This window comes from Plectropomus leopardus, chromosome 1 (genome assembly GCF_008729295.1).
Source record: "Plectropomus leopardus isolate mb chromosome 1, YSFRI_Pleo_2.0, whole genome shotgun sequence".
Lineage (NCBI taxonomy): Eukaryota > Metazoa > Chordata > Actinopteri > Perciformes > Serranidae > Plectropomus > Plectropomus leopardus.
The window spans coordinates 9,536,436-9,638,439 of NC_056463.1; the positions used below are offsets into that span (position 1 = coordinate 9,536,436).

General features: G+C 37.8%; 2 protein-coding genes across 6 annotated transcripts in view; both read right to left on the bottom strand.

Moving 5' to 3' along the window:
- Nucleotides 1-1,854, bottom strand: part of LOC121946863 (SKI family transcriptional corepressor 1 homolog-B-like) — a 22,403-nt gene extending 20,549 nt beyond the window's left edge. For all 5 annotated transcript variants that reach the window (XM_042491699.1, XM_042491691.1, XM_042491683.1 and 2 more), the window contains exon 1: nt 1,792-1,854. The gene's annotated coding sequence lies outside the window, so the exon portion shown is untranslated. The remainder of the gene's footprint in view (nt 1-1,791) is intronic.
- A 3,155-nt stretch (nt 1,855-5,009) lies between these two features.
- map2k5 (mitogen-activated protein kinase kinase 5) lies at nt 5,010-76,315 on the bottom strand. The gene is made up of 22 exons (XM_042491776.1): nt 75,880-76,315; nt 75,590-75,638; nt 73,520-73,587; nt 66,505-66,574; nt 65,721-65,761; nt 63,316-63,383; nt 63,147-63,195; nt 61,252-61,316; nt 52,142-52,181; nt 51,974-52,042; nt 51,220-51,301; nt 49,293-49,354; nt 47,571-47,619; nt 47,387-47,460; nt 46,208-46,258; nt 46,016-46,087; nt 43,515-43,544; nt 36,393-36,419; nt 36,017-36,049; nt 25,801-25,862; nt 24,668-24,713; nt 5,010-7,606 (listed from the first exon to the last, which is right to left on the bottom strand). The coding sequence occupies exons 1-22, from the start codon at nt 76,009-76,011 to the stop codon at nt 7,496-7,498; spliced, it is 1,350 nt and encodes a 449-aa protein (XP_042347710.1). The 5' UTR covers nt 76,012-76,315; the 3' UTR covers nt 5,010-7,495.
- Nucleotides 76,316-102,004: the final 25,689 nt, after the last annotated feature.

Genomic DNA, 102,004 nt, shown 5'->3' on the forward strand with positions numbered 1-102,004 from the left:
ATAACCAAGAATAATGAGTATGTTAATTAAAGGTTGACTAAGATTAATTATGAAATGCAAATTGTAACTGAACTTAGGAGGAGAGGCGTTTACAGGTTTGGGTCATTCTATAGCTAGACACGGAAATGTCAAATTATTAATGAAGCGACCATCATTTTTGGTACACTTTCAGCCATGTGGTGTCCTAAAGGTGTCCCGAGTCTCGTAATTTTAATGAAAACACCATCAAGCTGGCTGCATGTACTTCACAGTCACTTACCAGTTTATTAGGTACATCGAGGTAGGTGATCGAGAGGGTGATTACAGTTTAAGGGGAAAATTTGATTTCAAATCATATAGTGTTCGTACCACAGAAAAAGTTTTAGTTTATCAATCTGTGGAGTAAAACTACTGAACAGTTTTAATGTGGAGGTAAAGCAATGTCCAGATACAAACCAGTTTACAATAATGTATAAAAACACGATTTTCACAAGGTACAGGGATGAATAGGGGGCTTGATAGTCACCAGGTGTTTATAGAGGTTATTATTTGGTTATTTAATATTTATTTTTGTCTTAGTTTATCTTCCTCTTTTTTCTGTAAATAATAATGAAAAATCATAGATATTTGATTTTGAGTGTATGTATGTGTTTAATTAATTATAGTATAAGTTTAAATGAAAAAGGAAGCTGGCTAATCAAAATTAAATGACTTATGGAGAGGGGGTGGGATTAAATAAATTTGCACTCCTTCTCACTCCTTTTCAAATATGTAAACCAAGTCATGTGTTTGGCCATTTCTTTTGCTTTATGCTTTTCATTGTCGGTAAATATTACTTTTTTGTCTGTCTGCTTTTGTATAATAATTTATCTATTTCCTTTTTTCATGTTAGAAATAAATCAAATCAAATTTAGCTAGACCTGATGCAGTCTGATACAAAAGTCCTGCAGCAAATCATGAAGGTTATACTGTTCAGTTTTTGCAGAAATATTTAAGAGAGGTTTGAATTTAATCTATAGGCTGCAGTTTGTGAGAGTGTTGGTGTTTCAAGTTTTTGTATCTTCTTTTAGAGTAGACTAAATATTCAAATATTAGTTTGTGTTTTAATTTGATGTTTCTGGAGTTATCTCACCACCATCTTTATTGCATTTTAGGACAATTCTTTCATTACCACTCAGCAATCAAACAAATATCTTTGAATACATATTATGGCCTTATACAGAATTAAACCCTCTCAATCATCACTTATGAAGGGTATAGACTGCGGCAATAGAAGGGTGCAGCGGTGCATTTTTCTGCAGTCTCTGCCCTCTGTCTTTTTTGTTGTTTTTGTGTCTGTGTGTTTGGGACGTTTATCATGGTGTACCCCCATAGTGCTCAGGTGAGGTCAGGGCTTTATAAAAAGGTAGCAAACAGGTGACAGACTATAAGCAGCAGGCATCCAAGTGACAGTGTGACCTCCTATCTCCAAAACTGCTATTTTTCAGGAGTTGGAAAAAAATGCTGTGTTTTTAGGACGGATCCAGTGGAGATAGGTTTTTTTTAAAATACATTTCTTTGGCTGAGAAATGGTAAATCCCAGTAATAGATGTAGAGGGTGACTAATAGAATTAATTCATGAAAAAAAAAGAAAATAGTGAAATGTAGAGATTTGGTGACGAAATAGTGCCAGGCGAAATGCCAAAAAAGAGTGAATCTGTGGTGGGCTTTTAGTTTTGCTGTCAAGTGTATTTACAAACATTAACCAACAATCCCGCATAGTATACCTTCAACAGGTGAGTTTTGTAGGTGTGAGTTAGTGCATTTCATTACCTTTGGACAGAGCTGGATTATCTGTTGCTGTAGCTTGATTCCAGTGTTTGCGCTAAGCCAGTGTTTCCCAAACCTCTCCTCTGCTGCGTCTTGCCCTGTATGTTTTCGATCTCTCCCTGCCGCAACACAGCTGAAGTAAATGATCAGTCATCAAACAACTTCAGTTCACAACGAGTTGATCATTTAGATCAGCTGTGTTGCAGCAGGGAGAGAACGAAAACATGCAGGACAGGCAAGTTTGAGAAACACTGTGCTAAACTCAGCTTACTGCTTCACATGTCCGGCTACATACCTAACACAGACATGACAGAGGTCCAGGTGAGAAAAACAAAACAAAATATAACAAACATCAAGTTGGAGATGGAGCATGTTCCCAAAAGTCAACTTGATAAATGAAGTGAATGCTAAAATGAAATTTCTTCTACATGTACAAAAGTGTGAAAAGGAACTTACTTCATCTGAAGACAAATTGATTTGTAGTGAGGAGAAGAAGACTGAAGGTTATTCAGGTGAGAATATGAACAAATATTGGAAAACTAAACAAAGCAAAACATAAACTCAACAAGATTTTTCTGGGTGACAAAGATAGCAGCCTCAAAATAAAATTGTCGACATTGACAGACTTGAATACACGGAATAGCATTTATTTTACAGGTCTAATTTTAAGTGAACACACAAAAGTCCCAAACTTACCCACATTATGTTTAAATACATTTTATTCTATTTGTGCATTATTGTTGGAGTATGTGCCAACACAGGTACTTACAGAAAAGGCCAAAATCAGCCAGTAATATCACAGCACTAATATTTCTGCTGAAGCCCATCACTGACTTAATGTTTCATGGTTCAGGCAAGAAAAAGGCGAAATAACATTGCAAGAGACACAAGCTGGCAAGTAAAAAAAATAATAAATATTTCTACTGATACTGTAGATTCATATTTAAAAATCACAGTCAATGAGCACATTGCCAAAACATAAAATAAGTGTCTGAGCTTTTTGGTGCTCAACATCTGCTCAAAAATCATTTTTTCTTTTTGGTTTGAGTTGAAAGAAGATATTTAATATTTGCAGAGTGTTCAGCAGCAGCACACTCTTCTTATTTCACATGTATTTACTATTTTTACGAGACTGCTAATATTTATAGCTTCAGTTACATTTAAGGCCAACTGAATGTGGGTTGTACGTGTTACTACTGTAGAATTTGACAGTTAGATGAATATAATTAACAATATATGTGGTATAATGTAAAATACATATTCTGTTCAATGTGCAACTGTTGGAAAACTTATGTTGTTGTATATCAGTGACTGGAACATTGTTGACCTTCGAGTTTCACCAATTATCAGAGTAATATAATAATTTCTTTATGAAAATAAGTGGCATCTTGCACCCTAAGTCCCTCCAAAACTTAAGATAAAGTATATTTATGTACATTAAAGTAAAAAAGCTGAGCCTCTTTTTCAGGTTTCTGAGGCAAAAATTGTGGCACTGATGAAATTTGTTGATATGGGAGGGATCATGACACTCAGCGCCTCTGCTGGTTGTGCAGTTCCCAAACAATTTGTCTGGACCACAAACTGTATCCTAACTGCTGTAACACAGAACAAAGTACATTTGTAATAAGCAGCCTTTATTACCAATAATGAACTCTGGGATGTGGAAAAGGAATTTAAAAAAAAACCAAACTGGATGCAGTCTGGGATCAGATATCGAATTTCATCTCTATGAGCTCTGAGCAGAACCAGCAGATGGCGCTATGATAGGTTTCCCTTCAGGTTCTACAATTTTGGAAACCCATTTTTGATAAACTTTGGGTGATGAAAGCAGACTGTTGGACATCAAGACCTGATGATTGCTCGCCAGCATATTGCTCGCCATCGTCATCGAAAGGGACTGCTGCTAGCTATCGCACCTATCAACGTACTCCACAGTCCCTCAACCTTAGTACTTTTGTCAAGCGAAAGTAGATGCAGTTTTATCTAAAGCTGTTTGGAAAAATGTCAACAACAACCTGTTAAACTACTCTGACCAGATCCCATCCTGCAGACTGTCCTGATATCATGCAGTATGAACCTTTCATGGTTTACTGTTTTGCGTTTAATATTCAAAACATTTTGTATTTATCAGAAATGACACTAACTGTGTGCAGATGTATGTTGATTAAACTGTAATCTGAACGTTCCTGCCACAGTTAAATTTGAAATCTTTAAATGTAAATATTTGTCCCAACAGTAAATGTTCACTCTTGACCGTGGAAACTGTTGGCTACACCACAGCTTTTATCCAAACTATCAACTGCGTCTTCTAGTCTTCTAGTTATGGATTTTTTAAAATTTTTTTATCACAGATTGATTTTTTAAGACTGTTCTTTACTTAAAAGGTTGTTCACTGAAATAAAAAGAAGATAAAGTCATTCTTGTATGTTTAAGCACAATTTTAAGAGATGAGAACTTAATTCTTTAAGAGATATCCTGATGATTATCGGGGTTATTATGTGAACTGCAATCATTTTGGCAAAGTTAATTCTGACATGAAATGATAACATCGTCCCACGCTTACTTGCATTAATTTGACCCTTTTTGGTCAAATTTGATTTCTTGTTTTCAAGATGTTTCTGAAGCTGCCACATCTTCTATAAGTTTTCCATACGTTGAATTGTGGGACAACGGTTCATAAAGAAAGGCACATTAAATATGCATACTTGCATCTTTTAGTACGCTAAATTTTGTATGCATATATACATGCATACAAGAATCAGTGTGTAGGATGGAACTGGGACACCGCGTGAGATTACCCTCGCATACAGTATTTCTTCCATTTCCTGTCCAGAGTCACTTCAACTCTAAAGGAGAGTAAATGTTATTCAAGTGGCAAGAATCCTAAGTAAATAACTCATTCTGGAAACAAGATGCTCGACAATCAAAATTATGGAAACAAAAGACCTACTGAAGGCTTCGTCATGTAAAAATACAATAAATCTTGGAGAATTCGATGACAGTCAAGAGGCTAGTGATTAAAATCTATCAACCTTGTGTCTCCTCATTGTCACAGATAATAAAATCAAATCCAACAGTGGAATGAAGAAACTACTCACCACATGTATAACAACCTGGTGCTTTAAGCTTTTTGTGTCGCGCTGATGCCCTGTCGTTACATTCGTTTCCAGCGCCGTTCACACTGCACACATCATGTCACTGAAGGCTGTGTTAACTGTTCGTTTGTGGGAGAAATGTTTTTTAATTGCACTTGAGCTCTGCACATTTCAACAGCTGCACATGAAGACCTTGTCAAAGCAAATCATTTTAGTCACTAACCTCATTATGTTTGTCTTAGTAGTGAGAGATACATTTCAGTCACCATTTGGGTCATCAGTGGTCTTTGGTGTTAAGTGCACTGCATTAATATTTCCCCTCTACAGTAAATCATCTGATCTCATTTGGCAATCCAAAAAAACAGCATAATTTCTGTATATTAAGAACATATCTTGCTAAAGTAAGGATTTACTGGTTAGAAAACAGATAAAACTGTAACTCTGAATCAAAAAAGTGTCATATGGGGAGGAAGAGAAATTATTTCTGTTATGTTTCTCTAGTTGGTCTTATACTTAACGGATCTTAAGAAAAACAAAGTGCTGCTGAATGAAAGTGGAGAAAAAAGTGAACTTTCCATTCAGTGGCGTTCAACATCAGGCTGTCTGTGCAAACTGAAATAAAGGATGTGCAACAGAGTTAGACACTAAAAACCTAAACAGAAAGATACCCTGGTTCCTCCAGATGAGTTTAAACAATAATCTGTTTGGTTATTATGCCTTAAAAACCAAGAAAAGATGCATGATAATTTTTCATTGCACTCAAACTCATTGATACTGCAGGCTATTTGTTCACTAACACACCTCTTGAAGAAGACAGAGCTTTGAATTCACTTAAATAAAATACTTTACCCACAAACTTGATCAATTATATATCAATTACTCACTGAGTGTTACATTGAACTTGTGAAGAAAACTTTCTTGTATCCACGTTTACAGAAATTCCAAAAGTGGTCATCATTTTTCACGAGCTGAAGTCATCAACATTTATCAACAGAAAGCTACACGGTTGACTTCATTCCCACGTGAGTGCTCAAGCACGCTCACGGCACGCCACTCAAATGCAAAAGCATTTTGTATTGCAACATTTCAGCGAAAATGCACGTGTTTTGGTAGTACTGCACATACCACTGGATAAATAAAGCATGCATTATATTAGGTATGTGCTAAGAAATTATGTCATTTGAACTGTATTTGGCTGTTCAATATGAATATTTTTGTTTCTTATTTGCATTTAGTGTTTGAACAGAGTTCGACTGCACAGTCAGGGTGACAGAAATGTTCACATAATACAATAAACAAGCCAAGTTAGCTCTTTGAGCTAATGCATGCTAAATATGTTAAGGATGGGTTGTAAATGTATTTTTGCTGACAAAGATATCAAAAAAGCCAGAGACTGTATCGTCAAAAGTTGCTGTGAAGCAAAAGGCAGAAAAAAATGTTATCTCAGAACTTGACTGGACCAAACGTCTCTTCCTCCTGGTAAGTCCACTGTCACATTAGACTCACTCTGGGTCTGCAGCTGCCTGTACTGAAGAGCAGCGTAAAAGTGAGCAGCATTAACTCGACAACTACATCTACAGAACGAAACGTCCTCAGAAGTAAACTGCACATCGACTGACAAAAAAAAAAAAAAAGTTTGCCCGACTTGAAGAATCTTACTCGAGTGGGTTCTCCAACTGACGTTTCGAAACTTCGACTTTGGCGGAGCAGCCCTGAATTATACTGCAAGAGCTGTGTGACTTTGTTAATGTATTTTTGAGAAAGTTTTGCTGTTGTTAAACGTGGACCCCGTTTACTTAAATTCATGAAGAATGTTTGCTTTTTTTGGGTGCTTCATTGACCATGGCGCCATGTAAGAAACTTTTCTTCACAAATTCCACTTAACAGGCTGTGAGTAATTAATATACAAATTATAATTTTTGCGGGTTATCAGTTCTGTTAATACCTCGACCTCAAAGATAAGGGAATAACTGGATACATTTTCTTTAGTCCAGAAAATATAAACAGGTAATCTTTTGGGGGAAAGTGTTGCCATTTCAGTGACAAAATAAGTTTTCTGAGGTAATAAATTACACCACTGGAAAAACAGGCACACACATGGGCAGTTACTCACAGGCAAAAACCTTAACATTCACTAGAGGGCTGTCAACAGTAAAGCACAAGACGGCTATTTGAGATACCACCCCAGAAACAGAGTGAAACTCTGCCAACGTATTGCAGACTAAAGATTTAAAGTTGTTTCTTGTCCTTTGAATCAGGACTGTTTATCTCCATTCATCAGACTGTGATGTGCCCCACTGCATTTCTTTATACTCCCGAAAAGCGTGTGGACGAAGCTGCGGATGGAGACCCACATTAGAAAGAAAGCGCAGACGTCTCGAGATTAAGATGCAAACTTCAAAGGATGTGAGCTCCTCATTGTCATGGCGCACGAGTGCTGTTAAATAAAGAATTACTCACATAAAGTTTGTAACATCTAGTGATTTTTGTCTGTGTATATTGAGTCACTTCTACAGTGCATTATGGACGTACTTGACCCTGAAGCCTTTGATAAGTGTTCAAGGTTTAGGATCAAACGTCCCGGTCCATCCTGGGTGGACAGCAGGAGGGCATCAGACGTGTCCCTGAGCCTGCTGAGCTCGTCTCTCCTCCAGACAGCGACAAACCCACATCGACACCACCTCAGCATTTCCATCGTTAAACTGTATGATGAAGGAATGATCCTGAAAAATAAAGAGAAAGACAGGAGATCATTTTTGATAAGAAAACAACAGACAGAGTAAATTGGGGTTAACTTTGCTTTAAGGTTTTTTCTGCAAGATTCGGATTTGCAATATTAATAATGAGCTGAGTTTGGGAGGTGGATAAGTCCAACAAACAATCGACTTTCGTGTTGGAGTGTGGAGTTCTCATCTCGTGTGGGTGTTTTGCACACCTTACCATGTGCCTTTTTCCATGCGTGACTTTTTGCGCTGTTGTGTGATGTCAACAAATGCACGTAGTGGAATGGTGTGGATGATGCAGCCCGTTACCGTGTCAACAGATACATGTCAGTATAGTCAGAGGCAGACACTTTAGGAGACATAACGATATAATAACACACATTTTTGAAATTATGATTTATCTTTCAGACTGAAATTGTTGAAGCACATACGTGTAGCTGTTTTCTTTTTTCTTTTTTATCATAGCCTTAACTGCACTGACAATCCAAATTAGAAATTCTACTTAAAAGACAAAATTCAACCAGTATCACCTTCACTCCAAAGTCTCATATTCAATTTGCAAATTGAGTTGGAAAATTTACATTTCTAAAATATATTTATTCAAACATATTTTCACTTTCCTTGGCAATTTAATTTTTCAAAACAAATTTTTGCATTAATAAATATCTGCTTCCACTAATCCTACTCCATACACATGACCTTCAGATTAATTATCAGCCACGGAAAAACTGGACTGAAGTGGCCATAAAATAACAAGTAATGAGCTTTCTCATTAAAACAGGAAAAAAAATTTTTTTTAACAGCTATCAAAAAAAGTTAGACCTATCCTGCAATATAATTTTTATGATCGAACAGATGGGAGCCACAAACATTATTACACCTTTACGTGGAGTGTTTAGTTTTGTCCCACTTCAAATAATTATTCTTAATCATGATTGAAGAAATAATAATAAAAAACAAATAAACTAAACGGGAACATCGTTAAACCCTCTTAAATATTCATGTGCAACAGATTTGGTTTTAAATGCTAAACGTTTAAGTAATGGCTTGTCAGGGCATTTTTAAGAAATATCTTTGGAGTTTAATGATCTACACAACTCATAACAGGTTGTAAAATGAGCTTTGTAATAAAACAGGCAGTAACACAACAGTCATTGACAACTATTTAAAAATGACTTAAGAAATGCTTTTGAATATGATATTAATTCTCTTTTATACAGACTTAATCTAGACTGATTTCCATTAACAGGTTCAACAAATGAGCTCCAGAAAACTGACAAACATTCGACCAGTCTCTGCTGATTTGTAGCTCATTAAGTTTGTTAAACGTGTTCACTTGTTACTGCCGCAGGACTGAAACAGAGATGTCACATGTGATATTTCAGCGACAACAGTCCCAATCAACGACCTCATCTGGGGGACTTTCCGACCAGAGGCAGAGGTCACGGAGGTCACAGAGGGGTCAGAGGTGAGAGGGGAGGAGGTTGTAAATGAGACAATTCAACCGAGGCTGACCACGAATGTTATTTGTTGTGTCTAGATGTCCAATTAGATAAACAACGCTGCAGCCGGCCAGTTTAAATGAACTTGTCAACACTGATTTCAGTGATATCCGTGCTTAACAAAAAGAGACTGTCACTCAATTTCAGACGGACAGACACTGTGCATTTTATTTATTAATCTTGTTGGTTGTGTTAACTCACACTTTACATTTTAATCAGACTTTCTGTACGGCCCCAATCGGCAGCTTTTACGCTCGAACTGTACAAATCAATTAATGGTGGTGCTCAATGAACATTAGCAAGGAACACCTGTCTGTTTTAGTCCAGTGACAGCAAAGTTTATTCAAACAAGACGATCAGCTCCTCAGCAGCGTCAGCCCGTTCTCAATCTGAACTTGTCAAATAATGCCGCTCTGTCAGAGCTTTTGACGTATGAGCACGACGCCAAAAGCCATCTTCCTCCTCAAACCTGAACGCGGCTGGACAGCGTCAGATGAGAACGTGCTTGGGCATAGCTGGGGACATTTTTATTATATGCTGGCGGACAGCTCGATGGCACCAGGTGCGTCCACATGCAATGCGCATGGGCAGCACCACTTGAAAATGTGGCCAAACAGAGCTAGTTGCGTGCACATGATATACTGAAGGACAGCATCAGGTAATAATGCTGCTGGTTACTACGTTATATAATGAGCGTGAGCGCGCTTATAGGGCGGGCAGGGAGGTGGATGTGTCCCACAAACAGCTGACTTTTGTGTGGAGTCTGGAGTTCGCTTTCTGTGTGGATGTGTTTCTTTTTTCTTCACCTTACCATGTGCTTCTTTTGCCTAAACTTAACCAACCGAGACTTTGTTTTCTAATCGTAACCATGGTGACAGTCTGTGCTGTTGTGTAAACATAAGGGCCATGCTGCTTCATCCCACCATGTGCATTTGTTGACACCACGGTAACAGCATCCTGCACCGTTAACAGCTAACGCAGTAGGATACCTAAAACGTCATAAGTAGACGTGGAAGGTCACTGACAGCAGCATCATGTGACGAGTTGGGATGAGAACATGGTAGCAGTGTTGACTATGGATGTAAAAAAAAGAACTGGATAAAGCGTTAGAGGCGGGGCCCTGTCATGCCTATAAAAATTGCTCAGTGGTGCATGAAGCCAAAAAACTTGATTTCCGTTGAATGAAATTACTCAGATCTTTATCATCTCTTGGAGCCCATAGAACAAATGCACTAGAGACTTTTTGGTTTAGTACTCTGTTAACATGAACAGGGATGAAAATGATTCAGTCGTGTGGCCTCTCTAGACTTTCGAAATGTTACTGAACTGAAGGGATCACACCGTGATGCGTAGATGTCTCTTTCCTATTGTAAGTCAACTGAAAAAATGTCATTTTGGGTCCAATGGCATTACATGATGGACCCAGAAGTTGTAATTGCACTCTTTGGCCACTACAAAAAATGGTTTCAAAGTGTGGCACACTTCCCATAGGCCTTGTGTTCAAATAAAGTCAGAAAGAGTTACTTTATGCATACTATGAAAAGAAAGTAGAACAAAAAGTATAGAGCCACTTAATCCTACACAATAGACCTTTAAATAACGGTTTCGGTAATGGCCTCAAAATTTGTGCACCAGCTGAGCTATAGTCAGAATATAATGTTTAAACTTGGAGAAAAGGCTTACAAGGACGGTTAAGTAATGAGCTTTCTAATCATGCACTCATGGTTAAGACCCTTAAGACATTCTCATAAAACACTGAAATATTTTCCCATCAGCCGAAACACTTCAAAACTTCTTTTAAATTTATATGCAGGGCTGTAAGTCATATGCAAAAAAGCACATCTTGTCTATATGAGGACTGAATCTCACTATAATGTCGGCATAGTTTGACTCAGATTTGACGCAGAAAATGATCTCAAAGTGAGCAGTGTTGTTGTCAGCTGTGTATTCAGCGTTAAAATACCCGCCAGCAACATCCAAACTGGTGCAGACAATGTAAGATTAGCAACAAAGTAGGACAGACTTTTAGTGACGGTCCACTTTCTCCCTCCTGGGATCCTTCTTGTCTATTTGTGGCTACGCTGGAAAATATGTTAAACTGAAGAATACGTACAGTACATAAAAATAAAGTCACATGAAGGGTGAATACATTTATGAGTTATTGTAATTCTTTATTAAATTTACTTGTTTGCCTTCTTTCTTGTCTCACTCCTTTTGACTGTGATCATACAATCACACGGTTTGTTAATTGTTTTATATTTTAAAGACGCATGTTAAGACACTCCAGCGTAGTTTAATCCTGCACAAACTGTAGAGATTGTTAAGGACTGGGGGGAGCTCCATCAATCCTGTTGTCCTTCTAATGGGCAGCTGGGGTTAACACAGTCTGAGGTTAATTACTCTCATATCAGTGTGAGCATGTGTGTGTGTGTCAGTATGAGACGGGTGGAGTGGACGCTCCTGGGTGCCCCTATGTGCTGAATACCCATCTCATCAATCATTCTTCTGTGCCTCAGTAGAGAGGGAGTGATACAGAAATAAAGAAGGAAGTCCTGAGCGATGTTTTTTTTTTTTTTTTAAACCAGCTCTACCTCTGCTCCACAAATTAACCCTGACAGGCCAGACACATCTGCTGGAATCTGACCTGGATGAAGGAGCGTGGCTCGTCACACCACAGTTACACACAATGTTGTAGAAACACATTAACTCAATTACTGATTCCCATGTCAAGATTCAATCTGAAACTTAACACCAACATGGATGAAAAACAAAAAGTCCTTTAAGTGGAAAACAATATGTTTCTCAGTTTTTTAATTCTACCCCCACCTAGCATCTCTGTCACAAAGACAAGCAGGATCTCTTCCTGTTTCCCTCAGAGCTCAGCAACTATCCACAGACAAGCGATCGTCACTAAACATCATCAACACACAACACTGAAGAGAAGAAAAACATGTTCACTGAAGAGGTAAAGTAATCTTGTAATAATTTCAGATTGTTCTATTTTGTTTCTGTAACCTAGTGTAACTTGAATTTGACTGTTGCTATGGACTCCACTCGCCGCAGATCACCTACATTCAAACAAAGACTGAATGAATGAACCAAATAGCTTTGAGAAATATTTGTTCCCCCTCTGCCATTTCCACTAATACTGTGGACAGGAATGAAAACTACAAAATCACTCGTGCGGATAGCTATCGCTGGACCTGAGAAAACCAGCAGCACAGTTCAACTTTACTAAACTAAACTAAAAGCTTAAACAAAAAAGTTATCTCTGCATCTAAATCATCTTAAGCATCTACAAATCCATTTACTTTTGATAGGGCTGCTCCTTGAAAAAATAATGTTCAAATTATTATTATTATTTGGGGACCCCTCAGTCAATGAGATTATTCAAGTTGAGCAACTCTTTCAGTTTTTTCATCACTCAGTGTCTGCAGTGTTTTGGGGATGTTTAGCTGCAGAATGAGTGTTTCTCTCCGTCACGCTGCTTTCTGGTATCACAGTATGATGGTGTACCAGGGTATTCAGGAATCTTAAAGGTATGTTTTTCAATACTGTCATAAATACAGGGACATCTCTTTACATTAAACTCATTGTATGTAGAGTTCAGTCTCCAGTCTTTACTGGTGGAACAGGCAGCTGAGCTGAAGGACACTGCAACATCTGGTGGTGGAGGGATAAGACGTTGTTAGTGCCACACACTTACACCTTCATATATCACATACCCCTGTGAAAATTCAGGAAGGTATGAAGGTATGAAAAAAAAATCAACCAGTAAGGCTCCAAGATAACGATATCTTTTGCCTTCTGCTTCTAAGTGGTGAATTTATAGCACAAAGCCACTTAATACAATACAATCTCTGGCTTTTGTTTGATATTTTGAGTCTGCAAAAAATGTTGTTGCACATTTACGATCCGTCTTTAACGTAATTAGCTTGCATTAGCTCAGACAGCTAAACTGGCATGTTTATGCCATAATGTCTGAAATCTCTAAATCTGTGGAAAACATGAACAAATAGTGAAATATTTGTGTTCAATAGCCGAATCTGATTCAAGTGACAGTTCTGAGTCAGGTACATCCCTCGTTTTCCAACACTGGATACGACTGAAAGCTCAGTAACATCCACTAAATGGACCTTGTCAAGACACTGTTTAGTCAGAGTTAAACTTAATTGTCCTTTGTCCTTGTTTTATTGTTGTTGCAAGCTAAATTGAAAATAGCAAGATAAAACTCTAAAGATTAATGAGGTTGCGGGCACAATCAGACTTTATGAACCATACACCATTGCAATCTTCCAGAGTGGCAAAATAAGCGGCACGTCGCAAATATCAAGCATGTTTGACAGAGTGGACTTCCTCCAGATCCTCTAGAGCAGCAGAGCGCTGATCTTTACAGAGCAGGTGGCAATGAGAGCTTCCAACATGTATATTTTGAATACACATCAGAGAAGTAAAGGGAACCTGTACCATTGTAACTTTTTGGCTTTGTGGCCCTTTATAGTTAATCACGGAGTACTTGTTGCTCTTAAGCCCACTGAACAAAAAAAAAAAAAAAACACCGGCTAGCATCAGGCTTTTGTAATTAATTGGAAAGATTACAATTGGTAATCACTTCCGGGCCAAATGACTCTGCAGTGGGCACTGCTGATTACCTCCGATCAGCAGCTGACACCAAGGAGGTCACACTAATTTTCACCTCTTTGCCATTGTGATGCAACGATGGGCCACCACAAACTATCGTTATTCAAATATTGTTCAAAATTCAGTGTGCACCGAGTTTGAGTGACTGAATAAGAGATAAAAAAGAAGTAACCACTGTAACATTTTCACTGGCCTCCATGCACTTTCTACTTGCAATGGGAAAGAAGTCCATTGTCTATTTTTAGCAGGTTTTTCCAGGTTTAAAAATTGTTGAGTTAAAAGATTATCAGCCAGGCTGATTATTGGGGCCAATATTTGGCATTTTGCTGATTATCTGTATCTGTATTTTATTTTAATGATCGCTGATAAAATTAATTAGTTAAAAAGTTAAAAGAAAAGTGTCATCATGGGAGGAACCTCATTTTTTAGTTACATTTTCACTGAACTTTATTTAAAAAGTTGCAGGGTACATGCTGTATATGATGTTCAAAGTTTTAATTAAACATTTGCTAAAGGTATTAAAACAAGGTTTTGTGTTGGAGTTTGTTATATTCAAAATTCTTAATACTGAGAAAGATTTCCAGTTTTATTGTAAATACATATCAGTTACAAATACCGGTTATCGGTCTCAGTAACTATTAATAATCGCCTCTGGAAAATCCTGCATGCAAGTGCTAATTTGGGTGGAAAAACGGGATCTGTCACAGATCACATGTCCATGAGCTGAGAGCAGTTCAACAAAGAGTGATACTGCCCCGAAATATAGAGATGTTTTCTTCTTTTTCTGTGGCTTATTTTTTGTCATGTGATCCTTCAGGTTTATCTTGAAAGCCGACCACACAACAAAGAAGACTCCTGGGCTGGGAAAAATCAGCCTGTTATCTGCAGACTCACAGTTATGTTAGGCATAAGCTATGTCAAGAGTTTTGCTTTGATGCAGATGCAAACAGGTGCACACACACACCCCAATACTGCATATATTAGAAATATTATTCTCTCACACACACATGCATATGTTCCCCTAATAATTAAATTACCTGCAGCTTAAATTAAGTATGAAACCCGTGAAGGAAGAGTTATAAATAAAGCGAGTGAATAACTACTCCTTAGTTAGGTCACTGAAGGTGTTTTGACTTTCTGTCGTAGCGGTGCATGGACAGAGGTGAGGCAGGGGAAGGACTCATTTAAGTTACATTAATCACCGTCTGGCCACATCAAAACGGGATAATCACCTGCGACTGCTCTGCTCAAATAGAAACGGCCTGAACCCAGGGGAAATTCTACCTAACTCTTTAATTGTTTGAAGCCTTTGAAGGGTCTGTTTAATCTAAGATTAATTTATGCGATTTTAAATAACTCTATGTATGATTAATACGCTCAAAAGAAATTAAAAGGAGTTTGAGGCAATTATAACAAGAGACTGGTCATCACCTCATTAGAATAGTGTTGGAGGAAACGAGGTGTGTTAGTCAGTGTGTGTGTGTGTGAGTGTGTGAGAGAGAGACAGAGAGGAGGGTGAAGAGGTAGATAGAATAACTAGGTCTTTACAGATTTGCATGCTAATCACAAGCTCCCTCTGGAAACTGGCTGGTGTTAGTTGGTGTGTATTTGACTGAACTCTGTGTGTGTGTGTGTGTGTGTGTGTGTGTGTGCGCGCGTGCATGTACGTGTATGCATGTGTGTGTACGCTCTGGTCAATCTTAGTGCACAGGAAATGCAGGGAAACTTCTCTTAGGAGAGTTACAATGCTCTAAACTTAATGATCCAAGCATCTAATGCTACTTTCAAATCTATCTGCTGCCTTCAAAACTGTTTGCATAGTGAGGCAGCACCTTCACCAGATAGCCGCCTGTCAATGAGCCACAACACTAAATGTTAGCCACCGAAATGGAAAGAAGTAGTGACAAAATAGACAGTTAACCCTATAAAATCTGAGCACATATATTTGATTTCTTTCAAAAACATGGTGAGAAGACAAGCAAGTCAACAAGACATGACCCATATCTATCTATCTACAAATACACACAAAATACACAAATACACACACACATATAAACTGTGTGTGTATATATATATATGACATAGGGTCATACATGATGACATGATGATATTTCTGTGTGAGTCTATACATTTTTTGGGAAAATCATGCACAGTATACCTTTAATATTGATTAAAGTGTAACTTTGACTTCAGTTATCGTTCAAAATGACGTGACTGAATAGTTGCGCCCCAGTACCACACTCCAATATGTGTGAATGGGGTTCATGTCAATGAAGACCCAAGGGTGAAATGTGAAAACATTTGGCAGCAAAGGTGCTGACAGAAAAGTTTAGGGCGGGTGAGACACCAGTGATTTGACACAAGTTTGAGCGAAAACAAGACACAAGCACGCGCGTGAAAATCCTTTTTGCACATGCAGTGATGTAAACATTGAGACACCTATTCCTCAGACACTTGGGAACTGCTTCCAAACTTTGAGACACTTGATAACTCCTGCAAGACATCACTTAAATAAAGCATCACTAAAACAAATATACACATATATACGTGATTAGATGTGCAGTATCGTCTGTATCTGTATGGTCAATATAACACATCTCTCTGCTCAGAAATGTTGCAGCCAACCATCAGAATATCATCAAAAATGTGCGCATCACTTCTTTAGCAGAAAAACATCACATAAAGACCTGAAAATCGAGACAACAAAATCAAGCTTCATCACTGTCAAAGAATCAAAGCAGCTCACGAACTGGAAAGAAAGCTAAATGAGCAGCTCAATCAGTTACATCAGGGGTCAACAACTACATTTTCACCACATGTCGGGGCCAGAACTTTCTTAAGCAGACACTGTTATTAAAATTTCTTTTAGACCTAATGAGCCTATAATTGTCTTATACTTTAATTCATAATAATTTAATAATTCATTGCAATTATTTTCATAATAAAAATTTAAAAAATACAAAATGTCAAATAAGACGATGTGGTAAAAAATAACAAAATAAAAACAAAACAACAACAAAAACAAAAAAATTAAAAAATAAAATAATGTAAGTATTCTTGCATGAAAATATTTCCCTAGGTCCAGACCTTTGAATCTGTCCACTCCACTATTTGTTTAAGAAACAGAGAAAGAGGGAGTGACAGAGAGGAAATGAGAAGGTAGAAGGCTAACTGTTGCACACAATCTTTTTGTAAATTCATAACTAACTCTGAATGCTGCTTTGTCACTTTTTGATGCATAGGTACTACTTGCTAAAAATAAGCTGACAGATAGATTTGCATTATAATGTCTTTAGCATCCCTGGATGAAACACATATTTGTGGTTAGTAAATCATACCTAATAAAATTATTTCCATCTCCATTTTTGGTTTCTATACAAAAAGCAAATAAAATGCTAGATGTCCTAAATATAACACATTTTGTTCCTTCTGAATATTTTTGGAAATGATTAATATACTGCGGGCTGGATGGGAAGCTTTGGTGGACCATATGTAGTCTGCGAGCTGTCAGCTGATAATCGCTGACCTATGTTATTGATCCACAATGAATACTCAGAGTGTTCGCCTCGTTTTGTGGATTTCCAGTAATTATAAAGGCCAATGTGTGCTGCCTTGTCTCATCTCATATGTCTGTCTGAACAAATGGGCGACACTAAGTTGATCAGTAAGGGACAAAAGGATTTCTCTGCTTTTATAAAACATTACAGTTTCAAAAGAGACCATTTGATCCTTGTGGTGAGTGAAATATCCCTGTTGGCTGATATGATGAATGAATGAATATAAACTAAATTATTAAATGAAGGAGCTGTTGACATGGCTGATGACAAATACAGATTATTGTTTACTAGTCAGAGTTTGTTTGTTAATAAAGGTCACAATTGACTGTCACCATAAGTGGTCAAAACTTGATGCTAGTCAGCTTCTATCTGTTTGTGTGTGTGTGTTTGTGTGAGCCGAAACTAGATTTCGGGACAGTCAGACACAGGAGGGGTTCCTTTGTGAAGAACCGTGGGGCTCATCTGGTGTCTCCGGGGTTGAAAGGGGGCTATGAAATGTGTGCGTGTGTGTATGTGCGTCCTATGAATAGAAAAGCAGAATAGGAGGGCTGCATTGACAAGGGTGCTAAAAGGCTGTGTGAAGGCTGCTGGCTGGGGAACGAGGGACGATGAGGGAGAAGAGGGGGAGGGAGAAATGAAATGTCCATCAAATCACAATCAAAGACTATGAGGGTGTGGGATCAACGCTTTTGTTTCTCTTATACACACAAACTAACACATGCAAAAACAAGCACTCGAAACACCAAACACTATATTTTCTGTCTTTTTCTGCCTATAAGCTTAATAAATAAGTCAACAGTCACTGCACACAGACCAGGTCGTGTGTTGGAGCTGAATGAGGAGGACAGAGACAGCCTGTTAAGAATCAAAAGCCAGAAACCTCAGACAGGATGGGTCATCACCAAATACCTGCAGCTAACGCCCTGGGAGTGAGCCAGTGGAAAGTCTCCTCAACTGACCAACGTCATTAGCTTATGATGACAGGATAGAGTGTCCACAATGAAAGATGCATCAGTATAAAGGGAGAAAAACACACTCGCTTTCCTCTCTGATGGCTCTTCATGTTATTCTTTACAAATGAAGGGAAGAAATGGAACAAAGAAAGATCTATTACTTATACTTATAAGTGTTGAGCTTAATACAGAGAGAGCTCAGTCAGACATTTGTTCTTGATTAATAAGCGACCAACAAAATGAAAGATTATGAGTCACTGTCTGGGCTCAGATCAATGCAATGTTTCCACTGGTGTTAAAGGGATAGCTCGGATCTCTTGAAAGGGGGTTGTATAAATTACTTATCTATTGTAGGTGATACACTGACTATGGATGTCAGTTTGCACGCTCCAAGTTTGAGGAGGCAGGCAGGAGTCCGGCATGAATCTAAACAATGTGCTGCTGTGGAGGGATGAGCAACAAAACTAGCTTTAGCCACCTAAAAAAAATCAATATCAGTTTAAGTGTACACCTTATTTGGAATATTTTCCATGCTTTACCTTGCCGTCAGTAATTTCCGACAGGGAAATGAAGCTGTTAAGTTGCTCTTCAAAGCCAGACTCTATTGAGAAAAACAGTGATTTAACATCACTGAACACAGGAGCTGCTGGTCTACTGCCGCCTCCATCAGTTTGTGTTATTGTGTGACTTTGCTGTTAAAAAGAGTTAGTTCAGATTCACCAAAGTCACACAATAACTCAAACTAACTGATCAAAACAACGATATGAGTTTCTGTGTTAACTGAGCTAAAATTACATTTTTTGTCAACAGTCTGGTGACTTTGAAGAAATCATAAATAGGGAACAGAAGATATTAACAGCTTCCCTGCGGGAACAGGCTGTCTGATGGAAAATCAAAGCAGTTAAAGTACTCTCAATATAGCATACACTAAAACTGATATTGATTTATCTGGATGGGTTTTTTTGGTTGGCAAAAATATGTTTTGCTGCTGCCCCTGTCCACAACAGTACAGGGCTCAATTATAAACTAAATATAGCAAATGCCTAATTTACTTATAAAAACATAAATAGGACAATAATGACTAAATATGTGTAAATGAACTCAACTAATTAGACTGTGGGTTGCTTTTCGGACAATACTGTCTGTGTAGAATAATGTGTTGAAAAGGACAAAGGACAAAGATGGATTTTTTCTTTTCATTTTGTTTTGCTTCAATCTAACACTCAATACTACCCTGTGAAGTTTTTGATCACTAGTCAGCAATGTCTGTAGAAGCAAACATTTGCCTCTACAGTGCAGCTGGTTTCAGACTATTCTCCTGCTTGACATGTGAAGAAATGTAGTAATGTGCCAACAAAGGCAGTGAAGAAAAAGACAAGCTTGTAATCATAGCTGTAAACAAAAAAAACATTGTTTTGCAAGAAAGGAAATTCTTTCTCAGGCCTCAAGGATATATAAATATAACACTGCCGATGTTGTGCCTGAAGTTCCTTGAGTATGCATTGAAAGTTAAAAACCTCACCTTATAATAATATAATACAAGTTAGGAACATATCCACTATGTGTTGGCATTTGCAAAGGAGCTATTGGTTACTGGGGTACAATTCTACTTAAAACTGCACCTGAGTAACTCAGCATGACGAGCTTGATTTTAGGTACATTAGAGGACTAATAGGGCTGTTTTTGGGGGGTGTGTTATAGAACAACAATTGAAAAAAAACAAAACTGATTTGGGATTTTATTCATAAGCATAAATGCACAAGTGTTTTATTAAGCATCTCAAAAACAATCTAATGTTAACCCTTGCCTATCATGTTCAGACCAGCCTACTGCCACCTCCAGATATGCAGCTAGACCTGTTGGAGAATAAAAACCCCCGTTTAAAAGTTTGGAATTGCCTGTCACAGAAGCTTGATTCGGTCCAGTCAGCTGACTACTCTATATTTTTGAATGGTCTTTCATGCTTTTCGGTTGTAGAAAGCATTCGTAACAAATAGATGATATTTGTTAATAGGATAAAAATATTAATAGTATGAGCAAAGTATCTAGTTGAAGCACAGTGTGTGAAGCTTCAGAGACCGAACCCATTAAGAGCAGCTCTTTAAAGAATGTCTAATAAAAATAAAATCCCAGTGAAAATAACGGCATCAATGAAAGTTATACCAGTGATTAGAGAAACCATGTGCTGAAACCCATGAGCAAACTGGAGTTTGTATGGTCATAAAACGACATTATTTGCTCAGTGTCTATACTATTGTGTGATTTCCTGCATTACCTTCCAGGAGAAATGAGCTGCAGAGATTAAAAAAAAACTGAGACCAAATGGTGGCACGTTCAGTAAAGCAAAGGGAGAGAGGAGAGAAGGGGAGCTGCAGCTCGGTGCATTAACATACAGATAGAATAGGTAAAGAGTTTTAATGTACTCGGGAGGCTGGGGGAATGGGGAGGTAGAGAGAAGGAGGGAACGAGGAGGAGGAAAGAGAAAGACAATCAGCAGGCTGGTGCCACAAAGGCAGGCATCCATGACCTTATATCTCAGTGTTTGCGAGCAGAGGAAGAAATGAAAGGCCTACAGGAGGACAAATATAGGTAAAGGAAAGACAGGAGGAATGGAGAGAAAGTGGGAAGAGAAAATAGAGAGAGAGAGAACTGTGAAAATTTGAAAAAGAGCACAGGGACTGAAATAAATATCAAAGAAGTGGGGCAGAGTAGGAGGAGGGTGAGAAAAAGGAAACATTGACAGGATAGGTGATGAAAATACCACCATGTGAGCTACGATGACCCCGAAGACTTTAAAAACCAGAGAGAAGAAGAAGCAGTGTGTGGTTGATCCCGGGTCCATTATCTATTGCGTATAAGTGTATATTATTTGGGGGAGGCTCAGTATCTGATATTTGGTGTGACCCCTGTCATTACGTTACTTTGTGTTAAAATGAAGCACAACCAGGTCATGGAGGAGCAGTGTTGGGTACAGAAACCTGGTGCCAATATGACACTGCTTTTTTTCAAAATGTGTTTAAACACTGGCTTTAGATAGAGCCAAGCATGTTTTGGGATTTTGCTTTGTTTTTACCAATTTAAGTCACCTGATCAGTTTGTTTTGGAGAGGAAGAGACCTCTGTGGATAAATCAGCTCTGATTAAAAACCACCTGAGCATTGAGATCTTAACATTATCAGAGAAAAATATTTATATATTAAAACTAGTAACATTTGCAATATTGTTCAATATAAAATTTGCCTTTCCGATACAAAGCTATTCTTCATGTTGTTGCCTATCATTTTGTGTGTTTTTAAAAAAGTAAGTATCCATTCAGGCACGGTTTAAGCATTGGTATCGCTTTGAAAGTATTGTGTGGTACCCAAAGGATACACAGCCCTATAGAGAACACAAGAGACCCCATGAAGACACAGTAAAAAGAGCTCATAAATCGTTCTTGTCAAGTATTCATATACCTTCATCATGTTGCGAATACAAAAGCAGTCAAGAAGATATGTGAAGTGGCACTCAGCTGCCAGACTATAAGAGTAAAGAGGATGTAGATCTGATTTTTCAATCAAACTAAAACCACATCCTCACCACTAGAGATGAGTATTATTGACTGGAGTCAAAGGTGTCACTCAACGCAAACAATGGAAGTTATGTTCAAATAAAGGTGAACAAGTCTTAAAAAAAACTGAAAAGCACGATGCAAAGACAACAAGCTGAACTTCCACAAGAGAAGTAGTGCATGGCGTCTCCCTCAAGAGGACCACTCCTGTCTGGAGGCGAGAATTCCCAACGAGCGTCTAGACAACATTTTCCTTTACTCCTCCTTTTTGGTGCCAGACTGAGAACATACAATCTGTTAGCAGCTCTGCATTTACACCCTTCAGCCCTCCATCCCCTCAACACAGTGTCCCCCCTCCTCTCTGTGGACCAAACTGTCGCTGTCCTTGGTCCTAACACAGAAACCAGAGCGTGTTGCAACTCTTAAAAGGCAGTTTGTGAAAACTGCTGCGGCCTTGTGTGCTAATGCAAGAACAGAGAAAATCATCAAGTCCACATTGGGAGGGAGGCCTGTGGTCTGGCTTGTATATCTCTCAGACACATGCAGAAGAAGAGCTGTGACTAAGTGAAGTCCACTCCATTATCACTAAAACTCAACTGTACCAGAGTCACAGTACAAAGAATCTGTGGCTTTGGCATTTAAATATCAATCAACTTTCCGGGGCAAACCACAGCTATCTTATTCTCATACAGGAAGTCTCAGCGAGTAAAAATCAACATTAACAAACTCTTACAAAAACCTGAAGGCACACACATATGCGTGTACAATACTGAGCCAGTTTAAGATGCTACAACAGATACACTGCCATGGTTTCTAGACTATGTTTGCTTTTATGGATTTTTTCTGTCACCCCTTTGGCTTTTATATTTCAATTAGTCCTCGTACTATTTTGGAAAAACACTCTGTTTATTACGGCTTCAGCTTATCACATTTTAAAATTAAGTCAAAAAAGAAATGACTAGAAATTACTGAGAGTATCACTTTTGTATCAAGAGAACAATGAAAGCTGTTATTCCAACATGGATACATGTTTAGCGGCAGCAAAAAGCCGTACAATCCTTTTGTGAATAAGCATGTTAGTGTAAATTTCTTAATATTTTGTTAGCACGTTTTTCCAAGTAAGGAGCTCTGATCAAAATGTATTTTTGAACTCTTCTGTTGAATGAAAAAAATCCCCCGCACTCTGCCCCAAAAATAAAAATGTAATGTCATATAATGTTTTGATGTAGCTGATCAATTCAAATTTGTCAGAACAAGGGCTGCCATGCTAATATTGCAAAAACTGGCCACTGACAAGCCAACAGTAGGGTAAGGGAAGCAACTGCTAAAACCCCGACATTCCCATTTTTTATTTTTTTCATCAGGATGCCGCGTATTTACTTTCTGCTACGAATGCCAACTGCATGACGAGGTGCTTACCTTTTATTCTGCGCTGAGTGACGCATGTTTGCTGTTTTCTTCTGGTTTTGAGAGCTGAAAATATTCAACTTTGGCTAAAACGCTGCAGCAACATGTCAACGTCACTTTTTGGCTGTCCAATTACACTGATGGAGGGGCAGACAAATACAACCAAGACTAACAGCAACAACAATGGAGGAGAAACTAATACTCAGCCCACACAGACCTGCTGGTACGTCCTCACTCCCTACATGCTTCAGCCTTCCCTTAATCTAGAACAGGTACTTTGTGCCGACATTTTAACTCACACAGAGTTTCCGTAACGTATCAACTAGATGCAACAACTAACTAAAAAAAAATGCAAAAACAACAACAAAACCAATTCTGCACCCCTCATTTCCCTTCTGTGTTTTGCATTTGACAACAAACAAGTGTTTTAATTTGTTAAAATTATGTCTTCTTTGTCATTTAAAAAGCGACAAACCTAACAATAAACAATAAAGGTTTTTGCCAAAGCACTAAAGTCAGGATAAATGAAGAAGTAATTTGAAAAAACAACAAAAATGGCAGTAAAAACACTGCTGAATTCCTTCAAATCGACAGTCCTATTCAGAACATTTTGATGTTCTTGATTTACAGCACAGACTTTTACGTAATCTTTTAGGGGTTGATGTTAAAAGTTAATTTTGTTTCGAAGACATGCGGTACCCTTTCAGAGGCTTTTAAATAGACATGAATGAGTAGTAAAAACGTTGTTCAAGCTAGAAAACAGTAAATATGCAGGTAAATGATCAGAGGGTGAAGGTAATGTATTAAACAGTAAATCTGACCCAGCGATTTACATTTATAAATAAAATAAAACTGCACTGGGTTCAACATGGGTCTAATTAGTAACTGAGACACAAGATTACTTTGGTGACAGCAAACTTTTAGGATTTTGAGAATTAATTATATCTGTGCAGTAAGATGTTAAAAAGATAAAGTCTCCATGGGCATACAAAGACAGGCAGACACACTTAAAAATAATTTCCTTTTTGTCCCTTGCCCAAATTTTCATTAGGGTATAAAACTTAATTTTTGCAAACTAGAATTATTTGACTCTTGTACAACAGCAAGGCCTGATTTATTCAGAATGGCACCAATGCAGTGAATTGAACAAATTATTACTGAAGTAGGTCTCAATCCTACCTCAAGGTTTCTCACCACCCTCTCTGACATCTTTCATTTGTAGCAAAAAGTTCATTACTGTTGTTTTTCACACAGAAAATCCAACTTTAAGGGTCCTTGACCCAAAACACCCCAATCATTGCGAAAAATAAAATTGTATATTCCAAAAGCTATGTAAAAATTTTGTTTAATTGAATTTTTATTGAAATGCATGAATATGATCACTGTAAGGTTTTTCAGAACTTATATTTTGTGGTCCTTGAAACTGTTTAATGGAAGTCTTGTTTAACTCACCATGAGGTTATTAGGGGCAGGCCTCTCTTTCGGTTGCCGCCGCATGCTGAAGAAAAATATACAAAGGAGATACAAGCAGTTACTATCCAGCCACTATTCAAAGTGTGTTTGTGAGAGTGCAGGTTTTTGTTCTAACTTTCATTCCAATTGCACAATTTTCATTTATAAATTAATATTCAAGAGGACACTCGAATTCTCTCATAGCACGGAAACTTAAAGAAGGGGTCGATAGACAATAAACACTATAGCTGAGCAACATAAGACATTTATTTCAAACAGTCATTTAATTAATATTTCCAATTTCAATTAATATTTCTTATAATTCATAACAATCGAATTGAAGCACATTGGTTCAGTGGATCTGTGTTTGTATTTCTGTGAGTCTACAGTATGCATACATGCACCTTCTGTAATACGACCTATAACAGGGACTTTGAGGAATTAGTGCAGAAGGTGTACAGTTGGTGATGCAACTGGTTTATGTATCACAATGAATGGGCTGTGACCCTCTAAGAATAGCCTGGGAGAAGATAATGCCAGGGCAGGTACCTCAGTCTGTCCTGAGAGAGAGCTGCTCTGTTTGAGTAAATAAAGCAGGCACGGGGGATAAACAACAGATGGTACACATGCACACAAAACCCACACACTGCTTGCATGTGGTCTGGGTGTGTATGTACATGTTTGTGCAACTGTAAAGGTTACACGAGGCTAATGAATCAGAGGCAAACGCAGGGTAAACATTGTCTTTGTCCTGTTGCATCGGGTAAATCAATTATTCTTGTGTTGTTTATTCATTGAATATCATAGATAAAACCATTACAACCACAACGCATTAACACACAAGCAAATGCACTTAATTGTATACCATTATACCTTTGATTTGCTCACAATATTCTATGTTAAATGCAGCTTGTGGTCTTTGTAATTGTTCAGTTTGGCTCCGTGGGGCTCAGATGGCCGACTGTGCCGCACATATTAAGCTATTATGAAATAGAATCACAAACAAATGCACTGCACAGTCAACGGCCATTGAAAACAGGCACACTTGTATTTGAAATCTGAAGGTGTTAAATGAAAAAATTTCAGTGTTTGTCCTTCTGGAAAGAAAGCATGTTAAACAGAAACTGACTCACCACTGAGTGATGAAGTGGACAAACTTCTCACTGAACTGGCCGACCGGAAGAACTGGAGGATCCTGTAAAAAGGAATTTTTTTTATTTTTTTTAACAAAAAACATTTTGTTCTGGAGTGATAAGACCTCACTTCACTAACTGAACAATCCAACACTTAACTGCACATGATTTTAAATTGAAAAAAACAAATGAATTATGGTTCACTTCAACAAGGATTTGAAACTAAGATAAATCCTGTAAAATTATTATTTTTATGTTTTTTTTTATGATTTTATCTTCTTGATCTGTTCATAGTTTGTAACTCCAGTGTTACTATGTTAAATGTTTCTTAAAATGCAAAAACAAACAGAAAAATACCCAACAAACAAACAAACCCTAACATAAAAGTTGGTCATAGTTTTTTTTGGAAATGTTAAACCCAATTTTAACATAATCCTACCTGTGTTGTGCAATTTAATTAAACACTATCAATACAAAACAGTTTAATTATTAATTAAACCCTTGCCCTCCATAAAATGCTGCATCAGTAGTGCTTTAAAAATTAAAATCATCCTTAAACTTTGGGTTAAGTGGTTTTGTTGTTTTTATTCTGAGAATTAAAAAAAAAATCTACTGTAGATTTACAAGTTATTTTTACAATTTACTTTTTACCACTAGGGAAAAAAGTTAAAAAATACACAGACCAACGAATTATTGTGGCTAATGTGGAAGCCCCCGTTTGTCATGCACCAAACACATTGCACCACACAATGTTATAACAGAGCTGCAAGGTGAAAAAAGTTGCTGGTTCTGTCAAAAGCCTACAGACAGGTGTTTTTACAAGCTTTAGTGCTTATTCAAAAAAGACAAGATCCCGAAGGTGCACGAGATCAACAAAAAGCTTTTTATGCTATTATAAAATTACTGATACAACATACTGTGCGTTCAAAGAGTATATAACGCTGAAAAGCCAGAATTCAGTTAGGTTCAGAGTTAAGTACCTTTCTTGTAGGAACACTTTATGTCTCATCCCAAGGCTAAACGCTCCACTCTTTATCCTCTGTATTCACTACATTCATCGGCAATCAAGTTAATGTGCAATACCTGCTGGGTGACACAACATTTGTCTTGTTGGGTCAACCAATCAACAAATCTAGTGGTTCAAAAGGTAAAAATGCAAACTGCAGAGAATTACTGTATATTATAGCTGTCCTCGGAGTTTCTACGGGTATCAGACACTTTAATTTAATGCTTTTGAAGACCTTTTCAAGATAATTCTAATTATTTGATATGTATTTTTGTTTGCAAGATACCTTTTCATATTCAAGCACTGCAAGTTAGTATAAAGGTAAATAGTAGCTTTGTGTGTGTGTCAATATAGCATAGTACTGCAATATTTTGTGTGGCAATATTGTATCGATACATGGACCCCCTGTATTTATTAATTTCCTTATTTTAAAAGTTATTAATATTGCACATACAAATTTTACTTTCGGTAGCCTGACAGGACTAACAAAATCAACTTTGTTTCCCCGCGGCCCACTTGATAGACATAAAAATACATGTTATCTCAGTATTATCTTGGTATCTCTGTATTTTTTCACTTTTTCTAACACGAGAGAACGGTGCATAAAATGCCAGGCTCGGTAGGAAAAAGGTGGATGTTAGGATCTACTTTACACGCAGTATGACGCTATAAAGAGAAAAAAATGTGTTTTAAAAAAAGCTGTAAGGCTTTCAATTCCACCAATCTCCAGAGATACCTGAAGGTGCAACTGAACACAGTTAATTAAAGATGTTTAAACAATGTTAAGCCATTCAGATGAATTTCTGAATGTTGTTGGTGGTTCATGTGTGAGACTTTTTTGGACATACTGGTTTTTGTCTCTCACTCTGAGGGATGGTGTGTGAGACTGCTTTGTGCAATCTGCTTCACTTTGTCATAGCAATACGTAATTTCAGGGAAAGAGCAATGTTTTCTTCATTGATACAAGTTTTTGTTATGTTCCTCAGGATTTTAGTTTGGATTTTGCAGTATTGAGCTGGGAAGGAGCCTTAGCACCTTTACTTTTACTTAATAATTTATTTCTTTACAGCAGAACAGACACCTCATCAGCATTTTTTTAGAGGCATTTTTTCTAATCATACAACATCAATTAATATTTACGGCACCTAGAGCTAGAACCAAAATTGTTCAAACTACTAAAATGTCTGGTTCTCTCAAACTAATACGAGACTAAAATGAACTCAAAATATGAGGGTGGAGTTGTCCAAATGTGACTAAAACTCAAAAAAAACATTTCATCTCAGGACAAGGACTAAATGTTGCTGCCAAAATTAATAATAGTATCGTGTGTGTGTGTGTGTGTGAGTGCGCGTGTGTGTCAGTCTTATGATATATTGTCAATGGAGGATCTATGAAGCGTGTCATGTAGAACAGCTGGGCCAGACTGAACCTGTATTACTGCCCCTCACCTCATTATTCAATTCATTTCCCTTCTCTCCCTTTGTTCCCTACTTTTGACTGACATAAATGTTAATGCTAATTTTTACCCTCAATATTAGAGAAAAAACACTGACCATTGTAGAGCAGCAGCTGTATCAAATTAACATCTGTATTCCCTTGCTTTGTCAAATGCCAGTAAACTCCAGAGGAGAGCTAAGTATCAAATTGTGAGTGACAAGCAACAGGATTAGCATTTTCCTCTTTTTACCCAACTCCTATACTTTAAGAAAAGCTAAATTTAAGAATTTTTAATAAATAAAAATAATAAACAGTAATAAACTGTCATCAATTACTCAGGGTTACGGACAATATTGCCTAAATGTTTATTGTAACATAAATCATGACTTGCAATTTGTGTTTGCCTTGTACTGATTTAGCCATGCCACAAAATATTGGTTAAACAGACAATTTCTTGAATTTTCACCTGACCATGTTGTCCCTGTTACAGTGACAGTTAGTTAGCAGACAGTAGATCCTCGGCTCTAAACATCCTGGCTTAAAACAAATTCTGAGTGTTGTTGATTCTGCTATCTTGATTTGCGTGACATTAATGAATGAGGCATTTGGTACCTTTTTCTGTTTAAGATGTTTCCAATTATTTCAAGATTTTACAGTACAACATCAAAGACGAATAAAAATCTTATTTGCCCGTCTTGGCATTTTTAAGACTTTTGAAAGATTGATTTATTACATTTTCATATGAAGGCCTTGTTTTTAGACTAATGGATTCGATACCTATTAAGAGTTTTTCACAATCCGTGGGAATCCTGTTCTAGCTTTGAAATCTGTGTCTTGTTCACAAAAAAGTGTTAATGAACACAATCATTAAAATAAAAACAATAGGTAGGTTTCAATGATAAGATAGAAAGGGTTAAAGGTATACATTAATTCATGAAATGGTGGTACTAAGAAAGTATTATGTCAAAAGGCAGTACAATCTATATTCATATATTTTTGTTATTTTAATAGATATACTGTTGCAATCAAATGACCATTTAATAAATCACCACCAATTTTGAAATACTAAAATCTTCTGATTGCTTAAATTCTCAAATCCATCTTTTGTGTACATACTTATTCTATTACTTACTTATTATGTGTACATACCTTTTTCCTCTATGTACATACTTATTTTATTACTTATTTATTGTTATTTGTTATTGTATAATTGTGTTATTGTATAATTGTGTTATTGTTATTTTCTTTGTTACATTCCACTTTCTCTTTTCCATGCTGCTGTAACATTTGAAATTTCCCCCAATGGGGGATCAATAAAGGAATATTCTATTCTATTCTATTCTATTCTATTCTATTCTAAATATATGATACAATATGCATACACACCAGCATGTGCATAAGACTGATGTTTACCTCAGAAAAAGTTACTGTCAGACAAAATCAAATCTACATTGACCAGTGTGTGAATAGTAGGTGTACATCTGTATGATTTAAAGTATGCACAGCAGTGACATCCACTGACATGAACAAAGATAAACGAAAACACACAGTGTACTTGCATATGCACAAAAATCATAAAGCCTGGGTCCACAACCAGGCATTTATTCAAATGCAGAGAATTAAACCTCTTTACATCTGAAGCCCTGCTGCGCCATTAAAAACACCTCTGGGCAGTGTTCGCTATTCCTTAATGCTCTGATCGGCAGGCCCCCGCAAAGCATGATGCATGAACCCATTTAAATTAACAAAGGAATGGGTCCCCCTCTAATCTTACTGCACTTCACAGTTCTGCCGCCGCTTGGATGAGCAATATATCATAGCACATGCACATACACACACAGGCATGCACAAACAAATGCCCTTGAGCACTGCACACCACGAGTCTGAGTCTACTCTCCGTTTAGAGGGAGAGTACCAAATAATTTGCAACCACTGTACTATGGTTTGTACACAAACACACACGCAGAAAAACAGGATCAATTGGACCCACAGTTTGTGCAAAGTGTCGACTACACAACTAATTTATGTGTTGTGTAGGCTAAATCTGTTACAAAATCTGTCTCTGCACTTTCCCCACATATTTGCATGCACATGCACCTTTTTACAGGCACAAACTGAAACACACACATTTATGCATGTATTCATGTCTCCAGCTGAGAGAAACACCGCTGCAGCTTTGATGTGGCAGCAGGCGACGGGACAAAAGACAAGCAGGCTGATGAAAGTGGCTAGTCTGTGTGAATTATTCCTCCGGTTGTCAAAGCGCTCCACTATGAGACAGAACACACACTACGAGGGTACAAGGGTACAAGTAAATATACATGTCATTGCCATGAAGCAATTATTAGGCAAAATTAGATCAGTAATTACAGGCTTGAAAATAAAGTGGGAGTTCTTTATTAGTAGAGCCACTTGCTATTCAGCAAATAGAGCAGAGAGGTACATTAATGAGTATGGACAGCAAGCAGATGTGGGAAGAACTACAGAGAAGTTCTCGTTCGAGACGATGGCTACATAAGGTGAGCATGTTTCTCTGCTATACACTAATACCAACTAGCATTTAAAAAGATGCACTGGATTATTTCTGATGGTGTAAGTGCACTTAAATGGAGGGTAACTAAATGAAGTAAAATCGGACATACATGAGGTACCACTCCTCGGCTTTGCCATGACATAAAGGGAGAGTTCACTCCTTAATGAGAATAACGTACTTTTCCTTTTACCTGTAGTGGTGCTGTTTATCAATCTAAATTGTTTTGGTGTGAGTTGCAGAGTGTTGGAGGTATCGGTCATACATATGTCTGCCTTCTCTGGAATATGATGGAATTAGATGGCACTTGACTACTGCTGCTCAAAGCGCCAGGAAAAAAAAAAGGAATTTTTTTTTTTGAAAAACTGAAAAACTCATCAGCAAAGTCTTTTCAGAAATTATGACCCGGTGACTCAAGATAATCCACAGACCTTGCTGTGAGCAGTTTCACAGAAACTATTGTTTCTGCTGAGCTACATCCCCAAAACCATATCGCAGGGTAGAAGGAAGCGTGCATCTACTCAAGGCCGAAAGGCTCGTGATTATGACAGTGCGAGATGTCAACATTAACGGCATCCTCCTTGGCTGAGCTGTAAGATTAGCTAGCCAATTGGTTGGCTCAAATTTTTTTTCCTCAAACCAAAGCCTTGGTCTTTGTGGGCACAATAAAGCCCACAATTTTATTATTATTATTATTTTAAATCTCAGACGTAACTACTTTCTACCAAAGAACAAGGCTGCTACTAAAGCTTTGGACAGTTTGTTCTGTTGATTTTTCAGATTTTTCAGCGAGACACCGTTTCTAGAATGAGACAACAGGATCGCTTTATGTTTTCTGAGAGCGCAGTAACTGTAACAGTTTCCACAGCTATTTCAGTTGTTCCACTATCTGCCATTTCTGCAACTTTGGATAGTATTGGCAAAAACTTACATTTATACTCTTTGGTTAAGTGGGATTGCTAACAATGGCTACCAGAGAAAATCAAAAGCGCTAGCCCTCCAGGTTATTTACGTAAAGGCTGACACTCGTCCTTTGTGCCCTAAATCGAGCCTTCACTTTCCCTGGATATCGTCCACACTGGCAGAAAAAAATGCATGGTGAAAGCTTGGCTTATAGGAATCCAGTCTAAATGCTGATTGTGTCAATACTGTATAGACATTACATTGTGCAAACACCATTTACCTCATAATGAAAAGTAAAACCAGAAAACTTGCCTATTTTGACTTTAACCGTCGAACTATCTGGTAAGCTATGACTTTATTGTGACCACTTTTTGTCGTCTTTGTTATATTTTGTCTTTGTTGATGTCATGATTTTCAAAGCCGCTCTCTTCTCCACAGAAAAATGACTTAGGAATCTTTTTTGCTCTGTGTGTGCCACTTTTATATCTGAGATTCACTCGGGTGAAAATTGCAATCCTCTGTGTATCTGTTGATTTGTCTACCTACTAATTGTTTAAATTAACTTTTATCTCCTTATTTATTTAGTTGTTATTTTGAGCCTCATGAGACTCAAATCTTTATTTTAGTCTTTCTCAGCCATGCCTCGCTGTGTGTTTCTGTGTGACAGAAATACAAAGAAAAAGAAACACAGACTGTTCCACTCCATCCCCCACCACACACATACCTCTAGCTACAATAATATTAATGATCCACTCACTGGAGCCTATTACTCATTCAGCCATTAAAGCAACTTTCAAATCCCCATTGGATAAGTCACACACAATATCAAAGCATCACGATCAAAGAAAAAAAAGTATCTGGATCACAACTACAGTATGTACTAATGGGCAACACCTACAAAATGTCATTGAGTCAGGTATAATTTATCACACCTGCCATGATGTTGAAGTCAGGTGTGTCTGACTCAATTAAAAATACCTTAGCATTAAATTAACTACTCCATGGGATCAGTGCTGGTTCATGATGCCAATAAGTTCAACAAGTTGTACTACAACAGTAATGAACTTTATTTATACAGCACTTTTCGAAACCTTTAGTCTTGAGCTAGGACAGCCAGCAGAGCTCTGCTTGAGGATATGAGGCTACACTCACCAGGGAGCAGCAATTCAGCAATATAACTGGGAGGTAAACCATGAGGTGCTTTAAAGGTAATCAGTAAAATCTTAAAACCAATTCTAAAACTGGTGAGGAATCTGAAACTCAGCTGATATGATCTTGTCTTCTCGTATTTGTTAGAAGCCAAATAGCAGCATTTTTTTATCTTAAGGCATGGGGTAATGTTTTGACTTACAACTAATTACAACAATTGGACAGCCATGATTTAAAAGCATGTATGACCTTCTCAAGATCATGCAGAGAGATTAAAGACCTGATTTTTTAAATTGCTCCTCAGTTGCTAAAAAGATTATTTAAACCATTTTTGTGACTTATTTTTCAAATTAAAGGTCATTGCCAAAAATTAATTAATACAAAAATAAACATTCAGTTTGACATTTGAAGACAGGGAGCAAAGATGTTTTAGTAAAACTAGAAGAGACTAAAGAAAGAAAATTATTTGAGATTTGTTTTCATTTAGGTGAAGAACATTGTGAGACATCGGGCACTTTATTTCTGTCAGATAACAATGAAGATATAACTCATGAAAATGGTCTTTTCACTGGTTTTAAATGTAGCATAAATTTGGATATCATCTGCATAACAAAGGCAACAAATCTTGGGCCTATATATATGACATATTTCAGTGGCAGCAGAACATCAAGGGGCCAGGGATAGAACCTTGGGGAACACCACAGGTCAGACAGGCCAGGAGAAAAACTACCTGAATTTTGAGATGCTCCCTACTTGATAAAAACCTGATTGAATGACCTCTGTGACTTTTTTTTTTTCACTGAGAGCCAATATGTTTTGGTAAAACTGGGATAGATTTGTTTTAATTTAGCTTGAGAATGTTTGGGACATCCAGCATTTTATTTCTGACAGACAGTATTGAATATAATAATTGCATTTTTACTGGTTGTAAATGTGACATTGATTTGCATGTTATGCGCATAAATACAGGGCTGAATTATGTCTTTATGTATGATATGTCTCAGTAGCAGCAAAACACTTGGGGAAGGATGGAGCCTTGGGGAACATCACAGGTCAGACGGGCCACAGAAAAAGGAGTCATCACAGAACGATACAGAAGAAGCTGTTTGGGTGTCCTTGATGTCAACCCATGTTTCTCAGCGAACCAATAGAACACAAAAATCTACTATGTTAAATGCTGAGTTTAGACAGAGAAAATTAAAATCAAACAATCTCTATCATTTAGATGTCCTCAACTGGCAACAAACTGGGATCTATGAAGAAAGAGCACTTCTATGGTACTCTACTCCACATTGAACTGTATATACTGTATTATACTGTATATGCAGATATCCTCATTCTAGTGCTGTCCTCAACCTCTAAATTCTCTCTAAGCATCTTCATCTTTCTAAAGAGTGCTTATCCTCTTGTCTCTTCCTCCAAAGCACTGCATAAGCTGGGGCAGTAAGGCAGTGCTGGCTCGCTAGGGACAACACAAAAATGTTCTTTTGCCTCAAGGGGAGGAACAGGACAAGGCACAGGAAAAATAGTTTTGAGTGATGCCTCTGTCTAGCTGACTAATGAACAGTTCAGCCCGGGTCAATCCATTACAACCAAAAGCATTTAATTATTAATTACGGACAAATCCATAGGCAGTTAAGGACAAGTGACTTTGTATGTTTAATGTGCGATATGGCTGGTTATGGGGTTTGGGGGCTGGTTTAGGCTGCAGAGGTGTTATAGCATTTTTGCTATTAGTGTACGTCAGCAAAGAATAAAGAAAAGAGAGAGAAGGAAAAGGTTGTGATTGCTGCTTTTGATCAATCTGTTGGCAGTGTGGGCTTACAAATTCATACACAACAACACAATAAAATTGTGTCCGTACATCAAGAAATCAAAAACTGTGCATGTGTGTTTGTGTGTGGTATAGAATGGAGGTGACATGAGAGCATTTCAGTATCAGATGTTTTTTCTAGGTAAACTCATTATAAAAAGTGTGAACAATGTGGCAAACATCACTGAAACCTACTTATTTAGTGTGTCACTGCTGTGTCTATTTTTCATAACGAGAATTGTCCAAGTTTGGGTTATTTAATATATTAAATTCAATTATACGCTCCAAAGTGTTAAAACATAAAAAAAGGAAGATACTGAATGCAAGATGGAGAAGCAGGTTTGAACAGCACTCAAAAAAGGCCATTTGTTTTCACAGAATGGATAACTATGTTGGTTAAAAAAAACATTATGACAATATGTACATCAACTGTTTTATACATTTCTGGTTTTTTTTTGCAAGTTTCCTTTTTTGTTTTATGTGGTCTGACTGTTGTATTTATAGACATATGGAACATAAGGACATGGGATAGGAGGAGAAAATTAACATATGATGGACCCCTCTGACTCAGTTTTTGTGAGGATTGCTGTCTAAATGGATCAAATAGCATTTGGCATTGATTTATGTAGATGTAGATATTGTTTTGTTTGCATGTGTATGTGGTGTGTTGTGCTCAGCTAGGTTTTTGTGTTTTGTGTTTTCTATTTAGGATTTTTTTTCTCTCCATTGTGGGATATCTCTCAAAGCATTGTTTGTGGGAGGTTTATGTTTTTGCATTGTATTTGCTCGGTTACTGTTTGTGTTTATGTTTGGTTGATGTTGATGTATTGTGCTGTTGGATGATGGTGGGTGAAATGTATGGTTAGTTATTGGTTAATGTGTCTGACAAATCCCATCAGGGATGGGTGATGTCATGATCAGTCATAAAAAAAATTATTAATTTTTCATTTTTTTGTATGTGTTTTTCTGTTCCGTGTATATTGTGAAATAGAAAAAAAGTCACTTATTAGTTGTCTAAGCATTGATGTCCTCAGTGTTCATATGTCATTATTTGTGTTTGTGTGTCTTATATCTTTTTATGTACAATTGTAAACACCCAGTGCAGTCAACAATAGTCCTGGTTAAACAAATGCTTTGGCTCTGTAGTACACAGGATTCAGAGCTGTGTTTCTGTGTGTGTCACTCATGACAGGTCCAACCTCTACAGTAATGTGCGTGTGCATATGTGAATTGCCTCAGGCAGTTGCATAGGGTGAAGGGTTGAGTGAGTGGGGAGCAAAGCCGCCTGAGTGGTTTGCTTCATTAGGAAACAAAATATAAGCTTTCCGGGCCATTAGGACTGACTTTAGATGCAAAAGCACATAAGACGACGACTCACCTCATCAACGATGCATTGCAGTAACTGGAGAGGCTGGAAGAGGAGAGACACAGTGAGATGAAAAAAAAATCTGCCTACATGGAATTTCTTGGCAATGGGGAAAATCAATAGTGTGATAAAAAAAAAAAAGTATCTACTTAGATTAATCAAATGCAGAGAGCTCAGGCAAAACAATCCTTCAGCTCCTGCATGTTTTTATTATTCCATAATGGCACCTAATATAATACCACCAGTTTAAGCATGATCTAATATTTCATTGCAAAAATGCAATTTGAGTGTTTTTTTATTTCAAATGAGAGAGCCAACCAAGAGTAACAGACTATAGAGTGGGAGAGCTCTTTATTCTTTCTTCCTTTTCAAATGCAATAAAACTTACCATTAAAGATCCTTGATTTTTCTGGATCTGTAGGGCAAGAGAAGAGAAGAAGGGACGAGGCAATATGTAATTAGCGTGTCATAATCAAGACGATGCACTTGGACACATTATGATCACTAGGAGAAAATTATTGCTTTCCTGTTGGCAATTTGTGAGTATGCGTTAACACCATTTACATAATGAAAACACACAAATGTTAATGGCCTTGTTCTCATTTGTGGAGAATGGGGGTAAAAGATCCACTAATGCTAATTTTCAGAGTAGCACTTTATTCATACCCTCCAGGTTATCGAGATGTGCCGGGATGTAGAATAACTGTTACAAACAGCATGAGCAAGCTCTGCAGTGAGCATGCTCACTGATGTCAATTTCACAGGTGCAACACAGACAATAAACAGGCCACAACACCGTAAGCTACCTACATACATGGTGACAACAGAGCGCTGCAGGGATGAAGTTTTTAGTAGGTTAACATGGAAGTTAGTGTCTCCCTGGTTCTCTCAAGTAAAAGCCTTGGGGATCTTTCTATTGGATTTTGGATTACTGTAAAAAAACAAACAAAAAAAACCCAAAAGCTGCGTGGAAACATTTGATGATACTTGTTTTGTTCATCAACGCAATCTTTACAAATTGACGGCACTTTTATTTTGAAGCAGAAATTAAAATTAAAATTTACTGAATTAAAAAGGTAATGTTAGCCAGTAAATGAACTACCATACGGTTGCATGACTTAATGTAACGATCAAAACAAGAGTGTATAACCATATTCACCATTCTCTAGTCTCATTTAGCCACTTGTTTAAAATGTCCTTTTTTAAGACACATAAAAGCTTAAAAAGCTTAAAATTCCTGATGTATTTTATGTTGTAGATCAAAACGTTAATGTCTTTTAAGCTTGTGTTAACCACTGACCTTGTTTCAGGCATCTAAACAAAACCATAGATTTTAAAAATAATGGATGTGGCTACCCTGACGTCATCCACTGGTTTGTGGACTCCCATTCTGGAGTCTGGAGTTTGGTATTTAGGCCATTGCCATCTTGTTTTTTTGGAGCCAGCAGTGACTATATTTGGGTGAGGGGCTGAAGCTGTGGAGGAGTGAGGAGTTTGATCTGACTGGGAGGCTGAAGACACTGTCTGTACACAGACTGTCACTCAAAGCGTCCAATCCCTTAATTATGCGTAACTTTATGCCTTAATTAAGTGTAAATGCATTAGTTATATGAAAACTCCCTCTCGTACAGTTGTCATGAACAGGAAAATTAGGAATAGAGCCAAACACCATTTCATGTACCAGGCTGTAAACATTTTAATCTCTGCTGTGAAGTCTAGCATTTTAACATGGGGGCCTTTGGGGATTGACTTGCTTTTGGAGCCAGCCTCAAGTGGCTGTTAAAGTAACAGCAGTTTTTGGCACTTCGGCGTTGGCTTCAGTTTTTAGCCCTGGAAGTTGCCGCTTGCCAAGTTGTAAAACCCACTCACTTCTGGATGAAGGACTGGAAGTGCTAAAATGCTAACTCATTCTCAGGTTTTATGACTCATTCCTGCACAACTCTATTGGGTTAAAACTATGATTTGATAAGAGCAGATGTTTGAAGTTGGAGAAAAAAACCCACATAACAAGTGTTCAGGGGAAACAAAACAGAAAATGACATCTAAGATATTCAATACTTACTTGACTTACAAAACATACTTTCTATGGTCACAGTCAAAACATATTAAAGGAGTCATTAACAGTATGAGCCACAATAGAGACATTTAATTTGGTAGATCTAGACACAGCCTCTGAGATAATGACTTAAAATGTAAATGTAAGTGACACTGCAGTGAAACAGTAGCAAAGAGCATTTCCTACTTAAAACCCTCAGGGCTGAATTCATCAGGAAAAAAAAGTTTCAATTTCTTCCAAAAAACAAATGTATATCTTCATAATACAGACTTAGTGATATAACGGCTAAAAACTCTGCTCAGCTGAATGTCTGAGAATGTTTGGTAAATAAATTGCTCATTTCTCTGAGTGTTTTGACAGTGCATTAGAACACTTATTGATTCACTCAATTAAATACAGGTTTTCACACTCGGCAAATACCAAGAGACTCCTAAACTGCCTCTATATCCAGTTTTGCCTGATTCAGACACATTAAAGGCAACTATGGAAAACTAATTTGTTCAGAAATAATTACTAAGACAAAATTGCGTGCTGCTCCAGGGGTTGAAATTGGATAGTGGGAGAGTAACTTATTCAAGCATAATTGAGCACTTATTCTTCTTATACTAGGTAGCTTGACCACGTATCAAAATGAGAGCTTTAAAAATACCTCCCTATCTTTCCCTCTTAGCAGTTTCTCATCACTGTGAGCTGATTATCTGTTAGACATTTTATTATCTGCATGTTCATTTTGAGGATTAAATATCACTTTTATACTTTAAAAAGTCTTTCCAGTAATCCATTTCTTCATATTTTCTTCATATTTTCTGATACCTGATTTAAGAGGGACAAACAAATCCCAAGGATGTTGTGTTTGCTGCAAAAGGTCTTACAGGACTTCTGCATCAGAGTGTATATAACTAAATTCCTATATTACTTTTATAAAACATCAGCTTGTTGTTTCTCTGAACTAAACAGCCCTTATACAAGTGGCTTTGTGGAAATGTATCACACTTTTTCTCCTGATTAGAAAATATCACATTGGGGTCAGCATGAAAATTAGAAGTCACAATTTTTAGACGTCAAATGATTTCCGTTTCTTTCAAGAACAACTCAATAAACACTTCTGAAAGATCAGATGACTTTTTCTCTCCTTAAGGATTCCAAAGATATTTCTTCAAAGGTCAGAAAACTCCTACAAAAGGCTTTTTGATCATAACCGTCCATTTCCACAAAGGTTGACATGCACTTTTTGGTTATGGGCAAAGGCAGTCCCATGGAGCTATCACTAAAAATAAGAGGGAAACCATGAGAAGTTTTCTCTGTTCTTTTCTCTGCTGCTAGGTCAACACCAATCAAGTCACTCCGTTTGCCTGAGTTCTACTGTGAGATTATGCTGCTCTTCTCTGATTAAAATATTTCATTCCTTTTAGAAATCATTTATCATTCATCAGCTGCATAGGGAAGCTAAATACATGGTTATGCAAATACGTGTTTGTGAGATCCTCAGACAAGAACCTGCTGACTGTTCCCACCTCACTCTTAAAGACTAAAGGTGACCAAGTGTTTGTAGTTGGGGCTCCTCGGTTGTGGAATGATCTGCCTGAAGAACTCTGGCTTGCTAAATCTCTATCTTCTTTTAAATCACCTTTAAAGACTTATTTTTATCAAAAGGCATCCCTATAATTTCTATTTGAGGGTTATTCTATTAATTATACTGCACCATACTGCCTCCTGACCTCCATGTTAAAATAACCAACTTCAAAGCAGAAATAGTCATGTTTACAGTCTAGTGCAAAAAAACATTTTGGACTCTATAGCTAATTTTCCCTGTTCATGGCAACTGTCACTGGGGTGAATGTTTATATCACTTATCTGTTTGCAATTTGTTATAATTAAAACAACAATTGATTCTTATAATCATGCACAATTAAGGGCGGGCCACTGCTGGCAGCCTGCCTATAGTGGCCTCGGCTTCTCCACAGCTCCACCCTCTAATCCAAATATGGTCACTTCTGGCTCAAAACACTAAAATGACAATGGCCAAAATACTGAACCAAAGACTTCAGTCTTCAGTGGGTCGAATCAAGATTGCTATGTCCACTATTTTTACAGTCTATGGTTCACCATTTTTGCAACTTGCGCTAATTTGGTATGCTACTTTGCAACGTGTCCTCCTTCTCAGCATTGCAGCTCCTTCAAAACGTTTCAAAATTAGTTTTACACAAATGGAATCTCTAGGAGATTAGACTGATCCTAATAAAATGAAATAATGTTTAACTAATTTCTTAAGGGAGGACATGTGACCATGCCAAGTGAAAGGAGTTTTTTACAGAATTTGGAGCTATCACAAGATAGTGAAAAATGACAGCAAACATTGTTTACAACACACATACAGTACTACAGTACCATTTTCTTTCCATCTCATTTGAGAAGAAAAAACAAAGTAACAAAAAAAAGCGTCTATGCTGATGGATGCAGTGATGTGTAATGGAAGCTCCTGAAACACACACACAAATAACTGACATGGTTTTTTCATCCAAAAATTCATTCAAATCTGAGAAAATATGACAAAATAAAGAGAAACAAAAACAACCACAGAGCAAACAAATCAATCAGAAGCAATAGTGCTGGCGGCTGTATACACATCACATCAGGTCTGGTGTCTTCAAAGACTTTCAGAGCGAGCCGTGCAAAAACTCCATTAACTCCTGACAAAGGACGCAAATGAATCCCGACATGTGGTGAAATGGAATTAAAGAGACCATCTCTAATCATGACAAACACGAGGTGATGATTCTACTGTGCGTGCATACACAAAAGAGTGAATGAGGGATAATGCATCAACTAACCACCAAATGAAAGCAACTGGCAAACACACTTCCTCAGAATGCAAAGGGTGAACAAAAGATCCCAAACAATGCTAAAATTGGCTTTTCCAAAGTGCAAATCATGAACGCCTCAAAGCCAAATTCAACTTTAACAACTCCAGTTTCTTCCACCAGTCTACAGTGGAAACTCGGATGCCATTGGTTCTCTTCCAATCCCTCTCTCTTTTATCTGCTCCAACTTCTCCCTCAGTCTGTACTAAAATGTTCTCTGTGAAGTGTAGCAGGGGGTTTTGCACAGACAGCTGTGCCAGCGTCTGCAAAAATGACAGCTTAGGCCTGAGGACTTTGGCTGGCTGCGCCTGACGAGCTGGATCCGAGCACTCTCGCCACACCGCTCTGCTACAGCCTGCAGGTGAACTGTCTGCAGTACCATATGGAGTTAGGGGAAAATTAATACTGAGATGAGGAAAGCTGCGTGACAGCAGAGAGCCTAAACTATAAAACTGAGAGGTGTTTCTAGTATTTTGTCTACTGCATTTCTATCAATGAGGGTAGATTAAACTACCATTCATTTGCAAAAATACACTTACAATTAACATGATAATGGGAGCATTAAATGAAGGAGCAGCACTCTAAAATCAGACACGCCCTGGGCTGTAGTCACGCTTCGTACAAGTAGAAACACACATTTAGTGACATTTACATCACTACACAATGTAGGAGCTGGATAAACACACCTTTGCTCCCTGACACAAAGACTCTGCTTTTCATCACGGCTCAAGAATTAGTGATCAACACAGAAAATAAGTGAGCAGCAACATCTGCGTCACAGACGCCTATTTACTGTGGAAATACGCAACTAGGGCTGAATTAATTCTTGGAAAAACACATTTGGATTCCTCTCAGCACGTAATACGTTACATTTTTGGGAGAACATTTTCAAACGAGGTAGCTGACATTAATATACAAAACATTTGTGGCCTAGAAGACATTTCAGTTCATCTGACATCCAACGCTAACATTTAGTAAATGTATTCCCTTTTTCCCAGGAAGTATAAATGGCGTAGTGACAGGCAGCAGTCAATAAAGCACTCTCTGTGCAGGTAGTGCAGTGGATACGTCACACTCTGCTTCTTTACCCAACGACAATTAAATTTAATTTGACTGACAGAGCAGTCCAAGTGTTGTATAAATTAAGCCAGTTTGAAAAGAAAAAAAAACCAAAAAAACACACACACACAAAATGATCAGATTTACCTCCACACAGAACACAGTCAAGACTTATTTTCCTTGTATGTCAACGAATAGTAATCAGTAGTTTACCTAGTGTCCATATGTAAAAGTAGAAATTAAATATTACATTTCTGACATAATTACCTTTTTCAAAGCAGCATTTTCCACACAGTCACACTAGAACAAACTCTTCATTAGATAAAAATCTCTGCCCTCACATTTCGTGAAGGCATTCGGCCAGGAGGTAACCTGAGGTAACCAGATTTAGATTGCTCTGCTAAGGATTAGAGAGATAAACCCATCTTAAAGGGCTAATTAAGACTTGATGGGATTGGGAAGTCACCTCGGAGGTCGGCAATTACATTTGAGCAGGATTTTTAACTTAGTGTAATGAGGGGAAAAAAACTCGAACCCAAACAGTAGATTTATACGTTTAAAGTCGTATATTAATACGGAGCAGCTAATCTAGAAAATAATATGGATGACAGGGAATAATATATTCAGGTCAACAGACCTTCAAGTCTCATTTAGGCCCTTTAAACAAGTGAAAAACAATTATGTGATTAAATGTGATTAAGTCTGAAGTTACTGGAAATCATTTAAAAAAGAAATTTTTATTTATTTTTAAAACAAATTCAATAATACAAAATTTTGTTTGATATAAATGACAGAAATTTATATTTTTAGGTCAACAAACCTCTTATTCTCATTGAGGGCCTTTAAACATGTTTACTTTTACCAACTTTAAAAAAAATATATTTGATTAAGTTTGAAGTTTGGAATTATTAATTATTAAAAAAAACTTAATTAAATCTTTTTTTTTAATCTAGTTAAAAAGAAATAAAATAAAATAATTTTATTGTCCTCTGAAAGAAATGCAGCACAATCACTGTAGTTTAGCCATTGGACATCTACAGTGTTAACTGTTTCTTCTTCATCTTTTTTCCTACACAAATTCAGGGGGCTAGCTCAGTCGACTAACCTCACTTAGTCTGCTGTAGATATTAAACCACAGCTATGCAACTTAAACTCAGTCTATGTGCTCATGGTTATGTGTATTTACTGTGTGTTACACATTTCCGCTCTGCTGTGCTCATTATTGTTTTATTTATGTATTATATGTGTCCATTTATAATGCTTTTTTTGTACTTTAACTCACCTTTATATGTTGTGTGTGTGTTGCTAATGTTGCATACTGCTGTTTTTAATATTTGTACAGCCCTCTGAGGCATCCTTTCTAAAATTGGGCTATAATTACCTTTGACTTCATTATACTTTTATTTCAACAGTAATAATCACAGCTAAATATCTTTTTTAAAAAATCTGGCAACTTTTAAGTGAAGATCAATTCAAAATAAACAATGCCTATCTAAAATTCAAATAAATAACTAAAACACTGAAAATAACTCACCTGTGGATAGGGGAACATGCCTAGCGCCAACTGTGTAGAGAAGAGAGAAATGATATGTGTTACACTTCATTCTTTAATTCTTTTGAGACATATGAAATAAAAATGAAACATAATGGGGGAGGTTGAGTCAGAACTGGGCCTGTCAATATCTGTAAACACCTGTACAAAGTAATTCAATAAAGTCACACAGCCCCTCCATAATGCTCACATCAATGCAGCTTATCATGGAAATTTTAGTAACTTTATATTCTAATTTAAGGTTTTCTGTCAAATTTGATCCATCCCCCTAACAGACACTATTTTTGTGAGTGTGTGTGTGTGTGTGTGTGTGTGTGTGTGTGTGCTGGCACCACCATAGAGTTGAGTCAACATTTCTCAAATTATACTTCACAAAGGTAGAATTTCTTGGATGCTGCTGGATTGGACTCCCATTAGACTATATTGACCAGGCGTATTAAAATGGCGGTCTACGGGCCACATCCGGCCCAGAAACAACCTCTGAGTGGCCCAGCTGGAGTTGTTATTGGTTAATGTTACTGGCACTTGTTATGCTTCTGACAGCTCTGCTTTTTCTCTGTTTCTGTCTCTGTTATGTGATATGCCTGGTTTCAGATATGTGACTAAAAAGCTTTTGGGTTTTTTTTTTTCAAATGTGAAATAATAAACACTGCAATTTTTGCAACCTTAATTTGCATTTGTTACCAGAAACTGAAAAAAAGGTTCACTGCTGAAAATGTCTGGCCCGTCAACATTTCCTGGTTTTCAAATCTGGAGCAATTAAACATGGAATTGAATAGCCCTAAAATAGACTTTATATAGTCTTTATATCGATGATTTTTTGTTGTTTTCCAAAATATCTTTGTATCTATATACAAATATCTTCCCATTTCCATTGTCTTACCATTTTCTTAATGAAATGGAATTCAAAACACAGAAGGAAAATTCTGCTGAGAGCGATGAAGCGTACAGAACTTGAGACTTTCTGTCTTTGAGTTAAGCTTAGTGCCACCTGCTGATAACACTTCCTCATCAAACAACATCAGCTATTAGTTAATAACCCCCCACGATTACCACCTGCAGGGAACAAAATAGAGGGATAAACAGAAGCAGGACAGGATTGTGGGCCCATTGCATGTAATGTGTGTTATTTTGGCTGGGGGTGGGGTGACAGCTCTCCCTGACATTTGGCAATTCACTTTGGGGTGGGCATTTTTCATCTTGGTCAAGGGCAGCTTATTGGCAACATTATGTTATTAAAACGTCAAAATGCTCATGGTCTTTCCTTGAACATAAATAGACCAACTAGCAGGCTAAAGATCAATCCAAATTGAGTGGGAGTGCAAGCCATTTCATTTAGCTCAATGCACACATCCACAGCTAGAAATAAAGAGAACAGGACCGGGGAGGTGGGGCCCGCTGATATAAAACTCCATCTTTATCACACAGAGATCATGTCAATAATTTTGACATCGCTCTTTTGCTATGAACTCATCCATTATTGTTATAATTGTAATGATATGAAACATTATTGACAAACAAAGGCGAGGCAGAAGCCCAAATCGTTTGTTATCCTGCAGAGGGAGAGCTGCGGACAGAAACAGATGGAGAATCAATAGTGTCAGTGGGAGGACAAGAGACCAGGGAATGTTACACTGAAATTAAAATGTTATTTCAAAAGGCACGGCGTCAGTCAAGCACTCAATCAGAGACACTGATGCACAGGCACAAGGACACACTGCACATACAGTGTGTATCTTACAATGCTCACTCAATGAGCAACCAACATGATGCAAGACATACAAAATAATCTATTCAATGTGCGTATGTGAAGTTTCGAATGCCTATGGCCCCGTCCTTTTTTGTTGAAATCTGCCCCAATCAGGTTGTGCTTTTTGCAGCTTACAACATCTATTTTTTTAACTGTTAGCGGGGAACCACAACATCACCTGTCCTTAGCTTAACTGTTATTTTTGCTGTTAAGTAACCTCACAGAGCTTTACCTTAAAATCTGCATAAAAGAATGGAAGACAGAGGGCACTTAGCTACTGGAGATCCGTTTAGGAACATGAGACGTTCAGAAAGAGGAAAAATCACAGGGAGTGCAACCAGCAGGTCCAGGAGCTTCACCTGGATCACGGACTGTTCAAGGCTCGTTTTAGGATGAGTCTGAGACAGTTTGACAATTTATGTGAATCGTCAGGCCTAATTATAGTTGGAAAAAGGTTTGACGTAGTAAAGGCTACACTTTACTTAGATGTGTCTTGCAGCTTGAGTGGAGTGACGATGAGCCAGTGTTAGCTTAACACTCTTTGCTACTACTTGTCATCATCACCACAGAAGGAACGCCTCTTAATTCGTTTGATTAGGCAATCGGAAAAAGTGCAAATTATTTATATATTAAGACTCATTTTGCAAGAATCTTGTGTCCCCATCCATTAAAATCCCACACTTCTGTGTACAAATGCCAGCTACAAACTGAAGTCATTTATAAAATGTCATACCTCCATGAAAGAGATTCCCACACTCCAGACATCTGCGTGGATACCATACTGTTCTCCTGATATCCTTTCCGGCTGTGGAACAAAAAAAAAAACATCAAAAACTAGAAGGACAAAGTCACAGTCTAACCTTTATCTTCACAACAACAGATTTAAAATTATTTGACATGAGACTGACATTAAGGGGTCACTCACCGCCATGTATGCGTTGGTTCCCACATACGTTTTGGCAATAGAATTCACCAACTGCAAACGAAATATAATCAACAGTGAATTAGCAAATAATGATGCTGCATATGGATATAAATTGCTGAACTCACCGTATTAAGCCTTGACCCTTATAAATAAATTTGAAGAGTCATTATTGGGTAATGAAAAAAATAGCTGGACCTCAGTTATCAAAATCTATTGACATGTCAGGTTGACATTTTGGGCTGCTCTCAACCCTCACACAAGGGAACAGGAGTAAGACAAGGAGACATTAGTAGGTCTGTGTGCATGTGTGTGTGTGTGCGCGTGTGTGAGAGTAGATACAATAGCACATGCCATCAATGACAGGGCTGTGATAATGAGTGTCTGTTCCCTCATGGCTGTTTTTTTGCCCTACAGAGTGAGAGGGGGAGGGAAGCTAGTGTATGTGTGAAACAGAGATAAACAGAAAAAATAGAGTTAAAAAAAGAGAAGACAGAGGACAAGTCAATGCTGAAAGTGTTATACATGCAGTGTGTAAAATTCACCTTGGAGCTTCCAAGAAAGTGGAGGTTAAAAATGAATAACAATTTACCACAGAAAGGAAAGGTGTGTGTGCGTGCGTGTGTGTGTGTGTGTGTGTGTGTGTGTGTGTGCGTGCATGCGTGCGTGCGTGTGTGCGTGTATGTGTGTTAAAAAGGGAGACAGAGTCCTCAGGGTTGATGTTTTGGGGAACGCTGAAGGTCTGTCCCTGATGATTACATTGCAAACACACACTGTCACACACACACGCACACACGCACACAATGACGAGGCTATTGTCTGCCACCCACGCTTTCCCCACATCTCCTGAATACATATCAATGAGGCTTTGCTGTTGTGTGTGTGGGTCATAATTATAACAAGTGATTTTTTTGGAGGCTGCAGAACAATGGGAGGGGGGGAGTTAATGTGAGAGGAAGACCCTTGGGATAACGCTGATGTTTTGAGTTGAAAATGAATGCAGTGATTGAAACGTTGACCATATGCACACAGATCTGCGTGCGCACACACACACACACACACAGATTGCACAGACTGTAGTGATGCAGCTAGAGACAATTGTGTCTCTCCTTCCATCCTTTCTCTCTCTCTCTCTCTCTCTCTCTCTCTCTCTCTCTCTACCACACAAACAAATCAGTGTACCTGCGTGCTGACACCAAAGTCACAGAGCTTGACTTGTCCTCGGGTGTTCACCAGCATATTGGAAGGCTTGACATCTGCAGAGACAAACTGCTTGATAGAACTGCAACATCAGCACTCTACAGCTTGTCTTTATCAACTCTGTTCTTTTTTTAATAACACAGAGCCCGCACACTGCCTTACTCACCTCTGTGAAGTATCTTCAGGCTCCACAGATACGTCAGGCCTTTGACTACCTAGAGATACAGACAAAAGAAAAAATAAATTAACTTTCACATCATTCAACATTTAACCAACACCTGTGGCTGAATAATACCTTGTCTAGGGTAATGTGGTTACCAGCAGTTGAGCTATGCAAACTAGGGGTGGGCAATATATCGAATCGACTCAAGGTATCGCAGCTTTTTCTATGTGTGATACATAAAATGACTATATTGCGAACATCGAGCATAAATTGTCTTGTCATTTTTATATGCCACCAACGCTTCAGTTCCTTTACTCTCTCTTACAGGCACACATACAAAGCAGGCCTTTTGCAGAGCTCCAGACTGTGACTATTTTGTCACATTTTGTAACCATAGAGCAGCAGTGCGACATGCAAATAAATTATTATATGAATTGGAGAGCTGTTAAGTTTGTTTCCAGCTTACAGTAAGACATTGAGTTGCATGTTAAAGCTCTCAAATCCCTTTAAATATTCATTCCACTCCTAAGGTGTGGTAACAAGCTTTGGGTAGTCAATGAAATAATAACACTGCAGATATGAGCAACCAAGAATATGTGTCCTCACAGGCTATTTGGTACATCTGGAGCTGAACAGCAGGACCTCAGTAATGAGACGCAACTCCTTCACACTGAAACAAATTCATTGAGTTTGCAATGAGTTTGAGCACCCAGTAAGAACAACCTCTTGCTGTTCCACCTTGGAAGTATTACATAGACACCAGGGTGACAAAAACATGAGCAAGAGTAAAACATTTTTAAAGTGGGTAGGAGAGGAGAGGCACTTGTTTGTTTTGTGCAGCCGTCGCAAGGGCATTCATCGTTGCACTCATGTAAATCCGCTCATCTGGTTAGATTCATGCAACAGCTATATAATGTTGATATTTTTGTAAGTATTACTCATTTGAAAATGTACGATCGTGCTTTTTTCATTTAAGGGGTGGAGAACTGATTCTAGCCTCCAGGCTCCTGTCATCCGTCTCTGATGCACGACAACCTCTGAGATAAATTAAGAAATCACAAAAGCTCTCTGAAGTCCTGCTACCTCAAAAGGTGGTGGTGTGAGTGCAGTGACTGCAGTGTGCAGCTTCACTCACACCCTCTTGGGTGCTTTTCCTTCTGTGATAATTAACAAATGTGACAGTGGAAAGGAGGGAAAGCTGTGAATTAGAATTAACACTGACTAAATAGCTGTCATTGTTTGATTACGGACAAAGTTAAAGGGGGGGTGAAAGAAATGAGGAGGTGGAGACAGGAGAAGGGTAATGAGTGTGGAAAAGAGACATGCATTTATCAACATCAAGGCCATGTCTATCAAAATGCTAGTTTTAACTGAGAGTAGAGAGGCCAGGAGAGAGGCAGAGAGGGGAGGAGAAGGGGAAAATTGCACTGACTTTGTCCATCACTTCACCAAACAGAAGCTAATTGAAAAATTCACACCTGTGGTTCTCTTTTGTTTTATTTTATTAAAAAGAGAGAGAGAGTTTTTTTCAATCAGACCTGTTCAGTATCTAACTAACAAATAACAGGTCGCATTTAAAACTGCGACTGCCGGGCACACATGGGACACTCACACCCTAATTCATGTAAATAAATGTTTCTAAAAACTACTATTAATTGTTCAAATGCTTTGCACTCAAAAAACAAACTAATAGATGGGGGATTTTTGGTATAAATGAACACTTACTGCCACTGCAATCCTCCCCAGCACGTGCTCTGGAATTCTTTTGTACACGTCCAGAGAACCACCTGCAGAAGATAAATGATTCTTTCAGGCAGTGATATTATATGACACATTATGTACAAATTCTTAACTAGCAACCTAATGCCAAATTTAAACAACAAAGCCAAATTTCCATCAGCCACGCAGATTGCAACACCTATCCAAACAACTGTAAAATCCAGATTTACATTATGTCAACCAATATTGTGCTTGCTTGTTGATCCTCCTACACTGTTAATTTATATTTCTGTCTCCAGACATGTTTTAAATTGTGATATACCAATATTTTATTTAACATGATTTCCCTACATGAAAGTTAGATAAAAAAAAACAACTCTTAAAGAAGACTTTTTCCTTCATTCATTGTTTTCTCTTTCCACAGCGATGCTCGCATGAAGTTAATTGGTAAACTAGTGCAAAAAGAGCACAACTAGATGGCTCGCGTTAGTGTTACAGGAAACATAGAAGAGATTCAGCCATACATGTCTGAGCCTCAGTCAGATTCAGATGAGTAGTCTGTTGTGCAACAAAATTGGTGACAAGCAGACGTATCAGAATCTTAAGTGTAGGTAACATCTTTTAATTATATTATAGGCTAAGTGGCAGTAGCTGACACCATGTTAGTGGTTGTAAAACATACAGTAATATCTGCTACAATGAAGTTTTTGGTAGATAATGGAAGGAGTCTCCAGGGTTCAGTTTACATCCAAAAACTGCACACTCTACCGTGTTTGCCATCAAAACTTTTACTATGCTAATGCTAACTGTACTCTCTGTGCTGACAAGTCCGCTCTGCACTTGAGGTTTTCAGGTTTCGTGGCTAGAATTGTGTTGAAGTCTGTTCCCGCGTTGATGTGTTTCTTGTGTTAGACAGCAACTGGCTTTCGTTTTAGTAACATTTCTCATCTTGCTTGCATGGGGTACCTCGAATCTCAAATTTAGGGAAGTGCACAGACATCTTCCCCTTAAGGAGAGGACAGTAAAAACACCTCTCTAGTGACAAACTTTTCACAGATGCAATTCAGTGTAGTCAAGGGCAGACATTTTAGGGGACATATATATAAGAAAAACACATTTTTGAGTGAAAGGGGATTTTAACTAGTTCATAGTTAGAAATTTATGAGAGCACTCCAGAATGCAGAAGCAGAACTCCCAGAATATTTCAATGACCTAGACACATTGAAAATGTCTATAGAAAATTTCAAAGGCAACCAAAAAGGAGAATAAAATGATCTTTTTAAAAGTTTCCACGTCAGTGTGGACATTCTCAGAATAGCTATCCAATGAATAGATTATTTAAATAATATATAAATAAAGAGGACACATTCCAGGTGTGTTTCTAAATGTACTTGAAAATTAAAGTGTGTCTATGTAGTTATATTAAATAAATTCACCCTTCAATTGAATGTATTCTGACACCTATTAGTTATATAAATAAAACGAGATGACAAAGTCATTGATGTTTCCTTGTGCTGTCAAAGTTAGTCAAAAAGTTTCACAAAGAGCGCTGAGAGGTTAGACAGACTTTTCCGACAAGCTGGCAAATGTGTGAAACAGGGGAATCACCGCATTAACACGCACTTGGATAAACACACACACACCTAAGAACATAAACAGTCACCCATCTCACACCAATCTAGAGACATGCATACAAACGCACCTACAAATGCACTTAAGTCAAGATTTATCACGCCCTTGTAGCTTTTAGCACACACGCATGCTAAGCAGCTCACAGCGATAAGACGTCTTCTTGATCTGCAGAAGTGTAAATGGAAACACAGCCACCAGAGAGACAGACAACCGTTCTCCAAAGTCTTTTCTACACAGCTGTGGCTGGCAAAGTTAAAAAAAAAAAAACATGATCTACTGGTTTTAGCCACAGAGAACTCACCGTCCATGAATTCTGTGCATATGGATATCCTGTTCTCGACAAAAAAGGCACTGAAGAAAGTGATGATGTACGGCGAATCACACTGCAATCAAGGGAAGAGACCATGCAACCATTAAAGAGCACGTTGAGTTTTTATCTGAGATACAAAATATTTTGTTTATACATTATCTTAACTATGAATTTTAGTGTAACTTTGGCAACAAAATTTAAAATTTCTCATAATTGCTCATTCTTTAGTGATTGTGCTAAACAGCATCAAAGTTCATCAGCTGTTTTTGTTTGGAAATAATTTTAATTAATTTATGATTTGATTTCACACAAACTCCATGGAAAGAGGGCTAGCAGAGCAAAGTGGGGCCATGGAGAAACATCAGCAGCTGAAATTGTTTCAGGGTAACTACAACTTCTTTCCCCGTCTTCAATGTAAATAACACACAATACATTCATGCTCAGTTGCAGTGAGTTTCCATGCTCACAGTGTTTCAACCTACACTTTTCCGGGGCAACAGAATAAAAACCTCTTAGGTATGAAAAGAAATTGACATTAGGTGATAAGTAAACTCACATGCCTAGTCCACATGTGTGTTGCCTGTGTTTTCCAGTATCGCTGATCCCTGGCTTACATTGTAACACCAGAAGCGATAACTGGCGCTTCAGACTCGTGGTTTATTAACAATGCGGATCTAGTAGGATGGCAACATTCAGGCGAGAAAAGACAAACACGTTTTGTAAAGAAGAAGAAGGAAGAACTAACCTTGTAGAGGATTTCTAATTCAGACATGATCTGCTTCTGTAATTCCACCGTGATATCCAGGGGAATGACCTGTGAGCAAACATGAGGAGAAAAAAGACAAATCTCAACATGAAGTTCTGCTGATGTTCTGAAGTGGTGGAAGAGCATGAAGACAGAAGGAGTTCTCACCTTGACTGCTAAAACCCGCTTACCAAGGAGATGGTATGCTCTGAAAGGGACAAAACACAAGATAATCTGTAACAAGAATGCTTAAAGCAGTTGCTTATTATGTTTCAATTTTCAAATTAAGAACATATTCACAAAAAATTTATTGCTACTACTAACAGCACCATGAATTGTGGATCACTTGCAACCGTCATATCTGCCTGTCTGATTTCTTATGATATTTCAGCAGGAAAAAGCGCATTAAGCTTTGCAACAGGGTGTAATTTGCCCTTTTTTGTGTTTCTGATTGCAATTATTCACGTGGCAAAGGATAAAAGTGGTTTTGGCAAAGAACACAGTAGAAATACAGCCGGCAGAAAAAGAAAACTGACATTTAGGCCACGAGCTACAGGTCCTGAGTCATGAAGTGCAGAGGCCTTCCTCAAAACATCAGGGAAGGAATTTAAATATAACAGAGCTGTATTTGGGATTTATTATCCCAGTGCGCTGAAGTTACCACTTGCTCTCTGAAGACACTAATAATTTTAGTGTAACTGTGTCTGGCTATTACAGCTGTATGAATTGGACTGTTTTTGCATTGCGGCTTCTTTACTTAAATATGGGCCAGTTTTGAAACCAAATGTATGAATACTACCTCATTTAAATACTTGCAAATAGCACAGGAGCACCATAATACTATTTGCTTTGTAGCACAGTTAGGGGTGCATTTCACCCTGCAGGTGCTTTGATAATTACATGGCAGGCTTGGACAGTATCTTTATTTTCCATTTCTTCTTAACATTTCACAGGCGTATATGGTAATAATGGTATTTGTGTTTAAAGAAAACTTGACAGAAATACAATAAAAGTAACCAAACCGTCATGTTTTATCGTGTGAAAATAAGTTGTATCTATGCTCTACTATTCCCTGTTTTCTCTTTCTGCTGTTGGGTGCCAGCTGTTTACAGTCCTGTGATGCTATCGCCATGCTCGCAGTCGCCATGTCATTCAGCTGAGCTGCCTGTTGCACAAATAGAGACTGACCTCTAGTGGCCAAGATTTGCACTAAATACAATACACCCTCGATAAAGCATCTCCCAAAAAGTTGAATAGAAAGAAGAGAGTCGTCTTTTTTTACGGTATTTAAAATCACACCTTCAGGATCTCAAAATACCCTAGTACACCGTAATACCTTGACAGCACCAAGGCCTATTACACAGTTCCATTTTTCCTTATTTGTGCAGGTTTAGCATCACAAAAGCCATGCAATACTTTTTGGAATTTTCCCTTTAGTCTAAGGTTTTTTAAATCTTTCTTTCAAGTGAGGAATTCGGACTAAACGGATATTTTTATGCCTCTGTTTAGAGAAAATTTCCATCACTCTGCCCCAAGTAAAAGGGATAATGTTAATGTTCTGATGTAGTTGATGAATGATTATTGATCACAAACAATCACAAATTGTTATTGTACCAAAAATGTACTGAATATGGTAATCAAATTCAAGTGGTAATAAAAGGACATAAAGACAAAGCAACAAAACTAGACAGGTCTCCTGGCCACTGAACTACATTAATACAGCCTATATCAACATGATAAAATGCCTCTGTTATTCTCTTAAAGGTCAGGGGTCACCACCTAAACCAGATCCAGTCAGCCCTATCACTCGTTGTTCCAGACAGAGTTTTGAGTTGCAAGTAAAGCAGCAGCCACAGACCGGCCCCGTAATGATTTAATTATCAAACTCCTTACTGCCAAACATCGGCTTTAGTTACAGCCCTTGAAGGTTAGTTTACGGCACCAGTGACAACACCTCAGGACCTCTCAACATACAATCCTCAAGGACAAATACTGTCCAACAGCTGTCAGGTAATTGGGACGAGGCGGGGGCCGTGTACGTCACACAGGCGGGTTAGCTTGCAAGCAGGCTTAGTGAATGTGATACCTGGCTACTCACCTGTCGGCGGGTCTTCCAGAGAGAATGTGTATGGTGCAAGGTGTGATTAATGCGTCTTAGATTGGAGTATCGCGTTGCTCTTCGGCCAGACACCTCAAAACTGGCCCAGGCCTTTAATTAATGCCACCTATTAGTGCCATGTCAAGTATTTACCCACAGTAAGAACAAACACTGGTCTCTGGCTGCAGGTACGCTATGCTGTATGTAAGCTGCAGTTAACACAGTCTCAGTGCTGCTGAAGTCAAAAACAAAGTACAGACTTTCCGGAGACTGTGAAAATGAAAACTATCACCACAAGTTTCCACATTAAAGAAAAAAAATGTAATCGCAAAAGTATTAGTACAAAATGTATGCTCTCTTCTGACTTAAGTGGACAGTATTTCTTTTTGCCCCAGGAGCGTTTGTGAGTGTTTTGATCATAAGTATCGTCTTTGTAGGAAAAGAGCTCTTTGCACGTAAGGCTGACGGCCTTGTTTCCATTTTGATGTCTTGGTCTTCCTTTAAGCTACAATCAATATCAGTTAAGCATGAGTGCCGCCTCTTAATTAAGATAAAGATGTTAATTGAGCAAAGATCGCAGGGGTAGACATGTTAAATACTGGCTGGGCAGGTTGTGTGTGTGTGTGTGTAAAGCAGACTGAAAACAGATTAAACCAAGTCTTCGCCATGCTAAACAACTTGTAGTTCTCAATGAGAAGTCTAGACATGATGAACCCAGCCTGTATAACAAATGAGAACAGGCAGGTGAAAGTGTTTGTGTGCATACAGTCTTTGTATGAATGTACCTTCATGCAATGTATCACTTGCATTTCTTAAAGCTGAGGCTGTTTCTGTTCTGATGCCTGCGGTTCATTTTTGTCGGTTAGATAAAAGTAAACAATTATTAAAGACAGCCATATACAGGACATTTTTCACAGGCTGGTGTTTTAAATCTGCTTTAAATGAGATTGAGGGGAAATATTCCCATAATATAACATTAAGCACAACAGGCCTAATATTACTGCATGTGCATAAAGCAGCAGTTCATGTTTGTACGGTAATAATCAGATGTAAGACATGTAAACCACAGATAAAAAATGCTAAGGTTCTAGCAAGTATGTTTTCGTGGAATACTTAAGTGACCATTTGGATAGACATGGATCATATTGCACAAGTTGTGTGAGACTTTGTAAATAGACGTTTTGCTGTTTAATGTGGTTGCCTATGACTTCAATCCATCAAGAATTATCTCATTTTTAGATTCTTCATCCACCGCGAAATTTTTTTTTTTTAACAAATTCAACCCAAAACAGGGTGAGTAATTGAGATACAAATCGTCATTTGGGGGATAAAGTATTCCTTTTAAGGCATGTTTTAGGCCTGAAGACAAGGTGTGACTACTGCTTGGTTAAAGCTTTATTCTCAGACTGTCCTTGACCACCAAAGGGCCGAGCATCACTGTATGAGTTACAGTGACAGGCTTGTGACAGCGGGAGACATTGGGACAAGGTTACATAGCCACCCCCCACCACTTCCCCTGATCTGACCCCAGTAAACGTGCCCCATTGCCTGGATCTTATTTACACTCCAGCTCGCTCTGTAATAAAAGCTCCATCATGCAGTATTCATAGGGCCCCTCTCTATGTCTCTGAAGTTAGGGCTGCGGGTTAGACAGACTGGCCTCCTGGATCAGGGCTAACGTGGTACTTTTGCACTGCCACATGGATGACGGGCCGCCTTTCCCTCTCCCTGACTCTCTCACCTGATACGGCTATAATGAGCCTCGTAACTGACACAGAGAAGACAAAAACCTAAACAAACACATTCACAGAAAGACATGCTTGTACACACACACAAAGGCTTGCTAAATAAATATTCAGCACATTAGAGGCTGGAGCTCAAATAAAGTTGAAAGGTTTGGTTTGTTTTTATCCTGCACTGCTAAAAAAGTAAAAGATAATATTCCTTAATTTTATGAATGAACTTTGACATCACTTTTGAGAATGGAACCTCTGGTGGCTGACAAAGAAATTACAACAACACAACTTTCATAGAGAAAAATATCGCTGTGAATCTCTCTTCTTTTAGGGTGTCCTACAGCATTCACTCACCATCACACCAGCAGGAAAGTAAAGTACACTTGCTGTTTTTACTAGTCATGACAGAAGGGCTGGTATTCTTTTCACTTTGTACGCCATCGTGGCAAAATGTGGTCCTGATGACACCTACTATAGTAGAAACTACCACAGAAGCAGTTTTGAGTACTTTGCAAGGTGTTTATATGTCTGTCTGTCTGTTTCTGTGGGCTGGTGTCAATGCAGTACCATTACAGACACGCAAAATGCAGTCACAAAACTTTACAGGTGTGTAGTTTGAGAATTACACAGTTTATTTTTGTCTTATTTGTGCAGGTTTAAAGGCTGTAAAAGCCATACAATCCTTTTGTGAATTCACCTATTAGTGTAGTTAATTTTTCTGGTAGATTTTTTTTTCTTTCTTCTAAACAGGGCCCCGTGATAATAACATACATATTTTTATATTTCCGTTCAATTTAAATCCCCCTGCAATCTGTCCCAAATAAAGATAAGTTCCTCCAGGATTTCATGGGCTTGTTTTGGGATTGATGCGGCCTAAAATGGCAACAGCTTTTCTTACAAATTGCAGCGCATATTGCAGTGTTTTTAGGTTTGTTTGTTTTTTTTTGCTATGAAATTTGGGTGCAAATGAAAATTGCAAAAATAAGTGTCTCGAATTTAGAGCCTATGAGCATTTGCCTTATCAAACACAATATATTTGTGATGGTGGTGTTAAGAGGCTAATCTCAGCAGTTAAGGGGCTGAATTTTTGTACCAGGCCCACATTCATTTAAAGTCACGCATCACTGTTTCCCAGTTTCAATCAATCATTCCCGTCCACTGATCGAGAGCATCTAGGGCATAGTGAAAAATCTTGCACAGGTCACCTGTTTCACCTGTTGCTTCTCTCATGTCATGCTGTCCAATTCATTAGACACACTGATTTGCTGTTGCGGCAGGTGTGATCCTATTGTAAAATTATCTCTTGTTTATCTCTAAGCTATGGGTTTCACAGTTTACACTGTGTCCCAGTTAAATAAGAAAATAAGACTAAATTGGGACATAATTGCGTCACACTAACTCCAGTGGATACAAAATACTCAAGCAATCATTTCATAGTCATTTCCTAAATGATTTAGCTTGAGGCTATAAGGTTTTGTCAATGAATGCCATGTTTCTAAACTCAGATTTAAGATAATGCTTTTTCTCTTGACCGGCATAATTTAACCTAATTGTCTGGCGAAATACTCAAAGAGCCAAAAAGTAAACCCATAAACAAGAAATATATAAATTATGTCAACAATGCTCAATTTTATAGTCTTGCACCAAAGCAAAACCTAGGCTGTACTGTAATCCCAACTAGTTCTAGACACAATCTGAACATATCTGGATACAAGATACTAGGTTGCCACCGATTAACCAAAGACATTTGGCGCTTCAATAAACAGTCTAATCAATGAGGTGAAAAAACAAAATCAATGGAGAAAATGGGCTGACAAAGTAAAGGCTCAGCAATGGGTGTCTAAGTGGATGTCACTACAGTCACAGTCAGGCAAATGTGCTTGTTTTAATTGCACCGCTGGATCCATGAGTCACAAAAATAGCCTGTGTGTCCTTGTTATTGTATTTATACGCCATAGAGTCAGTGAGATTGCTGGACAAGATGGACCTCTGAGAGAGTGTGTAATAAAAAACAAAGGCCGACATTGATGGATGGCTGGGTCAGCATGTGGCTATGGAGAGCGGAGGTGTTGGTAACATCCAATTGAGTCTAAATGGCTCTGGGTCATAAATGGGCTAAGAGGTTAAAAGGTGGGGGGCCTTTGGTAGTGCTTTCACACGTGATAAGCCTAATATAAGCTGGACCAAAGGGGAGAGGCTGCAGAGGACAGAGCATTGCTTTTTTTTTTTTAAGCAAGGCAGAAACCTTCCCAGGCCCTCTATGAGTATGTATACACTATTTATTCTTGTGATGGCACATTTCTTGCTTGATACAGCAAAAGTTATTTGCTACAATATAGCTAATATTAAACTAATATTCCTACTAATATTAAAAGTGTTTTACAGAAAGGTTATATGAACCAGAACTATACTGTAGAAACATCACTTGACCAAAACAAAAGTGCAAATGCGCACTAAAAACATTTATTTTGCAATTTATGTCTAATCTCTAAAAATTGATCATGAATATATTACAAATCATTATATGCTGTTAATTACAAATTGTGCCCTCTTTTACTAGATTAGCATTAATTATTTGGAGCTTTTTCTGACTGTGACAAAATAATTAAAATTAAAGAAAAAGGCAAGCAATTAACAGTTACTGATGAACATTTCTAGGACCTGGTGTCAAGGCCAACAACACAATTAACACCAATTTTGTTACAAATTCACACTCTGATAACCTGTCTTGCTATATAGATAGGACGACCAAGAACACTGGCTCATTCAACACCTTTTCTGTTTAGTACACACAAAAACAAACTGAGTAAATTTGTTAATATTTCACTGCGAAATGTGGTTATTGAAGTTGTTCTGTAAGCACCTTATCAGTGCACGGTGGCCAGGGCAGATCTGAACTGTGGTCAACAATTACAGTAACTATGTTGCTGCATTAGCGGTTAAATGCATGTAACACTTGGGCTGATGGAGCAGCTGAGCTGAAAACTCTTGTGTGTTTCGTTCTCGAAATGGATCAAACAGCAGGTGATACTGCTGGACAAAGTTTGATAAAAACAGGTTTTGCTTGCAGTGTCTGGTTGAGGACTCTATTCAGAGTGGTTATGGCTTTCTTTATCCAGCCAGCCTTTCCCAGTCATGTTGAAGACTGGGTGTATAGAGTTAAAGAGAGAGGATGTCCAGAACATTGTTGATGCTTACAAAGCTAGCAGAGAAGGAATGACAGACCAGAAAGGTTGCAGCTGGAGTAGTTTGCGAGGCAAAAGCCCAGCTGTAGGGAGTAGACTCACAAGAGGCTTGGACAGTGACTTACAGGCACCCTTGAAGTTTCTAATAAATCATTTGGGCATATAGGAAAAGGGCATCTACCTACTGTCCTCAGCAGGGTGAAGAAATGTTGACCTGAACTGGGACATTTCTGGAAGCTCCTAAACTGGGCAGACTTCTGTCCTCTGTCCAAGACACTGTCAGCAAGGGGAGCTCTCATAGATAAAACAGATATGTAGATTCATAATTCATAATGTTGTAATGATGCAAAAATTCTTGTTGAAAGGGCTCTTTGCAAAATTCAGAACGTATGAGTTGTGCCTGAAAATGGAGGTGTCTGAGCCGGCAGCTAGCAGGTAACGGTGTTAACTCCATAAACACTGCTAAACAACGGCAACAGTGATTACAGAGCTTACAGTGTTAACCAGCGGGAACCAGAGGTTGGACACTACGCTTATGTGATGACACCATCTTGATAATAGTGCCAACCGCAACATGAGGGCCGAAAAGCCCAAAAAGTAATCTAAAAAGAAAAAAAAAGCTAAATTTTTAGTTATCTCGGACTTGATGCAATTTCCAATTTTCAAAATGTAAATACATTAAACTGTATGAGCTTATGAGAGACTAGCAGAAACTAAATAAAGCAATACCATGCTTTATATTTATTAATTTGTTTCTCCAAGATCAACAGAGCATGTAGAGTGAGTGGGTCTGATTCTTGCCCGTACCCCCTTGCTACACGTCATCCACCCTCCATTTCCCACCTTTCCAGTCTGTCTATGGCTATCCTATCAATAAAGACGAAAAAACCCAAAAGTTACATTTAAATCTTCAAAAGAAAGTGTTTCATCTGTGCTTTTCTGACTACGCCTGTAACAAAGGTTTATGGTGTCCATACATATCTCATTATTACACAGTTTTTAGGAGACATACTGACTATTTGTGGTATATTTTGTCACTTTTACAGATCACATACTAAAATCTGCTAAAAATAACCGTGAAGCATGAATTTGGGATTCTGAATATGTAAGGGACATGCTCAAAGGGCTACATCTTCACACAGTCTAAAAGTATGTCCTCTGCTATCTAAATGAAATATATCTGAATTACTGAATTACAATTTGGCAAGACACAAAACAATCTCTAACATCAAAATGGCTTTAACAACCAGGCTGCTTTTTTTAATCTTCTCCTCCCATCCATAAAAATCCCAGCACCAAAGCATATGGATTTTTTTTGCTGGGCTAAATTGACTGAGAAGTTGTTGGGCTTGCAATATCGGCCTTCCCCACTGCAGTGTAACCATTTCTGGTGCCAAACTGATCAGCAATCTTATTCTCCAACAACTATGATAGATTGGCTCTTAATGAAACCATCTCAAAGTCATAAAACAGTAAAAGGTGGTTGGAAAGGAATAGGGTGAAAATAAAATATAAAAAAAAGACACTTTGCCAGATGGAACATTTACTGGTTTTGCTGGGGACTGTGTGAAGCAGACCACTCTGTCAAGTCAAGGTTAGTCTGAGCAGTGATCAATACTTCAATCTCAATAAAACAGCTCAATATAGCTAGGGATTGATGGGAAGGAGCAAATACAAGGTGGGGAAAAGAAGGATAGAGGGAGCGACACAAATGCCAACCTTGTCATAACGTTAGCAGCACGGTAATACATTTGTCTAGCCGGAGAGGATGGAGCGCTCCCATCGTGGCAGGTAATGTGCTGAGCTATAGACAGATTACGTCGATTGCTGTCATACCTTACAGCTCCAAATCGATACCATATATGTTTGCAACCTTCAAACCAGAATAAATAAATGAAGGTAAAGACACAAACCAGCCTGATAGATGTCACACAGAGAGATAAATGGACAGATGAAGGAGCGGAGGAAGGGTGGTGAACAATTGAGAACCCTTTAGAGAACGCTCTTGCAGAGTGATGCGTTTGCTATAAAAACTGAGCAGGAAAAAGCCAAGATTCATATCACACCCATCGGTCTTAAACTGGCCACTAAGTGAGACATTCTTCCTTAACATTTGCACTGTACAGAGGCTTTAACATCACTGAATACATCACTCTGACCATCTCACTTGCTTCAGCAGGTATTGCTTCAGTGTCACTATTCATTTTTGTGCTGCAGCCTTGTAATAGTTGAGCCTCAATGTGAGAGCCAGATACTTACTTGTAGACTGTGCCCCCGTTTCCATGGCCAAGCTGCTCTTGATAGTGGATATCTTGGGCATTTATCTGCACACACAGGTATACAATAAGGCACTTAGATGTTATAACATGAGAAGACATGCAACCAGTGGATGATATGTGTAACTGGGGGGGGGGGGGGGGGTACATTGTCACTGGAGGCTATAAACAAGACAAGCATTCAGGTCACTCCAAGTTCAGCAACACAAGGAGAGAAAGCAGAGGGACAGCAGGAGGAAAAGAGGAGATCAATACAACATTTGCTGTCCAAGTTATAAAAGTACATTGTGCTTGGGTGAGTGGCGGAGTAACTGATAAAGAGTTAAATGATGATTTCTTTACAGTCGTCGTTCCACCAATCTTTGATAAAAATAAAAAATAAAAAGATTAAAAGAGTGCAGGGAATTCAATGTAGCCTGAGCAAACATGGCTGGTCTGAGTTTAAGTTTCCATTCATTACATCTGTAGAACTACTAAATGAGCAAATGAGTCTGATGATATTGTGTGGATGATTATGAAAATTAAAATAAAAATAAAAAACCAACAAGAATGAATCTGAGGTTGAATTTATACTCACTGGCAAGCATGTCTACAAACAGCGAGCAATCACATAGTATCTCTTGCCAAAAATGTTTTTACATTCACATTAACATATAAAGCACTATTATAGAAGAATAATTCATTTACATTTTAATGAATCTTGAATGTAATTTTTAATTAATCTCAATTTGAAACCTGAAAAGCCATTTCATTTCCGAATATTTTATGGGTCCTATTGATATAACAGAAATTTATAATAGCAAAACTGTATTGTTCTGAAAGTTCCTGAATTTCCACAAAATATAAATAATACTCTAGGAAGGAAAATAATTTGTATTTGCAGCCAAAACAGCCAGCGTTAACAGTGTCCATGCTGCACTGGGGCACTTCATTCAACATGATGCATGAACAGTGTGTGTGGCACTTGATGATTGATATTGATATGATATCAATGTGGGGCTGCCAAAACTTATTTTGTACAGACATAAAGAGGCAGGCATCACAACATACATGTAACTATACTTGCACACAAGCAACCCCCCCTAGTCCACCTAATTAATTTGATAACATGGTGAGAGGAGGGAGGTTAAGAGAATGAGAAGAGATGGATGAGGGGATGGAGGAGAAAACAGCTCTATTAGCTCACTGTGTTACAGGAGAAACCTGAGAGGCTACTGGCTTAATTGTCTCCCTGACATGCTAACACACTGTGTGTGCATGCGTGTGTGTGTATGAGAGAGAGAGAGAGTGAGAGAGTTTTTATATAAGAGAGAGAGGCATGGTAGTAACAGGCTTGATCCCAGGAACCCGCAGACTTCCTGCTTCCATTTAGGCCTGTCATGGTATCGACCTTTGTCAGATGATATATTGTACTTAGAAATAATTGCGATAAATTATATTATGCCACTGATATCATATAATAGTGAATTAGAATATGAAAAGATAACATACTATATATATTCATATACTTGTGTAAAATGTAATTAACACCTGGTAGTACATACAAGAACACATATATGAAATAATAGAACTTAAAAAAATGTACTCTGTATGAGACTTTATACATTTAACCAACGAAAACAAAAAGTGATGTCTCTTGTGACTAACAGAAAAGCTTATCGGCGCTCTGAGAACACTGCAGTTACCACCATAATGCAGCCAGTGTGCTGCCGAGAATTACAAAACACACAATCTGTATAAAATACCTACAGTTGGCATCACAGACAATCAATACAGAAGCCAAACACTGTGTTTCTAGTTAGTGTAAACCGGGTGTGAGAGACGGGGCAGTGAGATTTCAGCGGTCAATTTCTTTTGAAACGCAAAACACAGGCTCACCTGCCCATTTGTCAAGATCCTCTTCAGCTCAGCTGATGATTTTTTTAAACTGGAAAGGAACACAGCACAGGTGACGCAAGTATCACAGACATCTTTTTACTCATCTATCAACTGACTTAAGATTATTCCAGGTGGTGTATAATGCTCCTCATGCCCCAGCAAAGCTCACCTGTTGTTGGCCATGGAGTCTGGGACAGCTTGAGTGCAGTCATTGGCTGGGTTAGGTCTCGTATTAACCTGAAGGTGCACAAACACACACACAAAAACGTGAAAGGATACACACATGAACACACACAGACACACACTTAGTGGTCAAGGCCAAAAGACAGACAGACAGACAGACATATGGCCAGACCCCCTAATGAACAAGAACAAAACACAAGCTCTCAGTTCAGCCTGGAGGTTAATTGGCTTTCGCAGGAGAGAGGGGAGGCAGGCGAAGAAGAAAGAAAGAGGTGTCCACATAGAGGAGGGGGAAAGGATGACAGGCAGCAGAAGGGAATAAGAAGGGAGAGCCAAAAATATATTTGCATGGAAGTACAGCAACATGGCTTAAAACTGAAGGAAGTGAAAGACATCAAACAGATTGTATTTTGCTTTTTGTTGAGTGGAAATGGGGAGACACGAGGGCTGAAATAAAACTGGGGACGTTGCAGTTATGAGGCAAGTTAAAGGGATTTGTCATCTATTTTCAATCAGCTTTGTATCGAAACTATGTGGGTAATATGTGTAAACAAACTGTGGTAAACCTCCCTCCATTTAACTAGTCCCTAGATATCACTCCTCCACCCCGACGAAACATCGCCTTATGACGTATATTGATGCACAACAGTGCGTTTCACCAGCTTTCGGCTGCTGCTCGGACTAGAGGCGGTACTTTCACATTTTCGCATTACTCGGCATGCATCCTGCGACTGGGGACACAAAAGAGTATACAAGCGGATCCAGAGACAGCCCCACCTCTCTCTCTATGTGTCTATGTGTCTCTCTATGTGTCTTTCAAACACAGAGCAAAACGGTAAAACTAGGCAGTGCTGATCAAAGATTTATTCACTGCCCTGCCTATTTCTCACCTAAAATGTTCTTAGAAAAACAATTTAGTGCCATGTTTAGCTGTAATAGTGAGAGTTTGTGAACAGGAAGTGGGCACTATACTGCTTTCTGTATAGTGAAAATAGAGGCTGAAAAAACTAAGCAGCGCTAATCAAATATAAACTAAGATTCTCTTCTCGAGTTGCCTGTTTTTGAACTTCAAATGTTTTCAGAAACATGTCTGAGCTTTAAGTTTAACTGTAATACAAGATAATTTGACCGGCTGGCTGCCTTTGTTTCATATGTACAAATTTGCATTATGTCACCTTCCAGCAGAAGCATTTATTGGTCCAGTGTGGCTCGCTCACCGGGGCATTCTGGTAGTTGTAGTTGCAAAAATGTCCTAAATCTCTTTTTTTCTCTGGTCATGTGCACCAATTTCAATTAATTTGTCTTTCTACTGCATAGACATCCTAGTTTTATTAAAAGGCAATCTTTCCAGCAGTGAAATACTTCTTAAAGACTTTAAAAATTTCCTGCCTCACTATGGACACTGTTCTTTACATCTTTTCCTCTGCATCTATGTTTACTCAACAGACCTCCATGCTCAACACAGATATTGTACACAAAAGAAGAGACAAGAAAAGGGTATACTAAAAATAACTTGTTTAATTGAGGTCAAAAGGCCGGTGTGTTGGGTCCACTAAAGCACAGGGATTCTCTCTTTAATTAGTGCCCAGGAAGACCTAATTTAAACAGCACACAAGACTCCCATCAGCCAATTACTTTTATATTAAAACGGGAGAAAAGAGGGGAAAGATTACCAAAGGACTTAAGGTTTTTGGGAAACATCATCTTATCAAAACAGACCTTTGACCTTAAAAATACTGACACAGTTCAGTGATTGTTACCGAAGCTCCTCAGAGGATAATTTAAATAAGGCACTCTCAGTATTTTGAGAAGGAGGGGTGATTTTATTATTGAAATGGAGATGGATATAATATGGATCATCTGGAGAGATGGAGGAGGTGTCAAGTCATTTAACCCATGGTAATTAGCAATGAGTTTCAATAGCAACATATGCCTGACATAAAATGGGAAGGTCTGAGGAAGGCCATTTGTAAATGGCAGAGGGGGGCTTGTAATGACAATTTCATGGTTGAACAATGACATCTTATTGACTTAGATTTTGCTCCAACCGACGCTGATGTTCTTCTTATCATATGGAATGAGAGCTCATAATACTCCGCAGGGGGATCAAGGATTCAGCATAACACCTTGCTTTTAAATGACTATCCTGGCATAAGAATACAAGGAAATGAGAGGCGAAGAGAGGCGAGCCCCGCTGCAGCCAGCCGTCCCCATGCATAAACATAGACGAGGAGAGAAAGAGAATGAGTGAAAGAAAAGGAGAGCCTTGACTTCAATTGACATTTCAATAAGTGGAACACAGCGTTACCAATCCATTTGCCTCAACTCCCCTCCCCTCCCCTCTGCGTGTTCTCTGTGTAAGGCAGCTGAAACAATTATTGAGATAGGTACCTTCAGGCCATGTATGTTCCGGATCCCTGGAGTCTTGCCGGCTGAAACAGTAATTGACTAGATTGTAGAACACATCACTGGGCCATTTACAAATGTGCTGAAAAGGAATCAGTTCTTTGTAAAGGAGAAAAAAAATATGAAATGAAATGAGGGTTACTCTGAAATTAGTTGTAGACAAGAGAGTGATTGAGATGTTGGGCTCTTGAGACAGTTGGTGGTAGGTAGTAAGGAAAAACAGTAAGAGAAAAGAGGGGAAAAAAGAGAGAGCCAGATACTGAGTCGAAGAGAAGGAGACAATAAACTTTGCCCTTGGGGCCTGTTAGCGATTATGTATGACTTTGAGTGGTTAGAAAACTATATGAAGATATAGAAAATGTATGAAAAAAAACAGTCAAAACCAGTTTAAGAAAAAAATCCAAATGCCAGAGATTTGGGCGAGGCAAAGCCTGAACACAAGCTTGCAGTTTCAATGTCCTTGAAGCAAAAGAAATGTAGATTTATAACTGACTGTCATCACAACAACAGAATGAGCCACTGAATTTTAATGTTTTCCAGAGGCTGCATTGTTACTTCAAGCCACCAAACACTCCCATTTTCCTTTTGTTTGAACACAGCACAAGTGATTTGCCCAAATTTCTTTTAACAGCTTCTGACTACAACAGTGTGTATATCTTTATATATTAAAATTGTGCTTGTGGTTATTTGACAACACATTCATTATTAAGATGTATAGAATCTTGAAGCTCAACCAATCCATGATAAACTGTAACATGTTGCTGCGTACCTCGTGGAAAAATCTGTAGAGGGTCGGGCAGCAGTCCATTCATGCGTTGTTCATTCATTGTGTTGAAGTACTAAAGGGGAAAAGAAAGTGAAAAACAGTTGAATACGATATTGGTATCAAGTGATTATCACACATACTGGAAATTAAAAACAGAATGAATCTCTATTGTTTACAACAGCTTCAAGGTAGACGACCTCCAAGTCACGTACATAAAATGCAACGGCATGAGCAAATGCTGTCTTAATTTGTTTTTAGTAGGGGTAGACAGATATTGGTATTTCAGGGAAAATACCGACATCAATTATTAATACTTTATGAGACCAATAACTAATATTTGAAACCAATATACATTTACAATAACAATGAAAATATTTCTGTCAAAATGCAATATTTGCAATATAACAAACTCCTACAGAAAACTTTGTTTAAATGCCTTTGGCAAATGTTTAATCAAAAGTGAAACTAGGTAGCTTAGTTGGTAGAGTAGATGCCCCATGTATGGAGGTTGTGCCCTTGCCACAGCGACTGCTGGTTTGAGTCCGGCCTCTGCCCTTTGCTGCATGTCATCCCTTCTTTCTCTCCTCCTTTCACGCTACGTTTGTCCTATCAAATAAAGGCAATAAAAGCCCCCCCAAAATAACAAAAAAAAAAAACTGAAACTTTCCGCATCATAAACAGCAAGTTCCCAGCAACTTCTTTTTACAAAATTCACTGAAAATTTCTATTAAAAATGAGACAGACAGACAGCTCTTTACAGCATGAAGCTGTATCTTAAAGCCACCAGACTCCATTGACAAAAATTGTAATTTTACAGAACACGGGAGTTGCTGGTAACTCTACCGTGCCTGCTAAGTATCCACGCCGGCAGATTTGGTTTATTAAAGACACTAGGAAAACAACACAGTGCATAAAATAAGCATGGCAGAAAAGTCAAATAGATTTAACCACAAACTATATAACTTTAAACGCTACAGTTATGGCTGAAAATTACAACAGGCATAAACAACTCATTACACACCAAATGGACTATTTATCACAGTGTGCAATTATTTTCCATGTGCAGTTGGTGCAAATATTTTACTATTGAGTGTTGCGTCTTGTTTTTATAATTTAAATTGTTTTTTGCTTTATTCATCTTGTATATACTTTGCTGCTGTAATAATGCAAATTTTCCCATTGTGGGACTTATACAGGATTATCTTATTTAATCATGAACATATCTCACCAACATCTGTCTATACTTTGTTTAACTGACAAAGAATTGCTTAAAAACAGATTTAAAAAATTGCAATTTGACCATGAGCTGCACTGACAAATCTTAGAGAATTACACACAGGAAAATGTTTATCTAAATGACGTCAGCATTAATCCACAGTGTTCCCAAAAATGTGAGCATGCTGTGCTGAAATCTGTTGCCGATGAGGACCAATGCCCTGTGGGCTTGTTCTGAAGGAGTGTAGCATTAACCCTTTTCTCCTCCAGGTCAACAGCTCACCAAACACTCATATCCTACAGGACTGACACACACAGACACACAGACACACAGACAAAGACACACACACACACACACACACACACACACTAACACTCTGGAACCTCTCAGATGCTTGCCAAGGCAATGCAATAATTGATGTTTCAGTTAACCAAACCATCTGTTAAACTGTGAGCGAGTGTGTGTGTGTGTGTGTGTGTGTGTGTGTGTGTGTGTAATGTGTGTTTTGTTTATGTTCCCTCCTTTTTGAGGCTTCAAACCAACAAAAATTAACAGCAAGACTGAACAAAGGCACAGTTAGACACTTTGGAAGATGTCTACGTACGTGTCTTAAGTAGTCCACATGTACATGTTTTCTTTGTGTTTCAGTTACAATACTACAAAGTCATCACTGCGATATGTAAATTTGCTCTCTCATTGTCGGGGAGGGAGGGAGGGGAGGACGATGGGACCGACTTGGATGGGAATGGATCAGAATGGCTACCCAAGTGGCACAGCTGTTATTAAAAGGCCTATTTATCACTGTCAGATCCCTCCTCGCTCCTAGCCCTCTGCTTTCGCCCTCCAGCATTTTCACTAGGCCACATCTGAACAATGGGCCTAATACCAAAAAACATGTTGTGTGTGTTGAGGGTGGGTTGGGGAGGGGGGGGTCGGGCTTCACGTACCTTTAATTTTCCGCTCAGCTAGCTTATTGATTAAGGCTGCAATTACCACCTAATCTGTAGTATGTGTGTTATTAAAAGACATTCTCCATTGTTGGCCAATAACTAAACAGTGTCCGATCCCAAATACCATCGCTCAGCCTTAAGGGACAAGAGGGAAAGCGAGAGCAGAGAGTGGGTCTCATCATCATTAGCAGACTAAGGGGAAAATGGGAGTAAGAATGGTGGAATTAGAGCCACTACCTCCAGGGGGAGCAGGGCGAGGAACGGATGAGGTCACATGTTTTTTTTAGCACCTGACACGGGCCAGTCTTTAACTTTGAACAGGGGCGTCTGTCTTTCAAGGTGTCGAACAATGATTAGAGATGCCTGGAAGACTAGTGGGTCTCACAGGAGCATGTAGCAATCAATGTTCTCAGTGATGGGGGATACTTTTCACAGTAAACGCCCTCTGCAGACTGATGTTAATTAAGTGCTGAATTTGAGCATTAATTTTGCTCAGCAACGAGGAGCATGATTTTTTTTTTGCATGGCAATGTTAAAGCAAGGATCTTGAATATCAGAAAAACACACTGTGGTGACAGTGTATTTAAAAGTCTGGTTATAAATGTATTAATTACTTACAAACACAGAAACACGAGGCAACTGTGAGAGACTTGATTGAATTATCCCACCTTTCACCTAACATGCTGGTTTCCCTTAATTCCTATTAATTTCACATAATGGCTGTCTGCTCACCTGGAATTAACAACACTGAAGCAAAAAATCCACAGAGGTCTCTACGGAGGCCAAACGGCAACCACAGCAAACAACCACAACAAAAAAATCCCCTCAATACAAATGCAAATGACTGCTGAAATGCATAACCCTTGCATAAGACATTTAAAATACTTGGCTGGTGTAAATTATATTTTAGTGAGCCCAGTATTTTCGAGGTGATCAGCAGCTTTTTGTGCACTTGCCTGTCCCATGAGAAGTAGAAAGTCATTACTAGGTTTCTGGATTTGTTTGCCAAAAATTCATTGTGGCTTTTGAAATGTGTGGACAAAGCAGTGCAGTGTTGTGGATACGAAATACTTTTGCAGTAGGTCAGGGTTGTAAATTAATATGCTACTACGACATGTCGCATCATCTGAATAAAGAATTAATGACCATTGGGACAATAAGCTGCCTTTTTACATGACAAAAACAAATAACACTGTATGTTTATTCTTCCACTAAACAAATGTACATAATATTAGTTAAAGTTAATGAAATAAAGATCATGTTCAGTGATACCTTCAAGTTAAATATTTGAGAAAATTTTCTGATGTCACACATCAATATTTGGAGCCATCAGGGACACTGATGGCTCCAGTTGTAGCTTGTAGTTATTTCAGTTGTACTGCGCTTGCTTCTCTGCTATTTAGAAATACACAGATATTCCGGCAACTATCGCTTAAAATTGGTTGTATATTATAGAAATGGCTACATGGCCAGGTGCAATATCCAAAATCTTAGGAGCTGCAGTTTCTTAAAGATTAAAAAACGGTTAAATGTGTCATGGTGCTACAGAGAGGCCTCGGTCTCATCATATTCTAGATGTAAGTGGGCATGCTTGTTTGGTACAGACCCCAGCAAAAACCACATTAGCATCATTTTTAGATATTTTTCCAGTGAAAATAAAATGCAAAAAATACCATTTCCACTAAAAGCGCAACTCATATCTAAATATCTGTCAAAAAGAAATTGCAATATGATATTTTTTGCATCCCATGCAACCCTTATGGGGAGATCATGTATTAAATTATTTTTAGTATAAAAGTGTTATGGTGTTTTCTTTGAAAACCATCTCAAATTTTGCATTCATGACAGCAGCAGTGCACCATCAAAATCTACTGTAGCAGCACAACTCTACCTCCGAATAGGGGAGGTAGATATAGAGAAAGTCAAATATCATAATATTTTTTTAGCAAAATACCTCAATATTGATTTCGCAACATTGTTGCTGCTTTCACAAAATTTTTACACAATGATTTTTTTTATTATAAATAATCATCAGTAATGTGGATATAATGACCAGATCAGATGATCAGAATCACTTTACTGTAACGCAGCCTTTGAAAACAGGAAAAGACAACGCGTACGATATTAAGATACCCCAAATCTAAGAAGATATCTAGTTTCATAACACAATTGTGATGTTATATTGATATATTGCTCAGCCCTACTTCCAAATAAGGTTGCTTAGTGAATATTAAGATGCAATTTTAACATATAATACACAAAACAATGGTGGTAATACCAGAACACCAAGGACAGGAAAATCTTGAGACCTAATTGGTACATCTATACTGTTATTTCATCGACAGCTACTCATGCAAACAGGATAGAATCGCAAAAGAACCTAAAAACATATCAGCTGGATTTGTGAATAAAAACGCTGGCTGAGGTCAATACTTTTTCCATCCCTGTTTTCACAACGCTCATTGGCACAACAGCTGTCTATTTCTGCTTAATCACCCTGCTACCCTATGCTACTTAATGATTAAAAAGCAACCACAAGTGAATGCATGATAAAAATGGACAAAAAACAAGGAGTGTAAATTGTGCCTGTGGCTCCAGCAGCATCATTGTGAGCTGATGGGGGGTAAAAGACATCCACAGATGAAAGTAGATTTTGAACAATTCTGCAGCCCAGGGGGCCTCGCTCTTTAATGAGGCAAAACTTTAAGTACTGAATAATAAATAATAAAAATTGACAGTTCATTTAGCTTTCAGTGTACCTCGTAGAGAAACCCATTACACGCCATTACTCTTACTGTCCGTGGCATGAACAGTAAGTATGGTGGAATATGAAAATGCACTGCACTAGGTGGGGGAGCTGAACGGGTAGTGGAAGTGTGTGTATGTGTGTGTATATTGTTGGAAACTACCAATAAACAGTTTTTTTAACCTTAGGTTAAACCCAACTGGAGGAAGCAATATTGTTTCTCAATTCTTTGCAGATAAACACAATGTCAGCATAAAAGGTGAAAGCAGGAAGTCAAAATTTGTCAAATCAGGTGCCTCTTACATCACAAAACAGGAAGTGTTTTCTTAATGATCTTCTTTTCAAAATACATAGACAGGAAAACCCTCAATCCTTTGAAAACTACGATATAAACTTTTGGTGACCACAAAAGGGACTCTATACTTCTGTGATAAGCTACTGCAGGAAAAAATTATGTAACTAAGGATTTTCTAATTGTTTTTTAAGTGATTTTTTTTGTATACCTAAAGTGGACTTATTACTGGAGCTTCAGCGTTTCATAGATAAGTTTTCATCTATTAATCACCAAATAATCTGATAACTAATTAATCTCTTTCGTTAATCTTTTAATTTAAAAAAAGGGGTCAGAATTCTCTTGATTCCAGTTTCTTAATGATAAATACTTTCAGGTTTCTTTACTCCTCTGTGACTAAGTGACTTGGGTGTGACAAAACACTTGAGACATTTGAGGACATCATCTTGTGCTTTCGGATCAACCTTTTTCTTTTTTAACCATTTTCTGATATTTTATATACCAAACTACTAATTGCTTATTCAAGAAAATAATCAGCAAATAATCAACAATTAAAATAATTGTTACTTGCAGCCCTACCTGTCACTTTTATTTTCAGCTTAGTACTTGTATTATGGGTTTTTACAAGAACAAGTGTACATACTTAAATGTCCAAAAAACACTATTTATTTCATAATTTTTATGTCTGTTCTGAGATGTTGGAAATCCAAATTTCCCTTTGGGATTAGTAAAGTTACAATCTATCGATCTATGTAGCTAGCTAGCTAGCTAGCTACTGTCTATGCTGTAACAACTGTGTTCAACGTCTTTCTGAAACACTCAGTTAAGCGCCTAAAAAGCCCAGTCGACTGCATCTCTGCACTGTCACTGCAGCTGGAGAATGACTGTGGCGGAGTATAGCGGCACTTTCTACCATGAAAAATCACCAATAAAAGCTTCTACACCAAATTGTCCCAATCAGACAAGTTTCAGGGCGAACATGATCCGAAATCAAGGAAAAACTAATAACATAGGCAACCTAGATTACATTTCCCTGATGTTAGCATGTCGCTACAGTGTTGACGACATAATATTAACACCATCTGATATCAGCTTGTAGCCAAAGTAGGAAACAAGAAAGAAAGAAGTGAGAGAGAGTATCTGCAACAGTCTGAAGGTTGAGGTTTGTGCTCACAGGGATTACTTTTACATACACTTAGTTCATTATTTTAAACTTTGGCAAAGTTTAATATGAACATCTGACATTGCACAATGATATACTTTACAGAAAATAAAAAGCATTATAGATCCCCACTAGGCCACTTTCATGCTAGCTAGAAGAGTAAAAACTCAAGCTGACGATTGGAGTTTTATGTGCCAAAGTTTTAAGATGTCTGTCTGAAAGTTTTTACACTATGAAAACATTTGCTCTTTTATTGTGTTGCACAGAACACTCAAAAAATTGCAATGTCCTGGTTACTCTTTCCAGTCATGTAAAGCTTGTTTCATCTCTATATCCGAAAAATTGCAAATTTCCCCCAGGAGGGTTAACGGTCTTCAAATCATTCTACGTTCTTAGATACTTGGATTGGAAACACTGCACAAAACAAAAAAAACTAAAATGAAAAATTAAGATGTTCAGAGATGCAGTGGAGGTTGCATGTAGACAGAAATTACCTGAATATGTCGAGCGTTCATTAGAATGAATTTCTAATAAAGAAAAGCACATTCGTAAAAACTGCTACAACATGCACATAAAACCAAAAAAAATACAATTAACTTATTGTACCCACTTTGTGGGATGGATGTGTGGCATCAATCATTTATATACTCACATAGGACAACATGGCTTTGAGTTCTTCGTCACTTCTTACAGTGATTCTGTCCCCAACCTCGTCTTCATCTAGAAAAAAACAAAACAAAAACACGGCACATCTTTGACTTTGAATTGTAAAACCTATTGAACTAAATAATAATCAAACAATCAAAGCTATAAACATAGACTGCATTCAAAATACATTCAAGTAACTCAATCAACACTGAACACCAATACTTTTTCCATTATGAAGCAGCTGTTTTTAATGTTCATACTTCTGCCTTGAAATGACAAAAATAAAACAACTAAAGAGGTTGTTGCTTTTGTCAGCATTTCTTGATTACTTCAAAAGCCAGGCACCGACCACAGTATGCTCACCTGTTATATTCATCAAGTTGTTTAAATAAATGCTGATTGATCACAAGCATCTTTACAAGCTATTTTGCATTAATGCTGCTTAAAAGCTATTCAATCTATCAATGTTGCACATAAGATTATTGTATGTTCAGCAAAATAAAAAGCAAGGGATAAAATAATTAGTTTCATCTTGTTTATAAGGACAATTAGCAATCTTAAAGACAGCATAATTTATATTATTTTCATTAAAAAGTGTGTTTACATGGACATGAGTAACCTGTTTATGATTGGGTATTTGGAGTATCATGTTTATGTGTTTAAGCATATAAAAACCCTATTACATTTATGTGAAACCCAAATATGTTGGCTGGAGTACTCTTAGAGAATTGCATGTATATGCAGAATACAAACACCATGATTTCTCTGTGCCAGCATGAACACCATATCCGGAATATGATCATAACCAGGATAAGCCTCAGGAAAAAAGGTGGTGCTGCTCTGCGGCTGACACACACGAGAGTTACTTAACTCAACTCAAGTCAATCTTGTGCCCCTGTATTTTCTATGGATGCAGTCCTTGTGAAGTGGCCCATTAAATGTCCATTTGTCCATTCTGTGTACACCGACCTTAGCCTGTAGAGGGGCTGTAGCTCAAGAGATTCCTTCAACTCTGCACTTAATATTAACTTAAACTGACTTGAATTAACTTAATGTCCTCCTTATCAAATTTCTGGTGTTGGTATGATGATTTGTATTTATTTTTTTAATCATATGTTGTTGTTGTGAGTTATGCTCATTTGTACCAAGCAAATTCCCCTTGGGGCATAAAGGTTTTCATTCATTTATTCATAAACGGGTCATTCATGTTCATTTCATCACACTGGTTAATTAATTCTTTTTTTCTGCCTTCTCTACATACACTAGCCATGAACATCTAACCATACAGTATATATGGCTTCCATACAGTTGTAGGTAGAGATTTCGATGTTTGATATTAAGTTAGTAAATTATAAGACTACGGTTCTGTTTTACAAATTATTATTACTAGGGATCGACCAATTAGTTTTTTAGGTTGGATACCTATACTGATTATTAAGAGTTAATGAGAGTGATAACCAATATTTGGATCCAATAAGAATTTACAATATAAATGAAAACCTTTCTGTTGAAATTTAGAATTTGGGATATCACAAAATCTAACACAAAACTTTGTTTAAATTCCTTAAGCAATTTTTTATTCAAAAGTGAAAATTTCAACATCAAATAGAGCAAGTTCCCAGCAACTTTTTTATTTATAAAGTTCGGTGAAAATTTAAATAAAAAATGAATAAATAAATAAATAAAATCTCCCTGAGGTTTTACAAAGTAAAAGTTCCTCCCATGCTGACACCTTCTTTGCAGACTGGCTACTGGTGTTGGTTTAGTGAAATACAAACCCTTTTTAATTAATTAATTTTTTTGACAATCCTTAAAAGAAAATGCCAATACAGATGAGTGGCAAACTGCAAAATATTGGCCCTGCTAATCAGCTAAGTTGATAATCTGTAGACCCCTAATTATAACCAAGGAGAAAAACACTATAAATCACTCAGAGGGTTTAATTATAGAAGACTTCAAGGCTGTAAAGAGCTGAAAATCTCTGTGATGTTTTATAGATCAAGCTGGGGAATGAATATTGTGGTTATCCCTCAGTAAAGCAGAAAAGTAAAGCAAGTGTGAAACAGACACTTACATTCAAATGCAGTGACAGTGGCTTCAGGCATGACATCTCTGATCGCGACCTGAATAACAAGGACAATAATAAAAACCGGAGTTTAACACTGTGTACAAATTAAGGAGGAGAGACAGACCTGAATAGATTCACACTCATGAATGTGTAAGGTGGGCTTACAGTGTTAGTGTGTCGTCGGCCTCGAGTACAGAAAAATTAAGTGTCAAACAGCTGCTTTCAACTGAGAAATCCTAACATTACAGGAAACAGGAGTGACAGTTAGCTAGCTCTGTAGCATTTTGAAGACTCACCAGCAGGTCATTGAAGTTCAAAAGAGATGGACAGTCCACGGCCGAGTCCATGTCCCCTAAAGGTGTCTTTATACGGATCACTATCGCCTCGGTGTCCATCGCGCAGACGTTATTTAAGTCGAGTATGAGCATAAAGAGGCAGCGTTAAGCCTCATAATATCACTTGGCCGGCTGTCTAAGCTAACGAGCTAATTTCCTGCAGTGGTTTGCTAACGACACATGCTAGCATCCTGCTCAGTACAGACACTTTTCTCAAGTGATGCGGAGATTTAGAAACGTTATCCGTTGTGTCCGGTCAGCCGTCCCGTCATTACCGCATGAAAAGTTTAGCTTTAGCTGCAAATATGTTTCTGCCCGCTGTCCGACGCAAAGTTTTACACTGTGTTATCTGACATTTTTAGCCATGAAGCTAGTTTTAAGGGAAACACAACTGCTCCAACAGCGTTTCCGAATCAACATCCGCTCAGGGAGTTTCAAAATAAAAGACCTCCATCCCTGTATACACTCAAAATAATGCTTTCTTTATATATAATGAGGTCACGAGGTCAGGCGTGAACTATGGCAGTGAACTACGATGACAAAATGTATTTTAAATATTTTAAATCACGTTATACACATGCCAATATTTACAGTATAGTCACATTCCAATAAGTTGAATTGAAAGTAAGTTTAAGGTTTTTTTTTAATAAATGGTAAATGGACTATACTTGTATAGCGCTTTTCTGGTCTTATTGACCACTCAAAGCACTTTCACACTACATGTCACATTCACCCATTCACACACTGGTGGCCGAGGCTACCATACAAGGTGCCACCTGGTAATCATTCACACACACTCACACTCTGATGACGCAGCATCAGGAGCAATTTGGGGTTCATTATCTTGCCCAAGGATACTTTGACATGTTGTCCAGAGGAGCTGGGGATCGAACTGCTGACCTTCCGATTAGAGGACGACCCACTCTACCTCTGAGCCACAGCCGCCGGTATAATAATAATAATAATAATAATAATAATAATAATAATAATAATAATAATAATAATAATAATAATAATAATAATAATAATAATAATAATATAATAATAATAATAATAAAAATTATACGTTTGTTGTTTTGAAATGTGTCATGTTTTTAGCTGTCCGTGGTCTCGGTCTGCATTATTGAGTGGGTGATTGGTAATGTAACTGATTATGAATCGCTTACCCTGCATCATGCTCATCGTTAATAATTTTTTCAGCACTGCAGATTTTTTTTAGAAAATACATGTGACTATAAATTTTGGAATTTGTTCAGGCATTTCTTTTTATACTGATTATTTTTGTCTAGACCGGGATTTATCTCTGGACTGTAGTTGCTATTCACATCTTTTGTGAATAGCAACTACAGTCAGACCATAGACTGTATTATAAAGTCAGCACTACCAGTGGTGAAAATGACCAAGGGATTGTGCTTAATTTATCAAATTAGGCGGGTAGCTGGGGTGTTATTTTGTGTTTTTTTTTCACTCAGTGCTTAAGTGAGGTTAAAATATCCAGGATACGTAATATTTCCTTGAGCCTCCCTGAGTGACTGAGGGGAAATGCATGATCCTTCCTTTACCATAAATTACCATATTTCACAGTTTATGGCTGAGAAAAATTGTGTGATTTGGAAGATTTTTAAAGAAAACATGCCTTTCAAACCCACACACAGGTTTTCAGGTCTGAGGGTAGGGATTGACAGACTGTAAATAAAGATGGATGACGCGCCCCCTCTTACCCCAATAATGCTTAAGTGAGGTTAAAATATCTGGGATATGGATGCTATCATTGTGTGCTGGTGAAGTCATTTGAAACCATCTGCTCAGTGGCGATATGCCAAGCCCCCAGGAAATGTGTCAGGCTCTGATGCAAATTCTATACAGTGGCTAGTCTAAAAAAGCTGCAATTCAAGCCAGCAGCAGAAAACAACAAACTTACGGAAAGAGAAGAACACAAACTGACTTTTTGGAATGTGACTATACTGTGAATATTGGTCTGTGTGTAACATGATTACCTTGAAAGTGGAATATTTAAATCACACTTTTTTTGTGTGTCATTGTTACAATTATTCACTCCTGACAAAATCAACATGTCATCCTTATGATAAGAGAGAAATATAATAAAATATAATATAAAGGAGTTAGACTGAAAGGCTTTGTAAAGAACAGTTCATGAAGGCAACAGTGGGTGAGACACTATGTCTGTGCACAACTCAGCCTTTTATACTGAACTGAAAGTATTGAACACTCCATCAAAACAGATTATTACCACCTTGGACTGCTTTTGCTGTACATGACATTGATGTGAGATCAAGTTTGATAAAAGCACACAATTTTGAGCATACAATAGCTTTCTGGGGGTGTAAGGGGTGGGTATCTCATGGGTAAATATTCTTTTCATAATTGACCTTAGTTCACTATTGTAAATATTAAATCAATGTTTGAATATTGAATGAATGGTCCTCACTTTCGCGGAATCTTACAGCTGTAGAAATGAAAAACTGACAAAACACTGGAGCTAAACTCATATAAACAAACAGGCGGTGTACAGGAGTGTGTGCCCTCATGACCATGGCTTTTCAAGTATTCAAAGAGGTGTTGTACCTCTTTCACTCTACATTAACACGGCATTAGTATTTAAATGTTTCCACTAGGCATGAGTCATTAGTGTATAATTGAATGTAAAACAAAACGGGCACTTAAAACTGTTGTTGATTACGGCCTTATGATTGAAGAGCCGCATCAGTCTCCCTGCCCGCTCACCGGAGAGCTCTGATTGCAGTTCCAAGAACAAGACATTGATCCCTGGGCAAAATGAAGTCTCTTTTTCTGTTAATTTACAGCACTCTGCTCACAGGGCTGATACTCAAGTCTGTTGACCGGGGTTGACCGGAGTTCTGTGTAATGATAAGAATTTGTTATATCTTGTTCTGTGTCCCCACGGCTCAGGTCTGGACATATGGCACTTAACAAAAAAAAAGAAAAGACAATAACAAGATAAGATGAGATGTGCACTGTGCCAGCCATTGCAGCAGATTGAGTTTCACTAGATGATAGAACAAAAGTGTCCACCTCTGGTTTCTTAGGCTTGCATATATTGCAAAATATATGCATATTATATCATATATGTTATATTTATATTACTGATACATACTGTGTAATCATTCTTATAGTTATCATGAGATAGTTATATTATGTCACACACACACACGTATACACACACAAATGTATACACACACACGTGTGTGTTGTGTGTGTGTACATATGCTTTATATTTATTACTGTGTACAATTTCCTAAAGTGCAAGATTTTACGACTAAGTGTGCAATAATATTTAGATATTTTTACAGTAAAATACCACATACTATGTGTGTTTTACATTTCTGCAGCAATCATGGACACACTGTATCTGTGAAAAGTGTGTATAGTGTACATCAATTAGTTACATTAAAGAGATATCTTACTGTATCACATCGTATCGTATCGTATCGCATCGCATCGCGTCGCATCACGTCACATTGCATCGTATCGTATCGTATCGTATCGTATCGTATCGTATCGTATCGTATCGTATCGTATCGTATCTAAATCGGTTTAGACTAAGGTAACAGAAGTATTCAAAATGAAGGGGTAAAATACTGAATCTGTCTGTCTATCTATCTGTCTATACATACATACATACATTCATACATATCCCTTAGCTACTTGTGAAAAAGTAGTAATACTACAGCATAAAAATACTCCCTTATAAATAAAAGCCCTGATTAAAAATATAATACAGAAATACTATAAGCAAAAATATTCTTGAATTATCAAAACGGGAGACACAAAATCCTCCCTTCAAGAGGTGATGTCTTAATAGATGCCAAGGAAGTGTTTTTACTTGAAAACAGTACATGAGAGAAGCCTGAGATGTACCCTTCCTTGTGTATGTCAGTACAGTTGGTGGAAATATTTCAGTAAATGGATAAATGATCCGACAAGAAACTGTTGACAACAAGGAAAAGTGTTTTTTAAATCACAGCACTTGTGTAAATGCACTCTCCGCTGCTGTCTATCTGCTTGTCTGTCTATAGTCAAGTGTCTCAAACACACATGCACATATAAATACTATACACACACAAAGGTGAGAAGTTCATTGCATCGACCTGCTCTGCACGTATCTTATTTACGCCTGCACCGACAGCCAGGTTAAAGACCTACTGATTTCCATGTAAAGCCTGAAATTATTACAGTGCCTAATTGTTACAGGAGAGTAAGAGGGAAAACAAAGCCGGGGCTATCACGGCTTCTGATTAATGCTTCCACCAGCACTGCCCTCTGATGAAAAGCAGAGGATCTATATGGCACTTTGTCAAACATGCTCTCCCAGGACTTGACGTTAGGTCCTTCTGCTTTAGGGGAGCAACTGGGATGAAGCCCAGTCAGCAATCCACATTATCAGAAATCAAACTCCTGACTTAGCTGGGAGGAGAAAGTGGAAAAGGAAGGCCAGCATTCACTGTCTGGTAATTAAAAGCCATTTTATCAGAGCTCCTCTCTTGCCCCGTGCTTCTTTTCTTGTTATTGACAAGCTGCTTAGCGCAAAGTGAGCTCAGTTTGACTCTGAATGTATGAGGCACATTTATTTAACTTTCTCAGCAAAGAGGGAAAAGCAAGATTGTCCAGCCAGATTAAGTACTTTACTATAGTTTAAATTTTCATTTGTGGCTGATTTTTTTGTGTATAAATAAGTGCAGTGGTCGACAAAGTATCCAGATCCTTAACTTAAGTCAAAGTACTATTACCACCCTGTGAAAATACTCTGTTACAAGAAAAAGTCCTCCATTGACAATGTTACTTAAGTAAACATAAGTAAGTATAATCAGGAAAATATACTCAAAGTACTAGAAGTACCTGATGCAGAAAAATCTCTTAAAAATGATGTGTCAAAACCTTACAATTATTTAAAAAAAAAAAAACCTAAATAAAAAAACAACCCAGTGTTATTAATTTCAAGCTAAAATACTCAAATTAAAAAAAGGAAAGACCCACCCCAAAACTCAAAATAATTAAAAACCAAAACCCCTAAAATTATAAAAACAAACACACAAAAATGATCAAAAAAGGATTAATAGAAAAAAAATGCCCCTGTCTGTAAAAAGAAAACCCCTCGTCCAAACCCCAAACTATTTAAAAATAAGAACACCGGAAAACTCAAAGTTAATAGAAAAAAAATAGGAAAAAACACCCCCCAAAAACTTTAAATGATAAGAAAAGAAAATTTTAAATGATAAAAAATAGAAAAAGATTCACCCCCCAAAACTCAAAATTATACCAAAAGATGAAGAAAGAAAACCTTAAATATTTCTCAACAGTTGGCAATATTTTTCTGTCAGTCAACAGACTGATTAATCAACTAATCAATACAGCCGTACTTGTATAAACTATTTGGTAATTTAATTTATTACAAAACATCATATTTTTAAATGTGCAAAGTAACTTGAAGTGACTCAAGTGTTTAGATAAATGTAAACAATACTATAAAATGTAAAATATTTCCCTCTGAAATATAATGGGGTAAAAGTATGAAGTTGCATTAAAAAAGAAAATACTCAAGTACAATTTTGTACTTGAAGTCAAGTACACTACTTGCGTAAGTACATTCCAGCACTGAATAAGTGACTAAATTGAGGCTGTTTGCCTCTTCCTCCTCCTCTTCCTCTGATGATTATTATTTCATTAGTCTATGTCAAATGTATTGGTCGGCTCGTTGTGTTTATTGATTAATGAGCCAAAGTCAGCACTGTCCTCCTTCACTGTAATGCTGATATAGAGGGTCTTGAAATACTATTTGTCTGCCGGTTGAGCATCGATCGTTCTTGCAGATATTGATGTTACTTGGTAGCTTTCTATTTACTATGTCCCTTAACATTAATGGTAATTATTCAAAGTAAAAACGTGTGAGCTTCCGGTGGTTTAAGGCCTTATTTACTTTGATATAACCAACAGCGGGGACGATATCAGTGGCGGAGCTGGACCTGCTGCGAGTTCAGCAAGAAAAAAAACATGTCTCACCATCTGTCCAGGGCCACGTCCCAACTCAGGTATCCAGATGCAAACCCTCAGGCTGAAATAGAGATGTGTCTCCTCAGCCTTGAAGCCTGAAGCCTGTTGTTTATTGATGCTGCCAGAGTCGCGGCTCAGATCGATACCATCTCCCTCAGATGGGCCTTCAACACGCAGACTCCAAATTGAGGTCAGGATGTGTAGAGGGTTATGGCACTTCAGCAGATATGAACTGCCGGATCATTTGTTACACCTTCCTTTAAAGTTCATCTCTGAGTTGACCTGTGATGAAACATGGCGAGTTTGTGAGTCACTGGTGTGAGAGTTATGACGAAACGCACCAATATATGGACAGGGCAGACTGGGAGAAATGGATTGTGTGACTACCTCTAAGCTCTTAGAGTGGCGCGCTTTCACTGTCGCTCGTCGTGTTTCAGATTCACCTCTGAGATCTCTTTTATGGCGGCATGTTGTTTCTGTTGTTTCTAATAAAGAGGAAATATTGGTGCCTTCCTGACCTGCTCATAGGGGGCATAGAGAAATTTATGGGGCGTCTTCTCCATTGAGGCTGCTTTTGAACTGAGCCTGACATAAATAACATGTCGCCAGTTCAACAGAGCACTATTGGCCCCTCTTTCACACCGTGGTCAAGTGAGTTTATCGAATGCGAGATGTGACTACATGATGTTGTTTTCATGTGAATAAAAATGTTCAGAGTTGTGAAATATGTTACTTTACTTTGCCAGTTTTAAGTTTCAACTGTACTAATGCATGTTTTCTTGCCTCAAGCAACCTCATGCACAAACCTTTGAAAAGTGAAAATGTTATTTTATTTACCTTTTCCAGCAGTCGGTTGTGTCTTCTAAAGGCGCTGCTTTGTACTGAAAGGTGGTGGAGACGTAAAGGCCTGGATGAGAAAAACATTTTTTGAATGCTCTTTAAAATATGCTATTTTAAGCTACGTAATGTGGGCATCTGTATAAGATCATAGTAGATAATTATAGCAGGTTGGAAAAAAACGGAGCATCAAAAGGGCATAGCCTTGGCTTTTACCAAGGGGGTAGATATCGTTTTATCATTGGTTGGTGGACAAATATTAAGCTGGCAGTCTGAGGGTTTATGTAAGGAAAACTGGCAATTCAAAGTATAACAATATTATGGAATATAATGAATTAAGGCTCTCAGCCATCCTGTATTGTTTTCAATTATTTCACTGGAGATCAACATTTCTCTCTTCTCAGTGTTATGTTGTATAGTGTTCAATATAAACAGTAAGTAAAACATTAAGAACAGAATAGTAACAACAACAACAACAACAACAGTGTAACAGTATATACATGTGCGTGCATGCAAACGTGCATGCCTGTGGCTAAGATGAGCGACCTCTCTCTAACCACACATTGATTTGGTGCAGAGTGTCAGGTAGCCTGTTTGTCAGCTGAAATATTCATCAAACAGATCAACGGAAAGTCTGGCCGGCTTTTCAACTGACAACTGCGTGTCAATAATTGATAGGGAATGAGGTAAATGACTGAGTGAGTGTTCGAGGGGTCCTTCTCTCTCTGTAAGTGATGCCTCTGACCTTTGGTGTGTGAAAGAACTCATCATGGTCACTGCTCACATGTCATATAAAGCCTGACACAATGACCTGAACAGTGAAAGTAATAAAGAAACTAAATTATACAATGAAAGAAATATATTGTTTAGCACTTGCATTAAATGATTTATTTTTGTGTTATTATTTTCTGTAAGTCAGTGACGTTAAGAGGTGCTTTTAGTGCTGAAGGATTTTTTTCTTTATTTTCTCACATTAATCATCTCACGAGCTCTCAGATTTATTTTGTGACCCCTGGGTCGGAAACCACTAAGTGTGTTTTTAAATGGTACTTTTTCAGAAAACATTTCGACACTGTGTTTGTGAATTGCAATATTGTATTAAATTATGACAAAAATTGCGCCGACAGTATGTGTTTATGATGATGTTAAATTAATTAAAGTCTGGATATTGTGTGGAGACATTAGACACTATGCTTTTACATGCACAGCAGATTCGGGGTGCCCATTAGCTCACCTGGTAGAGTGGATGCCCCACGTGCAGAGGCTGTGTCCCCATCGTAGTAGCCGCAGGTTTGAGTCCAGCCTGCAGCCCTTTGCTGCATGCAGTTCCCTCTCTCTCCCCATCATGTTTAAGCTGTCCTATCCTAATAAAGGCAACAAAAAAATCTTGAACCCCGCCCCCAGTGGATATACGTAATCATTTGTTAGCTTATGAAGTTTACAAACCAAATGAAATTGCCTATTGTACAGTGATGTACTGTAATGGAATAATAATTTGTTACAATACTTAAGTATTTTTTGGGAGTATATGTACTTCACTTAAGTTCATATATTTCTGTCAACTTTCACTTTTACTCCACTACATTTTCTAAATAAAATGTATACTTTTACTCCATTACATTTCTTCCAGCATTTTAGTTACACAATAAGGAACGAAGGGAGGAAGACTCAAGTTTAAAAAGAAAATAAAGTTGTGTTGTTTTTTTTTTACTTTGATAATGAAATCATAGCATAACATTTTTATGTCGTCACATTCTTTAAAACCTGGCAATGTACCTTTAGGACTAAGTGTATTAAGAGTGCCTAGTATATTTGAATTGAATGGATTTCCTAATTCAGTGATACTCAATTTACAACCTGTGGGCCAAATGTGGGCCTGACAGGGTGGCCCATACACCACTGTATAATAATTCACAAAGAAAATAAATTGACTTATGCTTGGATTTATTTATTTATTTATTTTTGTATGAATGTAAATAAGGTGCTAGAGTGAATAATGATCAGCAGAATACAGTTTATTAAAAAATTAATGCAGGGACCCCCAACAGAGGTCTGGGCTAAGCCACAAATGTCCCCAAACCCTTCAAATACCACTACATACATCTGACCTGTGCGAGGCTGCTTCACAGGATTTGCTTTGTTTATTTATTTTATCTGATAATTATTATTAATGTTTGTTTATTAACTGGCTACTGTCCTCCTGTCAAAAATGTCCCTAAGGTAAAGCAAGTTCACTATCCCCGCCCTAACCTCTCATAATCTGTATATCCTTCTATAAAAAATATCATCTGTCACTCAACAATGTTCATCAAATAAAAACTACCTGCTAACTGCAAGAAAACTATGCTAACTTGACCTCTGACCTACCTGGAGGGAAAAATGTTTCAAATTAAAATCAATAAATTGTGACATCATTCTGTTACTTTGACCATTTTGTTGTGTGGGTTGCAAATTATTCACAGGTTGTGGTGAATCAAGTCGTCCATTAGCACCTTAGACAAATCTTTGGTCTAATTTATGGCAGACAACATAAGTGATACAGCGGTGAGTCAGTGGAAAGTCGTAGTGAGGTTGGTGTGTGTTGGTACTTCCTGTCAGATGAGATTCTCCTTGCTGCCAACACACTAAAATCTTTATCCTTCTGCCTATTGTCTGACCTTCTGCTCACAATAACCAATAGTGGCTGCGCAGCGTTTTTATGGTTCCAATTCCCTCCGAAGCATCTGCAGAACACAGTGTGTTTAAGCAATACTGTCAGCGTGAAGTGATGCACTTTAAAATACAGACGTAAGACTTCGAATTACACATCCTGACAGTAGGTTATATTTGTGAGTTATCAAAAGCTCTTTCAATGTGTAAACAGTAGATTGAAGTATAAGCACGATCATTAGACAAAAATCAAAAGTTATATATGGCATTATTTGATAAGAAAAGGCTGTTTAAATGTTTGTTTTAAATGCTATTAGCAAATATTTGTTCAGCTGACTGAATTACTAAAAGCCAAGGAAAAATACTGCAATAAATGGAGATGTAACTTTGAGGGGGAAACAATCTATTTTCCGTGATGAGATCCAGGTTTGTGTGTCCATCAGGATAATTAACAGCTGGTTGGAGACAAGAGTACAGATTTTAGCTTCATTAATTATAAAAACACAAGAGAGCTACTTCAATTGCCAAATATTTGCCGTTTTGGTATTTGTGATCAGGTCCATTTTAGGCTGCCAGGGTCAGTCGTCCTGTCAGTTTCAGTGTTTCTGAACTGCTGAGCAAACAACTTGAAGCGGGGCTGGTCAGCTGTCCTATGTAGAGATTGACGGTGTGATTGAAAATGATTGGGTGTCATGTTGTTTGCTCTAAAGGCCACAGTGTCGGTGAGGAGCGTTTCTGCTACACCTCACAGCTGACTGAAGATCCCTCTTCATAGATGCCCTTTGAATGCTGCTGATGACTTACAGACAGTTTAATGCTGCATTCATGTGATGCCGGAAGGTCGTAGTTTCCTAATTGGGAAGTCGTTCCTCTGACTTCATTGTGTTTATGTGCTTTGAGGTTGGAAAGTGGGAACAACGTGGAAGCAATGAGAAGAGGGGTTGCATTTTAATGCTAAGAGAGTTTAAACAAGAGGTTGATAGCCGTGTCCAGTCTGTTTATATTTTATATATATATATATATATATATATATATATATGTATATACATTTTTTTAGTGATCAGTTTTTGGGGCATTTTCCCTTTATTCATAGGACAGCTGAAGAGAGAAAGGAGAGATGGAAGAGAGAGGGGGGAATGATATGCAGCAAAGGGCCACAGGCTGGACTCAAACGCGGGCCGCTGCAGAAGCCTGAGGGATATGGAACGCACAATCTACCTCGTGAGCTAGAGGACTCCCCAGTATTATTTCATTTTTTCTATAATATATTTATATAAGTTTATATTCAATCTAAGTCACTCTACATAGACAGCAGTTAAAATTAATCCTATATTACACTTAAAACGTGATCAAAAATTGAGGCTTAATATGTGAATTAAGAAAAAACATGTCTTACCATTGACCAAACATTGACTTTTTCTTGCATGTTTATGTATTTATCACGTCAAGTCGGTAACTTGTGTTATACAGTAATGTTGATATTAATTTTAGGATACTCACACACCATGCTTTATATTTAAAAGTTTGCTTGCTTGCTACAGCTAATAGATGCATATACTAAAATGTGCAACTACTAAAAGTAAATGATAGATATTAGGAACAAAATGATGAAAAATATATTTTTGACCATCAATTGTTGCAACATTTTCCATGCTTTTCGCTATTTCTGCTGTCCTAAAACGTCACAACTCGGCAGCTGGGGTATCATTGAAATTTCCTAGTTTCCCACTCATAATTATGACTTTTGAGGGCTGTTCACGTGCTCATAAATATGGTAAATACAATATTTCCAAGGAGCATGTGAAGGCAGCATAAGCCCGTAGCTCTTATCGATGCAGCAATGTCAACCAGCTCTGATGTAATCAGATCAACCTAATACTGTTTATGATTGAATGGTTAAAAATGATTGTTATAAATGCGTCAGGTTAAATACAAACTAACTCAGATGACAATTTAAAAAAACAGCAAGAGGAGGTGCAGGACTAACAACACTAAAGTGAAGCAAAAAATACCCGAGGATTGTGTTAAATGCCACTTAGAGGCTTATTCTAACACACATCCCAGAAAACAAACTTATGATCAAAAGGCTTCGTGTAAAATTCAGAGGGAATGCGATATCTGCACACAGTTCTCAACATGGAGGTGGCTGAGCCAGCGGCTAGCAGCTAACGGTGATAACTTTATACTAAACAACATCAACAGCGCTGACAGAGTTAACGGTGTTAACCAAACTCAGTCTCATTCCCCACTCATTAAGTACTGACACTTGGTCAGGGGCCCGTCCCTTCTCAAAAATGACATGCTAGCTACCTCCCCTGTGTCCGTTTTAGGTGCTCAGGGACAGCATTTTAATTTCAATTTATGCTTGTTACATTCAGTCTCTTTTTAAGATAAACTTCTGGAAATGTAGTGTTTCTGCTTGTTAAATGCATAAAGTCTCTTTTCAAATACATAACGTATGTTAAAAAAATCTTCGTTTCTGGGTTTACTTACTTAGGTTTAGCAATAAAAGAATTTGTTTGGCTTAACATGAGTGCAGTTGTTACTGATACAATATGATGTCATGTGATGTCGCTAGCATCACATATCAAACATACTAACACACTAAGTTGTTATTAAAGTAGCTCAACTGACTTTTGGTTTCACACCATTACTCCACTGTATCTTTAGTTTGCTGCTAGATAAATGCTCTGAATGTTGCATCCAGAACTTTTTAATAAAATATCCACTAATATAAAAAAATGTGCATATTTTGGATGGTGTTTTAATAATAAAACTAATTTTGCACTGTTCATTGTTTCACACATAAAACATGAAATCAGAGAAATTGGTTCTAAAATATGATGTGAGAGTAATCATCATTTTGCCGCACTGAAAGCTGAATAACACAAAACTAGTTACAAATTAACAAAAAATAGACAAAAAAGAAAATTATCAAATTCTGAAACCAGTCTGGCATTGAACCACAAGACAACAAAGAACTCTGTAAAAAATATTAAGCTGCCTGTTTTATATGACTGCTAAAAACACTCAATTTTTCTCCTATTTCCAAAGTTGCATTTGCATTTAACAACTGCAGAGATTTCCTCATGCACTTGATAAAAGTTTTGAGATGTAAATCCAACCTGTGTGTGAGATTTCGTCAGACTATCAAAGACACATTTGCTTTTTGCAGCAAAAATCATATGTGCATTATCAGTTGCTTTCATCTTCTGGTTAAATCTGTTAAATCTGTCCGTGTGCACGTGTTTGTGTGTGTCTGAATATGTGTCCACACGGCCTCATTGTGGGATATAACAAAGCCCTGGAAATACAACCTCCAGGGGTCTTACCTGGATGTGGCGGCCCCCACTTTTTCATTAAAAACTGCAATCGTGCAGCTGAGGCTCCGTTACACCACAATGTGACAGAGCCATACAAGGGCAAACATATGCGACCTGGACCCAACCTTCAAATATGCCCCTCTAGATGGATCTTTTGCTCTTCTCTATTTTACAACAAGTTTGAATGCAAATTGAAGCGGACCGCTTTCACAGAATGTGTCGGGCATTGTTGTCGACCTTGCTGTGCTGTTTTCTCAGGCTTCCCTTGTTTAAGTATTGAAATGTCTGCATACTGAAATGAGTTTAGAAGCCTGTCTATGGGGAAGCATTCAGGCTCAGGTTTAATTTCCCCGACAAGTAATGCCTGTTTTTAAATTGTAAATTTTGTAACAAGAATAACAGCCGGAAAAAATTAGGGTTTAATCTATTTTTGCTGTTTTCTGGTAACATTTTTTTTCTGTAATGGCTTTCTATTGGCAGAATTTTCTGTGGCACATGCAGTAAAATTGGAATCAGTCCCCTCCCTGGGCTATCATTATGATTTTGCAGGGCATGTGAGAGCAACAGAGGTATTGAAGTGAGGTAATTGAAGTGTCCGAGACCAACCTGCTCCGGTGAGATGTGTGAGCAAAGTAGCAATGTAATTACAGGTCATAAGTTGACCACCTCAGAACCACAGTCAGGCGCAGGGAGAGCTCAGCCTGTCAAACACTCTGACAGACACACACTCACACACACACAAACAAACAGCTATCATAAATCCTCAGAATCAAGTATCATTACATCGTCCTTATCTTGGCATGACCATCAGGTGAGTCGTCTGCCAAAAACATATCTGATCATAGCTGAATAGTCCTGTGGCAGGAAGTCAAAGTATTGAGAGCTATCTTAATTTCCGTCCATATAACACTTCCCCCTAGTGGTGAAATAAGGAACTACTAAAGCTGGAAGCGTAATGCAGTAAAACTGAATGGAAGCTGTTAAAAAATAGTGTTCAGATAAAATTATTTTATATTCCGAAAAAACATTTAAATCTGTAGATTTACTGAATTTTTTTCTAAAAACTTAAATACTGGCTTTAAGATAAGCAATTGCTTGTAAAAGTACAAGTTATTTGTAATTGATTTGGACACATCCTTTACCTGGTGAAGCAGAGTAACCGGTCCAGAGTGAGTCCGGCGCAGCCCCCCTCCCCCCTCAGTCAAGTCATTTGTTATCACCTCATGGCTCCTCCAGTGCATCGCGCAATTGGCCGAGCTCCTGTGGGGTGAAAGGTCAAGCCTTTAAAAGGGAATTACTTCATTGACACAATAAGAGATGACAGTTTATTTGACGTCTTACCACCACTTCGCTCCCCTCCTACATCCAGCCCTGTCCTGCATCCTAACTGCTCCCCAGGGAGCACTGGATCTGTGTGTGTGTGTGTGTGTGTGTGTGTGTGTGCGCGTGTGTGTTTTTATCTGCCCTTGTGTGTTTATCGGTGTCTAATGTTTCTCTAAAGGAGCGCCTGTGCCTGTGAATTAATTGTAATTATATGCAAATAAAATGTAATGAATGTATTATTGAAGATAAAAAAAACAAGCCAAAGGTGTTGACATTAAACAAGTACTGTCTGAACAAATGTTGTAGATCAATTTGACAGCTTTGACGCTTCCTCTTGTAACCTCAGCCACATGTTTTACTTTATTCCCAGACTACAAAAATTCTGTAGTTCTTATAAATTATGACTTCCTCTGTCAAGATTTATCTTGGCATTAGAAAAAAATAAGAGGTTCGTATATAAAATTTGGTGTACTTCTTCCTACTTCTTTACGAACATGTGATATTTGAGTTTAAATGGCTTAAGTATTTGTTATTAAATTTGATGTATAGACCACTTTTTAAAATTTTTTTCATCTTGTTTTGGTCTTTTTGTTTTTGTTCATTACATTTGTTTTTTTCATGTTCAAAATAAAGATTCATTCATTCATTCAAACATGCAGTTTTCAAAAAAAAAATCACAGCAGATGATGAACAGATGATGAAGAACAATGAAGTCATAGAAAATTGTATTTACTGGAATTGAAATATAGCATGCATGATGTCCAATGTAGATGACAGGTCACTAATCGTAATTTCCTTCCAAAATAAAATCAATACTAAAATTTTGAAAACTGTATCACTTCTTATATGTTAACTGGTGTTATCTGATGTTATTTACCTCCGGGGATTTCCTATTATAGAAGGACTGGGAAGATAATCCTGAGCTGCACAACATTTCCTGCATGCCTTGGCCATCTTGGTTTTGAGGGCTTTGTGTTGCACTTCTCACACCTGGCCAGTGGGTGGCAGTGTGTGAGATGATCCTCAGTGATTTATATGCAACTATAGCACCAAAACCCATGCATATACAAGAGAACAGCTTTCAGATAGTGGTGCACTGTGGTCACCACAATGGGTTAAGGGTTAATGACTTTGACCAAAATTCCAGTGATTGATATTAAGATTTGCACGATTATAGTGAGATTGGGGATCTCTGTTGGTTGCTAATTTCATTCTACACAGTCTGACATATTAGCCTTTATCTCTCTTTTGGCAAAATAGTATGTTTAATTCCTACGGAAACCGTCTGAAGCGTCATATATTTCCCTGTGACTTGGAGACGGCGTGTTTTTTCTTAAACTAGACAAGATTTTCAGTATGAGGGAGCTCTGTGTTTTTTTATTTTTCATAAATTGAATTGTTTTATTGATTACCATAACTTCTTACAAACTCTGCCACCTGACTAATGCCAACTTTCCGATTTCTTAAATATAAAAAATAATGTGTTACATATTCTTATTTTTCTTTTTTCTTTATTTAAACTGCTTTATCTTCCAATTCATCAATATTTCTAGGTCATTATCTTTGAAATACTCATACACACCTAAATTAATGGCAGGAGTGGGAATCCCCAGAGGCCTCCCAAAACAAGATATTATCACAATACTTGGGTCACAATACAATAGTTTTTCAATTTCAAATGTTTTGCGATATACTGAGTTTTACAATACAATGTACTACAATTTATTACCTTTTTTCGACTGAAAATTCAAGAAAAGCTTTGTCAACATCAGTCTTATCTAATAAGAGGAAGTTTTCACCCTGTACAACTGACTTTAATTATTTTTATTGCAGCAAAATGTATATATAGTGGATGGAAAAGGCAACAGATTTTGGTTTTCTAGTTGGCTTCCAAAACTTAAATTTGTATTTTCACTTTACATATTAAAAAAAAAACAATTCTTAGTGTTTGTGTATTGACACATTATTGTAACGCAAAGTATTGTGACACTAAGCTGTATTGACCATCCCCTAACTACTAGTATTGTTACTTTGTACATAGAGACCATGTCTTGTTGCTGACAGGTGGGTGTGGTCCCACTTTGAAGCTCCTGGGATATTCATTCAAAAATGGAAACACTTAAATTTTTATATTTTTTTATTTTTTGTATCTTGTACAAAATATAAAATAAAATAAAATATATTTGTGTTTGTAGTGTTAAAGTATCAGCTAGTACCTGTGAATCTGGTGCTCACAATGTATTCAGTAGTGTGTGTATTTATTACTGAATCCCTGTCAGGTGTATTTAGAATGAATAGACTGCAGATGTTACTTAGGATTCAAGCACAGTCCCGAGGCCTCTGTTCGAGTGTGTGTGTGTATGTGTTTGTCATAGTGTGTGTGTTTGTCAGTGAGTGAGTGAGTGATTGACACCAGACGTGTGTGTCACTCCCAGGGGGATCTGGAGAGGCCATGCAGCCAGTCTGGCAGGTCATTATCAGTGTGTCACACAGTGGCGTGACGGCTACTTCCTCTGAGACAAAACACGCTACACACACACACACACACACACACACACACGCACGCACGCACACACACGCACACACACACATGCACACACACTAACTCCTTCCCTGAGTCATTGAGGAATGCCTATCCAAGCCAATCAATTGGGCGATCAATTGGGGGACCAACTGGCAATCCCCTGCAATCAATACGCCCCTTGTTGCATGGCTCTAGAAGTGCCACAATGGCTGTGGCACTTAATTAAGTTGTTAATTGCTGCGTTAAGCTTTCTCAGGTACCCTCCCTAGACGGTAATTGAGAGTGGCTGGACAATTCGGCTATCGGCAGCACTTTGCTAAATTTAATCACAAATCCAAGTAATGGCAAAGGCTGCGATACAATGAGCCAAACAACAGTGAGTGTTTCAGTTTACACGGAGGAGAGTCAACGCACACTGTTGCAGTCAGATTTGGAAAGTGGACACAACGCTGAATTCTGTTTCTGTTGCACTCACTTTATTGCACCATGTAGACATATGGATGACATGGTGCAGCTGAGCCAGCCAATCACAGTGAAGTACACACTATCCAACATTTTTAGGTATAATGAGGTTTGTTTTAGGACTTCAGAACCTTATAAGCTTCAGCAGTGCGCTGCGAGGAAGGTTTTTAATACTAAAAACTACAATATACTGTGTGCACCTCCAAACTTAATGGTGCCATAACAAAATACAGGAGTGAATCTCTAAGTTCCTGGCAGTTAAAATTTGTAATTTTTTTTTACTGGTGGCCGTTAGTTGACAGTTTTTGTGTAACACATGACTTAAAGGGTGACTTTGGTATTTTTCATCCTGAACCCCCTTTTCACATTTTTTGTGTCTACATGATTAATGGAGACAACAATTTTTAAAACTGATCCAGCGTAGAGAGAGAGAGTGCTGCAGCTGGCAGCCCGGAATAAGGCTGTAAAGTAACCATTTGAAGCATCAGTGGACCGTCAGTTTGCTTCCACTAAAAGTGTTTGTTTTATACTGACAGGTTCAGATTATTAATCTCAGCGTCTGATCACATTATGGAAAGGACCCTACAGAGATAGACCTTGTTTTGTTGTTGAGTAAGATCTAAGCTCTAAAATTACGATCACCAAATCCACCAGACTTCTTTTGAATAAACAGTAATTTTGTCATCGCAAAATACACTTTATTTAGAGTCGACAGAAACAAAACAAAACTAACAGAAACCATCTTGGTTTGTCTTTCCACTGTTTCAACAATCACCAGCTCTGGTTTGACTGAAATAAATCCTTAATTCACCCAGTTAAATCTTAAAATACAATGACTCTATACACACTAGAATTATTGCTTATTTAAGTGTAATCTGGTGTATTTGGGGGAGCAATTTTGGGGCTATATCTGGTTAAACAGGAAGGATCTCACTCTTTATCAAAAAGGTCTATCCCTAAAGGGATCCTTCCCATAATGTTGTCACATACTTAGAATAACAATCTGAGCTTCTCAGTGGTAAAAACAAGCACCTTTAGAGGATGAAGCAGTGTAAATTAACATTACGCACAGACCGAGTGGTTACATCGCAGCCTGCTTCACAGCTGACGGCTGCAGCCTTGTTATTCAATACTTGACCAATTTCAAAAAACGTTGTCTCCATTAGTGACTTAGACACAAAAACAGTGAAAATAGGGTCAAGGTTGAAAGATACCAGACTTACTCTTTGAGTTTGCATGATCTGGCTGTTGTAAGACAGATGGTTTAATCGCTGGGTAATTGCTTTTATATCTGCTTGCATCCGACAGCTACTTAATAACATGTGTATGTAGGAGTATGTATGCATATGTTCCTTGATATTGCATTTGTTCTTTCTTTTCTTCATATTGGAAAGCACTTTGTGGTTTTGCCTTGCAAAGTCCCCTGCAAATAAAGTTATTATTATTGGTATCATTATTATTAAAGCATCAGAAATAGTTATTCAAAATGTCACTGATGAAACTAGTTTTTTGTATATGATATCCCCCTCCAGGTCTCAGTTTTCAACTTAAAAGAAACTACTTCCTTTCATCACCACAGTTGAAATGGTGCAAAGTCACATTATATGTACCCTGTTATCCAATAATAGTTGAAGAAATAAATTACTGTCAACAGCATGGAGGTTTTTTTATGTTTACATTTAACAGAAATGTGATATTTCTGTAATCTCAGTTTGTTGTGTTCCGAGTTACTTTTCTGATAAATCATCATCATCTGGAGAAAAGAGGTTTAAAAAGTGTAAAATCCGATTAAAGGACGTAATGTGTCCAGAATAAAATCATTAATCAGCGGTGTTTTTTATGGATCTTAGTGTGACTGACTTTACGCTCAGGTACGTAGCCGTAGATCATTGCAAACAACGTGAATCATCGTTTAAATTGATTTGTCCTTTGTAGTCATTATGCACCATCAGATGCACACGGTGAAACCCTCCACTGTCTGATTACTGCTCCATTACTGCTTATCTAAGATGGTGCAGATGCAAAGAAATTAAAACAGCAGGTCTTCCATTTCAAACAGGTAGCTTTACCTGTTTGTGTTCTTTACAAAATGAGTCTAATTTAATGTAATATTGATACAAGAGCTCTGTGATAAAATCAAACACTCAACCTCCCATAAAGCTGCGGCCGTGCTTCTCACTCCTCAACATGGTGCTCGGGCTGAGGGGGGTGATTACCACAACTGCCTCCAACCAGGGTGGGGTTACGAGAGAGTCAGACGACTGCTGGCTGGCACTTTTATGGCACCATTAGCACACATCCCAGCGTCTCGGTGTTAACACGCCTTTTGTAGCCTAATCCCATTACTTTCAACACTCAAATGGAATTCAGATGGAATGGGTGTCCTCCATTTTAAGAAACGACTCCAAACACAGCGGGCGTCTACATTCTTATCCCTACTTTGCCGGGAAATTAGAACGACGCAGGCAGGAGCCGAGAGCGTATCAAATCATCATTACAAAATAGGAGCTTTTGTACCTCGCACATAGTGCAAACGTTTTCACCGCAGCACATCCACTTCTCCGGCTTCCAGAGAGGCCTGAAAGTGCTGCACAGCTCTTCAGAGATTTGGTAAGAAGTGTTGGGGTGTAGTGGAGCAGGAAAAGTGGAAGTAGCAGCGAGACAATGAGAAACAACCACTGCTGCTCTAGGCTCTGTGAACAGGCTTGCCATTGATTAAAACAGCAAGGTGTGCAATAAAGCGCAAGGCAAAGTGTTTCCTTCCATATGGACCCCCGGACCCTTAGGCTCTGGCCACCAATTGGGCCTTTCTGTCTGCCGCTGTTCCCCTTTTCTCCTTTCTGCTTCCCCTTCTCTCTCCCTCGGTCCCCAGATGGTAAAAACAATTTTCCAGCCCTCTGTCTCTCTCTGCTGCTGCCCCCCACTCTGCAACCACAAAGGGCCCTGGCCGTGATTCAACCGTTTACTCCAGTAATTAACAGCACCCATACCACAACAATTACAGTCACGAGGCTACTACACTCCAAATATACACTCACACTCTCACACACAGACACACACACACACACACACACAGTGTTAACGGTGTCACAGTGTGAATTAGAAGGGAAGGTAACAGCCGGAAGCTGTAAAAATAAAATTAAAATAGTATTAACAAAAAGGTGAGAACAACATGCTGGCACTACAGCAATGATTACCTCATAATTAGACGAGACAAAGCTCTCTCCCTATCTAGTGGCAAAACACTGTAATTACTGCCGTGACAGAAAATCAAAGGCTACTTTGTAAGCAGCAGGAAAAATTAACATTTCAGGCCCTGAAGCTGTATGTCCTGATTAGAAACGTATTAAATCAATGCATTGCTAACTGCTGGGCATAAATACGTCCCCTCCTGAAGGGGCCTATAATTGCGAGAGCAGGAAAAAAATTAAAAGTGGGTTTCAGTTTCACAAGGAGGTGGCATTAATCGTATTGTCTGGCAAACGTACACTCCTTTTGTTATAAGATGATGCACTTAAAGCAGCGCTCTTTTTTTCAAATGTGTTTTTGGTCGTGAAGATCAAAGCGTGTTTTTCATGAATTGTTGGAGGCCTCTAACCTGATGTGCCTCTCAGGATGTTGTAATGCACCAAAGCAGCAGCATTTATTTTAAACTTAATATATACAGCATCAGGGTACTGTACGTTGCTTAGTTATTGTTAAGGGGGGGCAGTCTGAGGGAAGCTGATAATATAAAATTTAAAGGTCCAGTGTGGCAAAAAAAGGCATTTGATATTCATAACCATATTTTCATTAGTTCATGATCACCTGAAAATAAGCGTCGTCGTGTTTTCAAATCATATAATGAGACGTTTATATCACTTTGGATTGGGTTCTCTTTCACTGAGGGCGCCATGTTGTTTCTACAGAAGCCCAGATTGGACAAATTCCACACTGACTCAAGATAGGGCAAATCGCTTTTCTTTTTTTAAAAATTGTTTTTATAAAATTAAAACAATACATATAAGATCACAAACCATCACAATGCCACAAACAGATGCAACACAATAAGGTAAAAAAAACCCAAACAAACAAAAACAAAACAAAAGAAAAGACAAAAATAAAATGAATTAATATAAAATAAAATTTTTATAAAAATTATCGTGATCATCAGTCTTCTAAATACGGCCTTAATGTACTTAATTTTCTTTCAGTCCTTAATTGTTCTCTATCTATTTGCCCTCCAACTTAAAATTATGTTTCAAAAAAGTGAGAAAATTAGGAAATGTTCTTTTTCTTTCAGATCTGCGTTTTCGCGTCAGCCACCATAGTTTTCGTTTACACTGGCACATGGAGGTATCCAGTTTTTGCAAATTCACCACAAGATGCCAAAAATCAAACAGACTGGACTTTAACCCTTTCAGATTCCCCGTCAAAACCAATGGACATAATTTTTCCAGGATGTCAAACTATGCTCTGATTTGATCTTCTAATGATACAATCAGCTTATCGTGCTTCTTTTGAGTTGTGATAACAAATACAATACAAAATAATGATGAAATATGTTTCGAAGCATCAGTTCAGTGAAAGATATGTTAGCTATTCATGAAGAATGAATACGATTTTTTTGTCGAAAAAGTTCCGTTAAGGCCATTTATTGTCATTTTTAATATTAGGTAGTCTCTTAATCAATCATCTTAATAGTCTCTTAGTCATTAAGATTATTCATACATTGAAATGGTCACAAATAAATAAATTATAAAAACGGTCTTACACTAATGTTTTAGGAGTGAATTTTGAGTAGATATCTGCCATTGAAATATGGGTTGGAACATAATTTGGTTAAAAACAGATTAAGAAAAAAATAAATAGGCTTGATATAGTCAATGTAGGTACATACTTGTCTGTATTTAATGTTGAGAAGGTTACTTTTTAAATGTAATTGATTACAGATTAATAGTCATCCTGTTAAAAATGCAATGAGTAATGACACTTTTTTTTAGATTCGTTGTTAAAGTAATGCAACTGATTATATTTGATTACTTTTTTTGATTACTTTTCCAACAAATGTTTAAAAAAAGAGGGCCGTAATGCTGTAAAATGTCTGGAAATGGACCAAAAGAAGAAGAGATGCAATGCCAAAGAATGAATATAATATTCTACATGTAAACTTTTTGAAAGTGAGAAGAATACATTTAAATGTAATTCTATTGTAATCATGAACTTCTTGATTAGTAACTGTAATTTAATTACATGTTTACTCAGTAGCTGATTACATTTATTTTGCAATCTAGTTACATCTAACTCCCCAACACTGTGTGCTTACTTTGCATGTGTTTTGCTGCTTTTATTACTTTTTTTTTCCAGTTCAGTCCACTAATTAAAGCTCTTTTTTTGTCATGCAGGGGAACACCGTAAATAAGAATTTGCTCTGAGGTCGACTAAATCAATGTTAAATAAAGAGGAACTGATTAAATACGACAAAAACAAAATGATTAATGCACAAAGCCGCTGTAGAATTGTCCCTCAGTCACGGCTAAAAACAAAATAAAACAGCTTTTGCAGTAAGATGTGCCATAGTAGTGGTGCATGAACTTTATTGATACATTACCTTGGAATTTGTCTATTGCAGCAATATTTTTAGAGCATTTGCTTAATTTCACAAATTCCTGAGTTTATGTGAAGAAAGGGGCCAGTTTGTTGTTAATCACTAAAATCAGCTCCTATTGTATCTCTTTAACACCTGGGTCAACATCAATTTTCTTGTTCTGCATTCAGATGCCTCTTAAAATTATTTCACATAAAAAAAAAAAAAAAAAACACTTTAATAAGAAATTCTTGTTTGCTCATTTTCAGGTAATTTTCTTGTAACTTTTTAGTAATTTCTTGATACATTTTAGGCCATTTCTTGTTTAGTTGCTTATTGCCCCCTCTATTTAAAAAAAAAAAAAGAAATCATGCCGATTTTTGCAGGTTTCACAGGGTTAAAAGTCTAGTGTAGGATATTATTGCATCTATAGCATTGAGGTAATCAACTGAAACTTCTCCAGTGTGTCAAGTGTTGAGGAGAACTACACAAAAACGCAGCTGGCCTTTTCTAGAGTCAGTGTTTGATTTGTCTGTTCTACTGAAGAACGACATGGTGGACTCCCTGGAAGAGGATCTGGTCCGTTTGTAGATATAGACAGCTTATTCTATGGTACTAAAAACACAGTGAGTCATATTTTTAGGCGATTATAATTTAATGACAATACAGGACATCATATCCCCATAAATCTTACACACTGGACCTTTAAATGTTCAGGCATCACAGACATTTCACCTTGTCTAATTTTCAGGTTGGACATATGACTCATGAAAAGCCACTTGGGTTATGACCCACCTAGTTTCCGCTCCTGTTTAAATTGATAAAAGCTTCTGGTGGGAGAGCCAGCTGATCCCAAGCATCTTTAACATGCCCACAATAGGCTCCTTGGGAATACAACTAATTACTTCACATCTGTATTTATTTGATCCGCGTGGAATTCTCCCTTCTGTCAGTGCTGAGCGATGCCAGCTTGGACTAACAGTGATTCATCTAAGTGACACTTCTGGCGCAGATTCACATCAAAGCAGCGCCAAAATCAATGGGGGAAATGTGGGGAAGATGGGGAGGAGGAACTTTTTTTCCCCTCAGCAAAACTGTCATGCATAAAATCCACCAGCATAAATAAAGCACGCCTGTGCTTGCAGGTTTGCTGAATCAGATAGGGTGGAAATAAGATACAAGCTGTTTGTTAATGGTAGCTTAAAGAAAGACTTTCACAACTGCAGCATTTTCTGGAAACTTTAGTTCAGAGCTCTTAGTGCGACACACCAGCTCTGATGGAGAGGATGTGCCGACTTCATGCAAGAGCAGCTTCTAGTGACCTCTGTTGCACAACAAGTAAACTGCAAACAACTCACCCTGCACTGGCCCTGTGTGCAGTCAACAAGCTGATTTACCCCTCTGAAACCTAGACATCACTTTCCTCGTGCTGCTTTTCAGATGCCTTTGCAAGTATTTTGACCTTTGAACCGAGCAAATTGGTGTAATTGCTTTCAGAGACAAGGGAAAAAAGGTAACTTTGTAGGAAAACGTTCCACAAATTGCAAGAAATTCAGCGATCATTTTCAGCGAAGTCATTTTAAAAAAGCTAGGAGAAAATGTCATGGGAAAAGGGACAAAAAGCTAGGGAAGAAGTTATAATGATCATAATTAAATAGTTATATATTACAAAATTATTATAATTTTTAAGCAGTTTTCATAGGTCATGACCTTGTTGTTTTTTTTAAACTTTGCAAGAAATTGATAGATTTAGAAAATTATTTAAAAAATTCTAACATTTTTATTTTTTTTATTTTTAACATAACATAACAAACCCGAAAAAGGATCTTCCTAAACCTATAACAAAGTGTTTTTGGTGCCCTAACTACCATGACTGTTTCACAACATTAATCACATATAACACTGTCTTTCTGCTGTGCGTGCAAAAGGGTGCCCCGTCCTTCACTCTCAGAATTGGTGCCAATAAACAGAATTAACTGATTGCAGTAAATTTCATTTTAGTCTGGAAAAAACGAAATAAATCTGAAAGATATAATCAGAGGTTTGCAGGAAAGGTTTAATCTTTTGGTGAGCAGGACGACCTGAATGGGGAAAGTTAAAAGAACAGTGCCTACCTCTTGTTCATGCAACCTTGTAACATTGGTGAGGAGCCTGTGAGCAAGGCACTTACTTTAACACCCACCTGCCTCAGTGTTGTTGCTTAGTGACCAGCAGAGGACTGTAGCTGTACTGGGCAGAAATTAATGTCTGTAACAATGTGAGTTTCAGCAAGGCATTTCTGAAATAGAGAGAGAGAAATACCCAATTAAATGTTAACAAAATAGAAAAATAAATGAATAAATAAATAAATAAACAAACATACTTCTACTTCTACTACTACTACTACTAATAATATATTAGATTAGATTATTAGAATCCAGCCTTGGATGAACACGAATGTCCACAATATGTTTCAAGACAACCCAGCCAGTAAAAAAAAATCTCGGGTGCAAAGCTGACATTTTTGTCTGAGGATGCTGCCAGGAGTTAATGGAGTTTTCCAAAATGCAACAGGTTCATCATCTGGGGAAGTTCACTTGATTGCTTTGTGAATAGTCAATTAGATTTTGACATGACTTGTGCACAAATTAAACAAAAAAGTATGTCTGAACTTTACATTTTTTAGATATATTATACTGTATTGGATCATTTTTGGGTGGAGCATGCATAGCTCAATATTTTTTTATTTAAAGATTATTTTTTGGGCATTTTTACCTTTATTAGATAGAACAGATCAGCAGTGTGAAAGGGGGAGAGAGAAGGGATGACATACAGCAAAGGGCTGCGAGCTGGACTTGAACCTGCAACTGCTGCGGCACACACAGTGCCATTATTCATGGGATGCCTGCGTAATCCACTAAACCACCGGACACCCCCATAGGTCAATATTTACTATTAATTTACACTAATGTTATTAATATTTGGCACCTATTAATGTAAACTGTTCACTGAAAAAGCACATTATTAATGATTTTTCTTTTTTAAATTTGGTGTTTTTCTTAAAGGCCTGTGACTCGCTGAAATGAAGCAAAGTCATCTCATGATGTGTCATCACAGATTATGGCATTAGTGTGGATATGAGTTGAGGAAGTTAGAACTAGTAACTTCATGTTGTGAAAAAATACGTCACTTTTAATCCATCCCTCACAGAATCCGCAGGGCAGTTCCAGTTCACCGGATGGGGATGACTTCACTTTAGTAACTTGTTTATTCTCTTGGTAAAGAGTCTATTATAAAACACAGTTGTTTTCCTTTACATACATCAAGAGAAATGCAGTAGTAAAACAGAAAGTACTGTCTGATTCTACCATCCCAATGAGCCCTCGGGTATCG

Bases quoted from the DNA above. Each gene is read 5' to 3' on its own strand.
- map2k5 (XM_042491776.1), bottom strand. From the start codon at position 76,011: ATGCTCATACTCGACTTAAATAACGTCTGCGCGATGGACACCGAGGCG. The intron at 36,050-36,392 runs GTAAGTTTTATT...CTCCTCTTCCAG, and splicing joins AAAATCAAGGATCTTTAATG to CCTCTCCAGTTACTGCAATG. The intron at 25,863-36,016 runs GTGAGTCGTCGT...TCCTTTTTACAG, and splicing joins TGCAATGCATCGTTGATGAG to GATCCTCCAGTTCTTCCGGT.